Source organism: Miscanthus floridulus, chromosome 10, assembly GCF_019320115.1.
Source record: "Miscanthus floridulus cultivar M001 chromosome 10, ASM1932011v1, whole genome shotgun sequence".
Lineage (NCBI taxonomy): Eukaryota > Viridiplantae > Streptophyta > Magnoliopsida > Poales > Poaceae > Miscanthus > Miscanthus floridulus.
In genome coordinates, this window is record NC_089589.1 from 113,471,112 (window position 1) to 113,613,728 (window position 142,617).

The window sequence follows — 142,617 nt, forward strand, 5'->3', positions numbered from 1 at the left end:
GAGAAGGCATGACCTTAACTATGCGCTATGCCTAAATCGGCTGTTTAGCCGATATCGAGCGCTTTCATGAACAGTTCACATTACGAGATCATTGAAGTAGAGATAAGTTGAAAGATATATTAGTCCCATGATCTTATTATTGTATTACGGCCTGCATGATTCTGCCTCATGCCCTACTGATATTAGTAACGAGTTAGGGTCATCGAGTCTATTGTTGTTTCTATGGCCTGCATGATTCTACCTCATGCCCCACTGGTCATGGCGATAGATGAGATCTAATATGTTCATTAGATTTATCCTTATTAAATGGTTAAGTGGTGTTGAATTGTTTCTTTATATAAAAAGGAGTTCGGTTACTTATAATCATTGGCTCAGTATAAATCGATCATCATTGATATCTTATTGCCATTGATTAATATTTGCTTAAATAATATTTATCCTGAAATGATAACCGATTCTTCTTATACAACCCCATGAGCTTTAATCAACTTATTATTATGAATATGCTAGAATCGACTATTTAGTCGATCTCCTCTCATATCGGCTCTTAGAGCCGCACATTCAGGACTGTCTAGCAACACCGGCACGTTCCGCCCTTAATTACTGATGAGCTTTCTATCCTTATCAATTGCAGGGTCAAATTGACTGGCACGTCTCGGGAGGATTGCATAGGATCGACCACCCTTGTGCTGAAGCTAGGCGGATCTGCTCCATCGAGTGGACCCTTCTGGCTTGCTGCGTGTGTCCTCGGCACAGAGACAAAAATTCTATGTCGACACTAGCATGCATAGGATGGTAGCTAGACTTGTATTTTTACACGTGGTACTAGAAACTTGATTATAATGTTGATCTCATGGAGTTTCTAGTATTTTTGTTGTCTAGCTACTCATGGTGCTAAGGATGGTGTTAAAAGTGCAACTCTAATTGATTTCACGCTTCAAAGGTTTACTCTATACACCTTAGCATCATTTGGTAGTAATGGCTCTCCCACAATTCCAATCTATGCATATGTGCGAGCTTCAAACCAAACACTCTAGCACATATGTAGGGGGAGCTAATACTACCATTTTAGGTTTGTGGTACTTGTCCAAAATCATTTACACATGGTAATATTGCTTGGGCAAGCAACATGAATCCAAAAGAGCTTAATTTCCATATCTTTGTAGAGTTCTCATCAATTACCAAAAAGGGGGAGATTGAAAGTTCCTTGTGTGGTTTTGGTAATTGAGTGACAACCTAGGTGGACAAATTATGTTTATGTGAGATACACAGGTGATTAGTCCACAGGTACATGTGTGTGAGCAACATATTCCATGAAGGTGGAAATGACTCAAAGATGTTGCAAAGCTCACACATGTGATGATGAAGGAGCTCATTGCACGTGAGACATGACATTGAGTCGTATGATCAAGGTGGAGAAGATCAAGATATGACTTGGCTTGTTGAACCGGTTGCAAGCGTGAAGGGCAAGTTAGAGGCTTTGGAGCGATGAACCGTGTGGCGGTGAAGCTTGAGCAAGACTTGGTGCCGATGGACGAAGGCAATGGTGAAAAGCAAGTGAAGTCAAGATCGATGAACCAATATGATCACATGATGATATGAAGTGGATCGTATCATTGTTGATCGTGTTGGTGCATGTGTTGCATCGACATTGGAGGAGATGGAATGGAATGCGCAAGGCAAAGGTATAACCTAGGGCATTTCATTTCACCGGTCATAGGTGTATAGAGAAGTTGATGACCAGGTTTAGGATAGATGGCCGTACTATCAAGAGGGGCAAACTTGTTTGCATATTGGTCATCTAGTGCCACTCGAGTGATCTAACTTTGCATCATTGCTAGGATCGAGTGGCGCAGCAAGTTGAGTGGTTAACTCCTTGAAAAATGTTTGTGAAAAGCTAACACACATGCACAAGGTGTTGTACACTTGGTGGTGTTGGCACATTTGTAAAGGAGAAGAAGTTGGTGAAGAAAAAGAGTTGAATGCGTTAGTCATGGGGTGACCGGACGCATCCGACTTGAGGACCGGACGCATCTGGTATCTGACTGAGGCGGCTATGTTCCGACATGACCAGAAGCGTCCGATATCGATACTGTACGCGTCTGGGATTCTGGCCAGGCATGGGCAGAGTGCCAAGGTGACCGGACTCTGGCTCGATGCAGTGATCGGACACTGAGCAATCACTGTTTAGCTTTAGGTCATGGTGACGTGGGGCGTGAGTGTTGGTCTAGAGAGGACCAGACATAGGGGCTCGTCTGGTTGGTCACACCAGACGTGTTCGATCATAGTTGAGCGGCTCTGGGAGCTCTCTAGACTACACCGGACGCTGCCCCTCCTGTGTCCGGTCATCCACACCGGACACATCCAATTGCAGTTGAGCAGCTCTAGGAGCTCTCTAGACTCGATCGGACACTGCCCCTCCTATGTTCGGTCGCCACACCGGACGTGTCCGTTGCACATGACCTGCGTGTCCGGTTGTCCCAAAAAATGCCTAGTGAAGGGGTAACGGCTATTTTAGCCCATGAGGCTATAAATAGAAGTGTTGGTCAGCCTTTGGCCGTAAGCTAAGGTAGAGCTGAGCACATAGAGCCTTGGTAGCTTATGTGGTAGTGCTTAGGAACCCTCCATCTCACATTTGCTTGATAGAGATCATCCGATTCTATGAGAGAGTGATTCTAGTGCGATTGTATCGTGAGGTTGCATCGAGTGGCACTAGGCGATCGAGCTGCAAGCCCGTGGTGCTTGTTACTCTTGGAGGTTGCCACCTCCTAGACAGCTTGGTGGTGGTCTCTGTCGAAGCCCGCAAGAAGCTTGTGTGGTGCTCTAGAGAAGAGCTTTGTGAGGGCCATTGTGCTCGCCCCACGGGAGCCACGAAGAGCAACTCTAGTTGAGCGTGTCATTGAGCTATCCTCACTTTTGGGGTAGGTTCTTGCGGTGCCTGATGTGTGGGCTTGGCGGGTGATGCCAATTAGCTGTCGAACCAGCAAGTGAGCGGTCGACACAACGGGGATATAGCGTGTTGGCAAGCACATGAACCTTGGGAGGAAATCACCGTGTCAACATTGTTCTTCCCATTGGTTTGCAATCCCCTTAGACAAGCTTGTAATTACTTTCATATACATTGTGCTTGTATAGTTGCTCTTGTAATTAGGTAGCTTGTGTAGCTCACTAGTTACCTTCTTGCTTGTGTAGCATAGAAGTAGCTCCCTTGCATGGCTAATTTGGTTTGTGTAACCTTGTTAGTCACATTGCTTAGTTTGTGTAGCTAAGTATTTGCGCTCTCTAATTTGGCATTGGTTGCCTTGTTATTGAGCATTGCTAGTGAGCTTAGGAGCTTTATGCTTTTGCTTACTAGAATTGTGTAGGAGCTCCCCGGTGCGCAAAATACTAGTGGCATAGGTTTGTGTGACCTTGCTCCTAGAATTGGATAGGTGAGCTCTAGCTAGCCCGACACCTTTGTTGCCTAATTAGGATCTTTATAAGGTGCTTGTGAACTTCGATAGAGGGGTGTAGTATTGGCTAGACCGATTGTTTTTAATTCCACATTTGTTTCGGTTAGCCAGCGTGATTAAATTTAGAAAGGACTATTCACCCCCTTCTAGTCCGTCATCTCGACCCTACAAGCGGTCGCCTACCTAAGTATCAGGGGTAACAAATATGGTCTTGTTATTGTTGATGACTATTCCCATTTTACTAGGGTATTTTTCTTGCATGACAAGTGTCAAGTTCAAGAGAAGGTGAAGATATTTGTTAAAAGAGCTCAAATGGAGTTCGGTCTTCCCATCAAGAAAGTGAGAAGTGACAATAGGACCGAATTCAAGAATACTCTAGTTGAGGAGTTTCTTGATGAAGAATGCATCAAGCATGAGTTTTCAACTCCATACACCCCTCAACAAAATGGTGTAGTAGAGAGGAAGAACCGTACACTCATTGACATGGAAAGAACAATGCTAGATGAGTACAAGACGCTAGACATCTTTTGGTGTGACGCCATCAACACCGCTTGCCATGCCATCAACCACCTCTATACCTACACAAGAAGTTGAAGAAAACTTCATATGAGCTTCTAACCGATAACAAGCCAAAGGTGTCCTACTTTAGAGTGTTTGGGTGCAAGTGTTTCATACTTAAAAAGAAACCCAAAATCTCTAAGTTTGCACCTAAAGTTGATGAAGGTTTTCTTTTTGGTTATGGATCAAATGAGCATGCCTACCGTGTCTTCAACAAAACCTTTGGCAGAGTTGAGATTGCGGTAGATGTGACATTTGATGAATCTAATGGCTCTCAAGTGGAGCAAGTTGATTCAAGTGTTGTAGGAAAGGAGGATCCACCATGTGAAGCAATCAAGCAATTGGCTATTGGTGATATTAGACCACAAGAAGATGAAGTCACTGAAGTGGTGGTTCCTCAAGTTGCTGCTGCACCTATTTCCGCTGACGTACCTAATGCTACACTATAGCAAACACCTGCTACAACTCCTACATGCAGCAGTGCCGCACTTGAGGGCGGCAGTGCCGCACCTACACAGTCAGTAGTAGCTAATTCGACTCTAGCTCGTGGACAAAACCTACAACCCATATTTGAGCAAGATGATGATGAAGATCTAGAAGATGAACAAGAGGCCATTGAGCATCCAAGGCTAAGGCAAACAATACAATGGGATCATCCCGTTGATAACATCCTTGGGAGTCTTCAAAAGGGGGTAACAACTCGTTCACATTTAGCAAACTTTTGTCAATATTACTCGTTTGTTTCCTCTTTGGAGCCTCTTAAGGTAGAACAAGCACTTGGAGACCCAGATTGGGTGATGGCCATGCAAGAAGAGCTCAATAACTTTGAAAGAAACCAAATGTGGACTTTGGTGGAACGACCCAATACCAATGTCATTGGCACCAAGTGGGTCTTCTGCAACAAGCAAGATAAGAATGGAGTGGTGACAAGGAACAAGGAAGGTTGGTTGCTCAAGGTTTCACTCAAGTAGAGGGCTTGGACTTTGAAGAAACATATGCACAGGTGGCAAGACTTGAAGCAATTTGAATGCTTCTAGCCTATGCCGCTCATCATGACTTCAAGCTATATCAAATGGATGTGAAGAGTGCATTTCTCAATGGCCCTATTCAAGAACTTGTCTATGTTGAGCAACCATCAGGCATTGAAGATCATAAGTTTCCCAACCATGTCAACAAACTCCAAAAGGCGCTCTATGGGCTTAAGCAAGCACCAAGAGCATGATATGAATGCCTTAAGGAATTCTTGCTTAAACAAGGCTTTGAAATAGGCAAAGCCAATCCTTCCCTTTTCACTCATAAAGTTGGCAAAGATATATTTGTGTGCCAAATATATGTCGATGATATAATATTTGGTAGTACTATTCATTCTTTTTGTGAGGAATTTAGTAGGATCATGACCAAGAGATTTGACATGTCCATGATGGGTGAATTGAAGTTCTTTCTTGGATTTCAAATCAAGCAAGTGAAGGATGGAACTTTTATTAGCCAAATGAAGTACACCCATGATATGCTCAAGAAGTTTGACATGGTGAATGCCAAGCCTATCAAAACTCCCATGCCAACCAATGGACATCTAGATCTCAATGATGAAGGGAAAGCCATGGATACTAAGGTACATCGCTCCATGATCGGCTCTCTACTTTATTTATGCGCATCTACGCCCGATATTATGCTTAGTGTGTGCATGTGTGCTAGATTTCAAGCTAACCCGAAAGAGTGTCACTTAGTGGCCGTTAAGAGAATCTTAAGATATTTAGTACACACTGCTAACCTTGGCTTGTGGTATCCTAAGGGCTCTAGGTTTGATCTACTTGGGTATTCAGATTCCGATTATGCCAGTTGCAAAGTAGATCAAAAAACACTTTGGGGACATGTCAATTCCTTGGACGGTCCCTAGTGTCTTGGAGTTCTAAAAAGCAAAATTGTGTAGCCTTTTCCAGCACTGAAGCCAAGTATGTTGCAGCCGGTGCATGTTGTGCTCAACTACTTTGGATGAGGCAAACCCTTCAAGATTTTGGATGTCACTTCACCAAAATCCCACTCTTGTGTGACAACGAAAGTGCCATAAAGCTCACCAACAATCCCGTAAGCCACTCAAGAACTAAGCACATAGACATCCGACATCATTTCTTGAGAGATCACGAAGCCAAAGGAGATATCGAAATTCACCATGTGAGCACTGAAAAGCAACTAGCCGATATCTTCACTAAGCCTCTTGATGAGTCAAGGTTTTGTGCTTTACGTAGTGAGCTAAATATACTTGATTCTCGTAACGTGGTTTGAACAATAGCACACCTTGAATTGATGAACTAGCGTGGATAGGAGAAATGAATTGCAAAAGTTTAAATATTGTGCTTAAAAAGTTTATCGTAAGAAGCAAGTGCATTAAGATCATTGTTTGTATTGATTATTTGTTGCTGATCATAGTGTGCTTGAGATATGTGTCCATATCCTATATATATAGAGGTATTTAGTTAGTAGCTAAATTTGTTGTACTGGGGAGTGCGGCTGTGCCGCGCCTGCCCTGCGGTAGTGCCGCGTGTGGTGAGCGACAATGCCGCACTTTGAATTCCAACTAGAATTCAGCCCAAAAACAACAGTTACTGTGGGGGGGCCATCTTACCTCTCTACTTCACCTGGCCCCCAGGGTAACTTCCCTTCTCCCTTATTCACCGCAGCCACCGCCGCCTCTTCTTTCCTGCACGTACGCACATAGCCACCACAGTAGCCGCTCTGTCCAGCATCATGTTGCTGCCTCTGGCACTGCCGTGGCCTGCTGGTGCTCTTCCTCATCATCACCGGCAGCAGCCAAAGTTCATGGACAGAGCCATTCTCTTCCTTTCCTCCTCAATCCATGTAAATCAAGGTGAAACCCTAACCTAGTCTCGATCTATGCCATGGAGCTCTATCTTTGTTTAATGATGGTATCTAGTGACTGCATGATTAGGGTAGAAACTAGTTTGATGAATAAATTGAATCAAAACAAAGATTCATTGGTTGAGCCTCATTTGTACCCGTGGTAGTGCCGCATGTTGGGTGCGGCAGTGCCGCACTCAATAGAATGAATATGTAAATACAGATGTTGTTCTATCGATGCCTCTCTGTGTTGGTTGGATTTGACCAGATGTATTTCCATCTTAAACATGTAGCTACTTTACCTACATTGTAGACAACTCCATGTATTTGTTTAGGTCTACTCATTCTGAGATTGTCTAGTGGTTTAGGAGAATGGTTGAGAAATAGTCTAAATAGTTGAGAAGAAATGAATCATGTGAGAGGTGAAGCACTAGGTGCGGCAGTGCCGCTCCTAGGGTGCGGCAGTGCCATACCCTCTGACCAGATTGGTTCAGGGTGCTTTCCTAATCTAAGATTTGAATCATCTCATCTATCCAGAGTGTTTTATAAGTGTTCTTCTATACCCCTTATGTACAGTTTCTGATTTGGATCTATATTTGTTTCCATAGATGGCCTTTAGAGGTGATCATGACTGGAGGAGGAAGAGGAAGATGACCGAGCCTCGGGATAAGCAGATGCCTCATTGTGGTCATGGCAGGACCACAGGGGGCAGCAGCAGTACATCAGGCAGAGATGTTGTCAGAGACGGGGAGGAGAGATCAGATGATCCAGGATGAGGAGAACCTAGAGAGGACTGGCCGCACCATTCCTCTAGGTGCTTGCCTAATTACTCCACCTCATATTGAGGAGTTTGATAGGAGCTACATCAGAGAGTATTTTAAGGATGTAGTTATGAGGCGTCCTGTTGACACATGTTCTCATCCCATGCTCAATTATGCAAGAAAGCTAAAGATGGTGTAAGAAGCACAGGAAAACAATCCCTATGAGCAGCCAAAGGATTTGGGGATTTACTACATGTTTTAGAATGAGTTTCATTCCAACTTCTATGCATCTGTGAACTTCAACTCTAAGAAATCCAAGGTTGTCAAGATGCAGTATGTTGATTGGGAGGAGATGAAGGTAAAGAATGAGCATGAGTTCAATAAGGTGATCAATGCTTGTGAGTTGTTTGGCCTCACTGATATTATGAGTGTCAGATATAATTGGAATGAAGAAGTGCTAGCCCAGTTCCATGCCACTTTCTTCTATAGCATCTACACTGATGAGATTTACTGGATGACTGAGGGACGACATTATAGAGTTGATTTTGTGACTTTCAGCCAGATCCTTGGTTTTGGAGAGGAGGAGCGGGGTTTCACTTATATTCATGATGAGGCTAGAGCTGAGATCCATGATATTGCCTATATGTGGATTGACAGGAGAAGTGTAGATGGGAAGGTCAGTGGCCTGAAGAGATATTATTACATTCTAAATAATTTGATTAGGCACACTATCAATCCCAAGGATGGAACAGCTTCTGATCTTAATGGATATGTGAGGAATGTGCTTGCTAGATTTGCTCCTAGAGGTGACAGGTTTAATGTCCCTCGCTTCATGTGGTGTGAGCTGAGGAACGCCATAGAGGATGGGAGAAAGGGGATACCCTATGCCCCCTATCTCATGTTTATGATTGAGAGGGTCACTGGCTACAGATTTGAGAAAGATGGTCTTCACACCGTCTACAAGATTGAGAAGACCCAAGGAGCAGGTGCTAGCAGGGCAGTGAGACGCTCTCCATCAGTTGTGGACGTGCCTAAGTCGTCCCGCTCTAGGCCTCGGAAGGAAAAGAAGATGGAGAAGTTTAGGAAGTGGATCAAGGCTATTTTCACCACATGCACCTATGCAGCGAGGACCGCATATCAAGACCAGTTGGAGAACCGTGAAGCCAACCGGGAGGCTAGAGAGCGTGCAGGGCTGCCACCTCTTTCTCTAGTTCAGTCACCGCTGAGGTTTGATGACCTCCCTAGCCTTTCTGAGATAGATTCAGAGGAGGAGGAGGAGGAGGAGGAGGAGCAGGAGCAGGAGCAGCCAGAGCTTGATCCTCACACGAGTTTGAGGTCCACCTTGCAGTCCATGAGGAGGAGCACCAAGTGTGAGCACCACACTTCGACCACTCATCGCCAAGGGAGGGCGGTGGTGTCTTCTTCTTCCTCCGCCACCGCCGCCGACAACGATGATGATGGTGGAGAGGAGGACGTTGTAGGTGCTAGTGGAGCTGCTGGTGGGGATGATGTCGATTGGGACACCATCCAAGAGGATGAGGTGTGAGTGTTGGTCTTTCTTTTTTTCTTCTCTTTTTGGTGCTTTATGCCAAAGGGGAGAAAATTAGAGGGGTCAACAACTTTTTCGACGCCATGGAGAGGAGGTTGCTACAGCTAGAGTCATGTTCGTATCCGTTTAGAGTAGTTTTCGTTAGGTAAGAGTTTGAGAGTCCATTAGAAACTCTATTTATGTAATAATGCTACTTAAGTACTTTATATATGTGTAGGATATGGACATATATTAATCTATGCTGTCGCTTGTGATATAATTGTGCTAGAATGTATATCTTTATATGTATCACATGTTGTGTGGTGTCTGTTCTGATCTGTGCTATTATAGCAAGTACAACAGCGCCGCACCCAGCTGTAACAGCAAAACATGTTGTGCATAAACTGTCATTCACATCACGTTTTACATACCTGACATAGTATGCAGCACCCTAAAGGAGCATGGATGTAGGGGGAGCCCCATTTCTTTCATTAAAATGTGAATCTTGGCTTCTTATGCCAATTTGAGAATTTAATTCTCTATTCACATATTTAGGGGGAGGCTCTACACCCATGGCTCAAAAAATCTCAGTATTTATGTCATATCATTTGTAAGCTCTAATTGGGTTGTCATCAATCACCAAAAAGGAGGAGATTGAAAGTGCAATCAAGCCCTAATTGTGGGTTTTGGTGATAATGACCACGCAATTAGAGAACTAATGAGATTTCTCCGATCTAAGTTTCTATTCACTGATTTTGAACTGTGACTCGAAGTTGTCTACAGGTGTGGCAGTGCCGCTGTTCTAGCCCGACAGTGCCGCAGGGTGAAATTGATAAAGTTTGAGTGTTTGTTTTGATAGGCCTATTCACCCCCCCTCTAGGCCAACAAGAGATCCTACAATATGAAAGCTTTAGGAAAGATTGAGACAAAGAAATAGAGGTTGGACATGGACATGGACAAAGAGGGAGCAACATTGAGGAATTGAAAAGGATCAAAATTCTTGGACAAAGAGAAGCACACAAGTAGGGGGAGCAAGCTCATGAACTTTGATTGATTGCATTTGATATGTGCATATTCATGTGCTTGCTTGCATTGCATAAGTTTTTAAATTTGATATGCATGCTTGTGTGGTGTATGCTAGTTGTAGAATTTGATTGATGAAATGAAAACTAGCATGTATAGGATGGTAGCTAGACTTGTGTTTCTACATGTGGTACTAGAACCTTGCTTATAATGTTGATCTCACAGGGTTTCTAGTATTTGTTGTCTAGCTACTCATGGTGCTAAGGATGGTGTTAATAGTGCAGCTTCGATTGGTATCACACTTCAAAGGTTAATTCTTTACACCTTAGCATCTTTGGTAGTAATTACTCTCCCATAATTCCAATCTATGCATATGTGTGAGCTTCAAACCAAACACTCTAGCACATATGTAGGGGGAGCTAATACTACCAATTCGGGTTTGTGGTACTTGTCCAAAATCATTTACACATGGTAAAATTGCTTGGACAAGCAACATGAATCCAAAAGTGCTTTATTTCCTTATCTTTATAGAGTTGTCATCAATTACCAAAAAGGGAGAGATTGAAAGGTCCTTGTTTGGTTTTGGTAATTGAGTGACAACCTTAGGTGGACTAATATGTGTTTGAGTGAGATACACAGATGATTAGTCCACAAGTACATGTCTGTGAGCAACATATGCCATGACAGTGAAGATGGCTCAAAGATGTTGCAAAGCTCACACATGTGATGATGAAGGAGCTCATTGCACATGAGACATGACATTGAGTCATGTGGTCAAGGTGGAGAAGATCAAGACATGACTTGGCTTGATGGACCGGTTGCAAGTGTGAAGGGCAAGTTGAGTGATGACTTGGCGCCGATGGACCAAAGCAACGGTGAAGAGCAAGTGAGGTCAAGATCGATGAATCAATACGGTCATGTCATGATATGGAGTGGATCATATCATTGTCGATCATGTTGGTGCATGTGTTACATCAACATGGAAGGAGTTGGAATGGAATGCGCAAGGCTAAGGTATAACCTAGGGCATTTCATTTCACCGGACATAGGTGTGTAGAGAAGTTTATGACCGGGTTTAGGATAGATGGCCATACTATCAAGAGGGGCAAACTTGTTTGCATATCGGTCATCTAGTGCCACTTGAGCGATCTAACTTTGCATGCATGTTAGGATCGAGTGGCGTGGCAAGTTGAGTGGCTAACTCCTTAAAAATGTTTGTGAAAAGCTAACACACATACACATGGTGGTGTACACTTGGTGGTGTTGGCACATTTGCAAAGAAGAAGTTGGAGTTGATGAGGATCAACTCGATGAAGAAACGAAGGTGTCACTGTGAGTGACCGAACGCTGGCCTCGGCAGGACTGGCGTGTTCGGTCAGTGGTAGCAGTTGGGCATGGTCTCGGTCAAGTGACCGGACGCTACACAGCAGAAGTGACCGGACGCACAGGGCCTACGTCTGGTCACAGGTGACATACGGTGACGTAGGCGGCGCTGGAGTTGGCACACGGGCGCAGAGCTGGTCGGACACTGGTTTGCGTCCGGTCGTGTAGGAGCGGACGTGTCCGGTCACATAAAAGCCTCTCTAGACTGTTACTAGAAGTGATCGGACACGGCTTGGGGCAGCGTCCGATCAAGCCGAGCAGCACGTCTGATCAGTGACTGTTGGCATGCGCAGGAGATAGCCATTGGCGGCAACGGTTAGTTTAAATGGCTAGTGACATGTGGAAACATGGCAGTGACCGGACGCATGGATCGGCGCGTCCGGTCAAGTGGACCTACGCGTCCAGTCGATGCGTAGAAAGCCCAGTGAAGGGGTAACGGCTAGTTTAGTCCTTGGGGCTATAAATAGAAGTGTTGGCCGACCTTTGGTCGCTAGCCGAGCACCCTTGAGCCTTGGTGGCTTGTGTAGGTATGCTTGGGAGCCCTCTAACTCACTTGTGCTTGATAGTGATCATCCAATCGAGTGAGCGATTCTAGTGCGATTGCATTATGAGGTTGCATCGAGTGGCACTAGGTGTTCGAGTTGCAAGCCGATGGTGCTTGTTACTCTTGAAGGTTGCCACCTCCTAGATGGCTTGGTGGCTTGTGACTCTGTTGAAGCACGCGAGAAGATTGTGCGGTGCTCCGGAGGAGGATTGTGCTCACCCCACGGGGATCGCGAAGAGCAACTCTAGCTGAGCATGTCATTGAGCTACCCTCACTTTCGGGGTAGGTTCTTGCGGTGCCCGACGTGCGGGCTTGACGGGTGATGCCAATTAGCCGCCGAACCACCAAGTGAGCGGTCGACACAACGGGGACGTAGCTTGGTGGCAACCAAGTGAACCTCGGGAGAAAATCACCGTGTCAACATTATCTTCATCATCTTCTCAGTGGTTTGAATTCCATGCAACACAAGCTTGTATTTACACTTCATACATTGTGCTTGTGTAGTTGCTCTTGTGACTAGTTTAGCTTTAGTAGCTTGCTAGTTGCCTTGCTTGTGTAGCATAGAAGTAGCTCCCTTGTATGGCTAATTTGGTTTTAGTAACCTTGTTAGTCACATTGCTTAGTTTGTGTAGCTAAGTATTTTGCGCTCTATAATTTGGCTTCTGTAGCCTTGTTATTGAGCATTGCTAGTGAGCTTAGGTGGCTTTGTGCTTTTGCATCACTAGTTGTGTAGGAGCTCCCCTGGTTGTATGAAGTACTAGTGCATAGGTTTGTATGACTTTGCTCTAGAATTGATTAGGTGAGCTCTAGCTAGCCCGACACCTTTGTTGCCTCTTTAGGATCTTTATAAGGTGCTTGTGAACTTAGATAGAGGGATGTAGTCTTGGCTAGACCAATAGTTTTAATTCCGCATTTGTTTCGGTTAGCCGACGTGATTAAGTTTTAGAAAGGACTATTCACCCCCCTATAGTCCGCCATCTCGACCCTACGTACTAATACTCTTGTAACCATTAGGCTGCACATTTTTCGCTGTTATTTCTTTCTTCTATTAACTTACTAGATCCAATAGTTTAGCAAGTAAACTATATCAAACTTCTGGAGATGCTCTAGCCATATTTTTTTCCCGAGATCTCCAAAGTAATCGCTACACTCGGGATTAATAAACTTCATCAAATTATGGATTCTAATAAAGTTAAAATTATATGCATGAATAGTGTGTAATACTTCGATTAAAAAATTCATGGTGTTTTATGTTTATCCTAAGTTAGCCTTATTTAAGCTTGATTAAATTTGGCATATTTAATGCAACTAATTTAGTGTTGTAAGCTGTTGCTACGTTTTCTATATACTTTAATGAACTTAGAAGACTTTTTAATTTAGAACAAACAAAACGCCTTACATGAGGCAATAATACCTATCATCGCAAAAAGAGAGAGGCAATAATACCTATATGAATAAATCCAATCTTTCAAAGTTTTTTTGATATGACATTGATTTGTTAGTGAAAAGCTACTGTAGGGTCAAGTTAAAAATACACCTATAAAAAACGGACGAAGGTTTCTTCAAATGACATTATCTTTTCATATAAAAGATGCGCACATTTTCTCTCTTGATATAAAAGATGCGTAGGTCTCCTACGAATTTCGAGCAAAAATGTTATTTTTCACCATGACTCCATATAAGCATTTGATTGCAAACAAGAATACTAAGCTTTTTGTTTTTTACCTTTTGGGCATCACATCTATTTCAATGCTATAGCAACACAAAGAAAATGATGACGCAACTCTCTCTCTCTCTCTCTATCTCTCTCTGCAAATCCTTGTGTGCCAATGAACTGACTTCATCTTCAGATCTCTCTCTCTCTTTTCGCAAATCCTTATGTGCCAATGAACTGACTTTATCTTTTATATTTGCAAAATTCTTTTTTTATTAAGCAAGTCAATATGGTAGAACATTGAGAGCACAAAACTGTTATGGTTGCAAAACAATCTTTAGCCCTATTTGGTAGGGCTTCTCCACCGGCTTTAGGAGTAGTTCGAAGCCTTTTTGTGCCAAACTAGGTAAAATAAAAACGACTTCACAAAGAGAGACCCTTAAAACGCACTGAGACAAAGGATAGATGAGGAGTGGAGCTAAAATTTGGCTTCACCTTACCTACGTGGAACCCAATGAGGATAAAACCCCGGATTGCCCCCGTCGAGGCTCATGGGCACCTGTGCGGGCGCCCGGCCACCAGGGTGCATGGCCACCAGAGCGCTCGGCCCTCGGGGCATGCAGGCCAGCCTGGGCGCGCGACTGTAGGTGCACACGGGCCGCGGGGGGGGGGGGGGGGGGGGGGGGGCACGTCACCCTAGGCGCGCGGGGACAGGGGCACCGGGCCGCCGAGGGGCGCGTCTGCCTGCCAGTATGCGGGTCGCCGGAGCAGACGGGTCGAGGGAGCGACGAACGTTGTTCCTGAGTTTCCTCGGATTTGTCTAGCACAAAGGGGAAGAAGATATGGACAGGAGAAAGAAGAGCATTTTGGTCTTTTATTCATTTTGTCTAATGTAAGGAGTTGTTTTGTCAAATGGGATACTAAAACGGCTTCAGCTCCACCAAAAGAACTGTTCATAGAGCCAAAACCAAAAAAAAAAAAAGACTTCGCTAGTGAAGTGGAGGCATGCCCCACGGAGCCTTTATGCTAATGTTGTGTACTGGCAACCATGAAGTTCAGATTTGTTCTCTGTGTTTGGTGTGGCCTTGTTGGGTGTGATGCGACATAGGACTGTGTATGACTTTTATATATGTGGGTATAAAAAGTAGCACTAAACAATGCTGCACTTTGGCCCAGTGATTGATCTGTTTGCTTTGCCTAATGCCATTGCCATCACACGAGCGAAAAAGAATGATGTAAAAGAGGGCCTAATTCGCCTGAGACTATCAGTGGGTTTGGCCGGTGCTTGGTGCACTGCGTGGTTCCTAATCCATCGGTTTATTTGGTTGCCTTTTCAAATCCTTACATCACCCCGCATTTGCGTTCCTATTGACTGAAATTTTGTTTCACCGACTGAAATCCTTATCCTTGCACATGATAAGGTTAAACGAACTGAAATTGGAACAGAAAACACACAAATTGCGCTGGACTTGATCAGACATCTTGTGCATTGCAGAAGCAAAAAGGGCGAGCCAGCTAGAGGATTCAGTTCGTCTGTAGTCACCACAAAGTTTTCAGTTCATCAGTAGTCAGTAGAACCTCAAATAGGGATAGTAGAGAAGAAAGATATCAATATACGATTTGAAATCTCCAAGTTAAGGTGAGAGGGTATGCATGTCAAAGCGGAGGGGTTCAAGATATTTTGCACATACATGACGGGGACCAATACAGGAGATATCTGCATAGTGATGACAAAAACGCTGATGAATTTGAGTTGGTGTATAGTTTTCATGTAGCTCTCTGCCTAATCCCAAAGAGCCCCAGGGAGAAAATAACAGAAGAAAACATGCGATTTCCGGAGCATTTCTCAAGATTGTCATGTTTTATAATTGGCGACATTTCAGTAGGAAAGCAGTCAAGCACACACACAGAAGCGAACATCAAGGAAAAAAGAGTACATAGAGCTAAAAGCACCAGAAGCAAGTTAAAAAGGCTAAAAATCAATAGCATATACAGTCAAAAGAGCAAAGACCTGCATCACTTCGAAATTGGTCAAAAGTATAGGCTTGCCATTTAGTGCATCTGAAGGCAACCCATAATATGCATGTAAATTCCACATCTGAACCATAAGGCAAGAATCCACATAGAAGGACATGCATGTTAAAGCAGAGGAGTTCAAGATATTTTGGACATACAAGTAGGGGACCCATACACAGGATAACTGAACAGCGATGGCAAAAACGCTGATGAATTCAAGATGGTGCATAGTTTTCGAAAGTATGTACCTTTGCCTGGTCCCCAGAAGATCCAGGAAGGAGAAAAATAGAAGAAAACAAGCTATTTCCAGACCCATTTTTCAAGCTTGTGATATTTTATAATAGGAGACAGTTTCCCAATATGTAAGAACTTAATCTAGCTTTGTCCATGTAAGTGGACGGTGGGCAGTCGACACTGACACACAGCAGTACAGCACATAGGGCTTAAAGCAGATATTTTACAGAGGCAATCATATCCTTAAGCAAGGAAAGAGTAAAAATCAATAGCATATATAGTCAACACTTAAAATTAGTCAAACATATAGGCTTGCGATTTAGTGCATCTGAAGGAAGCCTATAATGTGCACATAAATTCCACATGAACCATTTGGTGAGATGCCACATAGAAGGCATGGGATAACAAAAACACTAATTAACTTCGGTGAGTTTAATGTTGTTCTTCGACAGATTCACTGAAATGTGCAGCAGAAGCCGCATAAGGTGGGGTCCATAGCCATCATTATATATGATTTCAACCTTGAGGTTCTCACACAGCAAATCCAGTCCACGGAGCTCAGAAGATGAGATCTCGTTGCGTATGGGCATATGTCTCTTTTTAGGACATTTTGGGAACTGTAGCCAGCATAAAAGATGTAAGACAATGCACTATGTTCGTTAGTTAATTATTAAAAACCAAACAACAGTATACCTTGCAGCACCGCAAAGTGACTTTCTCAAGAATAGGAGAACTCTGAAGAAAGAATACCAATGTCCTGAAGTTATCACTGAGATCACAGTTGTCCAGCAATAATTTCCTCAGGTTCTTGAATTCTTGGAATCTGGGTTCCTTACCAAGCACCTGTAGTACATTAGACAGTACCATAACATTATTGGAGTGAATAAAGTACACTGCAAGAGACAGCGAAGGCATACCCTTGTCCCGACACCCGATAATTCTAAATTTGTCGAGTTAGATATGCTACAAAGAAGCTTGAATTGATCGCCATCAAGTTTACTTCTGGCATGATTATATTTGTGTTGCAGCAGATGAATAAAAGCCTTTCCAACGGATGGCACTTTGTTTAATGAAACACCACCACAAAATCTATAAACATCCACAGCCAGATGCAGATATGCAAGAGCAGGGGCCAAGATAACAAGCGCACAGGCAGCAGTATTTGAGCCACCATCAATAACCAATGTCTTCAGTGTGGGCGATATAATCTCAGAAAGACTGCGCCATCGACATTTTTTAAGAACCAGGGTCTTCAGCGATTGGGAGGTGATTGACATAATTTGACAACTGCAATCGTCCAGCTCCAAATCCTCCAAAGAGTGGCACACTGAACTAACACGCTTCACAAAATGGTCATCAAGAAGTACATGGCAGAGATGCAACCTTTTGAGGCGCCAAGAACCTGAGCTCAGTCCCAGCTTACTGGCACGATCTGGGGTGTCATATTTCATGGCGCGACGGAGCCATCCTGCTGCCAGTCTATTGCCAAACACCGGAGCTCTGCTTCTAACAATATTCAGCCGGAATGAATCCAATTGTGCAATGTTACAGCGGCGCATCAGGGTCACGGCAAAATCCTCAAAATCCTCCCAGTCCTTGTTGAAAGGATGTGGTAGCCATCTGTCACTGTCAGAATCAGAGGTATCACTCTCGGAGCTAGAACTGTCGTCGCTACTGGAGAGACAGATGCGGTTGACATCAGAAGGGGGCGCCTTGTTGAACTCATCAAAGTCGATGTCAAGGCACGGCACCGAGCGCCAGAGGTGCCTCCACCGTGTGGACAGCACGCATGCCTGAACCGCCTGCCGGGCTTTCAAGAAGGACATGATGGTATGGAGGAGGCAGTCCGGCAGAGAGCTCAACCGGTCCGGGCCGCCGGCCGAGCATCCGTCGATGACACCACTCACGCGGGCCCGCTTCCTGAAGGCATTATCAAGCTCCATGGCGTGCCCTGCTCGGAGCAGTTCTCACGTTAGAGGACCAAACAACCCAGCAAGACAAATAAATAAAAAGATAAACTTTTAAAAAATACATCTACACATAACACCACAAAATCCTGTTCCCATTACTAGATGAGTCGCGCTACCAGATCAAAGACGGCGCAAGATTTCGAAAAATGACGAAGCATTTTGCTGTGTTAGAACCATGTTCTTCATCGGAACATTGAAATCAAGAAAGGTTCACGAAGGGCCGAAAGCAAACCAGTCAATGGTACGGGGAGCGGAGTGAGAGATGTGCAGCCGGAGAATGGGGCTTACCGAGCGCCGCAGCCAGAACCTTCCGTGGGGGGAGGAGCTGCTCCAGCCGAAGGAGACGCAGCAGCGAGAGGGGCGGCGCCGGCGCCGGCGCCGCGAGAGGGCTGGGGAATTTGGGGGAAGAGGAGCTGTGTTTCTGGGCCGGCCCTGTTGTGGGCTGCAGCGACCGAGTTTTAGCTTTATTACTCTGCTAAAAAAAGCTTTATTATTCCATATTTTTATTTTTTTGAGCAAATTCCATATATTTTGTTTATGCAGGATTCGTATGCTTTTTTTAACGCAATTATTACCATTCTCTAAAGAAATCCCTCCACTCGAAATTATGGTTAAAATCAAACCTCATAAGATTTTGACTAATAATTAGCCGAACTATATGCATATTGTATAATTTCTCATTATCAAAATAAGGTCTTTAAGGTTTGTCTTAAATTAAACTTCTTCAAGTTTGATCAAATTTGATGTTTGTCTAAGTTGGTGTTTGTAAGGTGCTTCTATATTTTTTATATATAAATTTGGTTAAACTTAAAGTTTTAACTTGGGACAAAAACTAAAACACCTTATATTTTATTGAACAGAGGAGGTATTGAATAAACCCATCTTCCAATGATCTTTTAACGACCATTGTTCACTATGTAAGACAAATTGAGAGTCAAGTATACCTTTAAAGAAACTTTATTTTAAATCAGTACAAGAGGTTAGGCCTTCCGCTGCTTCTAACTGACTGTGACAATTACAGTCTTTTTCTCGTCATTGTACCCCTTCTGTGACGATATGGCTGTGATGAGATTTTTTCTTTGAAGGGGATCAGAATCAGATGTACCTGCCTACCTGGTGATTGGCATTGATCCTTGTACCTGGATGAAAATGCTTGCTTATATATTTTATATCTCGTTACTGTTCAGGGTCTGGGACCTACCTGCGCAAGCCGTTTCTTTTCTTTACATGCTAATGAATCAACAGGTGCTACTACTAGACATTTCAGGAATGCATCAGCATCAGTTATCTGCTTCTCAAAATAGGATCAATTTGTCCTATTTTGTCCTTTATACTGCATTGTTTAGTGTGATTTTCAGTCCAAGGATTATGATACTTATTCTACAGGGCAAAATGCTCATAATATTTTTACAGCTTTAACTAATTTTGTAATGGCCAACAAAGTGCCCCACCCATACAGCACACACCAAGTATTAAAAAAATGATTTTTAATTTATGACCATCACATTCCATCAATTTCGTCATGAGCTATTGTCACAAAGATAGGGAAAGGCATATGGTGACGGTTGTTTATGGCTAAATCACAACTTAGTCCCAAATGCTTATCATCCAAAGAAAAATTGTCATAAACACATCGTTTCTATGACTAAAAAATGTTGTCATATGAAAACTGTCGTAGAAGGCCCAATCTCTTATAGTGAATCCTAATATGCCTACTTAAAATGGACAATGGTTCTTTGTATGGAATATTTTCTTCCCTAATATAAAAGACATGCAACTCTCACTACTACAAGTATCTCATCACCGCTGGGTCTCAACCCCTATCATCGTCGATTTTGCTCGGCGACGATAAAAATGGGCGGTAAAAATAGAGTTCATCGTCATCGATTACAGACCGATAGTGAAAAGCGAATAGATCTTTAAAAAATTGGCCATTTGTACGCTACCGTCGATGTCATCCCTGTGTTGTCGTCATTGTCCTCAACCATGCTGCTGAGGGGAGGCGAGCCCCGCCGCCGCGCTTGGGAGAGGAAGGGCGGGCTGAGGTGGTGGGTGAGGTAGAGAGAAAAAGAGGGTGGCGACGCCTAGGGTGAGAGTGATAATGCACCTAGGTCCGTTTTCCACCGCTGGTGGAAACCTATAGTAAAAACTGAACTAGGTTTCACCGCTAGTTTAAGATATGAACCTGTGGTAAAAATGATTTTCACCGTCAGTCCTATTTCAAATTAGCGGTGATAGATCATCACCACCAACTTTAATAGAATTGGCGGTTACCATAAGGGGAAACCATTTCTATAGTAGTGTCTCTTGCTTAGTTGAGAGAGAAAAAAACAGTTTTCTCGATGACTCCATATAAGTATTCGATTATATACAAGAATATTGCATATGTTAGTTTTGTGCTGTTATGAAATAAGTAGCCATTTATAAATTTTATATTTTTGGGCATCATATCTTCTTTTTTAAAAAAAATACTTGCATTGCATCACAAATAGGTTATAAGGATCATGTTACCACGGTCGAATTTTCCTAAAACATGCTTCATATTACAAGTTGGAGAATGAGCAACTGTTTGGCAACACAAAAGGAATGAATTCTAGATGCTTGCCCATCTTGCATTTCTAGCCAGGTCCAGTTTAGTTCCAAAAAATTTTGCAAAATTTTTCAAGATTCCCCATCACGTCGAATCTTTGGACACATACACGAAGCATTAAATATAGATAAAAAATAAAACTAATTACACAGTTTATACGAAATTCACGAGGCGGATCTTTTAAGCCTAATTAGTCCATGATTGGACACTAATTGCCAAATAACAACGAAAAGTGCTGCAGTAGCATTTTGCAAAAAAAATCGCCATCTAAACACAGCTCAAGAGCATCAGCTATCTTACTTAGCTCTCTGCAGGTTTTGATTACCGAGTAGCTACTTGCTCAATTTATATCCTGCACTTGAGCAATGATGGGACGCACTGACCAATATCCATGATGCTTTGACAAATGCCATCACACGAAAAAGCAGGCCTAATTCCCTTTGAATCTCTATTGTCCGGAAGCTGGGAGATAATGTGTACTCACTGACTAGGTCTGGGAGATAAGGTGCACTCGGTGATTATGTGTTCAGTTCATGTGTAGTCAGCACAGCCTCAAGCAATCTCTAGACCCAAAAAGTGGGATGAATTCGAGTTGCTGTATAGTTTTCAAAAGTATGTACCTGTCTGGCTAGTCCCAAGATTCCCAGGGAGAGAAAAAAACAGAAGAAAACATGTGATTTCTGAGCATTTTTTCCAAGCTTGCGGTGTTTCATAATTGGAGACAGTTTCAGTAAGTAAACACAGCAGCAAACATGTAGGTGCACAGTTGACACAGACACACAGTACACAGGGCTTAAAACAGATATTTTCCAAAGGCAGTCATATCCTTAAGCAAAGAAAAAGAGTAATAATCAATAGCATAATAGTCAATACAGCAAGGTCTTCATCATAGCTTGCGATTTAGGGCATCTGAAGGGAACCTATAATGTGCAACTAAATTCTACATGTGAACCATACGGTGAGAAACATAGAAGGCCTGGGATACCAATAACACTAATTAACTTTGGTGAGTTTAATGTTATTCTCCAACAGATTCACTGAAATGCGCATCAGAAGCTGGACAAGGTGTAGGCCATAGCCATATTTATATATGATTTCAACCTTGAGGTTCTCACACAGCAAATCCAGTCCACGGAGCTCAGAAGCTGTCTTGTTGAGTATGGGCGTTCCTTTCTTTTTGCTAGAATGTTTTGGGAACTGTGGGCAGCACAAAAGATGTAAGACTGATGAACCATGTTGGTTAAGTAAGAAGTTAAGAACCAAACTACAGTATACCTTGCAGCACCGCAAAGTGAGCTTCTCCAGAATAGGTGAACTCTGAAGAAAGAATACCAGTATGTGGAAGTCGTCACTGAGATTACATTTGTTCAGCATTAAGTTCCTCAGGTTCTTGAATTTTTGGAATCTGGGTTCCTTTCCGAGCACCTGAAGTACATTATAGATACTTAGATAGTACAATAACATTACTGGAGTGAATAAATTGGAAAATTGCCAGAGACAGCGAAGGCATACCCTCGACCCGACACCTGACAACTCTAAACTTGTCACGTTCGATATGCTACAAAGAAGCTTAAACTGATCGCCATCAAGTTTACTTCTGACAAAACTATATAAGTGACCGTGACCCTTTATACGAATTGAAGCTTTGGCAAGGGATGGCACCTCATTTATTGAAACACCACCACAAAATTGGTCAGCCTTCACAGCCAGGTTCAGATATGAAACAGCAGGAGCCAAGATAACCAGCCCAGAGTCATCAGTATTCGAGCCGCCATCAATAACCAGTGTCTTCAGTGTGGGCGATGCAATCACAGAAAGATTGCGCCATCTACAATTCTTCAGAACCATAGTCTTCAGAGACTGGGAGGTGACTGACTCAATTTGACAACTGCAGTCGTCTAGCTCCAAATCCTCCAAAGAGCGGCACACTGAATTAACACGCTTCATGAAACCGTTATCCAGAAGTACATGGCAGAGATGGAGGCTTTTGAGATGCCAAGAACCAGAGCTCACTCCTCCATGCTGTCTGGGCCGGTCTGGGGTGCAGTATTTCATCGTGCGGCGGAGCCATCCTGCTGCCTGTCTATTGCCAAACTTAGGTGCTCTGCTCCCAACAATGTGCAGGCGGAATGAATCCAGCTGTGCAATGTTACATTGGCGCATCAGGTTCACGGCGAAATCCTCGAAATCCTCCCATTCCTTGTGCTTGACCTTGTTGTGCTCGTAGCTGTTGATGTTAGCGCCATAGATGTAAGTATCAGAGTCCGAGCTGTCATCCTCTGAAGAAGTTGTGATGTCGGAGGAGTCAGAGCTGACAGTATCAGATTCGGAGCTGTTGCCGTCCGAATCAGGGACGTCGCCGTCGTCGGAATCAGAGCTATCAAGATCAGATTCGGAGCTTTCAGAGCTTTCGCCGTCAGAATCAGAGTTGTCGTCGCCACCGGAGCCAGAGTTGTCGTCACCACCGGAGCCAGAGTTATCGTCGCCACCAGAGCCAGAGTTGTCGTCACCACCGGAGCCAGAGTTATCGTCGCCACCAGAGCCAGAGTTGTCGTCGCCACTGGAGCCCGAGTTGTTATCAGAAACAGGCACCGTCTTGAACTCAGCAAGGTCGATATCGAGGCACGGCACCGAGCGCCAGAGGTTCCTCCACCGCGTGGACAGCACGCATGTCTGGACCGCCTGCCGGGCCTTCATGAAGGACATGATGGTATGGAGGAGGCAGTCCGGCAGGGAGCTCAGCCGGTCCGGGCCGGCGGCCGAGCACCTGCCCCCGCCGCCGCCATCACCACTTGCGCGGGCGCGCTCCGCCTCCTCAACCTCCATGGCGTGTCTACTCCTACACGGAGCAGCTCTTCCGTTAGATGAGGAAATAACCCACACCAAAAATAATTAATAATTAATAAACAAAAAACCCTATTTCCATCTTTCACAAAAACACCGCAGAATCCGGTCTGATCACTAGATGAGTCGAGCTGCTCGATCGAGGGGGCGGAAGATTTCAATAGATGGCGAAACATTGCTGAATAGAATAGGACAGAACCTCATCGGAAGGCTGAAATCGAGAAGGGTTCACGAGGCGTACGGGATACGGGGCGAAAGGAGGAGGTCGGGGAGCGGGGCTTACCGAGCGCCGCAGCCTGAGCGAGGGAGGAGCGGAACCAGCCGGAGGAGACGCGGGCGTGAGAAGGGCGGCGCCGGCGCGGGGAAGGAAGGAGTTGCCTAAACTCTCGTCTCCCTCTATGGCGGCGAGACGCAGGGGAAGGGGAGAGTACAGCGCCGAGCCGCCGAGCAGTTTTGGGCCGGATAGCAAAGGCCCAGTTGGCGCCACCGAGAGGATTCGTCGTTTTTTTTTTCATCCAAATATTTATCCATTTCTCGATTAGGAACATGTTTTTTTAATATATCAGAGCTAGTGCTAGCTGCCTAGCTAGTTAGCTAAACTCCCCTAAAAAAAGTTAGCTAAACATTTTTATTAACTTATCTAAACAAAGAGTTCAATAGCTGGGCTAGTTGTTACCCAAGCATCTAGCTAAAAATTAGACGCTCTTAAATAAATACCAACTTTTGCTTCTCGGAAACCAATTTTAGAACTTGGTTGTTTGCATCATTATTTGGCTTTTGAGAGCATCTCCGCGAGCGTCCGTAAATTTGGACGTCTAAACTGGCTCTCTAAAATAATTTAGCTACTCAAAACGGAGAAGTTCCACAGCAGCAGCTTCTCCAAAACTGGCTCTTTATTTTGAAAACTGCCACCACGTCACTAGACCCCACATTAAAACCACTCGAATACTGTGCCACTGTAGCAAATACCACTTCGGTTGTCCCACTGAGTCTCTCCAATCAATTTTGGACCCTAACCCCCTAACTTGGTGGTGCCAAGGTGGATGTTTGGTTGCCCACTTTGCCTACCATTGTTATCTCAAGAAGTCAAGAGTCACCAACCTTACCGCACATGTTACGAGGTGAGCTCGACAACTATCCAAACACATGCGCACCTCCAAATCCTCATTCATCAAGGCAGGCTTGCCGGAGGATCAAAACACATGAGTACAGAAATTTTTGGCGGCACACAAAATACAGGGACGGTACAAAAGTAATTTATGGACCCACGGGCATACGGCACAAACCACGATACATGCAGCCCACACTGCATTATGGAAAAAAATTAGGTGAAAACTGTATCCACCGTGCCTCCTTGCATACATGTTATAAATAGTTGCCATGTGTCAAGTCTCACAGACTCCGCATGCTCTGATCATGGCCTCCCACGCCGTTGCTTTTCCACCACCGCCATGCGCCGTTGGATTTGTGAGAATGAACACGTGGCAACTATCCATAGCATATATGCACGGTGGATACACTTTCTGCCCAATTTTTTTTCCTGCGTATGGCAACGGCTCACGTGGACCATGGTAGCGCCAGAATGACAAGCATGGACCACGAGGGCGGCGCAACCCTGGCGAGATGGCCATGGCCCATGGCTCGCACCGCAGCATGCATGCCGTTGTCACATACCGCCTCGTCCCTGGTTAAATTAAATTCAGGGGCCTCGGAGAAACCGTGGATGTGGAAATGGGCCTCTAGTGGGCCCATCCGTCCCAGACGATTCTCCTGCTCGACATATAACGTACCTCTACGTAGGTATACGTATTCCACCCTTCCCCTCAAAAATAAAAAATACGTATTCCACCCTTTGCAGACATTATACGTAAAAAAAAATATTTACTGGTGCCCAGTTCGTCGACCCCACTCCAACTCTTTTCCGCACTTGCCGTCGCGGTCGACGCCGCCGACGGAGACGAGGGTTTCCGCTGCTCGTCTCCAGCACTCTCGGGCGCTTCCAGCTGGATTTGAGCGTCTCCTCCCGCGGCAGGCTGGAGGCTATGGCGCGGGCGCTCGGTAAGCCCCTTCATCCGCCTTGTTGATCTCTAATCTCTAACTATATATATATAATACTAAAACAGCAAATTTTCAGCCAAAATTTTCGTCTGGCCTCTTCCCACTCTCTGTAACAATCTCCACTTCGAAATCAACCAGAATTCCTCCGATCCCCCAAATCTATAACGAAGCTTTTCCAAATCTGCAAGCAAGCAAGCCAAGGCCGCGTCCGTGCGTCTTGTGTTTGTTTGCGTCGGGTTTTTGTTTTTTTGTCTATCCAGTGTTTCCCACGGTTCCTGCAGCCGGTCATTTTCCGTTTTTATCTTTTCTTTTTATCTTTTCTCGAGAGTGACCTCCTTTTCATTAGCCGATCTTTTCGAGTTTTTATCCTTTTCTCGAGAATATTCCTTTTTTATTATATAAACATAGAAATGTATAGAAATATAAACATAACAAATATAAAATATAATAGGCCCTTGAACCTTGATCCTTTCCTAATAAATAAAACAAAGACAATAGCGAGAGTTAGGTGCTTGTCCAACGTGAAAGAGACACGAGAACTAGAGAAGCATGTTCAGAAATTTATTTGTCTGATCTCCACATTCGAACCTAGAAGATAAGTGTTGTGGACACGTTTCCAATCCAAACTATGTTTTCTTTAAAAATTAATAGGATATACCTAATATATATATACCCACACACACACACGTAATAATAAAGAGCTAAAGTTTCAGCCCATTTTTTTGTCCATCCATTTTTTTTGGTTCGTCTCCCTTTAACTACCGGATAATGGAGAGTTTCTTTTGTTTGGACATATATATAACCCATACTCATACGAATTAGAATAGCTCTCGCGATACGGAGTTCGATTCCAAAATGTATTGGATCAGAATTCTAAACAAATAGGAATCCTAATGCTAATCCAAATAAATTCTCTGATCCCATATAACATGAATAGGAGTTCCACTCAAATAATAAAAATAAGAGTACAAGTTTGTATAGTATCTCATCTTATCTTGGTTTCTATTTTTAAAGTTTTTTTATTTCTTTTTTTTGAATTAAAGTTTTTTATTTTCGTTTGTTGCTTTTCCCATCGTGACTCTTGTTTCTATTTTTTTATTTTTTATTCCCGTTCGCTTTTTACTCGTCCGTGACTCCGTTTTGTATTTCGGCAGTTCAGTTTCTTTGTCGTTTTTTTCTTCCTTGTCCCAATGCAGTGCCGGGCCAGGCCTACTACATGGTGGCCGCCGCGCCACCGACACAGACTGCTTGGCCGTGACCAACGACAACGCACACGCATGCTGGTATGGCCGCCATGCCGCCGGTTCAAGCCGCCTCGGAGTGGCTGCTATGCCCACATGCAACTCTGTCATGCTACTACTCTCATCGTATAGTAAATTAAAATTCCATTGCAATGTATGGATATTTTTGCTAGTAAATAAATAAGGCAAAGAAACAAATAGATGATAGCATATTAACGTGGTACTAAGATTTTTTACAACTAAATCGCAAAGATTCTTGAGCTTCTCTCTACTACCATAAACCGGCAACTATTTATTTCAATTAAATTTGGCAATTTATTTAATTATAAGATATAGCCATTAATTTCGAAGACGTAGAATTAAGGGATCAGCTACATTTCAGGTGTCTGTTTATTTGCTTCAAGCCAATATCACTAGCATGTAGCCATAGACAGGTCATAGCCATGAGATCGTTAATATAGAATTAAGGGATCAGCTACATTTCAGGTGTCTGTTTATTTGCTTCAAGCCAATATCACTAGCATGTAGCCATAGACAGGTCATAGCCATGAGATCGTTAATATAGAATTAAGGGATCTGCTATATTTCAGGTGTCTGAAATATAGCGGTTGTTCAGTCGACGGATTCCACCGTCAGATTTGATAAATATCTCTCTCATGGCGCACAGATCTTGGAGAAGGATCATGGAACCACATGTCGCCTGCACAAAAGAAGAATTTCAACGATACACATAGGGAAGGTGTAGAACTAAACACACGATTAGCACGTGTTCAACTACGATATGGAACAAAACTACACAACTGAAATGTATGATGTTGTCGTTAAATCTCTGAGTTATAAATCGCTTTTAATTTGATCATGCAAGATGTATCCCGTTGTAACACACGGACATATTCGTTGCTAGTTGATCTTGCCGGGGCATGGCCGTACCTCCAGATCTTGCGTTGGATCCCGATTTAGCTGCACATCCCCGTCATCGGATCGGATTTTGTGCGTTCTTGTGTAAACTGGAAATAAATGGGGATTCCACTGTCTCCCAACCAAACTTTTTTAGAAAACAAGTTATCTTCAAGTTTTTTTTTTTCACATTTCTTATTGTTCATTCAAACAATTTCTGCGTGAGTTACAGCCGGATTCTTAGGTGTAATCGAACCGGAGTCTGAGGCGGTGTTCTAAGTTGTAATCAAACAGGATTCAGAGGTGTCCTTTGGTAATACATGGAAGTGTATATATATATATTTAATTTGGTCGTTTGGTCATCTTATCTTATAAATATAGTATGAGACATACATGGAGCTTGCAGGACACATGCTCCAAGGCGGTGGCGGAAGCTCGGCGGGCGGCCCAGACCGGCTGAGCGCTCTACCAGACTGCCTCCTCCACATCATCATGTCCTCCCTTCCCTCAAGGCCCGACAGGCGGTGCAGACGTGCGTGCTGTCAACACGCTGGAGGCACCTCTGGCGGTCAGTGCCGTGCATCGACGTCGACATCGTTGAGTTCAGGACCAAGGCGGCGACGCCTGTCTCCAGCAGTGGCGGCAGCGACAGCAGCTCTGACTCTGATGATTCCGACTCTGACTCGGGCAACAACCAGGACAAGGGTGAAGGGTGGGACGAATTCGAGGATTTCACCGTCAACCTCATGCTCCGTTGTAACATCGCTCTGCTAGATTCATTCAGGCTTGACATTGATAGGGGCAGCGAACCTCTGTTCTATGGTTGTTCGTCCAGCCGTGCAGCTCTAGGCAGCTGGGCATACAGCGGCCGACAAGCAGGAGCGTGGCTCCGTCGTGCGATGAAATACTGCACGCCTGGATCAGGTCATGCCATCAGTCAGCGTCAGGGACTGGTTCTTGGCGCCTCAAAAGGCTGCATCTCTGCCATGTACCTCTGGACGACTGTTTCGCGGAACATCTTATAGTTCAGTGTGCCGCTCTTTGGAGGATTTGGAGCTGGACCATTGCATCTGTGAGATCCGTTCGATCGCCTCCGACTCCCTCAAGAACCTGGTTCTGAAACGTTGCTTGTGGGGCAGATTCCTCTCTGACATTGTATCCCCGACATTGAAGACCTTGGTTATCAATGGCGGCTCCAATGAAAATCGCAACCTGCTGGCTATCTCGGCCCCATGGTTGTCGATCTACACCTAGACGTCCATGGTGGCTGCTTCCGTGGAGGTATTTCGATGAATGAGATGACATCCCTTGACAGGGCTTCGATTCGTCTACGTGGCCACAAATACGGTTTATCCAAAACTATGTCTGGAAGTAAACTTGGTGGGGATCAATCCAGGCTTCTTTGTAGTGTGTCTAATGCGATGAGTTTGGAGTTGTTAGGTGCCGGGAAGACGGTATGCATGCTCGCTCTTTGCTTTCTCTGCAAGTGTTCCATTTTGTTATTTTTTCACTGATAATGTGTTAGTGGCTATCGACGTGCTCCCAATGTGGTCCAGGTGCTCGGTAAGGAACATGCATTCCAAGAATTCCAGAATCTGAGGAACTTGCTGCTGGGCGACTGTGATCTCAGTGATGACTTCCGCATATTGCGGCTCTTTCTTCGGGGTTCGCCTAATCTAGAGAAGCTCACTCTGCGGCACTGCAAGGTACTACACTGTAGCTTGGTTTTCCAGCTCCTTATGTAACCAACCAATGCAGCAGAGTTCATCATTGATCTCACATCTTTTGTGTTCCCTACAGTTCCCAGGTGATTCTGAGGACAAGGAAGGAACGCGCAAACTGGACAAAACCTCATCTTCTGGTTGCTGCTGTGGCCTGGACTTTCTACGTGATGAGAACGTCGAGCTTGAAATCATACATAAAGATGGTGATGCCTGTCGATCTGCTGATGATCTTTTGCACGACCTACCAGATCCCAAAGGTACCACTGATGCTGTTCCTGAGGCTGCTACTGCTGCTGCTACTGAAGATTCGATGCCTCATTCAACTGGAGTTGGGCCTCGTCGGGGAGCTCGGCACAGGATGACCAGCGTGCGCATCTCGGGACCGGAATGGGAACGGCCCATGTAAAGTGGCTTGTTTATGTTGTGCAGCTGTAGAGATATATAGATGAGTGTGTCTGAGGGAGAGGACAAGAAATGTATGAACTAATCAGGCCGAATTCCAGTTGAATCTGCCAGTATTCCCCGTCTGGCTGAACCCATCTCTATTCTTCTTCTACCTCCCGGTACTCTTAACCTCACTCTAATTCTGGTACCAAACACTCAAGGTTACATTAGACTCACCGAATTTAGTTAGCGTTATTGTTACTCCAGACCTTTTGGTGTCTCACTCATGGTTCGTCGTTCATGTCGATTTTGACTCATTTCTAAATGATGTAAGCCTTTGCTTTGTTAATCTTGCCATTGAAATTTACTCTGTTTTCTTGCTTAAGGATAAGATTGCTTATGGAGAATATCTCTTTTAATGCCCTATATGAACTGTGTCCACTTGCATTTGCTTGTTTTCTTTCATTTTTTTTTCTTGTTGGAAGTGTTTCTAATCTTTTTTATTAAAAAACACTGAAAGCTTCAAAATGGGCATGGAAATTGCGTGCTCCCTTAACAAAGATATACATAGTTTCAAAGACTAAACACCAGCTCCAATTCATTAATGTTTTTTTTCTTTCATCAACGTATCCAGTATATTGTGTTGGCTTATGATTTAACTGTAAATTGGGCAAGACCTCTCCATCCTATAGAAATATAAAGAGTCACGACTGATACAGGGTCTTGGATACCTACTATCCATTTTATCTTACTTCTCTCTCCAAACCCACATATTTTGTTTACAATGTGCATGCTTCGATCGGGAAAAAAAACTGATGGGGACGGTCCCTGTTGTCGTCCGGTTGTTAATTACCTCCATTTTACTTGCAGTGTGGCTCTTCTCCTGTTAGCACCACTTGCTGATGCTCCGGGCGACCACCGGTGAGCATGGAGGGCACATGCGGCGGCGGCGCGACATGGGCGAGCATGGAGGGCACATGTTGCCGTAAAACAATTTGCACTGGCCGTTGATGTAACCGACTGGCCAGTATAAATACATTTACACTGGCGGTTGGTACAAGGCTACCACCAATGAAGATGCGTTTGTAGTGGCAGTTCTTCAGCCGACGTTAGTGAAAAACTGAAAATTCTCACTTGCCTTTCACACCAAAGATTCAAACAACTGCTAGTAAAGATTAAAAAAAAAAGCTATCGTCAGTAAAAACCCTTTTTGTACGAGTGAAATGTTGACATATGATCCAAAGTGTGTTCAAGCAATTCACTTAGAAAATGTTGAGCACCTGTAGTGATGACGTCAACATTTCACTCTTGGAAGAACGTAACTCATGTTACTGTAAAAATAAGAACAGACACAAATATGCAAATTTCAGGTCCACATCAAACTTTCTAGTAAGATATATGTTCACAGGACTCGGAAGATATTTTCTTGAGTAGTCACAAGATAAGAAAACAGAGCATTGGGACTATAGCATACAGAGCAAAACCTTCATCTAGAAACGAGTCGATGGTATATGCTAATATGCTTTGCATTCTAAGTACATCTGAAAGTATGGTAGAACATGTACTCAAATTTCAGATAAACAAGGAAATGGCAAGACACATTCTCCCTCCGTACTCGTAAAGAAAGTCGTTTAGGACATGATTGTGCTTACCAAGGAGTGATTAATTAGGAAGTATTTTTCCCTGTCTGCCCCTATTAAAAAACGGTTGCGGGTGCATTCCATACGAGAAACAACCATAGTTCAGACGGCTAGTGCAGCGAGGCGTTGGCCCTGAGGACCCGGGTTCGATACCTGGCGAGCGCCATTTTTTTTATTACTGGCTTGATTTTGCATGACACTGATTGGCCCTGCGTGTCGCTTGTGCTGTGGCTGCATGGCGCGCGGATTTGATTCTGCTGGGCGTGGTGCGCGCGCTGAGCCGCTTGAGCGCGTTTCTGGGCTTGTTGGGCGCCATGTTTTCGTTGGTTTTTCACATGCAAACGATTTTTGCGGTGGCACCACGGGATTCTAATTTTTGCGCTCAATAGCTCCGGCGTTTGTGTTCCACCATGCCTATTTTAACAGAGTCTTTCCCCCGGCCTCTTCTCTTTCCATTACCGTGCTTCATCTCCTCACTTTCCCTCTCTTCTCTTCACTACCGCATGCAATGGCTGATCCTAGAGTTGTGCCTTTGATCTGAATGTTCACTTAGAAGAAGATGACAACGACAATCTTGCCTTCGATCTCAACGAGCCAATATTGGACTCCGGCAATGACAATGGTAATCACCTCTCTTGTTTGAGTTTGTTGTTTCCCTCAAGCGCCATCTTTTCTGATTTTTTGTTTCATTTTTGGACAGGATTTGATTTGAACTTGCCATTAGATGAATATGGTGCGGTTGACTTTGATTACATACAAAATCTCGCTGGTAATTTTTTTTCAGTTTGTTCTTTCCTTTTTTTTGATTATTTTTTATGTAATCCATGGCTAACAAGAAGAATGTTCTTTTTTTTCTTTTAATAGAACAAGATGTTGAGGTTCCCGTTGAAGTACACCATAGAAGGAAGGACATGACAGAAGAAGTCACAAGACAAGTGTACCAAGCATTGTTGGCTAGAAGCAAGAATGGGACACTAGACAAGAAGGATAATAGAATTGTTGCTGATCAATTTGGAGTGCACATTCGGTCAGTTCAGCGCTTATGGAAGCGAGGTAAACACCAACTTGCTCATAACATTCCTGTTGTGGTTGCAAGTAAAAAGAAGGGTAGATGTGGCCGCAAGGCAGTCCCTCTTGATTTGGAACAATTGCGCAACATTCCTCTCAAACAAAGAATGATCATAGAAGATGTGTCTAGTAAACTTGGTATGAGCAAAGCTAGGATACAAAGGTATTTAAAAAAAGGTTTGCTTAGGCGTCACTCTAGTAGCATCAAACCATACCTCATAGATGCTAACAAGAAGACTAGGTTGAAGTGGTGTGTTGACATGATTGTCGATGTTTTACCACCGATAGCCTGCCACGGGGGTACCCGGGACAGTTGTCCGGGCTTCGGCGAATAGTGGAACTCGGCGGTTACGCAAAGAGACTCACGATTTATACTGGTTTAGGCCCTCGACTTGGTCGAGTAATAACCTTACGTCCAGTTCGGCGTTAGCCTGTTTGCGTTGTATTGCTTTGAGTATCGGGTATGTTCCGTCGTTTACAAGGGATATCCTCACCAGCCCTTTATAGTCTAGGTGCTGAGAGGAGTTGTTTGTGTTCTACTCGGATACAAGGTCAGAGTCCTAAGCTATGCTTCGGGCGCCTTTCCTTGTATAGTCCGAATTGGAGTTTTGGTCTTGCACGTTGCTTTGCTCCGTGTTCTTCTTGGCGATTGGGCTGTGGACCTTGTTACCAAGGCCCACTTCCCTACAGTATGGTCTATGGGGGGCCCGTAGGGTTCTCCATCGACAAGCCCCCGAGCATTTCATGATTGAGCTTCAAGGGCCGAGTTGTTGTAGACTTGATCCGGGTTCTTCTTGAAGTGAAATCTTGAGATGGTCTTCTTTGATTCTTCTTCTGACTGATGTGCACTTTTGCTAAAAAAAAGTGCACTCAGTGAGTGCAGCCCCCGAGCCTTAGCTGTTTGGCTCAAAAAGCTAGAGGGTCTTTCTGTCTTGATGTCCTCCGAGTTCTTTTCTTTTGAGTGCAGCGAGTGCAATTTATGCAAAAAATTGCACTCATTGAGTGTAGCCCCCGAGCCTCTTGTGTTTTTTGGTACAAAAAGCTGGAGGGTCAAAAAATTAAAAATGCACTTTTCTGTGGTGGGTACTTGCAGCCCCCGAGCCTTCTCCAGGTTCTTTTCTTTCAAAAAGAAATCGGATGAAGGCTCTTGATGTGTTGTCGTTTGTTGTAGTCTTGAGTTCTTGTATTCTTGGTCCTTCGTCTTTAAATCCGAGCCCTCGGGCGTAGTTGAAGCGAATGCCGAACCCCCGAGCTTAGTGTTTGACTAAGCCGTGATGTTCTTCTGAGTTGTTTTTATTCATCCAGGTCGGTTCTAGACTTCTCTGGTTCTTGATGTACCTCTTCCAGGTTGTTTGCACTTTGTCCAGGTTCTTTCTAAACTTGTATGTACCTCATCCGGGTTGTTTTCTGATCACTCCAGGTTCTTTTTTGTCTTCATTTATGTTCCCAACTTGTCTGGGTTGTTTTTCTTCAATATGGGTTCTTTCTGATCTTGACTTGATCTCTGTCTCTCCTTGTTGGGGTTCTTTTCTGATCAATCCGGGTTCTTTCTAAGCTTGTCTTGGTTCTTGCCGCACCTTGTCGGGGTTCTTTTTTTTATCAATCTGGGTTCTTTCTAAGCTTGTCTTGGTTCTTGCCGTACCTCATCGGGGTTCTTTTTTTACCAAACCAGGTTGTTTCTTGACTTATCTGAGTAAAGTAGCTCTCAGGAGCGTGTTTTTCCTGATCTCATGGTACAAATGTAGCTTTCCTTCTTTGTTGGTTGTGGTTCCGCCTTGAGTAGGAAATTCTTTCTTCAATTCTTTCCTCATTCGTAGATATGCTGCTGTGTGAGGTTGAGTAGCCGCCAGGCTTTTGTATACTTGATAACTTTCGCGTCGGTGGTTAGAAGAGTTCTTGTGATGTGGCTTCCATGCTTGCTCTATCTGCCTGCGGAGGGTTGCAACCTCGAATTCCACTAGGTTCTTTGCTGCCACTCTAGAATGATCTCCTTTGCTTTCTTTGTTGAATTTATCAGATCTTGTACTCCGTTGTAATCTCAATGTTCTTCGAGTCAAAGAAATAATTAATAAGATGGTTTCTGCTGGAGGCCGAGTTGTCTATTATTGTATCCGAGTTCTTCTCTGAAAGCTCCAAAAATAATGCTGAATCTGTAAGTACCCTTACTGATTCAAAACTGCAAGAGGCTCAGGATTTATTTGCCCAGGCGAATTTGATGAGAGCTGGCGCTGATTGTGATATTGTTCAGGCAATGAAGTCCGTACAAGACTTGCAGGGGAGGTTGAAGGCTACCCATGAGCAATTCCGGGCTCTTTATGTTGCAGTCGCTCCAATCATTGCTTCAGTCTGTCGGCTAGAAGACAGGGATCTAGGCCTTGGAGGTATAATACCGGTGCTTTCTTCCTGATTTTATGATTTTGTAAAGAGTGGCTTTCACCGATGCATCAACAACATGGTTTCATATGTCCGGGTTGTTGCCCCTGATGCCCCTCTTGAGCGGATTACTGAAGCTTCTATATCGGCTGATTTTTCAAGACAGTGGGAGGAGGCCAAAGTAGAGCTTAGTGGTCTATCAGACCAAATTCTTGATCAAATGAATGTACTTCCTCCTTCTCCTCCGTCTTCTTGAACAGATGTGAAAAGTCAACTTTCTTTTGATGTCCTTGTAATATACTTTGTCTCTGAATTTTTAAGATGTGAGCAGGCTTCATCTTGTCTTTCTTTTCTTTTGATTTGTCTTTGAATGATATGGACAGGTCTCACCCTGTCTTTCCTTGTGGCTTTTTCGTGCTTTGCCATAGCTTGTTTCTTCTTGGTGATGTAGTAGAGTTGACAGAGTTGATTATACTTTTCTTGGGGTAATCAACCAATTTGTACTGTAGATCTACGTCATTCTTGAGGTGGGGTAGTTCTGAGGGTAAGCTCCTGAGTTGTACTTGTTACTTGTGCCTGCTTCTGGGGCGAAGTGGCCGACCATACTGCTCTTGGAGTAAATGGCTGAGTTGTTTTTTGCTGATTGTTCTGCTCTTGGGGTGTAGTAATCGCTTGACTGAGTTGTAGAGTTGATTGCGCTTGTTCTTTGTGTGGAGTGCTTGATTATACTGCTCTTGGGGTCGACGACCAAGTTGTTGGAGTGCTTGTGCCGCTCCTTTGCTGAAGTAGTCGATCGTACCGCTCTTGGGGTAGGTGACCGGGTTGTTTTAGTGCTTGTGCCGCTCCTTGGGTGAAGTAGTCGGTCATACCGCTCTTGGGGTAGGCGACCGAGTTGTTGTAGTGCTTGTGCCGCTCCTTGGGCGAAGTAGTCGATCGTACCGCTCTTGGGGTAGGTGACCGGGTTGTTATAGTGCTTGTGCTGCTCCTTGGGCGAAGTAGTCAGTCGTACCGCTCTTGGGGTAGGCGACCAAGTTGTGGGAGTGCTTGTGCCGCTCCTTGGGTGAAGTAGTCGATCGTACCGCTCTTGGGGTAGGTGACCGAGTTGTTGTTGTGCTTGTGCCGCTCCTTGAGCGAAGTAGTCGATTGTATCGCTCTTGGGGTAGGCGACCAAGTTGTTGGAGTGATTGTACCGCTCTTAGGGTGAAGTAGTCGATTGTACCGCTCTTGGGGTAGGCGACCGAGTTTTCTTTGTTGATTGTGCCGCTTGTTGGGTGAAGTTGTTGATCGTACCGCTCTTGGTGTAGGCGACCGAGTTGTATATTTGTAGATGCCTTCTTGTTGGGCGAGGTAGTCGATCGTACCGCTCTTGGAGTAGGCGACCGAGTTGTTTTTGTAGATAGCGCCGCTTGTTGGGTGTAGTAAACGATCGTACCAGCTCTTGGGGTAAGCGATCGGACCCGTATAGCACAACCATTTCCGGGTTGGCTATTTGCAGGGTAAGTAAGCAATCGTACCAGCTCTTGGGGTAAGCGATTGCGCCCGTTTAGCAACAACCGTTTCTGGGTTGAGCTGTCTGTAGGGCTGCCCCTTTTTCCCCAACCTGATTACGGGTTGGTTCTGTCCGTTGGATAGGGCTGTCAGTCGTACCATCTCTTTTTATGGTAGAGTGACAAATGCTAGCTTGGGTCTCCATACCCAAGAAGCTATTTGGCTGTTGGCCGTTAGTCAAACCATCTCCATACGGTTGAGTGATAAAATTGCCCGTGTAGCGCAACCGTTTCTGGGTTGGCTGTTAATAGGGAAGCCCCCTTTTCCCCCAACCTAATTACGGGTTGGTTCTGTCCGTTGGACAGGGCTTATATATTTGAAGTCGTTTTTCTTGAAGAATTTCTGTTTTATTTCTCTTGAAGCTTGAGTACAATATGTTGCACTAATTGTAGAATCTTTTGAGTTGGCTAATATGCCAAGTATTCTTCACTGGTATTTCATCTAGAGTCATCAACTCGTATGTGCCAGGTCCTGTTGCGTTTTTCACGATGAAGGGTCCTTCCCATGGACTGAGTAGTTTGTGTCGTCCATCTTTTTTCTGGATTAGTCATAATACTGAGTCCCCTGGCTTTAGTGATCAGGGCTGAGTACTTTTGTCATAATGTCTTCGTAGTCCTTGCTGATATCTTGCATTTTGGATTATTGCACTGTCTCTTATTTCTTCTATTGAATCAATTTCTAACCGCCTTGTTTCTTCGGCTTCGCCTTCTTCGTATTGTTCTATTCTTGGAGATAGCCATATCAAGTCAGCTGGTAGTACTGCTTCTGATCCGTAGACCAGAAAGAAAGGTGAGTAGCCGGTGGCTCTGCTAATCTGGGTTCTTAAACCCCATACTAATTTTGGTAGTTCGTCGATCCATTTTCCACCATAATCTTTCAAATCTTCATATAATCTTGGTTTTAAGCCTTGTAATATGAGTCCATTTGCTCTTTCGACTTGTCCATTGGCCTATGGGTGTGCTACTGATGCAAAGTCGATTTCTATCCCACAATCTTTTGCCCAGTATTGAAATTCTCTTGCTGTAAATGGTGAACCAAGATCCATGATTATTCTGTTGGGCATGCCGAATCTATGCATGATGTCTTGTATGAATTCTACTGCCTTTTCTGCATTGTATTTGACCAAAGGTTTATATTCAATCCACTTTGTAAATTTGTCGATTGCCACAAATATGTATTCGAAGCCTCCTTTTGCTTTTTTGAGTGGTCCTACTTGATCCAGCCCCCAGCATGAGAACGGCCAAGCTGGTGGTATGCATATCAAATTATGAGTGGGCACATGTGATTGTCTGGCAAACATTTGGCAATTCTTGCATGTTTTGACGAGTTCTTCTGCATCTTTGAGAGCTGTTGGCCAATAGAACCTGGTTCTGAATGCTTTGCCGACCAGTGTCCTAGAGGCTACATGATTTCCACAACATCCTGAATGGATTTCATACAAGATTTCCTTTCCTTTATCTGTTGGAACACATTTAAGTAGTACTCCAGATGCTGCTGCTCTTTTGTATAGTTTGTCTCCCACCAGAACGTAGTTTTTGCTTCTGGGTTGCTTCTGCTTTGTCTTCGGGTAGTTTCTTCTCTTTGATAAAATCAATGTATGTTTGTCTCCAATCATTTTGTATGACCATGATCTGTCTTGATTGGTCTGGTTCTTCTGCTTGATCTATTTCCATTGGATCTGTTGTCTCCTTCTCCTTTTCTGTGTTCCCGGGTTGTTTGATAGATGGGGCTATGAGTTCTTGTACAAATATACCAGGTGGTACTTTTGCTCTATCTGATCCCAGTTTGGCTAGCACATCTGCTGCAACGTTGGAATCCCTTAGTACATGATGTATTTCGAGCCCTTGGAAATTTTTCTCCAATTTTCTGACTTGTGCACAGTATGCATCCATATTGTCTTTTGTACAATCCTAATCCTTGTTGACTTGATTGATTACTACAGCTGAATCACCGTAGACAAGTAGCCTTTTGATCCTAAGTGAGCTTGCAACTCTTAGACCGTGTATTAATGCTTCATATTCTGCTTTATTGTTAGTTGCCTGCCAAAGTATTTGTAGTACATACTTTAACTGTCTTCCTTCTGGTGATATGAATAGCACTCCTGCTCTGGCTCCTCCTAACTTTAGGGAACCGTCAAAATACATTTTCCAATGATCAAGTATTGGTTTGGGCTCTTTTTGATTGATTTCTGTCCATTCAGCAATGAAGTCGGATAATGCTTGAGATTTGATTGTTGTTCTTGGTTTGAAGTCTAGGTTGAGAGCACCGAGTTCTACTGTCCATTTTGATATCCGACCTGTTGCATCTTTGTTGCATAGAATGTCTTGAAGTGGAAAATTGGTTACCACTGTAATCTTGTGTTCATGGAAATAATGTCTTAGCTTTCTTGATGATATCAACACTACATAAAGTAGTTTTTGCACGTGTGGGTATCTCACTTTTGATTCTGTTAGTACTTCGCTTATGTAATAGACTGGTCTCTGCACTTTGTATGCGTGTCCGGGTTCTTCTCTCTCAACCATAATTGCTGTGCTGACAACGTTCTTGGTTGTTGTAATGTATAGCATCATGTCCTCTTTGCCTTTTGGTGGTGTCATTACTGGTGATGATGCCAAGTATTCTTTTAACTTTTGGAATGCTTCTTCTGCCTCTTCTGTCCATTCAAAATTTCCTGCCTTTTTCAATAATTTGAAAAAAGGTAGCCCTTTTTCTCCTAGTCGGGAGATGAATCTGTTGAGTGCTGCCATGCATCCTGTAAGCTTCTGTATGTCTTTAACTTTCTTTGGAGGTTTCATATCCATGATGGCTTTAATCTGCTTTGTACTTGCTTCAATTCCTCGGTTGCTGACTAGAAATCCGAGTAGTTGTCCTGATGGGACCCCAAAAACACACTTTGTGGGGTTTAGCTTCCACTGCCATGCTTTTAGATTCTTGAAAGTCTCCTCGAGGTCTTCTATCAATGATCCGGGTTCTTTTGTCTTGATTACTACATCATCAATGTATGCTTCTGCGTTTCTTCCGACTTGACTCCCCAAACAAGTTTGAATTGCTCTTTGATATGTTGCCCCTGCATTTTTTAGCCCAAAAGGCATTGATTTGTAGCAATATGCCCCAAAGGGTGTAATGAACGATGTCTTGCTTTGGTCTTCTTCTCTAAGGGATATTTGATGATAGCCCGAGTAGCAATCCAGAAAGGATAATAGGGCTGATTCTACTGTTGAGTCGATAATTTAATCAATCCTTGGTGGAACATATGGATCTTTTAAGCAATTTTTGTTGAGGTCTGTGTAGTCATTGCACATGCGCCATTCTTTTGAATTCTTCTTCTCAACTAGGACCGGGTTGGCAAGCCAATCTAGGTTGATTATTTCTCTGATGAATCCTGCTGCCATGAGCTTGGTGATCTCTTTTTTTATTGTTGCTTTTCTGTCTAGAGCGAATCTCCGTAGCTTCTGCTTAACGGGTTTGGACCCTTTGTTCACATCAATTATGTGCTCAGCCAACTCTCTTGGGACCCCTGGCATGTCGGCCGGCTTTCAAGCGAAGATATCTTTGTTGTCCCGAAGAAAGTTGGTGAGCGTGAGTTCCTATTTGGGATCGAGATTTGCACTGATGATTGCCGTCTTCTCCGGGTCACTAGTCAATAAGTTAATAGTCTTAGTAGCAACTTCTTTTGGTGGTGCAAAGTTGCTTGGCTTCTTAGCCGGTATTTGAATCTCATCCGGGTTCATTTCGTTGGCTAGTATTGCAATCTCCTTTCCTTCCTTTATGTCTTGTAATCTTTCGGATATTTGTACTGCTTGTACGTCGCAATAATGTGCTTTCTTTAGATCTCCTTTCAATGATAATACGCCCTTTGTTGTTGGCATCTTGAGTAGCAGGTATGGATAGTGTGGCACTACCATGTATTTTGTTAAAGCTGGTCTCCTAAGTATTGCGTGGTAGCATGATTCAAAGTCTGCAATTTCGAATTTGATGAATTCCGTCCTGTATTTGTCTGGTGTGCCAAAGGTGACTGGTAGGGTTATCTGTCCGAGTGGCATAGCTGCTCTGCCGGGTACTATTCCATATAATGGTGTGCTTGTTGGTGTCATTAGTCCTTCATAATCTAGATTCATCATTCTGAGAGTATCTGCGAAAATTATGTTGAGCCCGGCTCCTCCGTCGATGAGTACTTTAGTTACTACCACTCCTGTGATAGTTGGACCCAGTACCAATGGGTAGCATCCTGCGTTTGCTGCACTGGTCCATTGGTCTTCTCTTGTGGGGTGGCTGGTTCAGCTGCCATGATGGCTCTATGAGTTAATTTCTCTTGCCTTTTACTTCGTGTGTTAGGAACACCTGAGAATATTACTGCTAATTGGCGTTGGGGTTCTTGATAATCCCCTTTAGCTTTTTTTCCTCCTTGGATTCTTCTTGCTTTTGCTCTGAGTTGTTTTGATTACTGTTTTCTCTCTTCATGAATTGCCGCTAAAAAGTGCTGCATTCAACTAACTTGTGTCTGGTTCCTGGGTGTATGTGACATGGCATGTTCTCTATGTTTTCCGGTGCTCTTCCTCGATAGTTGTTGCTCCGATAGTTGCTATTACTGTTGTACCCGCTGTTGTTATTGTTGTTGTTATTGTTGTAGTTACCATTGTAATTGCCACCATTGCTGTTGTCATTGTATCTTCTCTTGTTGTCTGTGGTTGCCACCATGTTGTCCTGCCTCGGCCTTTTGTCTTGCTGTCTGTAATCAGTTCTTCTATTTTCTAGGTTGTCCCTAGCAAACCGATGCTGGGTTCTTTCTTCTGATGAAATCAGCTTTTCAACAACCCTCTTGAAATCTTCATTTGTTCTTGGGATCTCATTGAAATAGTCTTTGTATTGCCAGTTTGCTAAGATTCCTTCCGCAAAGGCTTCTATCACTTCTCTGTCGGTAATGTCGTGGACTTGTGGCCTGAATTCTCCGAATCTTCTATAGTATTCCCTTAGACTTTCTCCTCTCCTTTGCCTTGCTCCTTTCAACTCGGCTGCGGTCATTGGATGGGTAATAATGCCTACAAAGTTGTTGCAGAAAGCTTCTTGCAAGTCTTCCCAATATCTGATTGATCTTGGCCTCAATTTGTCAAACCATTGTAGTGTCATTGCTTCGAGGGCCATTGGGAAAAATAGAGCCTTGATGTCGCCATCTCCTCCAGCTAACTCAATAGATTGGGAATAAACTCTTAGCCATTGTCTTGGTTCTACTTTGCCATCGTACTTGGAATGATTTGCTGGTTTAAATTTGTGTGGTAGCTTCAATGTTTATAGTCTTCCTACGAAACAAGGGAATCTGTCGTATGGTTCTGTTCTTCCGTAGTCTGGCGATCTTGCCCTTCTGTAATAAGACATGTCTTCTTTAAATTCAGACTCTCCGTAGTCATCTTCTTTGTCAAATCTTCTTGATATTTCCTAGTAGTGTTGGCTCAATTCTGGTTTGCCTCTTTCTTGTTGCTTTAAGTAATGTTCCTAACTTCCATTAACATCAGCACTCTCTACTGGTCCTAGCCTTTGAAATCTTGATTTTTTGGGTGGTTGCTCTCCTTGTGGCTCCTGTGGAACTTCTTCGCCGGGTTGTTTTTCTGATCCCTCGACTTCTTTCTTCTGATCTTCCTTTGTTTTTCCGTTATTCGTGAGGGTGTGCAACTCCCTTGTTAATTCTTCAATTCTTTTCCTTTTTGTATTTTTTGTGGCTTCTCTTTCTGCCTTCTTTCTGTTGTATTCCGTTAGTTCCGCCTTGTACTTATTCAAGATTTGTTTCCTTTGTTTAGCCATGTTCCTTCTTCCAGCCTTCAATTTATTCTTCTTTAGTCTTGCTAGTCTTTGCTCATCATTTTCGTTGCTGTCGCTTTTCTCATCCGGCGAGATGTTGCCTTCTGATTCGTCTGAAGATTTTATATCTGGTATCTATGGTGGTTCCAAAGGTTGTTCTAACTGCTCCACCATGTATACAGTGTACTTCTTCCGAGTTCTTCTTGTACGATACTTCATCCTTCATTTGGTTGAGCTGTCGGTAGTTTCTAAGCTGGATCCAAGTTCTTTTCCCTCTTGATAAGGTAGTTCTTCAATGTACGTGCTAGTCTGGGCTTTGCTTGAGGTGAAAGATCCCAGCCAATGCACCACATAGTCTTGTGGGGTAACTGTCATGATCATCCCTTCTTGTGCTCCCTCCAGGAGTATTTTTCTTGCTGAGTTCATCTTGTCTTGGGTAAAGTGTTGGTAGGTTGATGCCGTGTTGTATAGTCCGTATGTTCCCGAGTTCTTTTTGGAGTAGTACGGGTTGTATTCCTTCACGATCATTGTTGTGTCATCGAGTCCAATTAGGTGTGGCTCCTTCGTTTTGAAAATTGCATCCGAATTGGGGTTGTGCTCCATCTCCTTATCCGAGTTGGAGTTGCGCTTCATCTCCTTGTCCGAGTCAGAGTCGTACTCCATCTCCTTCTTAGAATCAGTTTGGTATCCGCTTTCTTCTCCTTTCCGAGTTGGATCCAAAGTTGAAAGTTTCGTCATCTTTTCGGCGAGTTCTTGCTCGACGGGATTGTTCTTGTCGTCGAATTCTTTTTCTTCTCGGAAACGGGTACGCAGCTTGCCGTCGCCGCCTGCCTCGTAGATCCAGGATTCAAAGATGAAGGTTGTTCCCGCCGAATAAGTCATCTTGAGGTCGAGGTCCGCCGAGCTCTCGAGAAAAAATTCGTCGAAAGCCCCTACCTGGCACGCCAGCTGTCGATGTTTTACCACTGATAGCCTGCCGCGGGGGTACCCGGGACAGTTGTTCGGGCTTCGGTGAATAGTGGAACTCGGCGGTTACGCAAAGAGACTCACGATTTATAACCTTACGTCCAGTTCGGTGTTAGCCTGTTTGCGTTGTATTGCTTTGAGTATCAGGTATGTTCCGTCGTTTACAAGGGATATCCTCACCAGCCCTTTATAGTCCAGGTGCTGAGAGGAGTTGTTTGTGTTCTACTCGGATACAAGGTCAGAGTCCTAAGCTATGCTTCGGGCGTCTTTCCTTGTATAGTCCGAATTGGAGTTTTGGTCTTGCACGTTGCTTTGCTCCGTGTTCTTCTTAGCGATTGGGCTGTGGGCCTTGTTACCAAGGCCCACTTCCCTATAGTATGGTCTATGGGGGGGCCGTAGGGTTCCCCATCGACAATGATTGAGCAGGGTTTGCTTGGTGATCCAAGATTTAAGGATTTTTTTTGATTTTGTGTTCATTGATGAAAAATGGTTCTACCTCTCTAAAAAATCTAAAAAATATTACTCGCTACCCGAGGAAGATGAACCACATCGCACTTGTAAAAACAAGAATTACACCCCTAGGCTCATGTTCTTGTGTGTTTGTGCTCGGCCAAGGTTTAGGAATGGAGAATGCGGTTTTCATTAAAAAATAGGTTGTTTTCCACTTGTCACTTATGAACATGCTGTTAGAAGAAGTCACAATCGTCTTCACGGAGAACAAGTAATCAAGCCAATTACTTCAATCACAAGAGAGGTGATTAGAGATTTCATGGTAAACAATGTGATGCCTGCCATTCAAGCCAAATGGGCAAGACAAGATGTGAACAAGACAATTTTCATACAACAAGATAATGCACCTTCCCATTTAAAAGTGGATGATCCTATTTTTTGTGAGGCTGCTAAGCAAGAAGGGTTTGACATTCACCTCATTTGTCAACCACCCAATTCTCTGGATTTTAACATTTTAGACTAGGGGTTTTTTCGAGCTATTCAAGCTATTCAATACAAGAAGGATGCAAAAACAATAAAAGATATAATTCCAGCAGTCCAACAGGTAAATTGATCAATTGTTCACTTGTTCCATTGTTTCTTGAATAACTAATATACTCATTGATTGAATTTTTGAACACATGTTTTGTAGGCATTCTTAGAGTACTCTCCATGGAAAGCAAACAAGATTTTTGTAACACTTCAGAGTGTTTTGAGGGAAGCCACGAAAGTTAAAGGGTGCAACCAGTTCAAGATTCCTCACATGCAAAAAGAAAAACTAGAGAAAGAAGATCGACTGCCATTGCAAATCTCTTGTGAATCTTCCTTGCTAGCCGAAGCAATTGCTAGCCTTCCTACAACAAATTAGAAGAAGAATATTAGAAGATGCAAGCATGTTAGTCTTTGAGACTCTTAGTCTTTGCAGCATGCTAGCCGAAGCAAGAATATTACTAGCAAATTAGTTTTTGCATGCCTGCTAGGTCGACTGAATGAGACATGTACCTTACTGTTCTTTCTTTGCATCTTGCTTCATCTTTACATCTTTCAACTTCTTCATATTGTAGATCTCGTCCAACTTCTTGATAACGTGCTCACGAAGAAGTATTGTGTCACCATCCATTTGAAGCTTCTCCACATCAGGAATGTAGAGCTCACAATCAAATTTTTCTATGCCATCAAGTATCCATGTTGTGAGATCGTAGTCTCTGTGTACAATACCGCAACGTGCACACCTGCTAGTTTCACGGCGAGCTTGGTAGCAGCCTTCGTCGTCGTTGTCGACGTGGAACGTGCCGCAGCGAGCACAAAGAGACTCCGGCATCACCTCGACGGAGTCCGGCACCACGTCGACGGAGTCCGGCGCCATCTCGACCGAGTCCAGCGCCATCTCGACCGAGTCCGAGGCCATCTCGACCGAGTCCAGCGCCATCTCGACCGAGTCCAGCGCCATCTCCGAGGCCAGTGTCATCTCCGAGTCTGGCGTCATCTCTGAGTCCAGCACCTCCTCCATGGCGCGAGCGACCTCCATGGCGCCGGACTCCATGGCGCGAGGAAGGAAGGGAGTAGACCGGTGAGTGGCGAGGAAGACGTGTGGCGAGCGGCGAGGAAGGAAGGCACGGCGCGAGGGCGACGAAGACGTGCGGCGAGCGGCGAGGAAGGAAGGCGCGTGGCGAAGAAGGAAAGCGAGCGTGCGGCATGAGGAAGGAAATTGAAGCGACCATGCGGTGGCAAGTGAAACGAAGAGACGAGATCAATGCGGTGGATTGCGAGCGCGTGATTACTGTGGACGGAAGCCGAAACACAGGGGCAATCGCGTCCAACTCCTCCCCTCTGAGCGTGCCCGAGCATGCTACGACATCCTTTGAGAAAACGGGCCAAGAGCCCAGAACGTAGGGAGTACAAGGCCTAGACTAAGGATTTATGGCAATAAAGTTTACTTGCCAATACACTGTCTCTATGACCTCATCGATAAATAAGTCAAAGCCTTGGCAGTGATGGCATCCGATTCACTGAAATACTTCTAGCAAAGTAAAGAGGCACATCGAGGCACGGATGAGCAATCGCGGGGGCCACGACAACACAGGGAGCATTATTCGAGCCACCAGCGACAACTAAGCGCTTCAGTGTGGGTGATGTGATCTCAGTGAGATAGTTCCACCAGCAGTTCTTCAGAACCAAGCTCTTCAGTGAGCCAGAGGTGATTGCTTGAAACGCACACGTGCAGTCCTCCAGCTCCAAATCCTCCAATGATCTGCACGCCGAACGGACATGGTTCCCGAAACGAGCATCCAGAGCCACATTGCAGAGGTGCAGCCTCTTGAGGCGCCATGAACTGGAGCTCAGTCCGTCAGCGTGCTGACGGGGAAGGTCGGGGGTGCAGTACTTCATGGCACGTCGGAGCCATCCACCTGCTTGTTTATGGGGACGAAAACCAGGTGCCCTGCTGTGAGTAACACGCAGGCTCAAGGACTCCAGCAGAGCCACGTTGCAGAGATGCATCAGGTTACTGGTGAAATCCTCGAAATTTTCCCACTCCTGCTTGGCACGGTCTTTGGAAGAAGCAGCCCCAGTCCTGCAGAACTCGTCATGGTCGACATCGAGGCACGGCATGGAGCGCCAGAGGTGCCGCCAGCGCGTGGCCAGCACGCAGGTTTGCACTGCCTGCCGCGCCTTCAGGAACGACATGATGGTGTGGAGCAGGCTGTCCGGCAGAGCACTCAGCCGGTCCGCGTCGCTAGCTGAGCGTCCGCTGCCGCCTCTTTCACGGGCACGCTTTGTTGCTGTGTCCTCAATCTCCATGGTGCGTCCTGCTCGGAAAAATAAAGAAATGAACAAATCCATCTAGGTAAGAACACCAGAAAAACCTGTTCGATTACTAGATGAGCCGCGCTGCTAGATCAGAGACAGCACAAGATTTCAAGAGATGGTGAAGCATTGCTACAATAATCTTGATTCAATGAATTTTCCAACAACCTGCTTTCAGATTTTTTTTTTCTTTTAGCAAATCCGTATACGCCAACGAACTAACTTCATATTCTATGTTCGCAATTTTTTTAACACTGTGGTAGAAGAATACGCAAAACAATAATCGTTGTTAGTGGCAGACCCAGAAACACGACAAGAGGGGGCCTGAATAGTAAAGGGCTAAAAATCTTACTAACACTATTGCGCTATACTAAATTATGTAATAGATATAGCCAGAAGGACAATTAGCAGTATTCATTTGGAATGCTCAAATATCATAAAGTACAAGTTTGTGGTAGGAAAGAATACCAAATAGAACTCTAATAATTGATGACCAAAAGGCCAAAATGACCATTCATTCCTTGATTTCGTTCACTGTTAGTTTCTATCCACGGCTACAAAGACAAACAACGAAAAAAGTGTCAGGGTGCTTACTAATTATCATGATGGAACTCATCAGTAGGCTTTCTAAGTCCTGGATCAGCAACTATGTCACTCATATTAAGCTCAATGCGTGCTCTTTTTGGTTCAACACGACTCTCTAGTTTCAGCAGTAATCTTGGAAGCATCTTTCTTAATAAGAAACGTGTCCATTCTAGTGTGCAATAATGCAAATTGAATTATTATCACAGACTAAATGTAAATATGGTCCATAAATTCAGTATTCAGACATCAAACTTCAGAGAGTTCAGAGTTGCAAACCTAGCAGCAGGGGTGAAGGGGGCGTGCAGCAGCCAGCAGGAGCCGCAGGGCTGCAGCCGGTCGGACTGGGAGACTGGAACCGTCGCCGCCTCGCCGGGATGCCGAGCGGCGAGCGCAGGGGGAGAGGTTCGCCCCCTGCGGGGCAGGTAGGGAGCCGCCGTGGCGCTGCCGGAGGCCGTAGCCCAGACGACGCAGAGACGCAGAGGAGAGCGTGAGCACCGAGCAGCGAGCTGGAGAAGCCGCCACGGCGCCGCCGCCGGCCGGATGTCGACTCGCGAGATGCGAGTGCGAGCGTCGTAGGGGGGCAGGCCTGTTTGCTGGGCTAAGTCACAAACCAGGGCTGGGCCTTCTAAACTTCCAATTTTTGAGATGTTATTGGGCCAGAATTAAAGAGGGGTAGTAGTGCTACATGGGCTAGAGTCATCATACTGTATATAAAAAGGAAAAAGTCCACACTACCTCTCTCAACTTTTTTAAAAGTCTGCTTTCCTCTCTTAACTGCAAAATCAGATAAACCACCTCCCTAAATTTTTAAAACCGTTCGTTTTACCTCCCTGACTGGTTATAAGCGGTTTTCAAAGACGGTTTTGTCTTTATCTTTTTTATTTATTTCGGCTGAATCTTTAAAAAATCATAGTAAATCACAGAGAAATCTTAAATAAAAAATATAATTCTTTTGGACTCCACATGAGTAGATCTACATAGTGAACATATAATATGGTATGCTTTAGTACAATTTTTTTGCTGTAGATTTATTTAGGTGTATGCTTGTTAAAAAATATTTATAAATCTATAACTAAGTTATACATGATCCAATTAGTATAAATTTTTTACTATAATTCAAGCATACAATAATTAGTCCACCATAAAAATTTCACCATAATTGGACCATAGCAACTGCAGCTATGAATTAATAATAGAAAAGCATAGATCTAAAGCTACAGCAAAAAAAACTTTTACTAAAGCATACCATATTATATATTCACTGTGTAGATCTACTCATGTGGAGTCCAACAAAATTAGACTTTCCATTTTATGATTTTTCTGTGATTTACTATGATTTTTCAAAAAAAAAAAGGCAAAATAAATAAAAAAGAAAAAAAAGATAAAATCGTCTTTGAAAACCGCTTATAACCGGTCAGGGAGGTAAAACGAACGGTTTTAAAAATTTAGGGAGATGGTTTACCTGGTTTTAGAGTTTATGCAGGAAAAACAGACTTTCGTAAAAGTTGAGAGAGGTAATGTGGATTTTTTCCTATATAAAAATACAGAAACGTGTTAGTTTTGTGCTACATGTTAAAATATTAAAGAAGTAGATTCTATCTCTTCTTTTTGTTTTTTGGGTATCATATATCTCTTATATGGCATATCAAGAATAACATGCTGCTACAATAATCTTGATCCAATGATTTTCCAACAACCTGCTTTCGGATTTATTTTTCTTTTCTTTTTGTAAATCCGTATATGCCAATGAACCGACTTTATATTCTATGTTCGCATTTTTTTAACACTGTGCTAGAAGAATACACAAAACAATAATCCTTGCATTGTGTACTGGCAACCAAAGGAGTTCAGATCAGTAATCTCTTTCCCTTTTTTAGAGGGGGTGGCCTTGCTGCATTTTGGCCGAGTGATTGAGATGTCTGCTTTGCCAAATGCCATCACACACGTCGAAAAAATGTTGTAAAAGAAGGCCTCGTACTCTTTAAACTCTATAGTTCAAAAGTCCAAGGGCCTATTTGAATCCCATAAATTGAAACCAATGTCTAGAATGTGCTTCCCATTTTATTATTAAATTACGTTCCAATTCCTCTCAATTCCTGAACCAAAGAGGGCCTTCGACAAGGCGATGTTGATTGGCGCTGCATTGTCGTTTTACTTGGGGACTTTAACAAGTGTCAAGGTTTGATTCCACGAGAAAAACAAATGGAATTGTTTAAGAACACACGCACTCGAATTGCATAATATTTGATTACCAATCTTTGTATTACAAAAGCAAAAGAGGGTGAGTCAAGCTAGTCGGTATCAGTTCATCTTTAGTCAGCACAAAGTTTTCATCATTGTTCATCCTTCTTTTATTACCTTGTTCATCCTGCAAAAATGGTCTAACCTCTGGTCAATGTTTTCCTAAACGGTAAACGGTCTTTACACGGTCGCCCTTCGTTTAGCATTTAGGCTGTTTACACGGTGTTTAAACGAAGTTAAACGGTCTAAACGGTTTTATACTTTAAAAAAAATACATATAATTATATATGTGCATGTAAAAAATCAAGTATTCTAGCATTTATACACATTTATCCGAGTAAAAATCAATTATTTTGGTGTGTATATATATTTATGCATGTGAAAAGAACCAAATATAAATATTTATGCATGTAACATATCAAGTGTACACATTTATAAATATAATAAACTTAAGTATACAAATTTATCCATACAAAACTGAATTAGATTTACCTCGTGTTCGTCTAAACGGCCGTTTAAACAACTGTTTAGACCGTTTAATGATGTTTATCTCCGTTCCGTTTAGGCCGTTTTCCCGTTTTTTTTACCGTTTAAACGGTCAGCCGTTTAATTTCCGTTTACCCCCCAACCAAAACAGTTTACCACAGTTTACCGTTTACTAGCCGTTTAAACGGTCATTTAATCCGTTTAGGCGAACACTGCCTCTAGTCAAGTGACATAGGAATAGGTAAGGTAAGAAACAATTGTAGGAATAGATAAAGAGCGTGGCTAGTGCCCGGACGTCCGGACGCGCCCCAATCCGCAATCGCCCCACCCTCGTCCGGCTTCATTCGACCCCACGCGTGCACTCCGCCCCGTATCTGCGTCAGCCGGTCATTCCCCATACCCACTCCTCTCTCTCCGTGTGGGCGGCACTTGAGAGCCGGGGCCCGGCGTGCCCCCGACCGGAGCACCCGTTCACCAAACCCCAGCGGCCCATCTGCAGCCCCCCCCCATCTGCCTGCCCCCGGCTTGCCCCTAGCCAAACAACATAAAACACTTGCAACATAATAAAACCTGAATTCAACATACGTCTAAAAACAATAAAACACTCGAAACATGCATTTGCAACATGTGTGTGGAACACATGAAACATCAAAAAAAAAATAACACTTTCAACTTACAACATGAAACCACTTGCTGCAACATAAGACTAAAACAGCTGAAACATTATGGAACATACTGTTCCAACATATATGCGAAACATATGCAACATCCAGATAAAAAACGATTGCAACGTACGTGCAACACCCTAAAAATTTGACCTAGTGTTAAAAATCACTAAAAATTTGAACTTTTTAATTTTTGTATAGGAGATAACATATATAGCTAACCTAAATAATTTTTTTAAATAAAATAACATAGGAACATAAAAATATATGTGTGAAACTTTGTGTGAATGATTGCATGACTTGTTGAACTTATGGTGGCACCCTTTTTACACACTCATGCATTCAAATTTAAATTTGAAATCATTTAAACATATGCATAATTGAGTTAGGAAATAGATAATGGAATTGGAAATTGGGAAAAGCCCCACGAGCTCATTCTCTCCCTCTCCCACCTCTCGGCCCACAGCAGCAGACCAGCCCTTCCCCTCCTCCCCCCCCCCTTCCTGCCGCGTGAGCCGGCCCAGCAGCGCCTCAACTGGAATCGAGATGAAATATGTAGATATTCAATATGATCTCTCTAGTTAAGTTGAGAAGGTGTGCATGCCAAATCAGAACCAGACAGGAGAAATCTGCACACTTATATAAAAAAACATTTACGAACTTGAAGCTTGGTTAGGTATTGAAAGTACAAAGTATGTGCCTCTGTTAAGTCCAAAAAAGTTCCCAAAAGAAAAACCCAGAAGGGAGTACGCTATTTTTAGTCTTATTTTTGAAGCTTGCATTGAATTTTAATTTGAAAAGGTTCCAATAAAGCAAACATGCAAGTGGACAAAGTTCATTCATAGGGCTTAAAAGGAGATATTTTTTAGAAGCAATCGTATCCTTAGCAAGAAAACATTATATATCAAAAGTAAGGTTAAATGGAGCAAAATATTGCATCATTCAGAAACGAGTAAAAAATGTATGCTCGCAGTTTAATAATGCATCTGAAGGAAACCTATGATATGCACTTCAAATCAACATGAATGAGGAGCTTAATGAAATTCTCCAGCCGATACCCTGAAACACGCTTCATAAACTCGATGACTTTGCGGCTGTAGCGCTCTTTATATAAGATTTCAATCTTGAAGTTTTCACGCAGGAAATCGGTCGTCTTCAGTTTGAGCAGTGGCTTAACCTCTGTATCATCTAACAACTGTGGACAACACAAAAAGATGTAAGATGATGAACTATGCTGGTTACGTAATAAGAAACTAAAAACCAAACTAAAGTAAACTTGCAGGGCCGCAAAGTGAACCTCTCCAGATTAGGCGAACGCCGAAGAAAAAAATCTAAGATGCAGTCGTCGCTAAGATCACAGTGAGTCAGCAGTAAGTTCTTCAGGTTCTGGAATGCTTTGGATGTGGGTTCCTTTCCAAGCACCTGGAGTACATTAGATATATAAAGCACTGCAACATTATTGGAGTGAATAAAATAAAATGGAACATTGGCAGAGGCAGTGAAGGCATACCATCCCCCCGACGTTGCACAACTCTTTTTTTTCTCGAATACGCACAAGTGATGCGTATCATTGTATTAGGTAGAAAGAGTTTGAGCAATACAAGTGCCGTTCCACGGCCGCGTTAGTGTTTTGCAAGCGCTACATTCTGAAACCAACAACATTAAGGGTGGCCATCCTAGCTACAGGTGAGCCAACGCTTCAAGCCCCTGTGCGCCGGGCTCTCGCGTTGAGACCGCGCACGTTCCATGACAAGATAGTTGTGTTATCCATTGGTGATTACGACTGTGCGTTTGGAGGCCGCACTAGGCCCTGGCAGCCAAGGGCTGCCTCGTTGTTCTCGCAGCCCGCGTCCTGGCGACTCTAAACTTGTCACATTAGATACGCTATGAAGAAACTTGAACCGATCGCCGCTAAGTTCAGTACTGTTGGGTACATAATATCTGTGACGGAACAACCGAATCATAGCCTTGTCCAGGGATGGCATCTCTTTTATTGAAATACCAGCAGCAAACCCACCAAGTTTGACAGCCAGGTGCAGGTAAGCAACAGCGGGGGCAAAGGTAACCAGCGGACCATTCAAGCCGCCGTAAATAACCAAGGTCTTCACCGTGGGGGATGCTGCAATCTCAGAAAGATTGCCCAATCTGCAATGTTTCAGAAGCAGGGTTTTCAGCGAGTCGAAGAAGATGCGATGGATCTCAAAAGTGCAACCGTCCAGCTCCAAATCTTCTAAAAAGAAATATTTACATATTTACCATCATTACGATGTGAGTGGTATAAAAAATTCCATGTCACTGACACAGTGTAAGATGTCATCCGTAATAATGGTAAATATGTAAATGCCACCTAAAGGTGGCACCCTAAACCAACATGCGTCGCGAAACAATGATCTAGAGGTACATGGGTGAGCTGCAGTCTTCTGAGGCGCTGCCAAAGATGCGGCCGAGCTCATCAATCTCTCCATCTGGCTGGAGGATCTGGCGGCGTACCGCAGAAACAACAGAGGTGTCCTGTCACCATGGCCATGCAGCCTCAACGAATCCAGCAGCGCAATGTTGCAGCGTTTGCACCATCCACGAATTTTCCCCGCTCCTTCCAGTTCATGGCCTTGTCGCAGGAACAACCGCCGGCGTGGTTTTGAACTCGTCCACGTTCCAGTTCATGGCCTTGTCGTAGGAACAACCAGGCGCCGCCGCTGTCTTGGTTTTGAACTCGGCCACGTCGACGTTGAGGCACGGCGCTTGGACAGCACGCACGTCTGCACCACCTGCGGGGCCTTCATGAAGGACATGATGGTGTGGAGGAGGCAGTCCGGTAGATCGTTCAGCAGGTCCGGGGCGCCGTCGGCTGAGCTTCTGCCGCCAACGACGCCGATGCTTACGCGGGGCCGCTTCCTTCTGGGTCCCCGAAGCTCCATGGAGTGCTCTGCTCGGATGATCAAACGACGCACAGTAATTAATAATAATAATAATAATGAAAATCTCCCCAGTTCCATCTACAAAAGAACACCGCAGACTGGGGTTCGATTACAACACGAGAGTACGAGACGGCGACAAGCGATGCTAGATCAGGCGCAAGATTTTTTTTTTTTTCTGAACAAACGACAAGTCGACAACAATCAGGCGGAGCAAGGTTTCAAGAGGCCGCGAGCAGGCGTTGCTGATCAAACAAGGGTTGGCGAGAGGGCGGTCGGGGAAGGGGTTTACCGAGCGCCGCAGCCTGAGCCTGCCGGAGTGCCAGAGCCCGGAAGAAGAAGCTGCGGAAAGGCGGAAACCCTCGTCTCCGTCGACGGCGGGAGCGGCGGGATGGGGCCATGGCCATGGGGGAGGAGTAGTGCGCGGAGAGATTTTTTTTTTATCACTATGTATACATATACGTCTACGAATGACAGGATCTATGGGCCTCAATTCATGTTTGGAATACTTCTCATGGGGGCCGGAGACACCCGGGCCTTGGGTGGCCTGCCTGGGGCTTCACATTACCGTTTTTTTTTTTGCATTTTTATATTTTTATTCGATGTTTGAAAAATATATAAGGGTCCGGGACCAAAAATTGCAAACATATACTACTTCTCAAGCCGTTTCATTTGGCGATTTGTAAAATGAAACACAATATAAAACACAACATACTGGATAAGCTGATGAAAGAAAAAAACATTAATGAATTGGAGCTGGTGTTTAGTCTTTCAAATTATGTACCTTTGTTAACCCCCCCCCCCCCCCCCCCCCCCCCCCCCCCCCAAAAAAAAACCAAGAGCACGCAATTTCCAAGCACATTTTGAAGCTTTCATTGTTTTTCTTTTTTAAAAAATAGAAACACTTCCAACAAGAAAAAGTGAAAGAAAACATGCAAATGCAAGTGGACACAGTTCATAGGGGCTTTAAAAGAGATATTTTGAAGAAGCAAAATTAACCTTAAGCAAGAAAGCAGAGTAAATTTCAATGGCAAGATTAACTAAGCAAAGGCTTACATCATTTAGAAATGAGTCAAAAGTATATGCTCGCCACTTATAAAATGCATTTCAAATCGACATGAATGATGAACAATGAGTGAGACAAAAAAAATCTGAACTAACAATAACGCTAATTAAATTTGGCGAGTCTAATGTAATCCTCGAGTATTTGGTACCAGAATTTGAGTGAGATTAAGAGTACTGGGAGGTAGAAAAAGAACAGAGATGAGTTCAGCAAGGAATACCGGCAGATTCAATTAGAATTCGGTCTGATTAGTTCATAATTTCTTGTCCTCTCCCTCAGACGCTAATCTATATATCTCTTGCTACACAACATAAACACGCCACTTTACATGGGCCATTCCTATTCTGGTCCTGAGATGCGCACGCTGGTCATCCTGCGCCGAGTTCCCCGACGAGGCCCAACTCCAGTTGAATGAGGCACCGGATGTTCAGCAGGAGCAGCAGCAGCGTCAGGAACAGCATCAGTTGTACCTTTGAGATTTGGTAGGTGGCGCACAAGCTCGCCAGCAGATCGACAGGCATCACCATCTTTATGTATGATTTCAAGCTCGACGTTCGCATCACGTAGGAAGTCCAGGCCACAGCAGCAACCAGAAGATGAGGTCTTGTCCAGTTTGCGCGTTCCTTCCTTGTCCTCAGAATCACCTGGGAACTGTGGGCAATGAACACAAAAGATGTGAGATCGATAATGCATGAACTATGTTGCATTGGTTGGTTACATAAGGAGCTAGAAAACCAAGCTACAGTGTACCTTGCAGTGCCGCAAAGTGACCTTCTCTAGATTAGGTGAACCCCGATGAAAGAATCGCAATATGCGGAAGTCGTCACTGAGATCACAGTCGTCCAGCAGCAAGTTCCTCAGGTTCTGGAATTCCAGGAATGTGTGTTCCTTACCGAGCACCTGGAGTTCATTGGAAGTAGATAGCAGCACCAACACATTATCAGAGTGACGAATAAAATGGAACACTTGCAGAGAAAACAAAGATGCCAAAGAGCATACCGTTGTCCCGACACCTAACAAATTGAAACTTGTCACATTAGACACACCACAAAGAAGCTTGGATTGATCTCCGCCAAGTTTACTTCGACACATACTTTTGGACAAAAAACTGTATTTGTGACGGCGTAGATGAATCGAAGCCCTGTCAAGGGATGGCATCTCATTTATCGAAATACCTCCACGGAAGCAGACACCATCCACATCTAGGCGTAGATAGGCAACCATGGGGGCTGAGATAGCCAGCAGGTCGCCATACCAATTGGAGCCGCCATCGACAATCAACGTCTTCAATGTTGGGGATGCAATGTCGGAGAGGAATCCGCCCCATGAGCAACTTTTCAAAACTAAGTTCTGGAGCGAGTCAGAGGCGATCGAACGGATCTCACAGGTGCAATGGTCCAGCTCCAAATCCTCCAAAGAGCAGCACACTGAGCTAAGATGCTCCGCGAAACGATCGTCCAGAGATACGTGGCAGAGATGCAGCCTTCTGAGGCGCCAAGAACTGGGGCTCAGATTCAATCCCTGACGCTGACAACTGATGGCATGACCTGGTCCTGGTGTGCAGTATTTCATCGCACGTCGGAGCCATGCTGCTGCTTGTCGGCCGCTGTATTCCCAGCCTTGTATTGCACTGTCAGAGCAAACATAGGTCTGAGGTCTGCAGCCCCTATCAATGTCCAGCCTGAATGAATCCAGCAGTGCGATGTTGCAGCGGAGCATGAGGTTGACAGTGAAATCCTCAAATTCGTCCCACCCTTTGCCCTTGTCCTGGTTGCTGCCCAAGTCGGAGTCGGAGTCATCAGAGTCAGAGCTGATGTCGCTGCCGCCACTGCTGGAGGCAGGCGCCGCCGCCTTGGTCCTGAACTCAACAATGTCGATGTCGAGGCACGGCACAGAGCGCCAGAGGTGCTTCCAGCGTGTTGACAGCACGCACGTCTGCACCACCTGTCGAGCCTTGAGGGAGGACATGATGACGTGGAGGAGGCAGTCTGGTAGAGCGCTCAGTCGGTCCGGGCCACCGGTGGAGCTTTCGCCACCGCCATCGCTTGCACGGGTCCGTTTCCTTGTGCCCTCTGCAATCTCCATGGAGTACGTGTCCTGCAAAGCTCCATGTATATGTATTTTTATATAAGATGACCAAACGACCAAACAACCCAAATATAAATCTCCAGTTCCATGTATTACCAAAGGACACCTCTGAATCCGGCTCTAACTCACGCAGAAATTGTCTGAACAATAAGAAATTGCGAAAAAAGACTCAAAAATAAGTTTTTTTAAGAAAAAAGTTTGGTTGGGGTACAGTGCAGCAGAATCCCCATTTGCGATTTACTCAAGAACAGACGAAATTCGATCCGATTAAGGGACGGGGTGTGCAGCTAAATCGGGAGATACGGCCATGCCCCCATGCACTTCCGTACAGTATTAGAGATGAACAATCGTATACGAAGATTGCTATTCCTTCACAGCAATCGATTACGGGTGGGTCGTACGGAAAGCGACGGTGAAGGGGCTTACCAAGCGCCAGCGCCATAGCCTCCAGACTGCCGCGGGAGGAGAGGCCCCAATACAACCGGAAGCGCCGGAGAGAGCGGGAGACGAGAGCTGCCGAAACCCTCGTCTCCGTCGGCGTCGATGGCGAGTCGGCGACGGCAAGTGGGGAAAAGACGAGGAATGGGGTCGGCGAACTGGGCACACAGCGTGGTACGGTACATGTGCAACGCGAGCACGACAATCGTCTGGGATACATGGGCCCCCGCTGGGAGCTGGAGGCCCATTTCCGCACAGGCAGGGTTTCTCGTAGGAAAAAGTCTACTTTTGCTCCCTCATCTTTTGCGCTAGTTCACTTTTGCTCCCTCATCTCTAAAACCAGGCACAAGACCTCCCTCATCTCTCCAAACCACGCACCTGACCTCCCTCGGTGGTTTGGCCTCCGGTATTCGCTGAGTCAGCACTAAATCAAGTAGAAGTGCCCGTGCCCAAGATCTGATCGACTCTGTTCGTTAAAAAAATCCCCCAAACTGACGAACCCTAGCTCCGGCATTCGAGTTGCGAGAGGCGGCGGGGCAGTGGGCGTTGGGCGCAGCAAGCGGTGCCGCTGGGCCTGGGCGGGCGCCGGGCGCAGCGCGCATGCAGGAGCGGTGCTACTGGGCCTCGGCGAGCGCATCACGCCAACTCGCGAGCACGGTGCCGCTGACCACGGTGAGCGCTAAGCCGCAAATGGATCCTGTATTTTTGAGTTGTTTTTCTTGGTGATTGTGTAATTTAACAAGTAATGGGTACATCAGTAGTCCTATTTTAAGCACTTGTAGTCCTATTTTAAGCACTAATGTTCTTACCGCACCTATTTTATTAGTACTGAACCCCGTAGCCTGTATCTTCTGCATGTAGGTGTCACGTGATTAGGCATGGATGGTTGCGACTTCCTCCCTGTTCGGTTTCATTTTAATGGGGAGTTCTTGAGGAATAGCAATGGAGTGTTTTATGTTGGAGGTACTCAAGCTATGTCTTACATCGACCGAGACAAGTTGTCGCTGCCTGAAGTTGTTGGCCATCTCCGTGACCATTGCAATGTCAAAGAAGGCACAATTTTGCATTGGCTATTTCCAGGGAGAGACATGAGCACAGGCCTGAGAGCTTTAGTTGATGACAAAGTGTGCCAGATCATGTCTGACTGCATTGTTGAAGGTGATGTTGCAGATGTGTATGCTGAAAATCATGAGTATGATGCAGCTATTGAAGCAAGTGTCTATGAGAAAGAGATGGAAGAAAATTCCAAGGATAATGAGATAGAAGATGAAGATCTGCAACCTTTGACTATTTGGAAAGGTGAAAGCAAAGAAATAGACAAGCAAGTTGACCTTGTCAGTCAATTTTACTGTACTCCAAATAACATGCCAGGAGACACAAATGGAGATGAGATGTCTAACAATGACGGTGAGTACATGCCTGGAGACTCATGTAGTTCTGGTGATGATGAAGAAGCAACCCAAATTCATAAGAAATTTAAGGATTTCAAGAAGAAGATAAAGAAGGGTGAGGCAGCAAGCTTAGATGATGTGATATGTGAAGGTGTTGATTCTAGGCCTCAAAATGAACAAGAGGATGAGGATGATGGCAACAACACTCCATATTTAGATAGTAGTGATGCAGAATCTATTGATGAGTTAGGGGGTACAGGGCAAGGTAGCCTATATCCAAGATTTAACAAGAAGAAGCCTGTTGTCAAGTTTAAGTTGGGAATGAAATTTAGTTCCAAGAAGCAATTCAAGAAGGCTGCACTTAAGCATGGCTTGGATGAGAGAAAGGTTATTCGGTTTATTAAGAATGACCCAAAGAGGGTGAGGGCAATATGTGACTGGGAAGGTTGTCCATGGGTATGTCTGTTGTCAAATACTTCTAGGTCTGATAGTTGGCAAATATCTACATTTACAAATAATCACATGTGTCCACCTAGAAGAGACAATAAACTAGTGACCTCAGCTGTAATTGCTAGGAAATATGAAAAGTTTATTTTTGCCAACCCATGCTGGAAAATACCTCACATGCAGCAGACAGTTCAAGAAGAAATGTTTGCAACCGTTTCTAAGTCGAAGCTAAAGAGAGCAAAATCACTAGTGATGCAGAAAGCTTTGGATGCAAATAAAAAGCAGTACTCTAGGCTGTATGACTACCAAATGGAGCTTCTCAGAAGCAACCCAGGAAGCAACGTTATTGTGAACAAGGAAGATAATGTAGAGCCTCCTATTTTTAGAAGAATGTACATATGTCTGCATGCTTGCAAAGAAGGGTTCAAAGCTGGCTGTAGGAAAGTTGTTGGGTTAGATGGATGCTTTTTCAAAGGAACAACTAACGGTGAACTTCTTTGTGCTATTGGGAGGGATGCCAACAACCAGATGTACCCTATTGCCTGGGCAGTTGTGGACAAGGAGAACAACGACAATTGGGATTGGTTCTGTGATATGCTCTTTAGGGATGTTGGTGTGCAGGGAGGACATGGATGGGTTTTCATCTCAGACCAGCAAAAGGTATGCTGCTGTAAAACATTTGTTATGTTAAAATTTGTAACTATGAAGGCAGATGATTTATAATATTTCCAACTTGTTCAGGGAATTCTTAATGCTATCAGCAAATGGGCACCTGAAGCTGAACACAGGAACTGTGCTAGGCACATTTATGCAAACTGGAAGAAGGAGTTTACGAAGAAGGACTACCAGAAAAAATTTTGGAGGTGTGCCAAAGCACCTTGTTTGATGCTTTTCAACTTGGCAAGAGCAAAGCTAGCACAACACACTAGAGCAGGTGCACAAGCTATAATGAACACTCATCCTTAGCATTGGAGCCGAGCTTGGTTCAGGTTGGGTTCTAATTGTGACTCCGTAGATAATAATATTTGTGAGTCATTCAACAAATGGATCATCGAGGCTAGGTTCTTTCCTATAATCACCATGCTTGAAACTATTAGAAGGAAAGTAATGGTCAGGATCCAAGAACAAAGAACTAAATCACAGAAGTGGACAATGGTTATCTACCCAAACATCAATAAAAAATTTAATGTCTACATTTCTATGTCTGCACATTGTCATGCCATCTGCAATGGGAACGACAAATTTGAAGTTCAGCATTTTGACAATAGATTCACAGTTGATTTGGTGTCAAAGAAATGTTCCTGTAGGTATTGGCAATTGTCTGGACTTCCTTGTTGCCATGCCATTTCATGTATATTATTCAAGACCAACTGCCTAGATGAATATGTGGCTGACTGCTACTCTGTACACCACTTCAACCAAACATATAGTCATTGCTTAAACCCAGTTGAGGGTATGAATAGCTGGCCTGCATCTGATAGGGAACCCCTTAGAGCTCCTGGTTATGTGAAAATGCCTGGCAGGCCAAAGACTGAGAGGAGAAGGGAACCAACAGAAGTGAGAAAGGCCACTAAAATGTCAAAAACTGGAACAATTATCAGATGCAGCAAATGCCGCTTGCCTGGACACAACAAGTCAACATGTACGAACATAAGTGGAGCAGGACCTTCACATGCAAGAGGTTCTCAGAGAGCAGGAGGTAGCTCTCAGTCAGTTCCAGTATCACAGCCAACAGGATATAAGTCAGTTCCAGTATCACAGCCAACAGGATCTCAGTCAGCTGCAGGAGGTAACCCAAATGCTATGGTTGTGCTTTCCAATACACAAAAGCGCACGGCAAGTGGTACAAAAAGGACTGCCACATCTGATGTATCTAGTGCACAGAGCATGAAAAAGGTATGTTTACCAACATCTCCAAGTTTTATGTTATGCAAGTTGTATTTAAAATTAATTCTAGCTTCTTCTGATTGTTGTAGGCAAAGGCAACAAACTCACAAAACGTCATCAAATCAAGTGCACGTGCAAGGGTTTCAACAATTCCTTCTGGGTCAGCTACAATTAACCTGCAAGCTAGAGTGCCCACTTCCAATGTTAACTGCAGTGTTAATGTACAGCTAACTGGTGGGACTGCATCTGCTCATGTGTCTGCTCAAGAGCCAGCAAAGAAGAAGCCTATTCCAAACAAATATGGAACTAATCCACTCCAGATTCTTCCTCCATAGAAATCTGATAAGTTGTGATGTGTTTGTGTGTCTGGTTGTATGCCAAACTTGAATAAATATGCCCTTTATGATGTATGACAATTATGTATGCTACCTGATAAGACTGTTGTTATCTATTTCCTCTTATGTACGCAATAAACTAGAACTGCCATGTATGACAATTTGTCTTAAGTTATGTGAACCATCTGGGCATGTTCTCTTGCTTACCTGTAGTGATATATGTCCAGTGAGTCCAGTGAACCTGCAAGCCTATTCCATGTATGCAGATGAGTCCAGTGAGGTGAAGAAGTGATATATGCACCACGAACCCAGCAGCAACCAGGGCATGTTCTCTTCTGCAGAACATGTGCCACAATCTTTCTTAGTTGGTAGCTAGTGAGTTCTGAAAGGTGCAATACCCATCTGGGCGGAGACGCGTGACAATGTCATAATCAGGGCCTGGATTCAGCTTACCTGCACTACTCTAGGCGGAGAAGGGCAAGTTAGGTTGCTCGTGATACTCTGCTGCCGTCGACGTTTCGTTACTGGTTCCGACTGACAAGGACATGTCGTCGACGTTTAGGCAATTAGTATGTAGCATGTGCTTTTAGCTCTGTTGTCTGCGTCCTAAACGATGGTGCAAGTTTGCAGCAAACGAGTACATGCATAAGAAAATGAACTATATCGGTATGAAGGAGGGCGTGCTTGGTTGGTTCTATCTCCTTCATTCTGACTAGGTGAAAATCTGTATAATCTGATAAATAAGTTTGTTTGGTTGTCTCCTTCATTCTGATGTCGTCATATTGTCCTGATGAATATGCTAAAAATTAGTTTCACTAGTCATTTCGGCTAGTAGATGCAATATCATGTGCTGGACCATAGGTCATTCTCTAGCAAAGAGCTCCATAGTCATATGCATTGATAACTGAGGAACAAGTCACTGGAACCATTTTACAATGGAAAATTAAACATAAGCAGTTGTCATTTATACATTTGCATGACAACCAACACAAGGAGAATGGCCGAATTGAAACCTAACAACACTAGGACAGCAACGCCAACACACATCATCCAATTCCAATGTTTTTGCTTCTTCGTGCCTCCCTTCTTGGCCGAAGCCAGTCCTCCGAGGATCATACACCCCAACAGGTTCTTTCTTCATCAGTGGTAGCGCCTGTTCATACACCTCAACTTCCACACAATCTGTCGTCTCCAGTGGACGGTAATGGCACATCTCGGATTCTTGAAGCATCCCATAATGAACAAGAAAGTTGGCATATTCTTCTTCGAACATGTAGAAATCACAGCGAGGAAACTAAAAAAAAGGAAAATCAGTTTGCACTGTACAAACCCTAGCTTTCAATTAACACCACAAATTTCAAAAATCTAACCTGTCTATACTTCCTCGGGCATTTGAAGAACCTTTCCATTGGGTGCTCATCTGTATTCGACATCAGCTCCAAAATCCGCCCCTTCCCGCAGTATGGGCACCAGATTAGCGACAGCCCGCTCCCTCCTAGCGGCGGCGCTTCTGTGGACGGAGGCTGCGGAAGGAGGACGCGAGATGTGCCAGGGGCCATGGAGGATTTCAGGCTAGCAATGACGATGAACCTAATGGCGGCGTGGCAAGACGGTGGCGGCGGCGCGCATGGAGTGGCGGCGGCGCGCATGGACTCGGGGAAAAAGAGGAGCGTGACCAGCGGGCGCTCGCGTCTTCTATTTTTAGCCTGGCTCAGCAAATACCGGAGGCCAAACCACCGAGGAAGTTCAGGTGCGTGGTTTAGAGAGATGTGGGAGGTCCCGTGCCTGGTTTTAGAGATGAGGGAGCAAATATAAACTAGCGCAAAAGATGAGGGAGCAAAAGTAGACTTTTTCCTTTCTCGGACGCCCCTGAATTGGACAGGGCCGTGATGATGTTTTATTATTTTAATAACCTAAAAAAAACTAATACTTTAATAATAATAACACAAGATGAATTATTTTTTGGGCACTGCTAGAGCTAGCGCGTGCAGGATTTGGAAGTTCGGCGCGCACACCTCTCGCACGTCAGTTTTTAGTGGCAAAAAAAACACACACCCACAACAGATTTTCTTCCCTGACTCCGGCGCACTCGCCCCCGCCACGACAAACTAGGATTTCACCGCCAGCGGCGCAACCTTCATCCCCTTTCTCCCCCCGTCGCCGTCGCCACCATGGCCAGAGCTTCCCCGCCCTGACCTAGCACGGTCGCCGCTGTCGCCACCAGCTCCCCCTAAACCGCCTGTCGGCCATCCCCACCGCCTGGCCAGCCTTCCTCCCCCGGTCGGCGCATTCTATACCCGCCGAAGTTGGGGAAGATACGGGGAGAGCTCGCCGGAACCCTAGAAAGCAGATCCGAGAGGAGGAGGAGAGAGGTGAGAGAGGAGGAGGCCTACCTGGCGCAGATCCGTCGCCACCGCCATCGGATCTGCCGAATCTGTCGCTGTATCCACTGGATCCGCCGCCTCATCCGCCATGGCCATGCACGGGGAGGCGGTGGGGCACGGCCGCGGGGAGGTGCTCGCCGGTGAGGTGTAGAGAGAGAGAGAGAGGGAGGGGAGGGGAGAGGTGTGCGGGTGCCGGGCGGGTAGGGTGTGCGGGTAAAGATGGCAACGGGGCCCCGATACCCGATACCCGACGGATATTTGATCCATTAGGGGACGGGGATGGGATCATATCTTTACCCGCGGGCATCTAAATGGGCAAGAATCCATACCCGACGGGTATAGCGGGTACGGGAACGTTCACTGTTTACCCGTCCCCGTTACCCGTTGGGGACCCCGACTATTTGAGCTGTCATGCGAGTATTAGACCCAAAGAAGCTCAACATAGGTATTTTGGTCAAAATCTGAACAGACATATATATAGTTTGTGTGTTCTAGGAACCCTCGTTCAATTTTTCCTCACTATCTCCGCCAGCAGCACAAGCACGCCTGTCTCATGAGCGCTCGTGCCCCTCGCTTCCTCAGTTCAGTCTCTCTGCCACCTTTGCTCATCCTCCTCGTAACCTCGCTCCTTCTCCTCGGCATCTCTGAGACTCCGACACTTATACCCGGGTGAAGAAGAAACGTCTCCGATTGCAAAGCTACGACCCTAAGTATCCTTGTTTATCTGGTATGCAGTACCCGTCGGGTATCTGTTACCCGACCGATACCCGACGGGTACGGGGATGGGCAAGAATCTATACCCGAGACAGTTAATGGGGATGGGGACGGGATGAATTCTCCGTAGCGGGGAAGAGAATGTTCCGGCGATACCCGACGGGTATATCCCCGTTGCCATCCTTATGTGCGGGCGCCAGGTGGGGCGTGGGGGCTAAAGCCTCATATCTTGCGTGTTTGCTTTTTAGCATTTCTGATATTTTTCTGGATTATTATTTTTGTCACGTCAGAAAAAAAACATTACATCTGCCTTAAAAAAAAGAAGACATTACATGACAAATGAATACAGAGAGCCTGCTCGGCTGCGCACCCGGGATCTATTGGCCTCAAATCAATTCATGTTTGGAATGCGGAGTTCTCGTTACCAGTTTTTCTTTTCCATTTTTCCATTTTTCGATGTTTGAAAAATATATAAGCGTCTAGAAAAAAAGCAAACATATACTGTACTACTCAAGCCGTTTCAGTTGGCATTTATAAAAATGTCGTTTCCATGTGACTCTATATAAATACTGCCAATTCCATACATGGTAAGGCAGGGCTCGACTCTTTCTGGAATAACCCCGACTTTAGGGTGTGTTCAATTGGATGAATATCTTTGGATGGGAGAACCATTCACGGATAGATGGCATTTGGTTTGGTGGACTGGTTGGAACAGGATATCCATTGCAGGAATATTCCTTACAGTGGCCAAAAAAAAAACAGGCGAATTAGCTTATCCATGTTTCAAATCTTTTTTATTAGCAAAAGAATTAAAGATTAATAGTATGTTATACTATTAATTATTAATTATGATGATCAATTTAGTTTTGATAAGTGCTAATACGTTGATTAGCACACATCACTACTACAAAAATGATTTTCGCGAGACACTGTCCAAACATTAACGTAGGCGGTCGCAAATACTCGTCTCCTAAAATTGATTTACGGAGGCAGACCACTTAAGAGACTTGCCTAAAAAATATGGCCTGAGGCCCAAAGCAGCCCAAAAGGCCCGTTACCGGTGTTCCATATTGTAGGATCTCTTGTTGGCCTAGAGGGGGGTGAATAGGCCTGTCAAAACAAACACTCAAACTTTTATCAAATTCACCCTACGGCACTGCCGCTCTGGAGGACGGCACTGCCGGATCAGAATAGCGGCACCTGCAGACAACTTCGAATCACAGTTCAAAATCAATGAACGGAAACTTAGATCGGAAAAATTTCTCAGCCTACTGCAGGTATGCTAGTCACAGATCAAGAGCTAGAAGTTGTAGGAGCACCACACACAAGTAGATCGACTAGAAACCCTAGAAATCACCTCAACCAACAATATGAAATGCAAGTAATGTAAATCAGGTACAAGTGACATAATAATTTATCCCGTGGTTCAGCTCGCCACCAAGGCTTGCCTACCTCCACGTTGTTTAGGTTAGCCACTAAGGCTTAGGGCTTTCCAACCCTTCCTCGTTCTCAAGTCAAGAGACTTAACTCTTGAGATAAGGAGTGAGTTTACTAGCTTCAAGAGATGGTTACAAGCCTCCCGGAGTTGCCATACAAGTTGGCAAGCTCCACGGGCGACGTCCTAGCCGGCTAGGAGTCAAGCTCCAAGAGTAACAAACACAACCGCGGCCAAAACGTGAACCAAGTGCTCTTTTGAGTTGAGGAATCAATGGAGCTGCTTTCTAATTGAGTTTTGGACCCTTTTCTCTAAAGGATTGATGGAGAAATCAATGAATTTGCTTGAGGGTTCAAGGTCACTAATGGAGGAAGAGAGAGAGGGCTCCTTTTCTGTTTTGGGAGTGCTGGAATGAGTAGGAGGAAGAAGATAGTCGTTGGGAAGGAAGAGGATGGGTATAAATACCCCCTCAGCCCCGACGGTCACTTAAGTCGCTGTAGTGCCGTGGCTTAAGTGCTGTAGTGCCTCTCTTCAGGTGCGGCAGTGCCGCACCAGGCAAGACAACAAAGGTAAGAGTGAAGTGTAGGCTGTTTTGACTGTGAATATGAGGATGCATGTGTAGGTTTGAGCACTTGGTAGCACAGGTTAGCTTAAGCATTGTGTCCCCCTTTATAGTACGACTTTTCCTATACTCAAATTCAAAATATAAAAGAATTTAAACCTCCTTTGAGTTTGAAAGCCATCAACATTTGTAATTGGGGCTCCTCCGTTTCATGTAACATCCTCGAATATAGATTCCCTGCTTATCATCTCGATAAATCTCATTCATTATCACCAAAACCCACAATTAGGGCTTGATTGCACTTTCACATATATATAGTTGAGTTAGGGTTTGGGGGCTTCTCATCCTCTTTCTCGTCTCTCACAGCTCACCTAACACCCTCTCTCTCTCATAGCTCACCCAGCGGCGGCGCCTCTCTTCTTCTCTCCCTCTGCTCTCTCGGCGTGGCGTCGACGGAGGTAGGGGCTGCTTGCGCCCATGGCTCGATGGTGGAGGGCGCTTGTGCCCTGCGGCTTCGACGGTGGAGGACGCACCCTGGCTGTGGTGGGCCCACATGGCCCACCGGCGGTGGGGCTTCGATCCGCGGTAGGTGGGCATTGGATCCAGCGGCGGGTGCTCAGATCCGGTGGCAGGTGCCCAAATCCAGCGACGACTTTTCTTTTTCTTGTGTTTTTGTTCTGATTGATTAGCATAGACGGGCATTGTGTCTGCCTCCGTAAGTCTGTGTTAACGCATACCTTTCGATGGAGGCGGACGCATTACCCGCCTCCAAAAACCGGTTTTGCCTTCCTCGGAAAAGATTCCTACACTAGTGCATTTTGTGAGCCAATTTGGGTAGTAGTAGTGCTATTTTTTTTAATTAGTGGTTATCATGACAAATTAGTGTTAGTGCATATTTATTAGTGTATAATTCATTTTTATTATTTTTAAAGAATGGATATAATTACTCAACTAAACAAGCAGTATAGATATCCATATCCCCAAATCCATAATGGCCATATCCCATCCACCCTTGTCCTCAAACCAAACACACCCTTAACTTCTCTGGAAATACAGTTTCTTTGGTGGAGTTCAAATCTTAGGGAAACATTTTTCAACATAATTTCTTCTATTTTTTTTAGAAATAAGATGAAAGAGGTCAAGTATCCATTGTGCTCTTGTGTGTTTGAATCGGTAATACACATGCGAACTTACTAAAATGCTTGTTGCTATAGCCGCACCTAGTTACGCTACACGGAAGTATATTACACTAGGTTTCTCAATGACATAAAATTAAGAAAAAATCAGCCGCACTTATAAAAAGATTCATATAAATAAATGTTCTAATATATAATCCTCACCACAAAAATCATGGCACTACCTTTGATCCAACTACAACTCTCATATAGGATGGATGTTTATGCACAGACACGTAGTATGAGTTAGAGATGGGTGCCCACGATAGCAAGATTATACGGTGAGAACCGTCCCCATCATTTTTTCTATATATGGAGAGTATATTCAGTAGCCAACTATAAAATAAGTTATTCTGTAGCCACCTCCATTTACGATAATTTTATATACTAATTTACGATAATGTCAATACATATTTATGATAGTTGGGGTACTAATAACACATAGGGATATTTACCATAACATTATAGTAAACAACTTAGTAAGGAGTTACTATAATCTTGTAAATTAACATAGTAATTATCATAACTCAAAGTGGCTACAGAATAAGTTATTTTGTAGCCAGTTTTATATATATATATATATATATATATATATATATATATATATATATATATATATATATATATATATATATATATATATATATATATATATATTGACTATGTTTTCTGCTCCAGAAAACCAACACATGCAACATCATATGGTTCATGCTACACTGTTGACGCTACCATATATAATGGAAATTTCAGGTCTCTCAATCCTAGCGAGTTTCAAATAAATTGGTCTCCAGAGGATGGTAGATCGATATCCAAGAATGGATAAAGCATGTTATACTAATTATAGACAAACCGAAATTCCTTTTGGAATAAGATCATTTCTTTTATCATGTCATTGTGGAAACTATCAAATTCTATTCCTTCCGTCGGCACCAGAACTGCTGCTTCGAATATCTTTTGGTTTGTACTAATAATTATGCAAAGAAGTATTTGAATTAAGGAATGATACCCAACATCTCCTTCAAAATTTGTATTGAATGGGCTACTCCAAATGAATTGGAGGAAACTAAACATGAAGTCAAAGCTCATGTTTTTCTTAATATATGTGTGTTGTGCTATCCATATTTTTTAATGTGCAAACATAACTAGTCATACTTTCTTAATATATGTGTATCTTGGGCAGTTAGCAGAGGCGGTGGTTGGTCCCCTGTCCACCATGTATATCTAACCTCAAGTTTACACTTCAACTTATTCTATAAACAGAAACCGATGCTTTATCTGTATCCGTTACTAGGTTAGAAGCCATTACAGTGCATGCACACACTGTTTACCTACATTATAACATGTAACACATCAAAAACTGAAAGAAAGGGTTTAATTTAGAAGGGCCAAGGCCAGCACACCATCACCACCAAGCCCAAGTCAGCAGCCCAACCCTAGAATGCACACCCCTCACCCATTAGCTGCTCTCCCTTCTCTTGCTCGAGCTCCTCCTCTCCAGCACGTCTTCCCTCTTCTTCCCTGCGCCCTCTCCCTCTCTAACACCTCCCCCAAACCATTAATAACCAAGGGAAAGAGAAACGAGGAGAGCCGCATCTGTTTCTTGCTACCCTATCTTGGGGATAGCCAAGGTGAAATGATTCCCTCTTTGGGTCTTCTGATTGATATGTTTGGATGGTCTTTGGTCTTGGAAATAAGTGGTATTGAGAGAGGAAGAATCGCCTTTGGAATCAAATATAGGATTCTGCTGCCTATTGAGTAGTGTGGCTGTTCTTGTACTTTTCATGGCTTAAATGACTATTCCTCCTAAAATGTATAATGAGAAAGTTTTACAAGACTTTCAATCTATTAGCTCGTGAAATTGCACGATTTTAACTTGATCTAGGAGAATTTTGAGAACATTAGATGCATGATGGGACTATACAAATTATAAGAGACTTGTAGTACTTTCTATTTTATTTTTGGATTGGCAAAGATCATGGCTTTTGGATAAGAGGAACTCCGGATATAGATTTTTAAAATTGGATGTATTGTTTTCTCTACATAATTTTCAGTTAAGCTTTGCTCATGTATTAGGTCATCTTGCTGACCATATCTGCAAATATGAGGAATATGAAAGTTGTAGATTATGAAATGATTTGCTATCCGTTGAAATTTCATAATTTTTGGACATAAAGATATGGAGATGAAAATGTAAAGCTTGTTGTTTCAAATCTTAGACAGCTTCTGAAGTCTGTTTTCAACCGCAGTTTAGGCCATCTTAAAGACGTGATAAAAATATAAACTCTTTATGAAAGTTGTAGGCCTTGTCGTTTAGATTCCAAAAATATATTTGTTTGCTATCATAGCCTTTATTAATTGAATGATACGAAAAGGTGAAGCAGCACTGCTGCATTTTGACTTGCTTTGTTTGTTGGTTGGGGCGTAGGAGCACTTTTTCTACTGTACCTTGTTGTTAGCATGAGTTCTCCTCATTTGCACACGCGAGGAGAAGAAGATAAGGATGCCAAGAAAAAAAGATTAGAAGGATGACTCGTGGGGCCACCGGCAAATCCCTTAACCCAAACAACAAATAGGGACGATCCTATCCTCGCAACCAAACATACATATGAGATAATCCCAAACCCTAAAATCACGGACAGTCCATCCTATCTTATTTTGTCTCTGAACCAAACGCACCCTATGGCCAAGTATGACACCAAAAAATCATGCATAGAAGATTTGGTCGTTTTGAAGTAGATACACTAGTTATTTCCTTTTAAAAAAAAATATTGTTTCAATTTTTTACTATTATATGAATTCAACTAAATTTTGTTATACCTGGTAAAATTCAATGGTCCAGATTTAAACCCTTACTTTTTAAAAGGTACTGTATAAGAGAAGCATCGTAACATTGTCCATAATATATATACACATCTCGATGCTAACTCCCAGTAGGCCATTACATAAGAGGTACATTACATAAGAAGCTGCTAGCAGGCCACTGCAGGTATCGCTGCGCGCGTCGAAAATCTTCCACTGCCACTGCCACTGCCCATATGCATCTGCTTGTTGCCTCCGATCCTGCGGGAATTAATCGTCAGGTGATTAAGAGGCGGCGGAGAGTCCATTCATTTCGTGTTGGATATATTCATGCGTGCGTGCATCCGGCAGGTCGATTTCTTACAACACTGATGAAATCGGTGGCGGGAAGCGAGCACCGTCGAGACAGCCTGTTGGCGCGCACGGCCGCGGTTCTCACGGGGGCTGCTGGCTGCTGCTGCAATGGGTCCTTCCATTGGGCTGTTGGGGGCCGTTTCTGTGCTGGAATAAGAGGCAGAAGCCTAACTTCCGGGTGCCGTAACAGGGCCCATCAGATTTGTCAGTAGATGGCCGGAAAAAGTCCAACCCCAACCTTCACGAAAGTCCGGTTTTCTCCCTAAACTTTAAAACCGGACAAAACACATCCCTCAACTTTTAAAACATTTTTATCTTACCTCCCTAGTCCTGTTATAAGCGGTTTTGAAGGCGGTTTTGTCTTTTTCTTTTTTATTTATTTCGGCTGAATCTTTGAAAAATCATAGTAAATCACAGAAAATTTATAAAATGGAAATTTTAATTTTGTTGGACTCCACACGAGTAGATCTACACAGTGAAATATAATATGGTATGCATTAGTACAAAGTTTTTGATGTGACTTTAGATCTATACTTTTCTGTAATTAATTGGAATCATTCATAGCTGCAGTTTCTATGGTCCCATTATGGTGAAATTTTTATGGTGGGCTAATTATTGTATGCTTAAACTGTAGTAAAAATTTCATACTCATTGAATCCTGTATAACTTAGTTATAGATTTTATTTAGGTTTATGCTTGTTAAATATAAATAAATCTTTAACTAAGTTATACAGGATCAACATTGGGTCTGTATTAGCAAGTTTATGTGTCTTTCAAGGGATTTAAATCAATCTTAAGATTCATCGACCTAGCGTTTCGAATACGTTCATGAGAGCACAAAATATGAATATATGCGAACAATACTGGAATTTGCTTAGGTCTACTTCAGCCATTGCTTATGCTGCTAAGCTCGGAGCAATCGGCTACTCTCTTCGCTTTAAACTATATATTAGACGTTTTAATTTTTTTAATACATTACTTTTACAATATATTTAGATATTATGTACATCTAAGTGTTTAGTAAAGCCATAATACCTTATAATTTAGAATGAGGGAGTAGAAACTTTCCTGGAGAGAAGAGAAATAATATTCACCTATGCATTACACGTTTGTGTTTGTGAGCAATGGAAGCTACATGCCCCCGGATGCACTGTACGCACTAATCATCGAAGAAATACAACACCAAGATTCTCCTCCTTTACTTGATCATCAGCTGACCAAAGGCGAGCCAAAGACCGGATGGCTTTTTATCTCCGGCGCGCACGCGATCGACACGTGGGTGGCGGCCAGTGGCCGCGAAGCTCCGCACGATTCCGCCCGCGCCCACACGTCCGGGCCCCGCTCGGCCCGGCGGTGGCCCACCGCGGCCTCGTCGGCTTTCGTCCTCCTCCTACCCATGAATGAACACAGGCCACAAGAATTTCTCGGCCCATCAACGCACTACTGCCAAAAAGAGTATCGCGCGCATTTTCATCATGGTGCTGCCTATTCCCACAAAAGGGCTTTCTTATCTTAATTAACAAAAAAAAACATTTTCGTCATGGTGCTGCCTATTCCCACCATATTTAGCTCTTGTGAGTACAACATCGAAGTTCCATAAAACGTTGAACCAGAGAGAGAGATTCAATCCTCAGCAGAAAGTTCTAGGTTGCTCACTCCAAAAATGTACTCAACCATGTTGACCAACCTATGCAAACCTCATAAAGTGAAAACAAGACTTGAGTGCCTCCCCTTTCCTTCCAAACAAAAGGGAAGGGATATTAACATAAACAAAATAGCGTAAAATTTCCAGAGGCAATTTTAGAGAAGAGAGTATTTAAAGCGAACCTTCTTAATAGAATTTTTTTAGAAAAAAATCATTCAAAAATATAACCCTTGTGGTGACGGTTGCATACCAATAATTATTCCAAACTTGTAAAAAAGCATCAACTTCATGGGGAGAAAGTTTTCTACCCTCCCAAAACATTAGACCACATGAAAATCAACAAATAGAGACCTCAAAGGAAAAAAATAAAACTATTATCTTCTTCCCCTCTCTAGAAGTATCTAAAACTAGGCTTTCATTAAGAAAAATAATATCTTCATAGAATCAAAACACACCAAAAGACTATTCCAGATCCTTTTGCCGCGTTCATATCACACGCCACTAAGACCATCTACAAGAGAGAATCATTTTCGTCATGGTACTGCCTATTCCCACCATCTCTATAAAAACATCGAATCAGATATATTCAATACTCAACAGAAAGTTCTAGGTTGCTCATTCCAAAAATGTACTCAACCATACTGAACAGCACATGGGAAACTCAAAAACGGAAAACAAGCTTGAGTGCCTCCCCTTTCCTTCCAAACAAAAGGAAAGAGATATTAACATAAACAAAGCAGAACAAAAATTCCAAAGGCATGTTTAGAGAAGAGAGTATTTTAAATAACCTCGTTTTTTTTTACAAAAATCATTCGAAAATACATCCCTTGCGGTGATGGTTGCATGCCAATTAACTACTCCCAACTTGTAGGAAAGCATCAACTTCATGGAGGGACATTTTCTACCTATTTATCCTTCCAAAATTTAGACCACATGAAATCAACAAATAGAAACCTCACAAGAAAATAAAACTATTATCTTCTTACCCTGTCTAGAAGAAACTTTTCAAACTAGGCTTTCATAAACAACAAAAATATCTGCATGAAACATAAAACTTTTTTTTTAAAAAGGACACATAAAACTGAAAGACTATTCTTGATCCTTTTACCACGTCAATATCACACACAATGTCACCAATAATTTATCCTAGAAGTATTGAGACCACACTAAAGCAATTGAAAAAAAAAACTCAATGGAAGAAATACATAACTCTCCTTTCCTATGAAAAACTAGATTTTTCACTATGGAATTTTATCCTAAAAAATCCAAAGCAAAAGAAATTAAAATGATAAAGAACACTTTTGAGATTAAAATTTTTGAAAGATTCTTGTTTAAAACTTTATTGACCGCCTACGATGCCGCTAAAGCGTGTTGTATCGAAATTTTTTTTCTACCTTAATAATACAAAGACTTACAAATCTTTTACAAAAAAAGCTATTGTTTAGAACCTAAAATTACGCATCAAAATTGTTTTTGATAAAAGTCTTTCTTCTTCCACTGCTCCTCCTTTCTCACCCATACGCTGGTTGGGTTTGTGCTGTGTGGCCGCTCTGTCTCCACCCAAAACAGAGCACACACACACACACAGAGGCCCCGGCTCCAGCTCCGAGAGACGGAGGACTCCATGGCCGCCATGGACCTCCTCTCCGGCAAGCTCGTACGCTCCCTCCGCCTCCATTCCTCACTCCTCCCCTCCGCTCCTTCCTCCTCCCGCGCCGTCCCCACCACATCCCGCCGTCTCCGCCGCCGCCGCCATGGCCCCCTATCCTGCCGCCTCACCACCTCCTCCTCCTCCCCCTTCACCACCACAACCACCGAGGAGAAAGAGGACGCCAAAAGCCAGGACCTTTCCTCCCTCCTCACCTCCTCCGACCCTTCCTCCGCCGCCGCCGGGACCAAGAAGAAGCGGTCGGGCGGCAGCAGCGGCGCATCTAGCATCCCGTCCGGGGTGCGGCTGGAGGGAATCTCAAAATCCTACAAGGGCGTGACGGTGCTCAAGGACGTGTCCTGGGAGGTGCAGCGCGGCGAGAAGGTGGGGCTCGTCGGCGTGAACGGCGCGGGCAAGACGACGCAGCTCCGCATCATCGCGGGGCTCGAGCAGCCCGACGGCGGCGCCGTCGTCAAGGCCAAGGACAACATGAAGATCGCCTTCCTCAGCCAGGAGTTCGAGGTCTCCGCCTCCCGCACCGTCAGGGAGGAGTTCTTCAGCGCCTTCCAGGAGGAGATGGAGGTCAAGCGCCGGCTCGAGCAGGTGCAGGCGGCGCTCGAGGGCGCCACCGAGGACATGGACCTCATGGGCCGCCTCCTCGATGAGCTCGACCTGCTGCAGCGCCGCTCCCAGGACGTGGACCTCGACATGGTGGACGTCAAGGTGCAGAAGCTCATGCCAGAGCTCGGATTCATGCCTGAGGACGCCGACCGCCTCGTCGCCTCCTTCAGTGGTGGGTGGAAAATGAGGATGTCTCTTGGCAAGATACTTCTTCAGGTATAAACATTAATTAACCTTTACATCATGCTGCATAATCCTTACAAACGTACAATGTGATGAATTGTGATGACTGCAAATGGAATTGCATTGTACTAGCAAATTGGCAGTGAATTCTGATAGATTGTCATTGGGTTATTGATGGCAATTGCTTTTAGTTTTTAAATGTTCTAAAAATAGTGTAAATTCGATCTTGTGCAGGACCCTGATTTGCTTTTGCTTGATGAGCCTACGAATCATGTCGATTTGGATACCGTTGAGTGGCTGGAGAGCTATCTTAAGACGCAGGATGTGCCGATGGTCATTATATCTCATGACAGGGCGTTTCTTGATCAGTTGTGTACAAAGATAGTGGAAACTGAATTTGGTGTGTCCAAGACATACAAGGGTAACTATTCAGAGTACATTCTAGCGAAGGCAGTAGCAGTGCAGGTGCAGTATGCTGCGTGGGAGAAGCAGCAGAAGGAGATTGAGCAGACAAAGGAGCTGATAAACAGACTTGGTGCCGGAGTTAATGCAGGGCGTGCTTCCAGTGAGCAGAAGGTAACTACTTGGATTGCTTATTGGGAAGCCTGCAACAAATCATTGTGACCGAATTGTAATTTTAGCTTCTATTTCTCTTCATATATTTCTACACATTTTTGTGTGACTACTAGCTTTTATCTTGTTTCAACAGAAATTGGAGAAGCTTGAAAAGGAAGGGTTGATTGAGAAACCTTTCCAAAGGAAGCAGCTGAAGATCAGATTCCCTGAGCGTGAAAGAAGTGGGAGAACTGTGTTGACAATAAACAATCTTCAATTCGGATTTGAGGATAAGGTCAGCAATGTTGTGTAGATGCCCATTGGCCATTTCTTCCAAAATTTTAGTTTTCTGAATTTTTATACTGTGATATTCTCTACATCAATTTTTTGCACCTATCCTGATTGCTGTGTCGTGTGTCCAGACTTTGTTCAACAATGCTAATCTTATAGTAGAGAGAGGTGAAAAGATAGCTATTATTGGACCCAATGGTTGTGGAAAGAGCACATTGCTTAAACTTATTTTGGGGATGGAGAAGCCACAAGGTGGTGAGGTGCTTCTTGGGGACCATAATGTGTTGCCGAACTATTTCGAGCAGAATCAGGTAAATAGAGTTACTCTGCTTGTTATCTTCTCTTGCGGTTGTTTAGATCAGATGTCGACATGGGGGCACTTGGTTATTACTTATTAGTCATGCTCCTACTGAATAAATACAAGAAAAGTTGTCCTTTTCCATTTAGATTAATGGGATATGATGTTCTACCAGGCAGAAGCTCTTGATTTAGAGAAGACTGTGCTAGACACTGTAGCAGAAGCTGCAGAGGACTGGACACTTGATGATATCAAAGGTCTCCTTGGCCGTTGTAACTTCAGGGATGACATGCTGGATAGAAAAGTTCAGTTTTTAAGTGGTGGAGAGAAGGTAATTCACGTTTTCAGTACAGTTTTTACCTTTTTTGTTTTTTACTCCTCAGAAGTCACCTTTATAAGCTGAAGCTCTGTCTAAATGCTCTCCGTTGGTGGTTGACAAAGATTTTTTGTAGAACAGTATTACTGGCCTGTTTACATTTTCTCACCCTTTATTTATGATTTCTTAGGCAAGGCTTGCATTTTGCAAGTTCATGGTGACTCCATCTACTTTACTCATCTTGGATGAACCGACAAACCATCTTGATATCCCATCAAAAGAAATGCTTGAGGTCAGACACAGTTCTTGTTCTATATAATAATCATTTTTTATGATCTATCAGTTCCTCATCTCTCTCGTGGGATTGAGGAAATTTTCTAGCATGCAGTCCTAATAACTTTTTGCATGCTTGACAGGAGGCAATATCAGAATATACAGGTACTGTAATAACAGTTTCTCATGACCGGTACTTTATAAAACAAATTGTGAACAGAGTCATTGAAGTGAAAGATCAGACTATCCAAGACTATCAAGGAGATTACAATGTAAGCTGTCCTATGATCTTAGAAACTTGCCTCACCTATATGTTGAACTCTTTGCATATAATAGTTCCCCTTAATACTGATTGCATCCATCTATAGTGTTCTCTGCTTAACATGGCATAAGTGATTTGTATTGTCATCCTGAATGCATCTATTAGATGGTCGTGTAAGAGATTAGTATGACAGAAACTATGCAGTGAAAGAGAAGAACTAAGAGATCTATCTAGTGTCAAAAAGTTCCCATGCTGAATCTGACATGACCCAATTGAGAAACAGAATCATAATGGCTCCAGCCATTCAGTGATAAATTAGCATAAAATCAATGCGATTGTCTAGGTCATTGGAAGATGAGATAACCATTAATGATGAAGTTTTTTCTTTATCAAATGTTTGCAGTATTACCTTGAAAGGAACCTTGAAGCCAGAGAAAGGGAACTTGCTCGTGAGGAAGAGCTCGAGGAGAAAGCCCCCAAAGTAAAAGCAAAGTCGAAAATGTCGAAGGTAAATATTTAGGCCACTTCAGGTGTGAGCTGTAAAATTGTTTACTTTAGTTTGCCAGTCTAACACTTGTTTTCATTTTCTGAACTCTAATGCAGGCAGAGAAAGCTGTCAGAAAGAAGCAGAAGATGCAGGCCTTCCAACAAAGCAAACAAAAATCAAAGTCGCTTAAAAATTCAAAGAGGTGGAATTGAGCTTTCATGGTCCATAGAGGCATTCGCAATGCCGAATGCCATCTGTGACACCGTACCATGCAGACACCAGTATTTGTTACCCTGCCTGCTGTGCTGTATGCTATAATCGGCATATCAACAGAAGCACTGGAATACATCAGCAGAAAGTAGTCCTAGTAGCACCGTAGAATACAGAAAATACTGTTACTAAGCAGGAAGGGTTATGTGACCTTGTACATAATACAGGCAGTTTCTGAAGGAGGAAAGGATTATTTTTGCGATGAATGGAAATGCCATCATGTTCATTCAGTTTGTTTTCCTACTTCAACAGCAGAACCACATATTGTACAATGCCGTTGATCACAGCCTCACATGCAGTTCTTTCTCATGTACATCATGTACTAATTGATACATATTAAACATATTGAATACAAACCAGGTTGTTTTATATTTGTATGCTGCAGATTCAGGTTGGTGTGTTCTGTATTGCATGAATAAATAGCAGGCAAATGAAATAGCTTATTCTGTCAGAAACGAATTCATGAAAGAAAAGAAAAATGTAATGTGGTTATCCACTTATCCTTGCAATTGCAAGATAGTGTCGATCATAGCTTGATAAACTGACAAAAAATTATTTGTAGACATTATTTCACAACAAATTCTAGTAGTACTCTCGAATAATCAAATCGAACAACCAGATGGCACCAATTGAACTTATAACATCAGGTAACAAACGTGAAAATCTGTCTCTGAAAAGAATGTAATGGGACAACCTGTACACCTATCAACTAAACACTAAATTTAAAACTGACAGGACTACAGCAGCCACTGGGGAAAAAAACTTTCTTTCATTTCGAAGATCGAATTTTTCTGTCACCCTTGGTGAGGTGTAGTAGCTCTACAAACGAATAATGGCATCAAATCGCATAACATATCAAAATTAGCCCTTCAACCCCGAGGGCATAGCATATCGCAATTTCAAAACGATCCCAGCACAAATCTGACACTCCCACTGCCCATCACTCTCAATGCACCAATTAAAGTAAGAGTCTTTTCCCTGTGTGCCATTTAAAAAGTTTGCAACTCCATATGTGTCATTAAAAAAGTTGAGCGGACACAGGTGCCACTCGTCCGAACTTTTTTATCCTCCACATCATTCCACGATACCAAAACAATGCAATGAACCAAGATTTTCTGACCGTAGAAGCTAATACTGATTGCTGATAGACAAAACCCGCTCAGGTCTAAGGATGGCAATACATTTTATAGTTTTCTGGCAGATCAGACGGTTATAAGGAAAGTGAAAGTGTGAAACACTACACGGTTCCATGGAATGTAGGCTGGTGCAACTAGATTTGCACCCTAGTCTCAGGATTACAAAAACAGAAGCCATCGACATACTTCCTTCCTGAAGGCCTCTTGAGCTTGAGCACAACTAAGATTTGCAGTGTCCATAGGTCCCTCTCTGCAAACCAATATCAAGATATGCATAAATCGATCCTCAATCAATGAAAAGGACACTAAACCAATTGCAATCAGCGTAAGTAAAATAACCAAAAGGCCATTTTTGGCAGCAAGAGAAGGTTACAATTACAAATTACCATGACTCCATCAGGTGCTCATCAGTGTCCCTTTCCTCCCTGATGAGGATGACACCACTGGCAAGGATGGCGGTTTGTATGGCCCAAGCAGTCCTGGGCCTCCACAGGGTCGAACACCAGCCATCACTGGTGATGGTGCCACTGTTACGGCAGCCGCCGGTTTTGGCGAGGGCCAGGCCACTGCTACTTCCATTGGCACAGACACAGCTGCCGGAGTGACCGGAATGGCAGCGGCATCCCCAGACGCCAATGCAGTGCTCAATGCTGCAGCCGCAAGAGCAGGATTCTGGCCAAGCAACGCTGCAGCCTGTGCTGGGTCACGAGCGTAAGCTGCAAGGTCTACCACGCCGGCGGCCGCGGCGGCATCAAGCACCAGCTGCCGCGCGGGTGGCCGTACCGCCCGCGGTGGTGGCGTTCCGGCAGCCGAAGCTGCCACCACCGCCGGCGGAGGCGCCGCGGGTGCCTTGGTCTTCTGCGCGGGTTTGTTGGCGAGCTGGCAATGCAGCGTGCGCCCCTCGAACACGCGGTACGGCTCCTCGACCGCCTTCGCGGCGCCGGCCGCCGCCTGGTACACGAACAGTGCGTACCCGCGGGACGCCCCGGTGTCGGCGTCGAAGCCGAACGGCCCGCCCTCGAGCTCCCCGAACCGCGCGAAGAACGCGCGCAGCCGCTCCGCGCTGGCGTCCGGCGCGACGTTGGTCACGTACACCCGCCGCCCGGCGCCCCCGCCCCCACCAGACGGGTCGGGGCCGGCCGACGCGAACTGGACGGAAACGGGGCGGCCGGCGACGGTGACGCGCGGAGCTTCCCGAAGCGCGCGGCGGGCGGCGGCGCGGGAGGCGAAGGACACGAAGCCGTACCCTTTGCAGCAGCGGCCCGACGACCCCGAGGCGCGGTGGTCCGCGACGGCGTGGCAGTCGGCGAGGGGACCGAAGCGGGAGAACGCCTCCGCGAGCGCGGCGCCGTCGGCGTGCGGCGGGAGGCCGTGGACGAAGAGCCGGCGGTGCGAGGGCGACGCGGCGGCGGCGGCGCCGAGGCGGGCGCGCAGCGCGGGGTCGGCCGTGGCCGCCTCCGCGAGGATGGCGAGAAGGCGGGGCTTCGAGTAGGGATCGACCAGGCGGCGAACGGCGTCCGGAGTGGACGGCGGCGAGGGGTCGGATTCGGAGCCGGAGCCGGTGGTGGGGGCAGGGTCTCGGCGTTTGTGTTCGCGGGTGGAAATGGAGGGCTGGGGATGTGGATGGAGGTGGTGGTTCTCGCGGGGTTCCTTGGCCGCTCTTTCCTTCTTCCTCTTCTTCGCCATTGCGGGGGGCCGTGTCGGACGCGTCGCCGCCGCCGGTGGCGAGGTGTGTTGGATCGCTGCCTGCCAAAAGCCCAAAACGGAGACAGTCTAGTCACCTACTACTGGATACAATGCAAAACACAATGATATTTTGAAATTGAAGGGCTTTAATCTCATACTGAACAAGTTGTCTGGGGCCTTGTTTAGTTCCCTTCAAAGTTCCAAGTTTTTTCACTCTCTCTCCATCACATCAATTTTTGGATGCTTGCATGGAGCATTAAATGTAGGTAAAAAAAATAACTAATTGCACAGTTTAGTTGGAAATCACGAGATGAATCTTTTGAACTTAGTTGGTCCACAATTGGACAATATTTACCAAATAAGACGAAAGTGCTACTATTCATCAAGTTGAAATTTTCTTCAATCTAAACAAGGCCTGGGTGGTGTAGTTGTTCATCAAGTTAGGCCTACTTTAGTTGGCGATTTTTTTTTAAAAATGATATTGTACCACTTTCGTTGTTATTTAACAATTAGTGTTCAATTATAGTTTAATTAGGCTTAAAAGATTCGTCTCGTGAATTTCGTCTAAAATGTGTAATTAGTTTTATTTTTTATTTATATTTAATGCTTCAGGCATACGTCAAAGATTCGATGTGACGAGAAATCTTGAAAAATTTTATAAAATTTCGAGAACTAAACAGTCACTTGGTCTCCCACGCTAAAGGTCCCCAGTCCGATCCTGAACTCAGACGTAGCCTCTCTTTTTTTTTTTCAATTTTTCAACATATCACATAGCTTTTTTTTTGTTTTCAATTTTTAACATATCCTTCCAATCTTGTTTTTCAATCACATAGCTTTTTTTTTGTTTTTAATTTTCAAAATATCCTTCCAATTTTGTTTTTCAATTTTCAACATATACTTCCAAAACAAATTTCCTGTTTTTTCAACATATCATTTCAACTTTTAGTTGCCCCATCTAGAATTGCAATATTTCATCTTCGCAAAAGCATACATTTAGCTTTTTTTGTTTGCCTATCATAGTATTGCAATATTTGTTTTTTTGGCATATCCTTTCAATTTTTATTTTGCAACATTTCAGCTTCACAAAAGCATGTATTTTGTTTTCTCGCAAAACAAAGCATGTATTTTTTTTGTACAACAATAAAATGTGGATTACCTCTTTTCGAGCAAAAGAATTTCAGTTCATTCAGATTCATGGCAAACTCCCATTCTTTTTTCACCTCTTCAGTCCCCACTGATATATTATCAGATTATTACTCTGTAGGACCATCAGGAGTTTGGTTGCGTTTTTTTTAGCATAGGAGTTTGGTTGAGTTGAGGACTGAACAGCGTGCGTGATTATTCTAGGGAAAACACACTTACCAAATGGCATGTTGACTTGAAGCTTAATGGCATGCATTACGGATCACAAAATAGATTCAGACCTAGAACAGAAATGCTATACAACACACATGTGTTTTAGAAAAAAAAAACATATGGATTTTTTCTCCCTTTTTTCACCGGTGATCACCGGCTCCAGCGAGCTCGCCCCTCAGGTCCCGCCACACCATCCTGTCGGAGCTGCAGGCGCAATGATTCCCGGCCTGGCCTCAGTTCCGATGTGTACGCGGCACGGTGCAGTGACGGATCCGGCTCCAGGTACCTCCTCCTCCTCTGCGATTTGTCCTTCCATAGAAAAAAAATTGTTTCGATCTATGGATCTGTGATCTTGTGATTGTCTGGAGGTAGAAGAAGGCTGGAGCTTGGAGGTAGAAGAAGACTGGAGGTAGAAGGAGGATGGAGGCTGTTGAATCTTTAATTCTATGGTGTAAAAAAATTCATGTGTTAAAACTGCATAAAACACATGGTTATTAGGTAGACAGACTCTCCCAGAAATCGCATACATTCCATTTGCTTCAGGAACATGCCACTAATTACATGGACAAGAAAAGCTACCATCCAAGCCATAAGATGATTGCATTATAATACAAGCTTGCCACAGTTCCACATGGACCATTACACTTCCAACCCAAAATAACATAATAGAGATATGCCTACTTAACATCCAACACGTTTCAGATCAAACTGATGCCCTCATAGTAAGTTGAAATCACTACCCTCAAGCAACAGGCTGACATATTGAGCATGAAAATATAAACACCAGACATACTGAGATTGTGATACGCACTGATCAAAGCATTTAACAGCCGGCAATCTCAGTGACAGCTTCACTTCAGACCTGAGGGAAGAGCCACGTTGCAGGTACAGAGCGACGCTCCCATTGCACACTTGGTACAAAGGGCGAGACAATGCCATCTCTCATGTCATAGACCATGCAAGAATCAGAGGAAGAGCCCACCCCATATTCGTAATAGTCATGATCCTCATCATCTTTGTCCAGGAAGATAATGCGGTCGCCCGGCATCTCCTCCGGAGAGACGCGAATGAACCTGGAGCACCGCCTCCGCAGGAAAAGCACCTGGTCATCACCAATGGTCGTCACCTTGGTCCACTTTGACTGCTGGAAGTCCGCCATGAACACCTCAAACTCCCACCCGGATGAGATAAATGTGCCCGCCACTAACCATCTGGGTCCTATCCTCCCCTGGCCGTATGTCTTCCTGTGTACCATCAGCAACGTGCCATGTGATTCGAATTCAACCAGGTAGAGCATCTTCTGATGTTCATTTTGGCATATGCCCCTAATTGCAGGACGAGAAATCAAGACGCTGCTGATAACCCGCCGAACTTGACAAATCCATGGAGCTCCCGTTCTGTGGTCTACACTGATGTCCATTGCGAAAAGGCTATGCTCGTCGTTATTGAGGATGTAGAGCTTTCCTTGGTGGAATGCCATATCATCAGACAGCTCAAACCGGTGATCCACATGTACAGACCACTAGGAGGCCGCCCCTGGCTGGCACACTGCAACCTTAGTGCTGTACTGAAACGTGATGAATGTGGCGATGAGTTGACGGGAGCAAAATACCGGTTTGTACATAGTAAGCTTCTCTGGGGCTCCTCGATTTCAATCCATGAGACGAGCCTCTCACCGCGGTGACATGGGGTTCTGAGGCGGAACAGCTGAGGAAGTGTCACGGTGCCATTGGAGAACGGATCCCTCAGGAAGCAGCCGTCCTCGGTTGAGAAGGCCAGCCAGTTGCCATAGGCATCAGCATAGCCTGTGCAGCCGGGGAAGCGGAGCGGCTCGCTCCCAGGGAGGCTGTACACGGTGCCGTCTGCGAGCGCGAGCAGCGGCAGCGGCGAGGGCAGGGGGACCTCCCGCGCGGCGGCGCGCCACTGGGGGCACACGGCGGCGAACCGGACGAGGTCCACATGCGCGGGCAGGCGGCGGAGGATCAGGCTGGCCAGCTCCAGCGGGATGTCCGACCACGATGGCGACGGCGGCGCCATCGGGTGCGCCGACGCTGTGAAGACAGCAGCGCAGGAGTCAGGACCTGAAATGCAAAACCTTTCGCATGAGCGCCCGTGGAGCTTAGCGGATGCTTCTGATTGCCCTGCTGTCCGTAGTGCATATTTGCAGGCTTTGCTAGTCTTGGTCCCGGCTGATCAACTGCAGTTTTGACTGGGGGCTCATTTGTGCCGGAAAGTTTCGCCTCGTCGCCTATATCGTACGTACGAAATAGGCAACTGGACGTGAACGTCTTCTATGTATTGTGTCATATGAATTCTTGATTTCCAGTGCTTTATTTCTCACCGTTTGTTTTTTCAAACCTATGTACTTTGTTACCGTCAATGTTTGTCGTTTTTTTATGTCCGTGTTATTCCTGACTCCCCCAGTCATAAACATTGTTATATATTTTCTTTTTTTATTTTCTACACTGTTTCTAATATCTCTACACATTGTTTATATTGGTTGGATGTTTTAGCTGCAGAACCTTGATCATCTTTATTGGATAATATATTTTTTTTCTAGTTATGTATTATCGATCTTTTTTTTTTAATCTGTGTTATGCTCGTCTCCCCCAGTCATGTACATTGTTATATTTTTTCGTTATTTTTTATGTTCTATACTTTTTCTAATTTATTTCCGTCAAGGTTTCTTTTGTTATTTCTATCGTTCAATGCACACACAAAATGAGCTTTTGCAAAATTAGCAACTTAACTCTTAAAATGTGTGGACACGTGTTCACAATATTAACAGTCTTGGCAAAAAAAATTTTCATCAGATAATAAACAATTCAAGTTTTCAGTCTTATTTTAAAAACTTATAATATCTGGGTTTACAAAAAAAACTAGACTATTGAGGATTAAGATTAAGCACAAAATTATATCACAAATGCTAATCAGTTCTTTTGAAAAAATGGAAGAAATGATGTTTTAGTAATCGGTACCTGTCTATACTAAATATCATTTTTTGTTATCTACTGAATTTTAATGAATGTACGAAGTACTATCATGCATGATAATCAATTTTTTAAACATAAAAATTGATTTAGAAAATGGTTCCTGCTTGTACTAAATATCATTTTTTGTTATATTCTCAAATGTCTTTAATGTATTAGTATTGCTATGTGATGTGTATCACCTTGTGTCCTATCAAGAGAATCTTAATTGGTAACGGTTCTAGTCACTAATTATGACTAAATAATTACATATTTTATAGACACTATCTATCAATGCTCGTTCTAGTCACTCACTATTCCTATATCATAAGTAATGATCATTTTAAAGTTCAGTACTTCTAAACATTACAAGTATTTTTGATGAATTTGTTTGAATTGAGAAGTGCTGATTGCACAAAAAATTTATGTCCTAATTAGATAAGATCAAAATGTAGGTTCCCTTCAAGCTAGTGAAAGTGGTAATCAAAACCAATAGGTTGTTGAGATTCTATAGGAGTAAACAAGTGTGCCTAGTACACATGTCACGGTTTTCACGGTACACTAGTTTTAAAGGACATCACACTGTTTATGCTGCTTTCTGCGTCGGCTATCTCTGCCAAGAGAAAAGGGAGTGCACTGCTCTTTGATGCTCTGCTCTGTGCCATATCTATCTCAGACAAGACTGAAGACGTGGTGCGGTACCTGTAAAGGATGGTGAACTCTGATTCTCTATACAGCGTTATTGTGAATAGCATTGGTGGCGGACAAAAAAAAAAAATTATTCCTAAGAGGGGAGGAAGAAAATAACTACCCTTAGATTGCATTCTTCGTTAGCTCGCTATTGCTTCCCTATTCATCTTCCAACTTCATCCCCATCCTTCACTCGCTTGTTAGTCACTTGTAGTCCCAGTGCTCTTCCAATCCCGTCACCTCCCGGTCCGCGACGCGGTCGAGTAGAGAAGGCACGCGAGCTCCGCCTGCTCATCCTCCCCGGCGGCGGTGGTCCTATGCTCGTCCTCCCCGCTGGAGCGCTTGGCCACCACCCGCCGGAGGTCCCCTGCTCGGCTCCTCCTCCTCCCGGCCATGCACCCGAGGCCTCTGCTGTTGCGCAGCGCAGGCAGCTTGCTCGCCGCCCTCTGCCATTGACGAGGGCCACAAGGTCGTTGGCTGGGTTCCCTGCTGCCGCCATCACCACCACCAACTCAATTTGAGGGCACTGACAAATCGACTGAGCTCCGATCCAGAGATTCGATATTGATTGATTTTACTATGGATCTTTACAGAGGATACGCCCGTGGAGATGCAGAGGATACGCCCGTGGAGATAGCAAGCACTGGGAACACAAGATTGGAGTTGGAGATGAAGATTGAGCTGCTGTTTGTGGGCAGAACGGAAGGGGTGGCGGCTGTGCTAGCAGCTTGAGCTGTGAAGCTGTGCTCGCACGGGACGCGCGGCGGCGCACTCGCTGTTGCCATGGCCGCGGGGTCGCTGCTGCCCCGCAATAGCGAGCTCGTCCCGATGCTACCGTGCTTGCGAGGATGGCCACGGGGTAGCGTGACAAGGAGTCTGTGACGCGGTGGTGGGGACCTCGCGGTAGGGTCTGCGTGACGCCGGCGGCGAGCTCGTCCACCGTGCTGTTCTCTGAGCATGCAAAGCAAGTGTTCGATGAAATAACTGAGAGGGGTAACCTTACCAAGTTAGTGAAGAGGTAATTTTATGCAATAGAAACCAGACAATCAAACGTACTATGCTAGCCAAACTTAGATAATGTATGCAACCAAACAATTAAAGATTGGCTTGTTGGAACCAAGCTTCGGCTGTCTAGGCTTAGATTCTACCCAGGCTAGCAAGAACCAAACACACCATATATATATATATATATGGTTTCGTGTTGGACTGGGAGAATTTGATGTGAGGACTCTTGTAGGCCCTCACACTGAGGACACGAGGTGGTATCGTCGATCAGAATGGTTGTGATGCAATAAACAGTAGTCAAATCTCATTTGTATTTTAGGTACAGACGAGATATGCACGAGAGTGTGATGTCACAGCAAATAGCGGCACAGCACGAGTTTCTACTTCCCCGATTTATCATGTTGTGTTCTAAATGGTTACCTTTGCCGGCCTATTATATTTTTTAATTTACAATTTTCATTTCTCCTAATTCCTGGTCCTGGGCTCCAGCATTTTTTTTTAGTTTCAGTTAGTTGTCTGGCAGCGTCTACTTCTAATTGTGTGCTCTGCATCCATCGTCAATCAAATTATTATTAATTATTACATATAATCCTTTTTATATGTCAAAAGTAAGTACCTGTTTAGTCATGTTTTTCTTTGGCCGTCTTCGTAACCATGCTTTTATTGCCATTGTTAACTGCATATGATTTTGTCCCTTCCATATATCGGTTTGATTTTACATGTACAAAATTCATTATGTTCCATCAAATATTAAATTTGCTATATGATACTACAAATTCCCACAGCAACGTGTGGGGTGTCATCTAGTATTTGTAAAGCTAGAGCATGATAGGTTTTCGTTAAATATGCACAACTGGCCTAAGAAAGAATAGTGGTATGTCAGGACACTTCTAACGGAAACGGTTTTTAGAGGTGTTATGTTTCTTGTTTTAGAAATCGATTGCCTCTCCTCAGAATATAAATAGAGACTAACTGATGGACTGTCGTCCCTAGAAATCTATTAACTTTCATGAATTTTATAATGAATATGTCGGTTTCTAAACAATAATTTCAAATAAAAAAAGGTCTGATAGATCTTATTGATTACAATAACTTTGATTTAGGCAATCTCTCCATCTGAGTTTGTTTGAAAATTTCAAAATCTCAAAATGTAAAATATGATTTTGGGACCCTAGATGATTTTAGATGAAAATGTCATCAACTACAAAGTTGTAGATATTTTCAGGGGCCAGAGATTTGTTTGAAGCTCATGCATCAACATGGCACTTCCTACCTATTGGTATTTATTAACGCACACAGATAAATCCGCAAGCGCACGGATACCGTTGTAGCTTTCACCTGAAAGTATTCCAAGTATCGTATCCACAGGAAAACGTGTGAGACTAACTACGGCCTAACTTAACTAAGGGTAGCAATAAGGTTAGGATAAACAGGAGCATAGAAAGGATAACTAAGGTTCTCTAATTCTGACTTCGGTAAGCTATGTCTTCTACTATTCAACTAGGGGGACATTACTAGGGAAAGACACCAACAAAGGATGTTTTCCTTCGTAACCGGGTCCTACTTGGCCTACAAACGGGAGGTGGACTACAAAGGATTCAACGAGGCTATAAGAGTCACCCTCGTGAGCTACCACCGATCTGGAATGCAGGGTGCATCCATGATTAACCTAAGTCTAAGCACCGCTATAAGAGTCACCCTCGTGAGCTACCACCGATCTGGAATGCAGGGTGCATCCATGATTAACCTAAGTCTAAGCACCATGCTTACACTTACGATTAATACTTTACCCCCCTAGGAAGAGAAAAAAGCACTCAAAAGAGTTGCAAACCTGATGAACAATATAAACAAGATGCTTACTTGAATCAGAAGTTGATTACTAGAGAAATCTCAGAGACAAGCTCAGATAGAACTTGGATCCGCCAAGGTATAAGCTGTAGTGTTAGGGTTATAACCCCGGGGTATCTAAAGGCATCGATTAGATGGCGGGCCGCATAGCTCACAATGCAACAACAGACAAAGGCCCAAACGACTGAAACCCAGCAAAAGCCAAACAGGTCAGGCCAAGCGCTGAGGTCGAGGTTATTCACAACCCCTTCCACCTACCTTGGTCTCACCATGCTCGCAAGGCATACGTGATGAGGACATGAGTCCATGACACCCATGCATATGACCATGTTTGGTGCATGGTATGGAGGGGTAGGAGGCCAGCAAGGGTGTCCAAGTAAAGAAGGAGGTCCGAGGCTAATTCGGTTCGAATCCCCGAGGTGGAGGCCCAAAGCAACTCAAGTTCGAGTCTGCCTCGGCCTCCAGGACTAGTCTGTCTTAAACTGGTCACCCAGGACGCATCTGGACTCCGTTTTCGATGATCCACATATGGATGGAAAGCTAATTTGATAAGGAAGCCAATCCAGGTGGTCTCATGGCAAAATCTCTTCGGAATCAACAGGAATCGTCAAAACAAGTTAGCATCCAGAATCTGCCAGGGTGCTGCGACACCGTGTTTTGGTCCGTTGGACCGTATATCGTGTTTGGGCCCATTAGAGGACGCGTCCAGGGGGGGTGACGCCCAAGACTCTATACATAACAGCCGTCACTCTCCTTAGGGTTTGTGTTTTGTTTAGTTCTTGATTTCCTCGTAAAATAGACGTCGTTTTGCTGCAACTATCGCCGCCAAGGCCGCTTGCTTGAACCAGGGCCCTAGTTCTTGATCTTGTTCGCCTGTGGCAATTTGTCCTTTTGAATAAAGACTTGAACTCTTTCTCATTATCATAAGCCTCATATTTATTTGCAATTTCAGATTGCGTTTATCTCGTTTTTGCTTATGTTCTCGATTCGCTTGCAGGAAAGCCTTCTCGGCGAGGTCAATCGCGTTCGCGTGGTTGATAACCAACGGAGCAGTGGTGTAACGGTTGCGGGGGTCCGAATCAGTCTTGGTTCGAAGCCTAGATTGTGAATGTCGAGTCTCCACCAATCGACGCTATCATACCTTTCGGAAGATCGGGCCTAGTCTACATCAAGTGGTATTAGAGACCTTGTTGCCCGTTAGGTATAACTTTGTTTTTCTCTTTAGATTGTTACTGTTTTTGCATTACCTATAGTCCACAAAAAGCCAAAAAATATACACCGCCACATATTCCCTATCCTATAGCCTCGTTGTGTCGTGCAATTTCGTCTCTGTGTCGCATGGTTGAGTTTATGCCCTAGGTCAAGCTCTGGTTGCTGGTTTTATATTGTTTTTAGTCCAATTTGTGTTTTTCTCTTTGATTTTCATCATAATCCATGAACACCTTCAAGTCTTGCTGTGTTTTCTTTATATCCATCAAAGCCATCCCCAGCTTTGTCGGGGTCGGAAATTTTTATTTTGGTCAAAACTGGTCACAAGATCCTCTTTTCATGGTCACAAGCTTTTTGTCGATTTTGAGCACATCTTCTAAAATTTCCACAGGCCACGTCTTTTACTTGTTTAAGCTCATATTTTCTGTGGTTACTTCTTTTGTGCTCCTAAGTGAAGAAAAAAAATAAAAAAATAAAAAAAGTCAAAGAATCCCAAAAAACAACGACTGCCCAAAAATAGAGAAAAAAGAGAGGGGCAAAAGTGGAACAATATCTAGAGGAGCACATAGAGAGCGCCATTTGAGTTGTGTTTGCGTGTGCTGATTTCTGCCTTGTTCCTAATCATATTCTTGTTGTTCACATCACTTGATACATCTGGTACTTAGAACGCGAGTAGGCCAGCAACTAAGACAAGTACTTGGGATACTTATTCGGCTTTGCCATTCAGTTGCGAATTTTGCTATTCCTTGCTACTATATTGTGCCTGTCCAAGCTCCACTTTCTTCTAACCAAGTATAGGTTCACCTTGCAACTATTACACTCAAGCTACAACGGTATCACAGTCATCGACTGATTGCACCGCCTGTTGCTTTGGTAAGAACACTTGTAAGACCATGGTAAGATGCTTGAGAGTGTGTGACTTTACTCCTTGACCACATCCTGTAGTAGTTCATAGGAAAATACATACTTGTGTGTTTTCTTGTTTGATTCTAACAATGACAGGTTGTTCATATCCACCGACTTATGATGGTATAGGTGCTGATGAGTACATGAAGTGGGAAATTGCCATAGATAACATATTTGCTACTCGCTTTATGTGTCCAAGGAGGAAGGTAAAAAATGCATCTAGTGTTTTGCGACATTCTGCTTTTATCTTGGTAGGAGTCTTTAGATCCTTCTGATAAACCTCAAACTTGGAATGATATGAAAGATCTTATGAGGGAAAATTTTGTTAATCCATCTTTTGTAATTAATTCAAATGATGAGGTGCATCAACTAGATCAATCTCTTGTTATTCCTCCTGCTATGCCTAACCTTTTGTAGGACAATGTACAAAAGAGCGAGGATGACGTGACAGAAAATGAGATGCTCACAGTCTCATGTGACAATTCAGAACCATCAACTATTACTCCTGCTGAACATGAGAGCAAAGGTAAAGCCCACAATGCTAAACTCATGAAAGGTGAGAGTTCTCTTGATGTGCTGAATTTTTCCACCAATCATGCTATGATAGAGCAAATTTTAGTGGAGCCTTCGCATGATTTACCTTTGTCACAAGATGATTTGCTTGATGTTTTTTGTGACGAAGATGACTTGCATGGTGATATTTATGTTATACCCATGCAATCATTGAAGAATGATCATGCTATATGTGTGCTGAAATCGAGCACTTGTGCTGAAAATAGACTTGTTATTCATAATGCTAGTGAAGTTGACGAGCCGAAATTGTTGTCTTCTTTAAATACTTTGGGTTACATTGAATTTGATGTTCCGTGTAATCTTAGTTCTTTAGAGGAGAAACTTTATGCATATGCTGATTTACCATGGTTTTCTAAACACACATATCATGTTATTGGCAAATATAACAACAAGGGACAATATATGATACATCGAGTATACATTCGTAGTAATATGAATTTTCCTTTTGTTGTACAAGATTATAATCGTTTAGAGGGCAGCCATAATAATACAAACATTTTCTCATGTTCCTCAAAGAAACAAGTTCACTTCCAAGAAGGGGAGCATCGTTGGTTGCTACCTATGTCTGCTAGACCATCTATTCTTGCGTTGTCTTTGATTAGTTCTAATCTTTTGTAGGATAGTGTTGACATACATCGTGTGCATTCGGATCATGGAGTCTACATGCTTGCTGAAATTTGTATGCAAGATGACAAGCTAGAAACTAGGAAACATGGTCACGTTCCTTCTAACAATTATTTTAGTTTCCTTTATCTTCGCAACCCCGTTCTCCTTTGTGTTGTGCAGGATCAGTTTCAAGCACAATCGACGCCGAGGACGGCTTTTCGTCAAGAAGGGGAGGATGATGAGGACATGACACCCATGCATATGACCATGTTTGGCGCATGGTATGGAGGGGTAGAAGGCCAGCAAGGGTGTCCAAGTAAAGAAGGAGGTCTGAGGCTAATTCGGTTTGAATCCCCGAGGTGGAGGCCCAAAGCAACTCAAGTTCGAGTCTACCTCGGCCTCTAGGACCAGTCTGCCTTAAACTGGTCATCCAGGACGCATCCGGACTCTGTTTTTGATGATCCACATATGGATGGAAAGCTAATTTGATAAGGAAGCTAATCCAAGTGATCTCACATCAAAATCTCTTCGGAATCAATGTGAATCATTGAAACAAGTCAGCATCCAGAATCTGCCAGGGTGCTGCGACACCGTCTTTTGGTCCGTTGGACCGTGTATCATGTTTAGGCCCATTAGAGGGCGCGTCCAGGGGGGTGATGCCCAAGACTCTATAAATAGTAGCCGTCGCTCTCCTTAGGGTTTGGGTTTTGTTTAGTTCTTGATTTTCTCGTGAAACAGACGTTGTTTTGCTGCAACTATCGCCGCCAAGGCCGCTTGCTGTGAACTAGGGCCCCAGTTCTTGATCTTGTTCGCCTGTGGCGATTAGTCCTTTCAAATAAAGACTTGAACTCTTTCTCATTATCATAAGCCTCATATTTATTTGCAATTTCAGATTGCGTTTATCTCGTTCTTGCTTGTGTTCTCGATTCGCTTGTAGGAAAGCCTTCTCGACGAGGTCAATCGCGTTCGCGTGGTTGATAACCAATGGAGCAGTGGTGTAACGGTTGTGGGGGTCTGAATCAATCTTGGTTCAAAGCCTAGATCGTGAACGTCGAGTCTCCACCAATCGACGCTATCATACCTTTTGGAAGATCGAGCCTAGTCTACATCAATACGACCTCTCTCCATCATGACATCTGGAAAGACATAGAAAGAGGTCACGCCTTGCCAAGCGAACCTACCCTGATAGGGGCAAGCACGCCACACTAACCCCATTAGGACCAAGGCAACAATAGTCACCTCAGCCCGGTCAGACGCCAACCCTATGCCGCGTTGCATGGACAAGACAACACCGCCTCGAGGTGGTAACGACGGGTACGATGACCATCGACCAGACATAGCCTAACCAGGCAGGTATATGGTCCTACCCACTGCGGAATGGGAGCAATGACAAGGGTCTCAGCATAGAGGCCGACCAGTCTAGTTGAAAACCCTAACCCCGATGATCGGGGTCGTGGCCCTTAGCCTTGAGAAATGACCAGATTAACGACGATTCGGGGTAGCTACCTACTATGGGTACAACACTCCGAGGAACCTGGAAGTGGCGATGAAGACCATGATGGACACCACGTTGCACAGGATGGCTGATGAACCACTGATGTGCCTATAGTGCCCGCCACGGTCGGCACAGTAGCACCACATCTCGCCTTGCCACAATGCGGCCACAAGACCATGATGATGGCCATGCCTGGACGGACACCAGAAGATGGTGTAGCTTGCAAGCTAAGTTAGTTAGGACCTCACTCAGGCTCACAACCCTTCGGTCAGGGGAACCTCCTCTTTGTATCAAGCCCTGGCTCCGAACTCTATATAAGGGCAGCCAGGGCACCCACCTGGGGACATCTTCACATTCTTCATCCTCTACCATTCCATCCAAAGCAGTAGGGCTCCTAGAGCTTCTCTTCAGGCTGCCCCTCATCTAGCTTAGGTTGTACCACCTCTTTCACCATTCTTGCACCCCATTGTAAGAACTTCAGAGCATTCAAGCGAGGAACATGCACTCGATCATCTCTGAGACTAGGCATAGGGTTCTATCCTGAACCAATATAAATCCTCATGTCTATTGGATGCTACCATCGTCTTCCTAGAGCAGCGCGACAATCGTATAAATTTATTAGTCTGGTTTATGAAACACTGATAGTTGGTATGCCAGGCAGGGGACAGTTGCGCACTCTTGATTATTGAGAAGGAAGCAATGGCTCCCTACACTCACATCGGACTCGCTCTTGGCATGGCCCCTGGTGGCCGCATCCAATTCAGAAGCCTTGAGTTCACCAATATCGACAAGCCAGCTCCCGTGGATGGTCTTATTCTCGGTCAAGCTCTGTGCTTTGGGGACCTAGACTTTGTAGCCGACTGCCTAGGTCAGCTACGGCTAAGCAAAGAGAATGCAACTCCACCATACATCTCGATGCCTAATCATGGGTCGGCGCAAGCCAGAGGCACGATCATCGATTCTGGTGCGCTAGCATGCAAGATCGATGCATACCTCAGGGTGACCCTCGAGCCAGAGCTGAGCCAACGCGTGTTTTACGTGTTGGCAAATGCTTTCGGCCAACTCTCCGAAGGTGGGCCCTTGCTGCTAGAGGCTGAATTATGGAATCCTAGCACTCCACTGCCCTTTGAGACGAGGGATGCGATCGCTCTCTTCGAGCGAGAGCTGGCCAGACGCAATGGCCGCACAATGACGCTGGATTACCCTAGGTTCATGGGGATGATGGAGCGGGACTCGGAGTACCTCTATGACCTCTTGCTGGCAACCCTAGAGAACACAGACTCTGAGTCTGATTCCAAGGGAAGCTAGCCTTTGCTGAGGGAATGCAACATGTTGCACCTCTCAGAGGATGGGGCAGTGCTGGCGGAGGATGTAGAGGACGACGCCTACCCGATTCCTCGCACCCCTAGGGAATAGGCTAAGTACGACTAGGAGCGCTTAGAGTGAGCCAGGGCGCAAGAAGCTAATTAGGCTGACACACACTGTGACCATAGGTGCCCTAGCCCTCAACACCTCGACACTGAGGGGGCGCGAGTACGAGTGCGCCGTGTTTACGACCGGATCCAACAGGGCAGAAGGGAGACACTGGTCTTCCCTCGCTCCAGCTAGAATGTCACAGCGGCCACCATGATCATGCAGATGGCCCATAAACCATCAATCGATGAGGGAAAGCACGTCCATCAGGAGCTGCAAGACCTGCTAGAAACAGTTGTGGTGCAGCAGGCCCAAAACTCCGCGGAGAGGCGGCATCCCAAAGCTAGCTTCATGCACATCTCATCGGCACATGGCGCCCCCGAGGGGCACCACGCATTGAGCGTGCTCTGACCGGACGATGGCAACACAACACACGAGCTGGAACCCTCCCCAGCATGTAGCCATCACGTCGGAAATCACAATGCCTGCCCAACTCAAGGTGCCAGGCACCCTAGGCCCAACTGGGTGGGCAAAGACCAGCTACACTATGGTGATAGCGACCCTAGGGTGCGGGACGCTTGACGCAGCCCAAGCCTGGATGCCTGCAGACCGCAGGCGTTCGTAAAAAGGATCCGGCAAACACGTTTCCTGGTGCGCTTATGCGCGCCGCCGAACATTGTCAAGTATTCTGGGGACACCAATCCCGCCGTGTGGCTAGAGGACTTTCATCTCGCCTATCGAGCAGGCAAGGCGGACGATGACCTCTTCATCATACAGTACCTACCGCTCTACCTCATAGAAAGTGCCGGAGCATGGCTCGAGCATCTCCCCGTGAATAGCATCCATTTGTGGACAGACTTCAAGCACATCTTCGTGGGAAACTTTTAGGGCACATACATGCATCCTGGGAATTCCTGGGATCTCAAGGATTGCAAGCAGAGGGTGGGAGAAACTCTAGCGAGTACATCCACTGCTTTTCCAAGCAGTGCAACGAGCTTCCCGACATCATGGATGTGATGTGATCAGAGCATCCATATCCGGCACGACCAACAAAGCGCTCATCCATGAGCTCAGGTGCTGCAAACCACGAATGACACGGGAGTTGCTCGACCTCGCGACAAGTCACGCCTCCGGCGTGGAGGCCATCTGTGCCATCTTCTACAAGCACAAGGGCAAGGCACAAGCTGAGCCCACAGATGAGGCTAAGGACCGCAATCGGCAAATAAAAGGCAAGAAGGACAGTTGGAGGCACTGTGACAGTGAGTTCGTCGTAGCCGTTGATAGGGTCCATAAGTAGAAGACTGGCATGCTCAGCCATTTCCGCTTTGACAAGATAGTCAAGATGCCATGTCACAATCACGACTATCCAGTCAAGCACACACTCGAAGAATGTGACCTCATCAAGCGCTACTTCAGTGGTGACTACAAGATGACTGGCACGGGCGCGCCGTCCGGACCTGCTAACAACAAAGAGAAGGGCGATGTGTATCTTGACCCTAGAGGGTGCCTCATGATTTTTGGTGGACCGATGGCGTATGAGTTCAGGCGCTGGCAGAAGCTCATAGCTAGGGAGGTCAATGTGGCCGCCCTGGGTGAAGCTATCCTAGCTTTCCTAAAATGGTTGAAAACCGTGATCACCTTCGATAGAAAGGATCAGCTCGACCACATTCTACAACCAAGACGCTTCCTCCTCCTCGTCGATCTGATTATCAACAAGACTCACCTGTCTCGAGTCCTCATGGATGGTGGGAGTGGCCTCAACCTTCTCTACACCAAGACCTATGATGCCACGGTGCTCTCATGGTCAGCTATACAACCGTCCGGCGCTCTGTTCCACGGAGTCATACCCAGGCTCCAAGCCGTCCCCCTCGGCTAGGTTGACTTACCCGTAACGTTCGGGGGTTGAGTCAACTTCCGCACGGAGATGCTCACTGTTGAGATAGTAGACTTTCCTAGAGCCTACCATGCCATCCTAGGCCGGCCATGTTATGCCAAGTTCATGGCCGTCCCCAACTACACCTATCTGAAGCTCAAGATGCCCGGCCCTTGCGGGGTCATCACCATAGAGGGCGACCTTCAGCAGGCCCACCTCAGTGAGTGAGAGAATTACGACATCATGACCGCCACATGCTAGCCCCCTAGGGCTCAGCCTAAATACGACTTCCCTACATGATAGGGGAGCACGTGAAGGCCGCACTCTGTGACCTCGACCGTGGCGCACGGCGAGGCAGGTGATGACGCGGCTCGACAATGGCACGACCAGCAAGCTTGGGAGGGATCGCAACATAGTGCACTCCATGACTCATCAAGCCCTGAGCCCCAGGCCCCGCTGCGTCGAACACCATGAGCGACGAAGGCCATGACCTGTGGTAGGGACACTTGGTATTCGCATCAAGGCTGCTCCCAGCCCACTAAAAATTTTGTACCTAATCATGAATAGGTCCTTTCCGTACCTAGAGATCGCAATACACCCTAACAAGTGCGCGTCAAGGCGACACTCTAACGACGCATGCGCCCCCAAGGGACCTGTGTCGATCAGCGCATGCCGGACGACAAGGCTCTCTCGCAGGGGCTAAACTACGGCATACTACGCATTGACGCTCATCAGAAAAATCACCACGACCTATAGAAAAGAGAACGGCACCAGGCACACTACCGCTGGACTGCTCCAACAACATTAAGGTCACGAAAATAGAGCCACACCTAGCCAGACTATGCAGGTCAATCCCCAGGCAAGGCCACGACCACGACATTCAAATAAACAAGATCAATAGCCGACGCGCGAAAGAAAAAGAAACATGGGACACAATCTGAAGGGTTGCATTCATCAAAGGACCCTAGGTACAACCTAAGGCCCCTGACCACCACCGCAGAGGATATCCTCCATGTTTACAGTGGCCACGACGGCGGTAGCAGTAGCAGTGAAGCCACCAACCAGCTCCGCTCGCTCCGCCTGGCTGTCATGATCCAGAAACCTAGGCGCCTCCTAATGGAAGTCCTGACTGATGTGAAGCTATAGGGCGGCGAGAGCGATGCCGACCCTCTATCGGATTCTGGCCACCACCGAGCATTCGTGGTCCTCCATTAGAAGAACCTCCTAGAGGCGGGCCTCCTCCATCTTGTGGTGGGAAGCCACCAGCTGCTCCTCCAACGCTAGCAACAAGAAGGCGGGAAGGTCAGGGACGATGAACAACATACGGGATAACAAGACGTAGAAGCATCCTTACCCATGATGCAGGCTTGGGCATCGATGGCCGCCACCTGCGTGGCAGTGGTCTCCCTCTCCAAGGCCTCAAGGGCCACCCGGATGGCCTCAAGACAGTGCTCCAGCAGGCGTACCTCATGGGTGGCATCAGAGAAGCGTTGGTGAGCCTCATCTGCCCCGCGGATGAGCTCATGGAACTCGCGCCGATCATCTGATGAAGATGACGATGAGCTCGACCCCCAGTGGGTGAGGTCACGGCGCAAGTAGCGTTGACAGCCCCCACGGGCGTGGCATGGAAGGCAACCCTGCAGGCCACACAGGATCAACATAGGTCGGACCCTTGAACTCGAGAATCATCCAAATGCACTTACCTTTGATCGCGCAGGCAAGGACGGATAGGTGACGGCGCCCTGCCAATGCCGGACAGCACTCCCAACGGCCGCTTGTCGTGACTCATCCTCACCAGTAGGGAGGGAACTCTAGATGGGCAAGAGCGGGGACAGGGAAGTGGAGGAGTAGGCGACTCAAGACAAATGCATCCTCGCAGTTATGCTCCAAGTGTATTTGTAACCACTAAGGGCACTCAAAAGCACGCACGCACGATTACATGTACTAACCGCTTGGAAAACCCCATAGAGCAGGTGAAGTGATTGGAAGAGGGGCGGAATGATGGTTGCCCAAGCGACGGCACGAATCAAGTAAGCTATGCACACCCCCACTTTCCCTCTGTCGTTTCAATTTATGTGTCCACACTTCGCGGCGCACGACCATTCGTGAGCAATCACCATCATGCCACGATGTGACCGGGGAGGCCGACCGCCCCCTAGGGATCGTGCATCGAGCGGCCCACCGCAATCATGACCCCACGTCGTACTTAGGAAACTCACTCTTGGGCCGGCGACTCTAATCGTTGGTGCGGAGCCACATGACCATCTCTCCCTATGTTGGAGTCATCCGCTTCTAAGTCTCCTAGGTTGACCCCCTGTGGGTGGAAGGCATCTTGCTGTCTGGCCGCTACAAAGGCGGTTGGGGACCAATGGGATTGACTGCCGACAATTTATGGGACGTCTCACGTGAGGCACAGTGGAACTCCACGTCGATTGTGGAGGATATCGGGTCTCACTTGAATTACCCAAAGACCCCGACGAGGCGCACCGCTTTGACCATGTGGTTACGATGGACATGACTCTCCCCGCGTGGGGTGGAAACAAACCCGCCTTCAACAAGGCGACATGACCTCTCAGGGTCGGCAAGGACGTCAGGGAAAGACGGAGTAGGGTCCCCGAGACCCTAAAGGAAGCTAGGGCCAAGCCATGGCTAACTCCTCCCTGCATCCTAGGTCTTAGACCTAAGGCCTGCTCTAGAGACCCATAACCCGTCAGGGGCTCATGACCTCTCCGGGAGAGATCAATGGAGCAAAAAGCCGGGGTGATGCGCAATGCAGAACCCAAAACATGATCATGGCTCGGTCACGTGGAAAAAGCAAAAGGGTCCAAGACCTACGAGCTGATGCACGACCGCAAGAAACCTCGCAACTGTGTAGAAAGAGGTCGGGGGAACGATCCCTCGAAACACCGAGACAAAATAGCCTCTCCAAATGAGCCGGGGCCAAAGGGATGACCCCGAACCCATGGCTCGTGGGCTCATGGCGTAGGCTGCTAGAGGAGTCAGAAGGACATTCCTCCAGTAGGAGTAAAAATAGCCACACCACTAAAACATCAATGAAAGGTGTCACCACAATGGTGATGCCAATTGACAACCCAAGGCCAAGCACCGCCAGGGACGGCATCGTGCCGCTGAGGAGCAACGCATAGGAGTGCCACCGTAACTCCTCTGGCTTCAGAGGAAGGGGCGGTCGGCAGCAGCAGTATGGCCGCGTCACCATCCTACCCCATCTAATGGGGGTGGAGTGTTGGGGAAGCACTGCTTCATCCTCCTCCCGTCCCCGCCGACAGTCCGGGTAGGCCAATGACCAGCGCGTAGGACTCTAAGGGGAGCCGGGAGCGACACCGATCGTTGCTCGACCCCTTGCCCTCTGACTCACAAAATCCATTCTAGCATCGACTGTTGGAACTACCATTGATAGCCTCTGGACGCCACGGATGGTCTCTAGCAGGACGCATGCCCGAGAACCACGCGGTTCCCTTCAAAGACCTTTCTCACTCCCCCGTCAAAGCTTAGCCCCTCGAAGGGGCCAAAGGAATCTCGACACCAGAGGTATCCTAGACGGAGGTAGGCCCTCACTTATAAGCCCAAGGGTGGATTGAATAGCCTAAGACTCCCTCACCATGTGGCGAGCAATAGGAGGCATGAAAGATTAGAAAAAATCGAGATCTTCCTAAAGGCAGGGCCGGTACAGCGTCGATGAGACCACTTGGTCCCACCTAGAATGCAAGCCCTGATGCACAGCCCATAGACACGACAGTCGAGTACCGCATCATCAGGACACCCTGACAAAGAAAAACATGACAACTGCTCACCGCATTGAATACATCGACCAGCAAGGAGCCGAGCAACGGAGCATGAATAAGCTATGACTGTGAGTCCACGGCATGACATACGCGCATACCAGTGCTTTCATGATCATTTCATGATCACAAAAACACTCGGGGGCTACTGTCGGGGTAATAACCCCAGGGTATCTCAAGGCATCGATTAGATGGTGGGCCGCATAGCTGACAACGCAACAACAGACAAAGGCTCAAACGTATAAAGCCCAACAAAAGCCAAATAGGTTAGGCCAGGTGTTGAGGTCGAGGATATTCACCACCCCTTCCACCTGCCTTGGTCTCACCACGCTCGCAAAGCGTACGACCTCTCTCCATCATGACCTCCAAAAGAGATAGAAAGAGGTCGCGCCTTGCCAAGCGAGCCTACCCTGACATCGCCAAGCTCACCGCACTAACCCCATAAGGACCAAGGCGACAGTAGTCACCTCAGCCCGGTCAGATGCCAACCCTGTGCGACACTGCACGGACAAGACAACACCGCCTCGAGGCGGTAACGACGGGTACGATGACCACCAACCAGACACGGCCCAACTAGGCAGGTATACGGTCCTACCCACTATGAAATGGGAGCCACGACAAGGGTCTCAGCTCAGAGGTTGACCAGATCGGCTGAAAACCCCAACCCCAATGATCGGGGTCATGGCCCTCAGCCCCGAGAAATGACTAGATGAACGACGACCCGGGGCATCTACCTGCTATGGGTATGACACCTCGGGGAACCTAGAAGCGGTGACGAAGACCATGACGGACATCATGTTACACTAGATGGCTGATGAACCACCGATGTGCCTATAGTGCTCGCCATGGTCGACATAGTGGAACCACATCTCGCCCTGTCGCAACATGGCCACAAGGCCATGATGATGGCCACACCCTGACGGACACCAAAAGATGACATAGCTTGCAAGCCAAGTTAGTTAGGACCTCCCTCAGGCTCACGACCCTTTGGTCGGGGGAACCTCCTCTTTGTATCAAGCCCTGGCTCCAAACTCTATGTAAGGGCAGCCAGGGCACCCACCTGGGGACATCTTCACATTCTTCATCCTCTACCATTCCATCTATAGCAGTAGGGCTCCTGGAGCTTCTCTTCGGGCTGCCCCTCGTCTAGCTTAGGTTGTACCACCTCTTTCACCATTCTTGTACCCCCCATTATAAGAACTTTAGAGCATTCAAGCAAGGAACACACACTCGATCATCTCTGAGACTGGACATAGGGCTCCAGGCTAAACCAGTATAAATCCTCGTGTCTATTGGATGCTACCATTGTCTTCCTAGAGCAGCGTGACAATCATATAAATTTACTAGTCCGATTTATGAAACACCGACACATAGAGAGAGCACCGATAGGCTGGCACCTTCTCCAAACTCTTCCCTCACTCTCCATCTCACTATTATTTACAAGACTAGATGCTATGGAGGACTAATCTTCTCTTGATAGCTAGCTCCTAACGAGGAGAATATGAATTAGGGTTCTAGGATGGCTCTAGGGAGAGGGGTCTGGGCGTCCTTATATAGGCCGAGGTGGAGTAGGGGGTAAGGAATCAAGGTGGAGTAGGGGCATGGAATTGCCATGTCATCGATCCATGTCAACTCCCTCGATCACCGTTGGATGAATCGACCTTGATCAACGGTAGAGATGGACTCTCAAAGGCGGTGGGAAATCGACGTAGAAAGGAGACGCTGACCTACAGGTGGGGCCAGCTAGCCTGTCTCTGTGATAGGTGGGCCCCACCTTCTGGTGGAAGCTTCTAGACTCCGTCTTGAGTTGTTTTCCACAGGTTTCGCAAGCCGAATCTCTTTCTAATGTCGGTTTGCTTGTTTGGAGAGTATGACGGTGGTCCCTGGGGCTGTTTTTTGGATAAATCCTTCTGCATTCATATATTCACCAAAGCTCATGGAATTCATTAGTTTAAACCCCTATTCCTTTATTTTGTGACAAAATCAAGTATATATGCAGGTTATATTGACGGTTTATAATTGGTGCTAGTGATCGTCAACACTACCCAATGACCAAACTGTCCTGGGTTTGTAACCACGGCTAGTGATGAATGGTTGGGACTTTTGTTGTTAACATTCAAGACACAAGAAGGTTTATCCTTGTTCGAGCTTTGAAGCCCTACGTCTAGCAGAGAGTTCTTCATGTTAGAATGATCAAGTGAGTTCTTATAATTGAGAGAGAGAGTAGGAGAGCATATGGCTAGTTCTGATCTAGGGTTTTGGGAATGAGTTCAATTTGTTGATCGAGTGTTTGATGGGTCCATCCCCGCTAAGGGTTCCCTTGCCCATCATTATATCTTCGGAGGGCAAGGGGCATACAAAGTTTGGTGTTTTCTCTAGCTTCCTTGATATCCATCCGAGGGCTCTAGCTACGTTGTCTTCATCTTTGAGCCATTGGGGGCATCGCCGCTCCAGGTGTGGTCATGGTCAACAACGTAGAAACTGCCCATGGCAGCTTTTGTAGATGACAGTGGTAGGTCCAGGATGACCGAGAGCTTGTCGTTCCAACCCTCCCTGGCTCACCCGCCCTCTAACATTCCTTGCATGCCAATGGAGATGAAGCCTAGGGGTTCTGGCACCTCCCTTGTCCCTTATGTGTTATCTTGAGCATGACCCGTCATAGAAATAAGCGGGTAGCTCCACACTAAGGAGAAGGGAGCAGTGCCCTAATAGAGCTAAAGGCACTATGCCTCTGCGAGGTGTGAGGCTCTTGCCGTTGTGGCAGGGTCTTGTCGAGAGCTCTACGGCATCTACCCAAGCCACCCTACCGAGTCTCATTTGGTCAGTTGGGTCCCTCGGGCGATGACGTCCTTGGCTGTCCTAGGTTCTTGCCCTACTCCCGAGCCAACTTCACTCGGCTAGAGCCCCTAGGAGATGGAGGCTCGAGGCCCACGGGCTCTGGTCGAGACCCAACGGGGGCGCACGAGTGCACCCATTGGGTGTAGCTTCCGAGCCCCTAACCGATTAGGAGAACCGGTCAAGGGGTTAAATATGCTATCATGGTGCTAATCCACGAGTTTTCATAACCCTAGTGTTAGATATTCATCACTCCGCATACCCTAGGATTGAGAAACACACTCCACTCACTTGCTTTTCTAGAGATTGCATTTGTGTGAGATTGGAGAGTTTCTTGTGCCTTGCATTGAGAATTTGCATCTAGTGGCACTTGGTGAATCATTCTCACAATGGAGTTCTTGTTACTCTTGGTGGTTGCCACCACCTAGACGGCTTGGAGCTATGGTAGATTGTTGAAGCACTACTTGGTGATTATGCAGAGGCTCTGATCAGTTGCATTGTGAGGGGATTTGTGCTCATCCCTGCAGGAGTACAAGAAGAGCAACTCTAGTATAATCAAGGAGGATTGAAGTGGTTCTTGGTGACATGCCGGCTTTTGCACAAGTGTCCAAGTTGGGGGACGAGCTAGGGTACTTGCAAGGCTTGTGAAGCGATAGTCTAAAGGACTCATCTCAACAGGGATAAAAATCATTGTGTCTCTTGTCCTCGGTGGTTTGCTCACTACTACACTTGCATTTACTTTACATGTGTTTGCTTGTTGTAGCTTTTGTAGTAGTAGCTCTTATCTAGTGAGTAGAGTAGTTTAGTTGCTTGACTTGTGTAGCTCACTAGTTGTAGTAGTTAAGCTTGCTACTAGAATTGTGTGAAGAATAAGAAGAGGAGGAGAGGAAGGAGGAGGAGGAGGAGTCCACCATGCTGGAGGAGCCAACCAACGACGAGCTTCCCCACCACAACCACGCCCTCAACCTCGCCGAAGTCAGAGATGGAAGCCCCAAGCTTCATTTTCTTCCTCGTGTTCATGGTGGTGTCTCAAGGTCAATCTCCTTCCCTAAGCCTTCCTAGTGCAAGCTGCTGCACATGGAGTATACCCACAGTATGGTGAGTCACCCCAAGCCATCTCCCCCTCCATCCCCTCTAAATCAGCCTTCACACAAAGGTTCAAGTTCACTGGCCAGCTTGGTTTTCCTACATTAGCAGGGAACAACCAAATTTTGGTGTGAACACTTGCTTGCCACCTCCCACTGCCGGAGGGTTGTTCAAGTGCAGGGAAAAGCACAAGTATAGTGGCATGGGCACAAAGTACCAGTCTAATAAGTGTTGGCGGAAGCCAAAATCTCTCCCACACTTGTCTACTGGCGTTGTGGCTGCCTCACAACTGGCACCCAGCCACCGTCGCTTCAACCATTTGGTTGTGCAAAAGACCTTGGAGTGGTGCACTGGTCTCAAGGGAACAAAGATATTGTGCAGGCTTGCAGTAGTGCAACATCGGCTACATGTCTAGCCGCTCCTCCCTAAATACTGCCTGGCATGCAGCCCCACCTTTGTGACTTGTGAGTAGCATCTACGTCAACTCCCATTGCAAGGTGCTCAACATGTCCTGCAAGAAGCATCCATTGTGATGTTTTCGGCCATGGGATAGGGGCATAAAAAACAAAAATAAAAAAGTTTAGTCATTGGTAGGTGGACCTCAAATGTCAAAAGGCCATTGGTAGGTGGACCCCATATATCAAAGATACTTTAAGGTGGAGGTACCATGAGTATACTGCTGGAGTAGGTGAAAAAAAACATGAGACATGTTTGATAGAAGACAAGGGATTTGTTCGAGATGCTCTAATCGAAAGGGTGCACAATCTTGTGGTTGTGAAAAAATGAACCGACTCAGTGGACAAGTGTTATTAGCTACTTGGATACAAAAATTGTATTAGAGCCCTGAATTATATTGTTCTTTAGTATTATAGATACTAGATGATATCCCGCGCGTTGCTGCGGGAATTTTGTAGCATTGACTTGAAGAGGATTGATGGAGTGAGATATAGTAAAATTGTGGAAGAATACATATTATTTTTATTAGAGCCTTCTATGCATCAACATTTGTTGTGAATTCATCAGTATATTTCATTCACTTATGATGTTTGTCGTCTGGTGTGGAAGTGGAAAAATGCAGTTGTAGAATTTAGCCACAATGGTTAAAACACAATAAAATAAAATAGCATTCTGAAAATAATCGTTGTACATGATATCTGGATTTATATGTTTTTTTGTATGCAAGGATGGGACATTGAAGTAGAGGAAAGGGGGAAAAAGACATCGAGACTCAATCTGAACAATTTTTGTTGCTTGACCATAGTGTCAAATTCTAAATCATATCTTTTGAGGCATATTCTCAATGATATTAGGCAGAGAGAAACTTCTTTCACTACCAACGAACTGGAGAAGAAGTACATATATACATTTTTTTACTGCAGTAGATAAGTGTTAAAACATAGTCGTGCTTGAGAAGGTAAACTAAGTCTGCAATATGAGACATTCATACCGTGCTCGAACAACGTAGTGCATGCCCCTTCAACTTCTATGTAGCGTAGATGCGCCGCCCACGTACCGGGATCAGTGCTCCAGAGCTCCTGCAGTAAGTTCGCCAGTGTTCTTCCGTTTTGCTGATGGATGGATCGCTAGTGGCCTGTTCTTTATGCCGTGCGACTGATGATCTGCAGCAGATTTTTGATGTGGCTGATGGATGGATCGGCAGGAAGTATTGGCGATGTATTTTTAGTTTGGTTTCATTGGCCTATTGTTGATCGATTCCTATTTAGGTATAGACGATTAAAAGAAATTAAACATATTGTAAAGTAAAAATCAGTGGCAATATACTTGACTTAAGAATCACCAATAAAAGTCCTTTTACAAATCGGAGGTTCACAAGGAAATTAGCAAACTTGGAGGTTCACAAGGGATATTAGCAAGCTTGTAGACTAAAATGAACCATCTTATTGCCAGCCTAGTTCATGTGCCAGCCCGTAATTTATGAGTAGGGCATCTGAACAGCGCATGCCATTTTTATAGCATTCAACTCCTCCACTATGTCGTGCATCTTCATTCTTTGTCTTGGTGAGTCATTGCAACATGCTAAAGCAACTCTAAATATTGGATAAACGAGAATATCTAGGAATCTAGGATAGCTTGGGTGTCTGTGTTTCTACTGTATGATGCAGTAACATCAAGTATCTCTAGTATATTATTAGGATAAGCCATCTTAACAAAGCTGACAAGATTTGGCACGCCATCGTTGAAACTGTCAGTTGGCCTTCTTCCAGTAAACATTTCTAACAGGAGTACCCCGTAGCTATATGTATCACCATCCGTGGAGACATCACATCCTGATCCATACTCTGGGATATACAGAAAAGGAAATTTCATTGGCTACATTATAATTAGATCACATAAATATTTAATATTATCAGTTTATCAGATAAATAATCTTCAGAACAGCAACATATTCATATGTATCAACAACCGTTTGATTACTGACCTGGGGGGATATATCCAATTGTGCCTTTAACTGCAAATGAGCTGCCTTCAGTTTCAGGATGGTTTTTCCTGCCTGCTTCAGACGACATTATCTTTGCTAAACCGAAGTCTGTAACATGTCCAACCAAATCATCATCTAGAAGTATGTTGCTTGGTTTAATGTCACAATGAACTATACTTGGATCAATATGATCATGAAGATATTCCAATGCCTCTGCAACGTCAATAGCAATGTCGAGTCTTTTCATCAAACTTAGACTTCTTCTGATCATGCTATTTGTCATTTTGTCTGGATGCAGCCACTCATCTAAACTCCCATTGCAAATATATTCTAGGACAAGTGCCTTGAATTCATCACCATTATGGTCCAAGCTACTGCACATGGTGATCACCTTCACTAATTTCCGGTGGCAGATCCTCTTTAGAGCATTACACTCAGCTAAAAAGCTTCTACTGACTCCTTGTTGGCCAAGATCAAGAACCTTGATTGCTACGGTAGCTAAATTCTCACCAGAAGTTAAATTTCCAAAGTACACTTTACCAGAGCTTCCAGAACCAATCAAATTTGCTGGAGAGAATGATCCTGTTGCTTTATGTAGCTCGGCATAGGATATTCTCTCATGCTCCTCATTAAAGAATAGGTACTCATGATGAACAAAAGTTGATGTGGTCCTTCTCTTAATAAAGCAATAAGCAGTTACGGAGCATACACAAAAGATGAATAATCCAATAGCTCCAAAGATAAATATCTGCAATCGATGCGGTGAAGCCTTGTGAGAAGGTATAGATGGGCATGAATGGAGTTGCAAGAATGGAGGACCACCACATAGCATGGTGTTACCTGTGACCGACAATATAGTGGAATTAGAAAAGACACCTGCATCTGGCACAGGACCAGATAGGTTATTGAAGGACAGGTTTAGATAGCTTAGAGATCTAATGCCCTCTAGAAATTTGGGTATGGGTCCTGTTAACTTATTGCTCGAGAGATCCAATTTTTCAAGCACTCCCAGAGTATTCAACCCTTTTGGGATTTGCTCTTGCAGTAGATTTCCTTGTAGGTATAGGAATCGCAGTTGGACACAACCCTCAATAGCCTCTGGGATTTCACCATCTAGCTTATTCATTGAGAGGTCCATTGTGCTGAGGCTCTTCAAGTGCCCAATCTGTGTTGGAATTGCCCCACTTAGAGCATTTCTGGAAAGGTTAAGAAGTTTGGTCAGGGAAGGAATACTAAATATCTCCAGTGGGATTTGGCCCGTCAACAGGTTACAAGAAAGATCCATGGATCCAATATGCGTTAATTTGCCAAGGCTTGCCGGAATGCTGTTGTTCAGAAAGTTATTAGATAGGGAAAGGCTACTCAGTGGTGTGATGTTGCCTAATGATTGTGGAATCTGCCCTTCAAATGCATTATGACTCAGATCAAGAAACTGGAGGCTAGAAAGCTGGCCAATTTCTATAGGTAAGGTGCCTGTGAATAGGTTATTGCTAAGGTTAAGCTTTGTAAGTTTGTGGAACATCCCTACCCAAGATACGGTCCCGGCTATGTGATTTGTGCCAATTGTAAGCCACTCGAGTTGTCGAGATAGGTTGGCGATAGTAACTGGCATAGCACCTACAAAGTTGTTTTGTTCAAGGTCAACTGCTGTCAAGTTGCTACAGTTGGTTAAGGATGTGAGAAACTCCCAATCCCTAGGCTTTGTGGTTTGTAGTTCATTGTGCCCTACCGAAAACATCTTCAATTTACCATGAATACCAATATCCCGTGGGATCAGACCATGATATCGGTTTTCACGAAGTTGCAGAAATTGGAGTTCAGATGCATTTGATAAGGAAGCTGGTATTTGGCCCTCAAAGTAATTGTTTGCAAATGTGGCCAAAACAATTAGCTTGGGAAGCTTCAAGCCAATATCAAGTGGCAGTGATCCTGCAAGCTGGTTGAAGCCAAGCTTAATGACAGTGATAGAAGAAATATTGAAGAGTGATGGAGGAACAGGTCCGTCAAGCTTGTTATCCATTACATCAAAGATCGATAGGTTGGTTAACTTACATAAATCTGCGGGGATGTTGCCACTGAAGTTGTTGCTAGTAAGATACAACTGAGTCAATGATGTTAGGTTGCTCAGCCAGCTAAGGATTTGGCCCTGAAAGGAGTTTTCCTCAATACTAAGGACCATTAGCGTTGTGACATTTATTAATAGTGTCGTTGGAATTTCACCGGTCAGAGTGTTGTGGCTGACGTTGAAAATTTCGAGCTTTGATAGGTGACTCAGAGGAGCAGGGATAGAACCAGAGAAGTGGTTAGCGCCCAAATTTATAGTACGAAGTCTTCTGCAATTGCCGAGGCTGGAGGGAATATCACCTACCAGGTTATTGGACGACAGATCAATGAAGTGGAGGTATGTGAGGTTGCCGATGTCTTGAGAGATGGTGCCTCCAAGGCCATAGCCATGCAGATCTATGGCAGTGACATGGCCAGGGTGGCGACGGTCGCCGCAGGTCACGCCAGTCCATTTGCAGAAATTAGGAACTGGTTTGCTGGTGTCGTTGCTTGCTGCATCCCATGACGACAGTGCATCACTTGTTATGTGGGATTTGAGGGATAAGAGCGCCAAGAAATCATGGTGGCTAGGGTTAGGAGATGGAGAGGTGGATGTAACAAAGAGGATATTGGTGATAAGAGTGAGCATGGAGATCTGCCATGTACATAGGCTGGGAATCATCTTATGGATCTTCATTCTTCAGCAAGGTGATGGTTGTATTGTGGTTTGTCTGCACTTTACCGTGGCTGCCTGGTGCGCCTTCCATCCTGTGGGGGTGGAAGTCGTTAAATAAGGCATGAATATCTGCAGTAGTAGCCCAATCATCAACAGGAACCTGGCCAAAATTTTAAATGATTACTACATTTTTTCTATTCAAATGACTGAAAATATTTTATCTTTGGAAAGCATTATAGATAGCATCTCTGTCTGGGAAATAAATGTGGGACAACCATCAATGTGACATGTAAGAAAAGGATGGCACATGACATGACCAAACGTTGGACTATTCAAATGACACAGCTATAGATAGAAATCGCACTGTAGTGAAGTATGAAAGCTTGACAGCAGCAATAATTCAGTAGTAGATAAGAAAGGAGTGTCAAGTCAAAATCATTATGGCATTTCTACACATGAATTTTGTCATTCCTCTGTGTGGTTTGTGATTTGTAATTTTTCTTTCGGTTGGTTCCACACCGATAGGAATACTTTGCCATCAGTGTTAGGCTAGTAATAATAAACCAGTTCAGTTCAGCACGCGTGAAGTACTTTGTGTCTTTGATTCAGTAGGAGCTATTAAAGGTGATTTTTTCCTTCAAGTTTTTTTAAAAAAGATACTCAAAAGGTGCCTCATATTTGATATTCATCAAGAGAAACAATATATAATAGAGAGTATAAAATGATAACTTGGCACAAAACAGCCTCTAAGAAAAATAAGAGAGTACATAAAGACCAATCTCTGCTCTGTCTTATTCCTTCGTTTGTTTAGCGCATGCTAGAGATTGAGCTCACACTAACAGATAGCAAGGGAAAGGGATACCTGCAAACACCTTACCCATACAAAACTTTGAAGACCACAAAATTAAAGCTACCTGTTGCTGGCAGCAAGATCTAGTATCCATTAAAAGAACATTATGTGAAGAAACTCTCCTAAGGAACGTAGACTGACAATCCTTTACCACCAGAATATTGGGGCCGCTTGTTAGACACTTTAAGGAAGCACAAATATATACATGTTAGTTGGGCAGGCAGATCATGCTAGAGAGAGGCACACCCTCGTGAGGCTAGATTTTTACCGTTGGTCCCTGTACCAAATCAGTGGTGAAAGCAAGGATATTTTTCATCACTGGTTTTTCTCCACAACCGACCATGAAAATGATTTTCGTTGCCAATTTTATTACGAATGGGTGATGATATGTTATCAGTTACTACCTATGGTTTTAATAAAACCGGCGGTGAAAATATCATCGGTGAAAACTATTTTGTAGTAGTGAATATAAGCTAAACTCTTTTGTGGAGACGGGACCTACTAAAGCATTAATTTGAATTCAACACCAAAATTTGAATTATGCCTGACAATGACCATTAATATATCACCTGCGTGCCATTGGTAGACAAGGAGATGGGCTTTACAGCTTTAGTCATCGAAAGATGCAGCGATGGAGATGTGGTATTCAACCAGGATGGGTTGAGTTCACTGGACCTTAGCTTTAGCAAGATATCACTCCATATGATTTCGACAGGAAAGAAAAAAAAAAACCATCACTTTCCATCAGGAATTCAATGGCAGAGAAAAAAAATGTCATATAGAAATAATATGTTCATGTGGTCCATCAGTCGCCCCTATCAGAAAGTGAATGAAAGCCATGTTTGTACGACCGTGTAGTTAGCTGGATCCACTTTGAGAAGTTGTGTTTGTGTGGCGACCACAGAAAGTTGGGTATAGAGTATAGATTTAAAGCCAATTACTTGACTACAGTAGTGAAATGAGTTAGCTCTGCAAGCTAGTAAAACTATTCATAAGGCGGCGTGGCTGAGGCCAGGGTCACCATGCATTTTTGGGACCACATACAAATGATTACAATATATAGCATTCATTCCAAGTTAACAAAGCTCTCTCGATCTTCATCGGAATAAAAAAGCACGTACTAGTAGATGAAAATAGTTGCAGTTTAAAGAAATATGAATGCGACCGACTAGGCTCTAAGCAAATTTAGAATCGCAGACTGAGCATATAACTCAAACCACCCATCAATCTACTATCCACCTATAGAGGAAGCTGGATGTGGTTCCGCTTCCACCTATTCCCATGTCTATGAAGTGAGATTGTCAAAGTCCACAAAAACTCCTGCAAAACAAGCTGCTGAACAATGAATCTAAAGCATCTCACATGTCACCGAAGTTCACTAACTGTCCTCTGCCATCTGCCAACCAAATTATCAAGTAGCACTTGACCAGCAATCACCAATGATAACTGATATGGCTGACCCGATCATTGCTTGTGAGCTACAGTTGAGATTCTTCTCACAAAGCCCAAACAAACTACAACATCCCTGTGCACGCTCAAAACACCGCCGAGAGAAGACTTGTGGGCAATATCAGTGGTCTCTCCCAACGGATACCTCCAAGGAGGAAACAACATCCAAGGATGTTGTGGACCGATTGAATGTGCAGGGATTTCACCCAGGAGATCCACAACCTGCCAGGATGCGCGACGAAGAAGAGCAGGGCCCACAACGACGATTCAAGTAAAAGGAGTGGCGCCCATAGGCATCACCATTGTCAACAGAAACAAAGTCACTACCAGCAAGTGGTGGACCCAGGGCGCCCGCTTGGGCTCCGGCACCGGCACACGTAGCGATTGCAGCATTCTTTGAATCACATGACCTAATCGGTGCCTTAAGTCTGGATCAGGCTTCATTTTTGTCCTGGGTCTGCTACTACTGCCAGCCACTACAGCAGGTGCCGGGTAGTCCACGTGCATCACACACAAAACATCTCATACTTCGTAGATGCTCGGTATCGTGGTATGTACGGATATGTGCAAATAAAGTAGCAACACCACAAAATATAACATCCATTAATATCATTGATCTAAATAACAAAAGGGATACAAGGATTCATGCATACATATTGTTAGGTGCAAAAAAAAAAAAAAAACCCATGAAAGATAACTTCTGCCGCTAAGCACGAGACGTGGGAGACAATGAGCTTGTCTCCCACGTCTCGTGCTTAGCGGCAGAAGTTATCTTTCATGCAACATGCAAAATGCAATGAAAACATATAAGATCTGGCCATGCACTTTGGGATGAGTTTCCCTACTGTGTCGATGGGAGCCTTGAACAAGCACCCAGATCGTAAGGGTGCATCATTTCACACCCACTGCTACTGGGCTCGCTGCTACTACCTGCGAAGGGACTGTAGTAGTTTGGGACTAGGTTGGCAAGTCTCCAGTCCTGCTGCAAGGGACGGTGTTCCTCTAGTACTGCCATGCTTTGCATCTCATTGTAGGTGTAGCAAGAAGGTTGATAACAATGCCAAAAGATCCATCAGATGTTTACAGATTGATAATGACACAATCAGCACATAGTCACACCATACTTCGACCAGAAAAGTACTGATACACTTAGCTTCTGTTATTAACAGAGACCATTAAACATACTACGAGGATAAGATAAGTTGGTTTGACAAATTTAGCACCTAGCTCAGCAACAGCTTCACTTCAGTTCTGAGGGAAGAGCCAAGTCCCAAACACAATGCCAGGCTCCCATGACAGAGTTGGCAGAGGGTTGGAGACCCTGCCGTCCGTCTTGCTGTAGACCCTGCAAGAACCTGAGCCAGCACACAAACTGCAATCCCAGCCATTCTCCAGGAAGAAGATACAGTCCCCTGGCAACGCGTTACGAGTAACACAAACAGACCTGCTGCATCGTCGACGTAGAAACAAAATCTCGTTGTTCCCGATCGTCGTCACCTTAAGCCACTGTGACTGACTGAGGTCAGCTTCAAACACCCCGAACTCATTATGTCCAGCTGCATTGGGACCATCCAGGTCATCGAATGGGTGGCCCAACTTTCTCAACACCACCAGCAACACACCACGTGATTCAACACGATAGGCTATCTTGTCACCTCTTAGGAAATAACATATGTCCAAACATGGACATTTGATGACCTTTCGTATTTGAGAAATCCATGGATGTCAACAAAGCTGAAACAGCGACTTTCCGCCCATACAGACCACCACGAGGTAGCCCCTGGCTGGCACACTGCAATCCGTTTGCCTCCCCTGAAATTGATTGTTGCTACAATGAGACTGGATGAACTGAGCCACAGTATGCAACACTTTGGCTCCTTCTCCAACTTCAACGTTTCAGCCATTTCCATCCATGCTAGGGTTGCCACATCAACGGACTCATCACCCACACACAGTGTTGCGGGGGCAATAGAGGGGGCTTGACTTCAAACTGCTCCACCATCCCTGCCGACAAGCTGAGCTCGGACACGGGACAGAGGTGGAAGTGTCACAGAGGCATTGGACAAAGGATCCCTCAGGAAGCAGCCCTCTTCACTTGAAAACACTAACCAGTCGCCACAAGCGTCGGTGTACCCCGTGCAGCCAGGGAAGTGGAACGGCTCGCTTCCGGGCAGGCTGTACACCCTAGCGTCCGAGAGCAGGAGCAGAGGCAGTGGCGGGGGTAGGGGCCCGTGCCGCGTGGCCGCACGCCACTGGGGGCACACGGCGCCGAACCGGACGCGGTCGACGTGGGCAGGCAGGCGGTGGAGGATCCGGCCGGCGAGGTCCAGCGGATGTCCGACCACGATGCTCCCGTGGTATCCGCCATTGGTCGATCTGACCCTGCAAATATGATCGAAAAAAAAACAGCAGCCGTCAGCGAGGACACACATTGCGTTAATAAAATGGCAGCAAAACGCGAGCACCGCGGGCGGCGCGTGCTCGCATCACAGTCGTAGGCAAACAGGCAATGCATCGAAAACCTTGCGCGCGTGACCCGCGGCGGGAGTGGGTGGAGGCGAGCGAGTAGGGACAGAGGAGCGTCGAGTTCGGGGGTAGGAATGCTAGCGAATTACCGGAAATCGACCACCGCGGCAGGGTGAATCGTGCCCCTCCTCTTGATGTTCGGGCGGAGGCGGTGGTGGCGGCCCTGCCACCGGCAGAGCTTGGTGGGCAGGTCTAGGAGGGAAGAGGTAGAGTTGCGCTGTGCTGCTGACTGTCGTGGAGGTGAAGCGGTGGACTACGACTGTTCGAGTTCAAAGCGGGGCAAAACCGCAAAAGCCTAAAAAGAACCTTATAAAAAAAGCCCAAAAGAACCCTTTTAAAAAATGAGTTGGTATAGAGCATCTCCAACAGTTTGGTAAAAATCACTTGCCAAATGTTGTGTTTTGGCAAGTTGCTATAATAATATACCAAGTGAAAAATAAGCTCTCTCCAACAATTCCCTATTTTTAACTTGCCAAAACAAAAAAAAGGAGGGCCCACCAGTTGAGGTTGTTGACTGGTACACCCGACGGCTTCCCTTCGTTGCATGCCGATCGGTATTCCTCGTACGCGCCCGTCGCAGGATCGCCGTGCCCCTTGTACTCCTCCCGTCGCAGGATCGCCGTGCCCCTTGTACTCCTCCCGTCGCAGGATCGCCGTGCCCCTTGTACTCGTCCCGTCGCAGGTCAGGAACTCCACCAAGGCTCCCATCTCCTTGTCCCATCAGGTCCGGTAGACCTCCTATAGGACTCCAAGTGATCTAGGTTTTGTTCTTGATCCTCTCTGCTCGTGGTCAGGAATCATGCCTAGGAAGAGATCCCGAGCGAGAAGACAATTGGAAGATTCATCATCCGATGATGATGACTCTCTGATATTATCAGCAGCTCCAATTGTGCAAACCTATTCCAATGCCAAAGGAAGGCATGGTGGCTCTGTCGAAGGTCATAAAGTTCTTAACCGTGATAGAGAAGGCGGCCATGACAGGATGTTTCGAGATTATTTGGCGGACAATCCAACATACGACCCCGAAATATTCCGTCGCAGGTTCTTGTTCTTTAACTTCGGATTAATTTGTTTCATGTGCTCAAATATTATTAGAGTTGTGAAACTTTAGTTTTGTTTTCTTCAGGTACAGGATGTCTAGAGAACTTTTCTTACGCATAATGAATGCTGTTGAAGCACACGATGAGTACTTTGTGCAGAAAAGGAATGCGGCCAACGTTCTTGGATTGACTTGCTTCCAAAAAGTCACTGCCGCAATGCGTATGCTCACTTATGGGGTTCTAGCTGATGTGACAGATGAGTACGTACGCATTGGCAAAAGTACTACACTTGAGAGCCTACGTAGGTTTGTTGCTGTAGTTGTTGAAATTTTTGGCGATGAATACCTCAGATATCCCAATGTGGCGGACACAGCACGCTTACTTGCAATGGGTGAGCAACAAGGATTTCTAGGAATGTTAGGGTCCATCGATTGTATGCATTGGGCGTGGAAGAACTGTCCATATGATAAACAGGGTCAGTACAAGGGGCATGTGAACAAGCCCACTATAATTTTGGAGGTTGTTGCTTCGAACGACCTTTGGATATGGCATGCCTTCTTTGGAATGCCCGGGTCTCATAATGACATCAATGTTCTTCATAGATCTCCTTTGTTTGATAACCTGGCAGAAGGTAGAGCTCCAGAAGTGAACTATTATGTTAATGGCCATGACTATAATATGGGTTATTATCTTGCAGATGGTATATATCCGTCATGGGCTACTTTAGTCAAGTCCATTACTCTTCCTATGGGGAACAAGAGGCAATATTTTGCCAAAGCGCAAGAAGCAGCAAGGAAGATGGTCGAGAGAGCTTTTGGGGTTCTTCAATCTAGGTTTGCCATTGTTCGAGGACCAGCTCGCTTTTGGGACATTGAGACTGTAGCATTGATCATGAGGGCTTGTGTGATCATGCACAACATGATTGTGGAAGACGAAGGATTCGTGGTCGACCCTAACGAGCGTTTTGATTATGGTGGTGAGAATGTCGAACTTGCTCATGGCCGGCCTACTTGTACACTTGATGGATATATTGAGGCGCAAAGAATGACCAGGAACAAGGAAACACACGTGCAATTGAAAGAAGACCTCATCGAACACCTATGGAACCATCATCCAGATTTATATTAGCTACATAATAATTTTATGTGATTTATATTTTATAGTGATGGACAAAACAATATTACCTAATGATTTATATTTTATATTACCTATCTCGTGAGAAACATATATTAATATATATCTCGGTTTGTCGGCGTAGTAGTATACCATTCAGCACAACTAGGATCAGTAGCACAGGATGGACAGCAGTACCTGAGCAACAACAGAACAGAACACATGTGTTTCCTCAGCCTAACAACCTGAATGTTTCCTGTCACCACTTTCAGGAACAGTGCCATGCACACAGTAGCATGCACACCATGAGCAGCAGTAGCATTCACGTAGACATTTTAAACTCAAATGAAGAAAGTACTGATGCATACAATAACTTGTAATTCAAAGCAAATTAATCCGATACATGGCATTGTACTTCGACAATGGTTCTGAAGATGAATGAAACATAGGTTCAAATAAAAACAAACTAAAGGCTTGATAATTCCACAACTCAAATGAGAATATCTAAAACTAATTTGGTGAAAGCCTTGACATGATCTTCTTTTGCATCATCTCACACCACTGCAGCTGAAGTGGGTCGAGAGACCTCTTGTCCACTAGCATTATTTCTTTCTCTTCTTTCATCAACTCTGCTTCGGCCCTTTTTTCATCATTTGCCACACGCTTCTTCTCAAGTTCTAGCATTGCCTTGTCTAGCTCAAGAGAAGCAAGAAACCTCTCCTCCTTTGCCTTCTCTTTTTCCATGTCGAAAGCTTCATTCTTTGCCCACATCTTGTCCAAAGCCTCCATGCAAGCTTCGCCACCACCTCGCCTAAGGGCTTCTTTTGCTTTCTTTACCCCATCTGGCCTTTTCCTTGCTTCTTTTGCTTGGGTTTCTTGATCAGCACCCACCATAGCTTCATCATTGTTGGTAGCTTCTTCTTCTTCCCTTGGCCTGGACGCCTTCTTGGTGTTCTTGTTTATTTTCTGCTTCGCTAGTTTCTCCAACTCAGCAAGCTCTATTCTCTTTGCTGCCCACTTGTCTTCCCCCTTGAGTATCTTCCAGCAAGGCATAAGCGTAAATCCTTTTTTGTCCTCTATTTCCATATACATCTTCAATGCATCTGAAACCTGCATAGGAAAATTAATTGTTCAACCAATATACATATATATATTTGAAAACCAAATAATTGAAGTAAAATAGAAAGGAAATACATGCAACCAATATACAACATACCATGTCTTGGACAGTGCATCCACTTTGATTCCTACGCTCAATGGCGTCATAGCAAGCATGAAACTTGTTTACTTGATATTGAATTGTCAGCCACCTGTGCATGATGGAGCTCTCTGTCCTAACAGAGCCAGTTTTGTTGTTCTTCTCAAAGAACAAATGAACTCTACCCCAAAAAGTGGATCGAGTTTGGTTAGCACCATGAATTGGATCTTTGCTAACATTTAACCAACCTGAGCATACTACTTCATCTTCCTTCCAGTGAAAATTCTTTTGCCTCTTTGTTCCCTTTGTACTGCGACTAGCATGTACATCCACATCAATTGGTGGTTCAAGTTCAGAAGGAATACCATGAGTACTCTGGGAGTTCTGTGTCATCGGAAAGGTGATGTCATCTAGACCAGCAACATGCCCATAATGTCCATTGAGAAGAATGTTCGACAAGAATGCTTCTCCTGCCATCTTGTTGAGTCTACACACAAAATTTATAAAACAAAAAGAGGTAATATCAGGGAGCAATATAATTGTCCAATGGACCATGCTGCAATGACAAACTATACCAACAAGGCAAGGAATTCATGGTGGCGCGGCTCCTACTGTTGAGTGTACACATCATAAAAAATATGACTACACATGATGCGGTAAAGAAATAAAGGGGAACAGTACCATCGTAGACCACATGACATATATATCTACTTGGGCATGAAAACAGAAACCATGGACATCGTCACCACATCAGATCAACGGCAGCAAACCATGAGAACCATCAGATCAACTACAAGTACTGACTACCTACACAACATACATGCAGGAACATGAAGGAGCGATCTAGTGGATGACATTCAACAATCCATACACAACCCTATACAGAGAGCAGCAACAGACAACCCTAAACGATGGCTACAGCTGAACAAGAGGTGGAACTCGGGCTACGAGATCGAGCAGGCATGGAGATCGACGGGGAAAAGATGAAGCAGGATACCTGATTGCGGAGGCGGCCGGGACCTGATCGGGGTTCTTGGCGACGACGGGTGCTGGGGGGTCTCCAAGGACCGATCGGGGTTCTTGGCGGCGGCCGATATCTCCAAGCACGGCGACGACGGGGTGCTGGGCGCGGCGGCGGCCCGGTTCTTTGGCGCCATCGCAAGCCACCGATCGCGACGAGCAAGTGGATGCGGTCAACACGGATGGATCGAAATATATGGACACCGGCCGGCCTTGCGGCGCGCGGGAAGAGGCCGTGGAATTGTCCGCGCGCGCGGGAAGGAAGTCGGAGATGCACGGGATCAAGATGGCAACACCGATGCGCACGCGTAAATATACGCGCACGGCGACGACAGATAGCAAGTCGGGAAAATTGGCAAGCAACTTTGGCAAACTGTTGGAGAACGATTTTTGCATGTTTTGCCAAATTTTGAAGGATGGCAAGTGATTTACCAAACTGTTGGAGATGCTCAAGCTTATACCGTAGTCCTTCCACAATTTAATGCGCGACATTTTAAGCCATGCAAAATTTTAAGCCGTTTTGTATGATTTTGGCGGTCTGCTGCGGAGTTGTTAGCGTCCGGACCACGTTGGACGATGCAAAATCCCCTAAAACATTAATATGTGAAAAAAATCCCACACCTTATCTGCATGTCCGCCCACACACCCGAAACGCCTGCTCTGACGCCTGACCCGCCCCCATCCATGCACCCACCCCCATACCTATTCGTTCACCCCGTCCCCGAAGGCGCACCCCTGTCCCATCGTGCCCCCGATCGCCTGCCCCCAGCGCGCCTTGCGCCACATCCGTCGGCTCGCCGCGCCCCATTCCCCAGCGCCCCTGACTCTCGGAATAACATGAAACACTTGAATGCAACATACTTCTGAAATAGATGAAACATTTGGAGCTTACACTTACAACATATGTGTGAAAACATATGCAACATCTAGATTGGACACTTGCAACCTGTAACATGAAAACACTTGCTGCAATAGAAGACTGAAACAGATGAAACATTTTGGAACATACTGTTGCACCATACGTGTGAAAACATATACAATATCTAGATCAAAACGATTGCAACATACGTTTAGAAACAGATGAAACATTTTGAACAAACGCTTGCAACATGCCTCTGAAAAACTTGCAACATATGCAACATCCCCAGATCTACTTTTGCAACATCCATATGAAATAATTGCAACATACATCTAAAATGCCTGAAACACTTGAAACATACATATGCATAGGGGAGGGTAAGGCTGGGCCGGTCCATTCCAGTCGTCGGGTCGGAGATTGCGGCGAGCGGCTGCGCGTGAGCACCACCAGTACCGGGCTTGGCTCGGCTGCGACGGTGGGTGATGTGGGGCGATGAGCGCCATGGCTGCCAGGGTGGGGGGAGCTCGGTCGCCGGGTTGAGAGAGGGCGTTGCCGGGGGTGGAGAGGGTGCCACGCCGGTGTGCGGGTGAGCCGCCCACTCCCCTGCAATACTATCGCGCCACCTCTATGGATCTCGCTCGTGCTCCATGGATCTCGTCGGGGTGTGGGAGAGGGCCACCGGATATGTGGCATTGGGGGCTCCCGCTGGGTGAGGACGCTAGGGTGGGGGGAGGGGCGCCGTCAGGGTGGGGGAAGGAGCCGCCAGTGTGGGGGAGGAGGTCGTCGGGGTGGGGGAGGGCGCGCGCCGGGGTGGGCAAGCGAGAGAGAGAGAGTGTGGAGTAGCAGCGAAGCACGAGAGTGAGGAGCATAGCTCATTGGGCAGCGCCGGGGTGGTCAAGCAAGAGAGAGAGAGAGAGAGCGGAGCAGCAGGAAGGCACGAGAGAGAGGAGCTCGTTGGGTAGGCAGCGAGGTGGCCAGGAGTTGATTTTGTTTTTTTATTTATTTAGGCGAGTGGCGGGTGCGACAGTGAGATAAAGTTGTGCTGCACTTCACGCCACGCGTCCGGAGGGGAGTCACTGGCGTCGGATGTCCTGTTTGTTGCATTACCGTTGGTGCTGCACAAGAAATTTTTGATTTTTAATCTCATGTATGTGGAACCAAATTTGAACATGCAATTTCGAATGGATTTCACAACATAAACTCGTGTAGTATTCAAGATTCTTTAGTGTTACTTTTAACTTGTTGATTTTCTTTACAATGAATTTTCACCATTGTTCAAAACCAGAACGTTTTCACTGAGTGCCAACTGGTCGACCACACCTTATATTCTTGATCTTGTCTTTTTGAATCAAAAAAGTGTTCCTTTGCAGCCATATATGTTTTTTTCTATTTTATTGCAGACTTGAAATTCTGCACATTACCTCACCTACTAAAATGTTATCTTTTGGTTCTTTTAAATTTTAATTTCCACTATTTTCTATAGATTGTCCATTGGATAGACCTGTTCGACCACTCACACTTTCCTTTATGAACAAAAATAACTACTTACTTTCATGGTATATATTTCATATTTGTAAAGTTAGAGGCCTAGAGCATAATAGGTTTTGGTTAAGTATGCACAAATGGGCTAAGAAAGATGGTATGTCACGACACTTCTAAAGTAACGGTTTATTTTAGAGGTGTTATGTTTCTTGTTCCAGAAATCGATCGTCGCTCCTCAAAATATAAATAGCGACTAGCGGATGGACTGTCCCTGAAAATCTATTAATTTCATATAATTGATATTTTGGTTTCTAAACAATTTCAAATAAAAAATGATTTGAACTGCAAATTTTTTATTTCATTGATTACTATAACTTTGATTTAGGGTGTCTCTCCATATGAGTTGGTTTGAAAATTTCAAAATCTCAAAATGTAAAATATAATTTGGGACCCTAGATGATTTTTGTCGGCCTCTCAATTTGAGAGTCCTATGTGCATCTGCATTTGCGCCAGGATCACGCACACATATGCACAAATCATAGGAATGGTACACAGATATATAATAAAAGATTTCGAGCTTTATTGATAGCTAGAAATAAGGTCTTACAACAGTCGCTCAAAGGGGCATGGTGACAGGCTACATATCTAGCGGAAGACTATGGCCGTCAAACGGCATTATTGGTGGTCTCTAGAGCGTGATTATTATACAGCGAAGCGGTGTCCTATTCTACAGGCAACTTGAGCACTGCTAAAACCCTAGTCTCGATGTCATACTCCTACGAACGTATCTCCTTACGGGAATCCTCGTCCTCGTGGTACGCTTCCTCGTCAAAGTCATAGTCTTCTTCCGTGCCGATGTCTGTGTGTCAACAACGAGTGAGTACATACGTACTCCACAAGCCCTAACCATAGGGTGGAAATAGAAGTGTAGTGGTGATTATAATTAAGGGTTGAGTCCTAGCGGAGTATTACCATTCGTATCCAGATTAGCATCAATTCCATTACCAGTTTCATTACACATAAAAGTAAATCTAATCATAGTACCCCATCGTAGTATTTGCCCATTCCAAGGACGTGGCTATTCGAATAGGTTTAAGTGACTCTGCAGAGGTGTACAAATTTTCCCACACAATAGGTGCAACCTCATCCATGATTAGTGGACGAAATAGACTTAACGAGACCTCTTACCCGAATGTACGCGACCTTACATGTCCATATAACTCTACTACGGCTTCTTAGGGGTTGGAAACACAAAAACTGGGAAAATACCAAATCCCCCAATGTGATGATACCAAATCATCACAAAAGAAAACATGGCTCAAACACGGCCAAGAAAATAAAGGGCTTGAATGCGGCAAAAAACCAAAAGCTTAACGTGGAAGATCACATAGCATCCACACCAACCAGACCATGGAAGAAAACCTATCCCCGTGTTGGCTCCTGATATTCCGCTGCCTTCACCGGCCTCCTAGTAGAAATTATACTTCTATCTAATGGGGTGTGAGATCAAGCCTACCCATATAGATATGTGGTTGTACGTAATAACTCACTGGGCGAGAGGGACTATGAACCGGTCCTTATGTGACCGATGTGAGTACCTCCCACAGGAATCCTCTCCAGGCATCCCTGCCATGGTAAACTACCTCCATAGTTTACCACCACTCACCCCATGTCGGGGTTTAGTTTGAGGTTTAACAATTTTAAGTTCCATTATTATCCCTAAGTCTATTCACAGTGTAGAGCTCATAAAATATCAATATAACTATTTATCTTAATTCAACAATAATCATATCACATTGACCGAGCTCATATTCTAGGATAATAATCTTATAGTCATGTTTTAGCATTTCAGTGGTTTAAAGCAAGATGGTAGGGAGGGGAGCTAGGACTTGCTTTCATCATTGTCACCTTCCAGCACATCTACGAAATTCGGGTCCTCGTCCTCCTAACAATTACCGTCATCTGTCGGGTGTATCGATCGAAAATAAGACTACCGCTAACCACAAAAGAAAGGGCAAAAGCAAACATATAACTATATGGTGGCACTAGGTGCAAATGATAGGTTGGATTTTAGATGAATTCTTGAGGTGATTTCATGCAAAAAGGAGTTCGAGTTTAAAAGTTACATATTTTAGAAGTTTATTCTATTGTTATTTAACTAGGTGGAATTTTATATGCATTTTCTGGTGCATGAAAATATGTGCAAACTACATGATTTAATTCCCTAATGCATCTACTTTATTTACAATTTTTGTGGGAATTTTTCTAAACTAGGAAGATGTATGTTTAACTCTCTGGGTACATTAGGCGGGTGTACCCAGCATTTTCTAAAGCATACTCTGTGTGTGTGGATGATAGGTGGGTCACCCTAGCTACATCAGCAGTGACGGTGGCGTTGGCGTTATGGCTATGGGCCCACGTGTCAGTGAAAGAGAGGGAGAGAGATGAACGGGGTTGACGGTGACGGCAACGTCGTTCCATGCCCGGCCCACACGTCAGAGATAGAGAAGGGAGAGAGGGAACGACGGCGGGCGGGGGTGACCGCCACATCATCAGAACAGGGGAGGGGGAGGTTTGGCTCGCTAGAGTTGGCCACGCCGGCGGCATTGGTCCTCGGTGGTGGCATGTAATAGGTGCACGGTGCTCACGGGGTTACGCCACGGCCGATGGTAGGGTTGCCATTGGCAACGGGTGCCTATGGCAGCGGACCAGAGAGGTCACGGCGGTGCCGTGCGGTGAACTCGGCCCTAGAGGCCCTATCCTAAACAACTAACTATGTGTACGTCTGTGCAAGTGATCTTGAGTATAAGGATCATCAGCTGCTGGACGTAGGGACCAAATTGGCCCAAACCAGGATAAACCATTGCGTCTTCTCTGTGTGATTCTCGCATTCCTAAGTCCATCCGAGGACTAGAGACTCGTACTCTGACACCAACTCGAACAACTATGCTTGCCACGGTTTTGACCCCGCGACAGCTGGTGCGCTAGGTAGGGGGCAGCGTCAAGTGTGATTCTGGCTCTATGGTGGCTAGAGCCAGCCACCTCGTCGCCAGAGCGAGCAGCACCGCCCTAGTCGATGGTGTCTGCTTCCCCGGTGGGTTCTCGATCACGGCTAAGGCATTCCACGATGAAGGAACCCTGCACGAAAATGGGCCCGCACGACGAAGGGAGCAATGTGCTAACTCCGTAAACAGCTAAGTCCCCCTGCCGTTAAGCTCTCTTCCATATGTTCTTCTTCTCTCAAGTTGCCATTGGGGGACACACTTGCCCACTCAAATCAACTCGCTTTTAGGCCACGATCCTCCTCGCCCCGATCTCACAGTCGGGGAGCATGCCACCCTATTCTCCTTGCCCTGGCCATCGGGCGGGATAAGCTAACACCCTAACGCCACATGGGCATGACCTAGGCCAATGGAGCTAACAGTTGATGATGACCGGGCCTAGAAAGAGGGAAGCAGGCTCCGGGGACGCTCCCCACCGAGACGAATAGAGTGTGGAGCGGAAGCAGTGACGAAAAGCACGCAGATTGGATGGGCGGGCATGCCCTTAGCGTCACAATTGTTCGAAGTGGGACAAGAACCCTCGAAATTACAAGTAGCAAGTTTTATAGCCAAATCGCTGTGCCGGTCACAGGGACGCCGGGGAGCCAACGGGCGTGTCGTCCTCTTCTGGGTACTCATCAACCAGCAGCATCTTGCTGTCGATGATGCCCACCGTAGCAGCAACTAAGGGTGCCACTATGCCCTTGGCCTCCTCTAGCTCCTTGTTGAATGTCTCCTTGGGCATGCCCAGGGCCACTATGCTCAAATCAACCTTCGGGAGCTGAAGCTTTGCCAGGGTCAGGGCTGCGGAGGCCCCCTGGCGGACCGCGCTCTTGACAACTTGTGAGACATGGACCACGTGGGAGTGCACTCGGCCAATGAGGTTGAGCTCCCCCTCCTAGGGCGGCAGGGGGAGCCAGGCTTTGCATGCCACTAGCGCGCTGGCGGTGAGCTCATGCAGCTCTACTCGCGCTACCTCAAGCTCCAATCCACGCTCCATTAGGGTGGTCTAGCCATCCTCCAACACCTTCGCCTCCACCTGTAGCTCCTTCCATAGGTGGTCATGCTCTGTGCGCATCTTCTCTGCCTCCTCCTCTAGCTAAAGAACCTTGCCATGCTCATCTGTGAGCTCTGCCCGCAGCCCTGCATCATGCGAAGGAAGGAGCACTGGGTTCATGGTGGCCTAGAACAAAAGGCCCCACCCCGGGGGTGAGGGAAAGAAGTAAGACAAGAGGACGCACCTATGACGAGCTGTTGGGCCTTGTGGGGTTCAGAATAGGCTATCCCTTAGCTCCGTGACCATGCCCTCGGCTGTCCAGCGTGCCTCCTTCGCCTCTGCAACCTTCTGTCAGGACACCTCAACCCTCATCTCCATGGTGCACTTGGCCTCTTGATCCGCCACCAACTCAAACTCCAGTCTCACCATGGTGCTACGCGCCCTGTCATGCTCCTAGACGAGCGCCACCGTCAGCGCCTCCACTCGGGAGCTCGGCGGGGGACAAGGGTTGGGTAACAGGGTGGGCAAGGATCTCCTACCCCCTCCAGAGGGTCTAGGGAACACCTGTAGAGCATCCTTCTCCCACTCCCGGACCAAGTCCTACTTCCTTCGGGAGAACTAGAGCAACACCTACAACAACAGTAACAAGGGAATTCAGATGAACCCATGGCGCCATCTACGGCATCACACCTGATCAATCGATCCTTACCCTGCAGGAGTCATATATCCCTTGCTGAAGATCGAAGAATGCCCCTGCGTGGCCTGTCATCTCTATGAAGGAATCATAGAAGATGGTGACCAGGTCGTCGAAGGCACTGCGTTGCTTCATCAACTCTGACCACGTATCTACCCTAGGCCGTCGTCCAGTGCATGCGGCCCCCCAACAGGTGGTGCAGGGAAGACTGGCGTAGCCACCGATGAAGAGACAGCCTCTTTGTGCATCGGGGCTGGTGGGAGATTGGTGATAGCAGTCTCCCCCCAGTCCGCCTCTGCTTTGGGGGGAAGGTCCCCTGAAAGGGGGCCTCCCCCATGGCCTTAGATCCCGCCAGATGCGTTAGGGCCGCAACAATCGCCCCCCTACGATGGTGTCTAGCCTCGACGCCTCACCCACTTGGGGCGGTAAATGGGCAACGACACACCTTCAGCACCAGTGGCCGAAGCGGCGCCACCGCATCGCCCAAAGCCCCTACCGTTGAGGGCTCTCTACAGTCAACATCTGGATCATCAAGCAATGAACAAATGGCTCCCGCATGGGGGCAACCTGACCGGCGAAGGCCCTCACCTGCTGCTCAAAGAAAGCCTTAGGGCAAAGCGCCTCTTCTGCAAAGGCGCCCCTGCCCTGGGGAACTTGAACAGGGACACTTCCTAGTAGCCTGGGTGGAGGGCTACTCCTCAAAGACAGGCTAAGGGACGTGCCTCCTGGTGGCAAAGAAGAGCCCCTAGGGGTGGCCTCGGCCCCTTGCCCCATGGGGCTAGGGGGAATGGAGACCACCCAAAGATACAGGAGGTTGTTAGGCCTCAGCTCGAACACCGAGAATAGGGCTAGTCCTTCATCAACCACCGGTTCCCCCGATGAAGACCCGAGTACCATCCACACGATTCTGGTTATAGGTTACTCTAGGAGGTGACCGTCCATAGCCGCGGATTGGTCCCCTAACCTGAGGTACTCCCACATAAGGGCTGGCCTCTCCCTCAGCGGAAGGATGCGGCGAAACAAGAAGACCCAAAGTACCATTCAGCCAGTCAATCCAGCTTCCTTTAGGGCGATGACCCTATCTAGTAGCCCTTCGATGGTCTCAAGGGCATGCCTGTCTAGCTTGCTCTTCCAAGAAAATGGCGTCACCAGCCCTAGTCGATCGAGGGAGTAGGCCTAAAGGGATCTAGAAAGGCTAGAGAGGTAGAAACATTTCTAGTGCCACCCCTTCTCTAAGGTGGGGAAGGCAGGCTCTAGGTACCACAACTTCAGATTGTTGCGCAGCTGGATGGTGGCGGCGCTAATCCACTGAATGGATCCATCGCCGTCCTCGTTCAGATTTTGGTGGAATATCCTCCTCCACAATTCGAACTAGGGCTCGATCCCAAATAGCACTCACAGAGGGTGAGAAACACCGCAAGGTGCGCCACCCTGTGCGGCTTCAGATCATGGAGCCACAGCCCGAAGTTGTAGAGCTACCTCCCCACGAATAGGTGTGTGGGAACCCCAAGCTCAGTGAGGTGAAATGGGATGAAGGAGACAACCTGCAACTCCCCGGGGGCAGGTTCCGATGCCCCTGGATCCGACAGATCCCATCTAGAGGGGGAAGGATTGACCATGCCTAGGCCACCTCCATCATCTCGCCCTCTACCCTCGAGGTGTCCCACTCCGCCATTGCAGACAAGCCAAGGGAGAAATGTGAGCAGGCTCGGTGGCGCTCGGATGGAGAAGCGACGAGGAAGCAGGTGTGAGAGGTACGCCCATTCTCCCGTAGTCCAGCCCTTTCTATGGCTCCAGCATGTGGGAGTGGACATGAGCCAAGCCACACGCGCCTCCCACTCCACGCACACCTCCTCACGGGACTCGGGGGGATCCAGTTCCCCCCGGGGCCATCGGCTACCATCGATGGCCTAGATCCGCCCACACCAACTTCAGCGGCCCCTTGTTGGCATTTCTAAGGGTTACTACTAATATAAAGTTCAAATCCTAATCCTTAGTATCCTTAGAAATACTAATGGCAGTTATTAACGTGTCACTTGGTTGAGGTTCTTAGCCACCTATTATAAACCAATATCTCCTAGCTTAACTAGGTTGTCATCCCTAGTGAAGATGCAAGAGATATGTTTGGATACTACCTAGCACTACAACTAGAATAATACTAAGCAGTTATTATTAATGCAAGTGACTAAAGAGAATATATATATAAAAGTATGAAAGTATCCGCAAGGGCACAGATAATTATACTATTGTACCATTTTACCCGAGAGTATTCTAGGTATCATTATTTATATTTTTACCACTGGGAAGGTCTAGCATGAATATGTATTGTTAACTTATACTATTGAAGGAGAAAATAACCATAGCCAATCCTCTACTCATAACAGGAATAAGGCATAAATAAGATAAATATAAATAATAAGTATTGACAAGGATAAATCACTCAGAGCACTCCTTCCTATAGCATTAGCATGGTCAGGTTGAATATTAGAGGAATAATTCCTAAGTCATTCTTAATTACAAGTCAAAGCATACATTTGATTAGTGCAATTACGCCTAGTAATCATTGCTAAGATCATTATCATATCTACACAAAAGGAATATTATGGAGATAGATTGAGGGTAGAGCTCGCTCTATCTTCGTAATCGGACCATATGTGCACCTATATTTGGGGAGTGAACTACAAAGGACTCAACGGGAGTGTCACATTCGCGAGCTACCACATGACCTAGAATATAGGGTGTATTTGCAGGTAAACAACATATAAGCACCACACTTACACAATGTCGACCACCCACCCATGGTACCTTGGAGTGAGCGCTATACGAACTTATGCATAAACATAATGATAAACTAACTATACTAGATATATAATCAAGCTATACTATATATATAGTCTTCCGGTACACGAGAGTTGTGGTTCTAGGTCAGGAGATGCTCAGGAGGTCCGCAAGGTTGACACCTTGGGAGAGGGAGGTGATAGTTAGTCACTGGAGTCTGTGAGGGGGCCTTTGTAAAATTTAATTTAGGAACGACAATTGGGTCACAATGCCAAAGAGGCGCTTGGCCACATGGATCTTCTTTGGGATGTCTCCTAGGCAGCATGCAGTGCCTACCATGTTTTGTACCACGTGAGCCAAGTCAGGGCACCAAGAGCCCCTGCCTCGCCATTGATGTCGTCTTGGAATATTGGAGCATGGCCATTGGCAAGGTTCACCGGGTGGCGCTCTAGTTGCTCACACAACCACTCGAGCTCTGAGCGTCCGACCTCGAGATCGGCCTACATCTCCTTGAATCACTCTTCCTTCTCGTTGTTGACGGTCACTAACACCAGTTATAAACCATCAACATAACCTACATTTATACTTAATTCCATCACCAAACATAGGTATAGGGGTTTAAACTAATAAATTCCATGAGTTTTGGTGAATCTGTGATTTCAGCAAGGTTTATCCAGAAAACCATCAAGGGGGACCTATTCGCCAAAGAAAATTATGGAATTCCGCCACGTAAATAGCGTGGGAAGATTCTAGAAGACTCTAGGAGGCTCTCCACTAAAGCAGATCCCGAGGGGCTACAATGTGGGGCCAGCCAGCCCCACCCACAAGCCGGCCAGCCTGTGGGTCCCACCAGTCAGCCTCCGCTTTCGAAAGTTGGTTTCCCACCACCATTGAGATCCTATCTACGCCGTTTATTCAAGTCGGTTTGATCTAAGGGTCCAAAATTGATGCTTCGGCATATATATATACCAGCCCCTGCCCCCTCCCTAGAGCCATCCTGAAACCCTAATTCGTATTCTCATCGTCAGGATCAGAGCTAGCTATCAAGAGAAGATTAGTCCTCCATAGGCTCTAGTTTTGGAAATAATAGTGAAATGGAGAGTGGGGAAAGAGTTTAGATGAGGTGTCGGCCTATCAGTGCCCTCTCTACGGCTTGTACCGTGACGGATCCAAGTTCTATCTGAGCTTGCCCCTGAGATTTCTCTGGTAATCAACTTCTGATTCAAGTAAGCTTCTTGTTTATATTATTCATCAGGTTCACAACTTGTTTGAGTGCTTTATTCTTTATCCGGGAAGAGTAAAGTAGTAATTGTAGTGTAAGCGCGGTGCTTAGACTCTGGTTACTTGTGGATGCATCCTGCATTCTGGATCGATGGTAGCTCGCGAGGGTGACTCTTATAGCCTCATTGAATCCTTTGTAGTCCACCTCTCGTTTGTAGGGCAAGTAGGACGCGGTTACTACAAAAAGCATCCTCTGATGGTGCCTTTCCTTAAGTAAGATCCCTAGTTGAATAGTAGAAAACATAGCTTAACCAAGTCAGAACTAGAGAACCTTAGTCTTCCTCTCTACGCTCCTATTTATCTTAACCTTGTTGCTACCCCTAGTTAAGTTAGATCATAGTTAGTCTCACACGTTTCCCTATGGATACAATACTTGGAATACTTCTGGGTGAAAGCTACAGCGGTATCCGTGCGCTTGCGGATTTATTTGTGTGCGTTAAATGTACCAGCAAGCTTTCTGGCGCCGTTGGAAGGGAAACGGTTGCTGAATTAACTACGAGCCTAGCTTAATCTCTTATTTTTTATCTTCTTTCTTTTATTCTTTTCCTTTTTATCATGGATTCCACACCTATCTACCTATACGCTGCACCTACGAGCGCGTGCCTAGAGCCACCAAAATCTGTGGAGCCTATCCTTACACCTAGTTATGGGCTACACTCGTGTTTTATAAAAATGATTCAGGATCAATCCTTCTCGGGAGAAGGCAACGAAAACCCATACTCTCACCTACAAGAGTTTGAACAGACCTGTGCATGCTTGCGTATCGCTGGCTTGTCTAATGAAACCTTAAGATGGAAGTTGTTTCCATTCTCCATATGGGAAGAGCTAAACAATGGTACAGTCAAACCATAGGAAGTATGTAAGGAGATTGGGAAATGCTATGCTCTAAATTTTGTTTACGTTTCTTTCCCACCTCTAAAGTGGTTAGCCTTCGAAAAGAGTTCTAAATTTTAGACAACTAGAAGAAGAATCTCTTGGCACATCGTGGGATCATTTTAATGATCTCATCATCACTGGCCCGGACCTTGACATTTTTACATGGGTCTTAGCAAGGATTTCATGGAATCCCTTGATGCAGCCTTTAGAGGAGCTTTCCTTCATCTGCCTATTAGTGAAGAAAGGTCTATGCTCGATAAGATTAGTGGAAAAACTCCCTGCACTAGCAATCATAATAAACTCCTCGAGGAAGAGAAGGAATCATCTCTCAAACAAGAAGATGAAGTTTTGATAGCCAAATCACAACCACTTCAATCCTAAAGTTTAGCTATCAATCCCGAACCATCTATACCCAAAAATCCAAATCCTCCAAAGGAAGAAGAAATTCAACCTGTTGAAATTTCTTATGAGGATGATCTCTTTGATGATTTTGGGAAAAGCTTAAACTTCTAGTTCCACAAGAGACCTTCGAGCGAATATAATTCAGTTCCTCTCAAGAAGGGATCTCTTAGAAAGCATCATTATTCCCATGTCAGACATTGGGAAGAATTAAAGGATGGCATGTCTAGTGAACCCATAGAAGGAGAGCCAAGTCATTTAGAAGCAATTTCTATCTTCTCCCCTTATATGTTCACATCAGATGTCTCATGCAAACCCATCCTTGACCCTGATGATTCCTCTTATGCTCTTTCTCCTGAAACTCATGATGATCCTAGAAATCCACCAAGACACCCAAAGTATAGGAGTCATGATGGCCATAAGGATGACCAAGAAGAGCAACGACAATGGCTGGAATGTATTAAGAACTTATATGCCATTGCTAAAGAATGGATGGACAAGGACGAAGCCTTATGGGTAGAATCCAAATGGTGAGCTAAAATCAATCTCTTTAATAAATAAGACCCATCCAAGTTTGGAGGAGGCCTTAGACGAGATCAACCCAAGAGCCACCAATCCATGGGAAATCTTGTACAATAAAACGTCCAATGAATGTCATAGGCATAGAATGATGGACACAATGTTTCTGCCTATAGACATTCATGAAGAAACACCCCTAGAGCTTGAAAAGGAAGATGACATTAACGAGCACAAAAGTTATTTCATGAACATCTCATCAAATCCATGCTCACATGAGAAATCTCCTAAATCAATCGGTCTTTCCAACATTGCCACACATGAGATCTTCAACCCCCTCATACTTTATGTTCATAAAGACTTTGAAAGGGTGGTTGTAGATTTATATGTTTATCATAAATGTTGTAAATCTCTTTGGCATGAATCTTGAGATAGGCACCCAATAGTTGGTGTTGGTGGGGAAACCACTTCACTATTAGAAACACAATTCGAAGGTTTCCCAAGGATGAGCTTCTATCCTAAAACAAGCACTTTCGGAAGATAATATGAGTTTTCACCTTCTGCTGTGATACCCTTGTGAAATGAGCATAGAAACATAATTGTGAAAATATTCCTCTAGGTATTATTGTCACTAACCATTCCAGGTTTGAAGCAAAAAGGATGAACGATGATGACTCAAGGTATGTCCAACCAATCATCATGTAATATTGAATCACATCCATCCAAACTTGATTTTGCCTTGCAAAATTCAAGTGTGGGGGATAGACTTCTCTGAAAAATCTTATGTCATGTTGCTAATTCATCTTGGTTGTCTCTACCTTTAAGCCATCCTCAATTTGCTAAATAACAATAATTCTCTTTCATCTCTATTTGAATAAATCTCTATAATGCTTTCATGCTACCTTTGTTTACTATAGTATGTTTAAGGTTTAGAGTATGTTCATACATCTTTTAAATTAAGCATGGTGCTTGGTTTAGGAGTGCTGATCTTACTTCTAAAGGTTTAGTGCCTTCCTAAATCAAATTAGACGTGGTGTCTAGGTTGATTTTTGAACCAAGAATATGCTATAGTAGATATTGATCATTTTGTTGGACTAACCCCATGCAGGAAACTTTTAATTCAATATTGGTAAGTCAAGAGATGAATTCAAATCGAAGATGAAGCCAGGCACATGATGAACTCCAATAACATTGTGCAAAGAAGACACAGCTCATTCATGATGGATAGAAGAATTGGATGAATGAATATGAGCTATGCCTATTCATGGTTTGGCATGAATCTACAAACCCAGCCACCACTACAGCTATGGAACAAAGAGGAAGAAGATGAGTGCATAAAACAAAGGGTGAGGCGGAAGGACCAGCGAAGTGGCAAGATCAAAGAAGCAAAAAGATGACATGACAAAAGGATGAGAAAGAAATGGTGTGATCTAGGAAACAAGAAGCTCATGAATAGCTCAAGATGCGAGACTAGTCGAGCAAGGAAAACTTCAAGCAAAAGGGAAGAGCCATCACGAGTCATCTACCCTTCGTCATATGGTGTCTTCATGCTCTAATGACAAAGGTAACATTGTAAGGTAAATGGTCATTATTTAAAAAGTTTTTCTTGATTCTGGTAGGCACACAAATAAGAAACAAACATGCTTGGGTTACAACTCTATTACTTGATTCAACCTGATTAACTCAACATCTTAAGCTTGTTCCTAGCACCACTTTCTTGATCTCATAGTCTTAACCAAATGATTTAAAAAGTGCACATCTTATCTCTGGAAGATGATAGTCAAAATTATGTAAAGATTGATACATTATGTAGAAAAACATAATCCTTCAGTAGGTTAAGCAATTTAACCCTTTTGGCCAAATGTACTTAAATGCTATATTCATGCTCAATCTTCTGATCTTACCACCCATGTTACAATTAAACAAAGCGCAAAGCATTAACTTCATCTTGTCCCATGTGCTTAAGGTTAGAGAAGAATAAATAAAGTTTTTGGTTCTCTTGGTGTTTTCCCACCAACAGAGTCCATGCACTTGATCTCTACCTTGTCTTATGAGCAGGACACACTTCAAGCAAAGTGTAAGGGAAAGATAGCTGACTCCCTAATTTCTACAAGTGAAAGTCCTAAACCTATCAAACCAAAATAAAAACTCAAAACCAAGACAGGTTTGGTGGAAGAAGGTGACATCACCATTAGAGGCGCCACCTCAAGAATTCTCATCTTCAGGGCAAACCAAGGTACTTGATCGATGAACTTCACAAGGAGAAGTCCGGTTTGAAGGACTTACAATACCGAACCCTCATCGAAAGAGCTAGCTTGGGGGAGAAGCACTCCCGTGTATCTAGGTAAGTATTCTTTCCCCTTTTTGTTTTAATTTTAGTTTATTTTTAATAGTTAAAAAATGATGAATGAAAAACAAAATAAAAATTTATCTTTACATTAGTCATTGTTGGTATTTATTAACATGTCACTTGTTCAAAGTACTTAGCCACCTATTATAAACCTATATCCCTAACTTTACTAGGTTGTCATCCCTAGTGATAAAGCCAGAGATATGTATTGATACTACATAGTATTACTACTAGATTAACACTAAGCAATTCTTATTAATGCAAGTGACTAGAGAAAATATATATAAACCTATGAATACAAAGTATCCACAAACAAACAGATAATATACCATTGTAGCATTTTACCCGAGAGTATTTCAGGTATCGATATTTATATTTTTACCACTGGAAAGGTCTAGGATGGACATGTATAGATAACTTATACTATTAAAATAGAAGTAAACCATAACAAATACTCTGCTCATAATAGGGGTAAGTCATAGGATAAGATATGTATAAATGATAAGTAATGATAATGATAAATCACTCAGAGCACTCCTTTCTATAGCATTAGCATGGTCAGGTAGAATATTAGAGGAATAATTCCTAAGTCATTCTTAATTATAAGTCAAAGCATACATTTGATTAGTGCAATTACACCTAGTAATCATGGCTAAGATCATCATCATATCTACATAGTAGGGATATTGCTAAGGTAGATTAAGGGCAAAGCTTGCACTACCTTCGTAATCGGACCCTACGTGCTCCTATATTCGGGGAGTGGACTACAAAGGACTCAATGGGAATGTCACATCCGTGATCTACTACATGAACCAGAATATACGATGTATCTACAGGTAAATAACGTATAAGCACCATGCTTACACAATGTCGACCACCCACCCATGGTACCTTGGAGTGACCGCTATACGAACTTATGCATAAACATAATGATAAACTAGCTATACTAGAACTATAATCAAAGTAGACAATGAACATCATAATGAAGAACATGTATAAGATGAATATTGATATTGTCATAACAATTGCATCTAACATATAAAATAATAGAGAAAGAATAGAGAGAGGGGTACAAGAGTTTATATCGAACCACACTCTAGACAAGATCAGGATTCCAAGCGAAGTCCTGCTTGCCTCCCTCTAGATCTAACCTAACTAGCTATGCTATGAAGGAGGAGGAGCTCTGAGGAGATTAGGGTTTCTGTCTTCAGATGACTTGATGACTTTGGTTATCTCATCTTCTCTCTAGGGGGGCTGGGGTCTGGTTATATAGTCCTAAGGGTGCAACATGAGCCCTAGGATCAAACTGACTTAACCAACAGCCTAGATGCGTCCTCAAAGGTGGTGGGGAACCGACCCTCAAAGATGGCTGACAGGTGGGCCTGGGGGAGGACAGCCAGCCCCACATGCAGGCCGGCCGGCCCCACCTGTCATCTGGTGGGTCCTAGGTTCAGTGGTTCGTCTTCTGGATGCTTCTAGAGCCTTCCCAAGTAGGTACCGCGGCGGGATTCTATATTTTCCTTTGACGTTTAGGCCTCTTTACGGTTTTGTGATTAAACCCTGTTGGAAACATAGATTCACCAAAACTTGTGGAATTTGTTAGTTTAGACCCTTGACCTTCATTGGTGATTATACTTATGCCCTTATGCATGTTTATTTGATGGTTTATAATGGTTGTTAACTACTATCAACAACTCCCCCAAGCTTACCTTTTGCCAGTCCCTTAGCAAAACTAAACTTAACTAGGAGTATAAAGAATTGAAAACTTTGTAGCAACTCCTCAAAAGTACTTATGCGTTCAAACAAGAATTCTTCTCCTGAGTAGAATAAACCGATATGACTTTCAAACTTACTCATATTACCTTAACCATGGGGCTTGTAGCCTTCACTTGGGTCTTGAGCAATTAAAAGATAGGACAATCAAGTAAAGCACTATGTCTTAAGTTCTTTGTTCAACCATTGTTCTAGAGTTTTTATAGATTTTCAAAATAAAACACAGAGCTCTCCATTGTATGATACTCTCAAATCCCTCGATATATGTGGTATTTATGGATCCTTACCAAGGCAATATCAGTGTTATATCATTCTCTTCCTACAACTAATTAAGGCTTATGTGGAGTTCATAGGTAGGGAGAAAGCATAAAAGAGCATACTTGTAATACATATATTGTGAAGTCAAACAATGGATCCAAAGAGAGTTAAGTCATACATTCAAATCAAGATGTGCATGTGTATGGATGGTGGATATATATGGTGGCTAACCTAATTCTACTATGCTCCTTGAAAATATATCTCTTTTGAAACTTGAAAACAACTTTGCAAGAAAACATAGGCTATCTTATTCATTCACTCCTTTTTTTTCAGGCGGCATCTGAGTACCCATTGTTTTAATAATTCAGACACTTGTCCATTTTTTATTTAACTCTTTTTCTTCTCTCCGTTTTTTATGAATAACTCTTGCATAGCCCTTGTCTCTTTTCTACAACAAAAACTTTTGAGAGATAGCAACAAGAACTTGGAGCATTTATTTGATGGATATCCTATAGGGTATATTTTTGGTGGTTACTCCCAGTGTAGAGTAAAACATTTTTGGGGGATCTAGATGGAATGGCATGTTGTTGCACCAACCCCTAGTGTAGGAGTAGTGCATATGTAGGTGGTTGTATGTGATCTTGATTTTAAGAGCATGACAAACCTCTCATAAGGTATCAACAAAGCTTGACTGAACTCAATGCCAAACAAGCAGCATATATGTGTGAAAGTTTTCCTAATCTAATTATCATATATGGCTTTGGTAGGAATTCAAGCTTTATCATATAGGATCTCATCATGTAAGATTTTTATGTTTTCAAAAGATAAATCTCTAGAACTTTAGTATCACTAGGAGCAAGAGAAATAGCAGCTCAGACTATCTCATATCATATCCATCAATTACCTAGACTTAGATCAAGCATATGCTACCCACGAGTTTTAAGTTTTTAGAGTAAATTCTCATGTCAAAATAGTCGTATCCAAAACTCAGGAGAATTCAAGGCTGAAAACTAGGTACATGAAAAAAATTAGCAGAGTAACTAGTCATCATTTCCATTGCAAGAGATTATCCTCAGAGTCCTTTTATTTAAGTCCTAAACACTAGACACACACTTTTTATTTGGTTTTCATTTTTAAGATCACACCTTATTATATATAGCTATCACAAATTTTTATTTTGCTTTAGTTTGTTATTCATCTTTTTATGACTCTAACAAATATAGGGAAGACTCAAAAATAGTATAATCGAAAAGGGAAAGAAATACTTAGCTAGATACATGGGGGATGCTCCTCCCCCAAGCTGGATGTTGTCGTGGTCTATCTTTCATCCTTCCAGAAGTAGGTTTCCTTGGGTAGTTGGTGTAGCAGTGGTTTGGGAATACCTACTACAGATGAATGGCTTTACTCTTGATCATCCTGCAAAACATTCCAACAAGAACACCAAAACTCGTGGCACAGATTAGGCTAAGGGGTTAGCGGTCAGCCATTCAGAGATTTGTTATCCTTGGAGGTTTAGACAAAATTTCTAAAGTTCTAGTAGGATGTCTATTTAATATTTTTGAATTTTCTTATTTATAATATGCAGAAAGAAAATATGCATGCATGATATTTTTATTTTTATGCCACCACGCTGAATATTCCCATAGGCTTTTACACACAGAGAAAATTTCACATGGAGCTTTAGGTTTTATATGCAATGATGTAATGCAATAATGAAACTTTTTAGTATTTTTTTTCTAAATGTAATGCTTGTGTAGAAAAGTAAATATGCCAAAGTAATTTATGCAATGTTAGAAAGTAAATATGGATAACTACTGATGTTACCCTCACGGCCAAGGTTCAGATTTTTAAGTCCTCCGGACAGAACTTTGTTGGAGAAGAGTCCTTCACTTTTTAGGTGCATCATCCGTCGGCGATGGAGACTCAGATGGCTGCACAACTTGTGACGGTATCTCTGATGGTGATGTCACCTTCTCTTTCCATGCTTGCTTGGTCTGTGAATTTGACTTTGGCCGAGCGGGTTTATCTTCTACAACTTCTTTAGGTTCCTTATATTCCTCCCACTCATTATTTGGAGATTGATTCTTCTATTTGCGGGATCGACGTCTCCTCCTGGAGCGAAACTTCTTCGGCTGCTCATAAGTGGTATAACTATTAAAATAACAGTGTACCTTTTCTCCAGGGAATTGAAAGTGGACTTGTCTAGATCTGACGTAGATGATTGCATTGGTGGTGTTGAGGAATGGTCTTCCAAGGATGATGGGTGTATCATCCTGTTCTTCTCCCATATCCAAAACCATGAAGTCAGCAGGGGCAAACTGGTCATGTATTCTTACCATAACATCTTTTGCTATCCCCTCCGGAAATCGGATTTATTGGTCCGCCATCTGCAATTGCATGTATGTAGGGAACAAAAGTTCATCACCAAACATATACTCATACGTTACCTTGGACATTATGTTGACCATCGATCCAATGTCGTAGAAGGTCTTATGGAAGATTCTTTGTCCAATGGTGCACTCGATCGTTGGTATACCTAGATCATCCTTCTTATCAAGGAACGGTGAAGCGAGGAGGTGGTCATACTCAGATCAGGGTGTGTTGATCATGTTGACTGTCTCTTCTTGTGGCTGCCTGGCTTTGTTCTTCCTTCTCCTATTGTTCTTCTTCTTGGTCAATGTTGTTAGTTCGGATGGTTACGACATCTGCGGATGTCCAAGAGAGTGGTATATACGATTCTTGAATGAAAACTTCTCCTTTTTATCATTAATTGTGAAGCAGATCTTGGCATTGTCCACATAGATGATGGCTTTAGCGGTGCATAGGAAAGGTCAGCCCAAAATAATGGGTGTCCTAAAATCTCCACCTGTTTCTAGAACCACAAAGTCTACAGGAATACATGATTGCCCCACTCTAATAAGGGCATCTTCAAGAATTCCCTTGGGGTAACAGAGTGACTGATCTGCAAGCTGCAAATGCATATTTGTCATAGGTTACCTTAGGCATGATGTTGACACTTGCTCCAAAGTCATTTTTGGATGACCAAAGTCCATTATTCCATGTACCTGCAGTTCAAATTTGAAATATCCCAAAAAATTCGACGAAACAAAATAAACTAATGAAATATATAAAAAAGTCAAAATTGCCCCAAATTTTAAAATAGAGTTTGAAATACTGTCACAAGGCCACAGAAAAAAATTTGGGCCCAAAATAAAAAAAATTTGCCGAGTGCCATGGGGGGCACTCGGCAAAGTTGATTTTCAAAAATAAAAAAAAATTGCCGAGTGCCTAGCGCTGGCACTCGGCAAAATAAGTTTTAAAAAATTAAAATTTTTTTTTGCCGAGTGCCCAAGGCTTACACTTGGCAAAATATGTTTTTAAAAAATAAAAAAAATTTGCCAAGTGCCTTGGTCTGGCTCTCGGCAAAATAAGTTTTAAAAAATAAAAAAAATTTGCCGAGTGCCATGGGCTGGCACTCGGCAAAATATGTTTTTAAAAAATAAAAAAAATTGCCGAGTGCCTGGGGCTGGCACTCGGCAAAATAAGCTTTTAAAAATAAAAAAAATTGTGCTGAGTGCCATCCGTTAGGCACTCGGCAAAATCTGACGGCAGGTGGCCGCCGTCACGGGCCGGCCACCTTTTGCCGAGTGCCGCGGCACTCGGCAAAGCCCAGCTTTGCCGAGAGCCAGGCTTTGCCGAGTGCCTAGCACTCGGCAAAGCCACCTTCGCCGAGTGCTTTATTTTGCCGAGTGCGGCACTCGGCAAAATATTGCTTTGCCGAGTGCCCCGATAAAAAGCACTCGGCAATGTCTCAGGCACTCGACAAAGTACATTTTTCTAGTAGTGAAGGTAGTCAACCATGGCTTTATTAAAATACAAACTGCATTTCATGAAATGTTTAGAGCAAGGAATTGACAACTACTTTACTACCATATTGTCTACTATTTCTATTTAGAAATTCCAAGTCCTGTGCTGGGAGCAAAAGTAACTCAGAAAATATGGAAGCATAAATACAGGTCATGAAATCAAGGTTCATATCAGGGTTTCTTTTCCTTGTACTGATTTTGAAAATAATCATCAGGTTGACCTCATAGCTGGCAATATGCTCTCCAGTATATTCATATCAGATGCTATGGCCTTATGATTGGTCAGTTTAACTATGCAAGGGTAAGTGAACAGATACCAGCTATAACTTCTTTTACAAAACATTGTATTATACTGTAAATATTTCCAGCATGCATGCTGGTATAAAATAAGGTTAGGTTTAACTTTTGGTATAAAAAACGGATTTTCCCAATGTAAGAGAGCAAAGATGTGAATGATTGTACTTTCCATAACAACAACAACAAGTCAAATCCCAACCAAATTGGGGTAGGCTAGAGCTGAAACCCAACATAAGCCACCAACTAAAACAAAAGAGAAAGAGAAAAGTAGAAAACGAATATATGTGGTTTGGGACTTCAGGTTAAGGATGCTTAGTTGCACCAGTTTTGAGTTTTGACATTTCCAGAATAGTGATTAAACAGATCTAGAGTTCAGGGTTTAAACTAAACCAGCACCAAAGTTGAGGACCAAAAGTAACCATTCACCTAAATAACACATACTGCTATTGAAGTTCTTGGAAATAATATGTAATTTACATGAAAACAATATCATTTGATTAAAAATCAATAAAATTGAACAAAAGAACTCTACTGAAAGGAAATAGTAAAATGCAAATTAATGTCCATGCAATAAACCACAGTTATTCACAAAGCAATCAACAACACAGATGACACTACGTAAATACTATAAGTTACATGTGCTGTTGATTCTGTGAACCTTGGAAAAACCTGTAACACGTTTCAGAATATGATATCTAGACTGCTTAAAGCATACAACCTGTAGGCATTTCTAGCCTGCAGGCATAACACAACATACTTCAAGCATATGGATATATATAGCTGCAGCCTGCAGGCATTTCTAGCCTTTGAAATAAATTCTAAAAGGCCTACTTTCAATAGGATTTTTTTATTTGTTAGTTCAGGTTCTGTGAAATACAGAAAACATCAAGCACCCTATCCACATTTCTAGCATCCACCAGTGATCTACTAACTGATAACGCCTAACGAAGGAATGAATGCACTCAGAAACATATAGAAACTAAACCTAGGTTATCGAGTCAAAAGGGAATCGAACTATCAGTGAAGGTGAGCTACCTGTACTATGTAGATGATAGGAGCTAGTCACACATAGCAAAATCCCTACAGGTAAAGGACCTTTATGTTCTTAGTTTGGGGAAATTCACAAGAAATTGCAGCCATCATAGATCAAGGAACCATATCAATTTGGGGAGAGGAGACAACGAAGGGAGATACGCGGAAAACCTGGGTCGAGGAAGGCGAGCTCAGGGCTGGCGGTGCGGTCGTCGAGGGGTCTCCGCCACTACCGTGGCGCCCCCATCCCACCTAGTCGCCGCCGTCATGAGGGGTTCCGTCCCTACCGCACCCTCCTCTCCATCCTCCTGCGAACCTATAGCTGCCGCACCTCTCAAACCCTAGGTCTCCAATGCCTTCTCGATTTGCTTCCTTGCAAGCAGGAGGACGACGAAATGGAGTACCAGCCAGCATCCTATCGCCGCCATGGAGCTTGCCGCCGCCATGCTCGGCCTTTGGATCTGAGACAGGATAGGAAGCAGGGAGAGAGAAGAGCGGAGAGGGAGGAGTCGAATCTGAGGGAGAGAGATGCGGAGGGCCGGGGAGGGGGTAGTCGACCTATAGCCACGCTGAAATGCCGGAGGGCGGAGGTGGGTGGGGCGCTGACGCTCGGGGCGAGGTGGGTCGTGCGAGGCTGGAGCTAGCGCTAGCCGATGGAGCGGCGATTTGGGAGAGAATTGGGAGGGAGAAGAGCAGCGGCGGTGCTGATTTAGGGTAGAAACGTTTCCCTCTGTACTCTATGGGTCGGGCTAAAATTCACGCTCGAGCTGGGCTCAGGTGGGACCATTTTTTAGCGACAGATTGTATGACGATATAAGTCACTTTAGCGACAGACAAGCAAACGGTGATTGTGAATACCTATACCGACAGACATTGAATCGCTAAATGAGGATTTAGCGTCAGATGGTCTCTGAGTTATCTTTAGCGTCAGATCATCCATCACCAAATATATTTTTTAGCGTTAGATGTCTGACGGTGAAGCGGTGTTGTGGTAGAATTAGGTTTGCCACCATTTATATCCACCATATACCTACACACATGCACATCTTGATTTGATTGTATGACTCAACTCTCTTTGGATCCATTGATTGACTTTACAATATATGCATTGCATGTATGCTCTAGCTTTCTCCCTACCAATGAACTCCACATAAGCCTTAGTAGTAGGAAGAGAAAAGGCATAACATCTTTATTGCCTTGGTGAGGATCCACAAATACCACATATATTGAGGGACTTGAGAGTGTCATACATTGGAATCTCTAAGTTTTATTTTGAAAACTTATAAAAACTCTGAAACAATGGTGAAACAAAGAACTTGAGACATAGTGCTTGACTTGATCATTCTGTCTTTCAATTGCTCAAGACCCAAGTGAAGGTTAAGAAGCCCCATGGTTGTTGGTAATATGGGTAAGTTTGAAAGTCAGATCCGTTTATTCTAATCTAGAGGAGAATTTTTGATTGAACGCATGTGTACTTTTGAGGCGTGAAAACATTGTAGCAACTCTTGATCCATTGCTGAGTTTAGCTTTGTTCAGGGACTGACAATGGTTAAGCTTGGGGGAATTTGTTGACGGTCACTAACACCAATTATAAATCATCAATATAACCTGCATTTATACTTAATTCCATCACCAAACATAGGTATAGGGGTTTAAACTAATAAAATTCATGAGTTTAGGTGAATCTGTGTTTTCAACAGGGTTTATCCAGAAAACCGTGAAGGGGGACCAATTCACCAAAGGAAATTATGGAATTCCACCGCGTAAACAGCGTGGGAAGATTCTAGAAGACTCCAGGAGGCTCTCCACCGAAGAAGACCCTAAGGGGCTGCCATGTGGGGCCAGGTGGCCCACCAGTAGGCCAGCCCGCCTGTGGGTCCTACCAGTCAGCCTCCGCTTTGAAAGTCGGTTTTCCACCGCCATTGAGATCCAATCTACGCCATTTATTCAAGTTAGTTTGAACCAAGGGTTCAGAATTGATGCTCTAGCCTATATATACTAGCCCCTGCCCCCTCCCTAGAGCCATCCTAAAACCCTAATTCATATTCTCCTCGTCAGGATCAGA

At 44.8% G+C, this 142,617-nt stretch overlaps 8 protein-coding genes, 1 long non-coding RNA gene and 5 pseudogenes across 11 annotated transcripts; 5 read left to right on the top strand and 9 right to left on the bottom strand.

Moving 5' to 3' along the window:
• Positions 1-16,134: 16,134 nt before the first annotated feature.
• LOC136486981 (MEIOTIC F-BOX protein MOF-like) lies at positions 16,135-18,399 on the bottom strand. The gene is made up of 4 exons (XM_066484088.1): positions 18,268-18,399; positions 16,927-17,960; positions 16,703-16,852; positions 16,135-16,626 (listed from the first exon to the last, which is right to left on the bottom strand). The coding sequence occupies exons 2-4, from the start codon at positions 17,950-17,952 to the stop codon at positions 16,423-16,425; spliced, it is 1,380 nt and encodes a 459-aa protein (XP_066340185.1). The 5' UTR covers positions 17,953-17,960; positions 18,268-18,399; the 3' UTR covers positions 16,135-16,422.
• Positions 18,400-21,362: 2,963 nt separating this feature from the next.
• LOC136486980 (MEIOTIC F-BOX protein MOF-like) lies at positions 21,363-23,833 on the bottom strand. 2 transcript variants are annotated; one of them, XM_066484087.1, is made up of 4 exons: positions 23,697-23,833; positions 22,232-23,408; positions 21,845-21,994; positions 21,363-21,766 (listed from the first exon to the last, which is right to left on the bottom strand). In XM_066484087.1, exons 2-4 carry the CDS (start codon positions 23,393-23,395, stop codon positions 21,563-21,565), a joined length of 1,518 nt encoding a protein of 505 aa, XP_066340184.1. In that variant the 5' UTR covers positions 23,396-23,408; positions 23,697-23,833; the 3' UTR covers positions 21,363-21,562. The 2 variants fall into 2 exon arrangements, with proteins under 2 accessions (XP_066340184.1, XP_066340182.1); XM_066484085.1 differs by having other exon boundaries at positions 22,082-23,408.
• A 1,203-nt stretch (positions 23,834-25,036) lies between these two features.
• Positions 25,037-29,739, top strand: LOC136489330 (MEIOTIC F-BOX protein MOF-like; annotated as a pseudogene).
• Positions 29,740-31,869: 2,130 nt separating this feature from the next.
• LOC136486983 (uncharacterized) lies at positions 31,870-35,003 on the top strand. Its single transcript, XR_010767103.1, has 5 exons — positions 31,870-31,979; positions 32,058-32,126; positions 32,222-32,410; positions 34,443-34,577; positions 34,674-35,003. It is a non-coding gene; the product is annotated as an uncharacterized lncRNA (long non-coding RNA).
• A 10,560-nt stretch (positions 35,004-45,563) lies between these two features.
• Positions 45,564-47,540, bottom strand: LOC136486982 (MEIOTIC F-BOX protein MOF-like). Its single transcript, XM_066484089.1, has 2 exons — positions 47,261-47,540; positions 45,564-46,401 (listed from the first exon to the last, which is right to left on the bottom strand). Exon 2 carries the CDS (start codon positions 46,391-46,393, stop codon positions 45,572-45,574), a length of 822 nt encoding a protein of 273 aa, XP_066340186.1. The 5' UTR covers positions 46,394-46,401; positions 47,261-47,540; the 3' UTR covers positions 45,564-45,571.
• A 6,980-nt stretch (positions 47,541-54,520) lies between these two features.
• On the bottom strand, positions 54,521-57,117 carry LOC136485375 (MEIOTIC F-BOX protein MOF-like). Of its 2 annotated transcripts, none has more exons than XM_066482273.1 (4): positions 56,869-57,117; positions 55,354-56,459; positions 55,105-55,254; positions 54,521-55,005 (listed from the first exon to the last, which is right to left on the bottom strand). In XM_066482273.1, the coding sequence occupies exons 1-4, from the start codon at positions 57,098-57,100 to the stop codon at positions 54,694-54,696; spliced, it is 1,800 nt and encodes a 599-aa protein (XP_066338370.1). In that variant the 5' UTR covers positions 57,101-57,117; the 3' UTR covers positions 54,521-54,693. The 2 variants fall into 2 exon arrangements, with proteins under 2 accessions (XP_066338370.1, XP_066338371.1); XM_066482274.1 differs by having other exon boundaries at positions 54,537-55,005; positions 55,354-56,451; positions 56,869-57,001.
• A 995-nt stretch (positions 57,118-58,112) lies between these two features.
• LOC136489331 (uncharacterized) lies at positions 58,113-60,511 on the top strand (annotated as a pseudogene).
• A 13,016-nt stretch (positions 60,512-73,527) lies between these two features.
• Positions 73,528-77,583, top strand: LOC136486984 (ABC transporter F family member 5-like). The gene is made up of 9 exons (XM_066484090.1): positions 73,528-74,493; positions 74,695-75,036; positions 75,170-75,310; positions 75,438-75,617; positions 75,780-75,935; positions 76,111-76,212; positions 76,337-76,465; positions 76,859-76,963; positions 77,059-77,583. Exons 1-9 carry the CDS (start codon positions 73,633-73,635, stop codon positions 77,152-77,154), a joined length of 2,112 nt encoding a protein of 703 aa, XP_066340187.1. The 5' UTR covers positions 73,528-73,632; the 3' UTR covers positions 77,155-77,583.
• A 616-nt stretch (positions 77,584-78,199) lies between these two features.
• Positions 78,200-80,118, bottom strand: LOC136485376 (UBP1-associated protein 2A-like). Its single transcript, XM_066482275.1, has 2 exons — positions 78,735-80,118; positions 78,200-78,598 (listed from the first exon to the last, which is right to left on the bottom strand). Exon 1 carries the CDS (start codon positions 80,032-80,034, stop codon positions 78,745-78,747), a length of 1,290 nt encoding a protein of 429 aa, XP_066338372.1. The 5' UTR covers positions 80,035-80,118; the 3' UTR covers positions 78,200-78,598; positions 78,735-78,744.
• Positions 80,119-82,029: 1,911 nt separating this feature from the next.
• On the bottom strand, positions 82,030-83,427 carry LOC136486452 (uncharacterized; annotated as a pseudogene).
• Positions 83,428-105,323: 21,896 nt separating this feature from the next.
• Positions 105,324-108,958, bottom strand: LOC136486985 (probable LRR receptor-like serine/threonine-protein kinase At3g47570; annotated as a pseudogene).
• Positions 108,959-112,285: 3,327 nt separating this feature from the next.
• Positions 112,286-113,524, bottom strand: LOC136485377 (uncharacterized; annotated as a pseudogene).
• A 957-nt stretch (positions 113,525-114,481) lies between these two features.
• LOC136486006 (protein ALP1-like) lies at positions 114,482-115,850 on the top strand. Its single transcript, XM_066482770.1, has 2 exons — positions 114,482-114,723; positions 114,809-115,850. Exons 1-2 carry the CDS (start codon positions 114,482-114,484, stop codon positions 115,848-115,850), a joined length of 1,284 nt encoding a protein of 427 aa, XP_066338867.1.
• Positions 115,851-116,345: 495 nt separating this feature from the next.
• Positions 116,346-118,063, bottom strand: LOC136485378 (glutathione S-transferase T3-like). The gene is made up of 3 exons (XM_066482276.1): positions 118,031-118,063; positions 117,052-117,520; positions 116,346-116,945 (listed from the first exon to the last, which is right to left on the bottom strand). Exons 2-3 carry the CDS (start codon positions 117,508-117,510, stop codon positions 116,346-116,348), a joined length of 1,059 nt encoding a protein of 352 aa, XP_066338373.1. The 5' UTR covers positions 117,511-117,520; positions 118,031-118,063.
• Positions 118,064-142,617: the final 24,554 nt, after the last annotated feature.

Bases quoted from the DNA above. Each gene is read 5' to 3' on its own strand.
- LOC136486981 (XM_066484088.1), bottom strand. From the start codon at position 17,952: ATGGAGCTTGATAATGCCTTCAGGAAGCGGGCCCGCGTGAGTGGTGTC. The intron at 16,853-16,926 runs GTATGCCTTCGC...AATGTACTACAG, and splicing joins TATCGGGTGTCGGGACAAGG to GTGCTTGGTAAGGAACCCAG. The intron at 16,627-16,702 runs GTATACTGTTGT...TGCTGGCTACAG, and splicing joins TCACTTTGCGGTGCTGCAAG to TTCCCAAAATGTCCTAAAAA.
- LOC136486980 (XM_066484085.1), bottom strand. From the start codon at position 23,395: ATGGAGGTTGAGGAGGCGGAGCGCGCCCGCGCAAGTGGTGATGGCGGC. The intron at 21,995-22,081 runs GTATGCCTTCGC...AATGTACTTCAG, and splicing joins TGTCAGGTGTCGGGTCGAGG to GTGCTCGGAAAGGAACCCAG. The intron at 21,767-21,844 runs GTATACTGTAGT...TGCTGCCCACAG, and splicing joins TCACTTTGCGGTGCTGCAAG to TTCCCAAAACATTCTAGCAA.
- LOC136486982 (XM_066484089.1), bottom strand. From the start codon at position 46,393: ATGGAGATTGAGGACACAGCAACAAAGCGTGCCCGTGAAAGAGGCGGC.
- LOC136485375 (XM_066482273.1), bottom strand. From the start codon at position 57,100: ATGTATCCCAGACGATTGTCGTGCTCGCGTTGCACATGTACCGTACCA. The intron at 56,460-56,868 runs GTAAGCCCCTTC...ATATACATGGAG, and splicing joins GGCTATGGCGCTGGCGCTTG to CTTTGCAGGACACGTACTCC. The intron at 55,255-55,353 runs GTATGCTCTTTG...AATGAACTCCAG, and splicing joins TGTTAGGTGTCGGGACAACG to GTGCTCGGTAAGGAACACAC.
- LOC136486984 (XM_066484090.1), top strand. From the start codon at position 73,633: ATGGCCGCCATGGACCTCCTCTCCGGCAAGCTCGTACGCTCCCTCCGC. The intron at 75,037-75,169 runs GTAACTACTTGG...TTGTTTCAACAG, and splicing joins GTGCTTCCAGTGAGCAGAAG to AAATTGGAGAAGCTTGAAAA. The intron at 76,213-76,336 runs GTCAGACACAGT...CATGCTTGACAG, and splicing joins CATCAAAAGAAATGCTTGAG to GAGGCAATATCAGAATATAC.
- LOC136485376 (XM_066482275.1), bottom strand. From the start codon at position 80,034: ATGGCGAAGAAGAGGAAGAAGGAAAGAGCGGCCAAGGAACCCCGCGAG.
- LOC136486006 (XM_066482770.1), top strand. From the start codon at position 114,482: ATGCCTAGGAAGAGATCCCGAGCGAGAAGACAATTGGAAGATTCATCA. The intron at 114,724-114,808 runs GTTCTTGTTCTT...TGTTTTCTTCAG, and splicing joins CCCGAAATATTCCGTCGCAG to GTACAGGATGTCTAGAGAAC.
- LOC136485378 (XM_066482276.1), bottom strand. From the start codon at position 117,510: ATGGCAGGAGAAGCATTCTTGTCGAACATTCTTCTCAATGGACATTAT. The intron at 116,946-117,051 runs GTATGTTGTATA...TTTCCTATGCAG, and splicing joins GATGCACTGTCCAAGACATG to GTTTCAGATGCATTGAAGAT.